The 144,179-nt window shown below is 39.5% G+C and overlaps 1 protein-coding gene and 2 long non-coding RNA genes across 16 annotated transcripts; 1 reads left to right on the top strand and 2 right to left on the bottom strand.

The window, feature by feature from the left end:
* Positions 1-1,303: 1,303 nt before the first annotated feature.
* Positions 1,304-2,373, bottom strand: LOC128311690 (uncharacterized). Its single transcript, XR_008290186.1, has 3 exons — positions 2,278-2,373; positions 1,907-2,019; positions 1,304-1,811 (listed from the first exon to the last, which is right to left on the bottom strand). It is a non-coding gene; the product is annotated as an uncharacterized LOC128311690 (long non-coding RNA).
* A 34,162-nt stretch (positions 2,374-36,535) lies between these two features.
* EMSY (EMSY transcriptional repressor, BRCA2 interacting) lies at positions 36,536-125,408 on the bottom strand. Of its 14 annotated transcripts, none has more exons than XM_027039595.2 (22): positions 125,269-125,408; positions 123,433-123,541; positions 117,424-117,523; positions 115,760-115,834; positions 114,357-114,398; positions 110,640-110,815; positions 108,891-109,043; positions 105,995-106,254; positions 97,009-97,285; positions 84,811-85,065; positions 73,551-73,700; positions 70,826-70,996; positions 64,512-64,648; positions 61,945-62,118; positions 59,930-60,128; positions 53,376-53,540; positions 51,511-51,666; positions 50,423-50,464; positions 47,820-48,019; positions 45,370-45,933; positions 43,890-44,390; positions 36,536-39,968 (listed from the first exon to the last, which is right to left on the bottom strand). In XM_027039595.2, the coding sequence occupies exons 2-22, from the start codon at positions 123,500-123,502 to the stop codon at positions 39,774-39,776; spliced, it is 4,062 nt and encodes a 1,353-aa protein (XP_026895396.1). In that variant the 5' UTR covers positions 123,503-123,541; positions 125,269-125,408; the 3' UTR covers positions 36,536-39,773. The 14 variants fall into 14 exon arrangements, with proteins under 14 accessions (XP_026895396.1, XP_026895398.1, XP_014929372.1 ...); XM_027039597.2 differs by having other exon boundaries at positions 108,891-109,040; XM_015073886.3 differs by having other exon boundaries at positions 47,820-47,971; positions 125,269-125,407.
* A 244-nt stretch (positions 125,409-125,652) lies between these two features.
* Positions 125,653-133,345, top strand: LOC106976459 (uncharacterized). The gene is made up of 2 exons (XR_001430481.3): positions 125,653-126,121; positions 131,004-133,345. It is a non-coding gene; the product is annotated as an uncharacterized LOC106976459 (long non-coding RNA).
* The last annotated feature ends 10,834 nt before the right edge of the window (positions 133,346-144,179 follow it).

Genomic DNA, 144,179 nt, shown 5'->3' with positions numbered 1-144,179 from the left:
GACAGCTGGGGTTTGAAACAGGGAGCTGTGGGTTCTGTTGGCCACACTCATCCTGGGGACACAATTTTCTCGCTTGGGCCTAAGCCTCCTGGGAGGCCATGTGACACACGGGGAAGCTTCTCAGAGGCAAGAGAATAGGAAGGCTTGGTCCAATGTCACAGTTTGAGGAACATGTCTGGGTCTCCCTTTCTTCCCCCATCAAGCCTCCAGCACCCCTGGAAAGTTCATGAAAACTCTAGGATCCCAGAGGTCAGTCTCTCCCATCCCATCTTACTGTTCAGACGGGGTGCCCTGTGCAGTGTGGGCCCCAGAGGCCGGAGGCGTCTGGGCCAGAGCCTTTCGGCAGAAGACAGCAGAAGGAAAGAGGCCAGTAGAGAAACCAAGGTTGGAGGGAGCACGTTGTGAGGACTGGCAAGCCCGGATCACTCTGGCCCTTCTGGCTTGTGCACATCAACACACAAAGCGTCCCACCCCATTCTCCCCCACCCCAGCCCATCAGCATACCCAACAACATACCCGCCTTTTAGAGCTATGCCATTCACGTCCATTGGCTCAGCCAGGATAACCTGAGAGTCTAGCCCTGTGGGGATGTGTGCCCATTATACAGATGGGAAGACTGAGGCCCAGAAAAGGTAGGAACCTGGTTGCTGTCATTAGGTCATGGAAGGCCCCCTAGAAGCCCCTGGAAGCAGCATTTGGTGGGCATAGAAGAGGAGGCAGATTTACGGATCTCAGGGCCCACCTATGGCCTCTGAAGTTGGAGCCACCCATGGTGGCGGACAGGGTCTGCAAGGGTGATTAGAATGTGCTGGGTCCCCCATTACAAGAAACAGCCCTCCCTCCTAAGTTGGACTCCTCTGTCCAAGCTGAGAGGGGGCTGGGCCAGCCACCTCAGCACCTGTAAAGGGAACACCTCCAGTTCCCGAGTCAGATGGGGTGAAGGGCAAGAGTGGGAGCAGGTCCAGTTGGCTTTCAGGTTTCTGGTTTGAGCAGCTGAATGTGGGTGGTGGGATGTGCGCCCTGCGGTGAGGCATGTGGAGGGGAGGGCTGAGTTCAGCTTGCACGGGGTGAGCCCCGGGGGAGACGCCCCAGGGGACCATGAACGGAGGAGGATCTGGGAGGCGTGTGTCCGGAGGGGATGCAGCCCGGAGTGTCACCTCTGGGTTAGCCTTCCCAACCATCCTGTTCCAAACCCCATCCCCTCCATACCTCCTGTGCCCCTTCCCTGCCCCAGGTCTCCCCACGGCGCTTAGACCACCTAACATACTATTGACCCGTAGTTCACTTACCTTGCATTTTTGTCTGTTCCCCATTGGGGGCTGGGGGGGGGGGTAGGCGGGGCCTGTGTCTATTGTTTGTTCTCCTGCCGGGCCCCTGTGCTCACAACATTGTCTGCCTCAAAGACGTATGGATGGATAAGCACCCAGAGAGCCGAGGGCACAGGATTGGGGGTGGGGAGGTGGGGGACAGAGGTGGATATCCGCATTTAAAAACGGCAGAGAAAATAAGCACCCAAGAGGTCCACTGTGCCCAGGTAACCTTGGGAAAGTCACTTCATAATCTTGGTTTCGCTCATTTGTAAAACGATCATTCGCTTGCTAGGGTTGCCGTAACAAAGCAGCACCAACTGAGTGGCTTCAACGAAGAAATGTATTGTCTCCCAGCTGTGAGGTCTGGAAGTCCAAGATCAGGGCGTCAGCAAGGTTATTTCCTCCTGAGGGCTGTGGGGGAGAATCAGGGCCTGGCTTCTCCCCCGGCTTATGGTGGTTGGCTGGCATCTTCGATGTTCGCTGGCCCGTAGATGCATTGCCCTGTACAGATCCATTTCCAAAGTTCCCCTTTATATAGAGATGCCAGTCGTGCTGGGGTCAGGCCCACCCCAAGGACCCGTTTTACCTTGACTTACCTCTGCAAAGACCCTATCTCCAAATAAGGTTGCGTTCTGAGGGGCTGGGAGTTAGGACTTCACATGAATCGGGGGGGACAAAACTCAACCCGTAACAGGAGATCATAGAAAACCTGTTGCAGGGGAGGCTTGAAGATCAGTGCAAATTCCTGTCTAAGCTGGGCCCCCTGCCATGACCATTAGGACCAACCAAGAGGGGCCTGGCTGCAGGTGGAATCTCATAAAGTGCTATTGCCCAGCTCCGCCCCCCCCCCCCCCCAATGACCCCAGAGATTCTGATTTCGTTGGTCTGGCGAGGAGCCCCGGCCTGGGCGCTTGTTGTAAGCTCCCAGGTGATTCTGACGTGCAGGCAGGGATGAGAGCCCACGTACTAAGTCTGTGGATGCGTGGACTCAGCTGCCTCATCGGAAAACCCATGCTTGGTTGGCACGGCTGCCCGGAGCCCTCCCCGAGTCCGAGAGGCTCAGGGCAGGGCCGGGTGGGGGCAGATGAGAGCACAAAGAGGCTTTGTGCTCAGCCCCACACCCCAGGGTGGAGCCTGTGTCCCTGGGCTGTACCTGAGCAGGAGGATGTCGCCATCCACCGCTCTGGAGCAAGTGGGGATGGGAAGCTACTGCTTTCCTGAGGAACACAGCCAGGAAGTTCCTGCCTGATGGCCTGTGACAGGGAAGGGGTGGAGCCTTCCAGCCCCAGTTTTGTTTGGTTTTTAATTTTTTTTTTAACGTTTATTCGTTTTTGAGAGACAGAGCGGGAGTTGGGGGTGGGGGTGGGGGGCAGTGCAGAGAGAGGGAGACACAGAATCCGAAGCAAGCTCCAGGCCGTGAGCTGTCAGCCCAGAGCCCCAGGCGGGGCTCGAACCCGCTGACCTCGAGATCATGACCTGGGCTGAAGTTGGACGCCCAACCAGCTGAGCCAGCCAAGTGCCCCCTTCCAGCCCCAGTTTTAAGGGGCGGCAGGGAAGAGGATGGTGGCAAAGGAACAACGGGAGGACAAGTACCCACAAAGGGAGAGGGAAAGGTTCTGCGAGGCAGCAGAGTGAGGTGTAGTGGCCTCTGATGTCACACGTATGAGCATTCAAATCCTGAGCCTAGCACCTGCCAGCGGTGTGATCTTCAGCAAGTGGACGAGTTTTCTAGGCCTCAGCGTCCACATCTGTCAAATGGGAACCCTAGAAATAGTACCCACATTATATGCATGCGTGGGGTGGCGGTGGTGATATTATGAGAAGAAAGTCAGAGCTGGCCAAAACAGTCCTTCACCTCAGTTTTGATCCTGTCTTCCATCCGTGAGTTGAGTCAATCCCTCCGCCCAGCATCCCACCCCCACCCCCACCGGGGTCACGGGGCCGGGGTCACACTTCCAGCCCTCAGAGGGCAGGCCACTTGAAGTTTCCCATCTGTCTTCTCCCCGACAAGACCAAGGATCTGGAGGGAGGGGACTGGGTCTTGCTCTTCTGTGTACCTAGACCCAAGGTTTGTGCTCAACCAACAGTAGATCCCTTCTAAGAACCGCAGCTTGGTGCAGATAAGCATCTCTACGGGTTCTCAAGAAGTACCACACGGAACTGAGCAGCACGTTTACGCGATGTACGCAGTGTGGCCCCTGAAAAACGCTTTGTTCCGACAGGTGCCGGGGTAGGCTTTGGCCGAGGGATGGACGCGCACACGTGCAGCATTTTCCTGCAGGGTCCACCCCACCCGTGGGGAGTTCGCACGAGCACGAATGTTTTCTGCGCGCCTTTCTTCACGAGCACCCCCTCGGCTGCTCTTCACACAGGCCCGATGCGTGGCTGCGTTCTGCACACCTGCTTTGCAGATGAGGAGGCAGAGCTGGAAGGAGCGCTTGCGGAGGCACGGCCGCGCCACGAGCCCCGCCTCGCCTCACCCCTGCTCAGGGCAGAGGGCACCGGGAACAGCACCTCCTCCCTGCAGGCCGGGAGCTGTCTGTGCCTGGCTCAGAGGGCACCGGGAACAGCACCTCCTCCCTGCAGGCCGGGAGCTGTCTGTGCCTGGCTCTGACCTCCCACCAGACCGAGAGCCCCCCGGAGGGCAGGCACCGGGGCCCTTCCAGCCAATCCGGCACAGGGCCCCGAGCAGACAAGGGTTCATCGAGTATGTGAGTGAAGGAATGAGTGAATGAATGAGTGAATGAATGAGAGAAAGCCAGGACTCCTGTCCTTGAGGGTCTTGTGTCCTGCTGGGCAAGCCTGAAGAAGGTTCTGCACCGCGAGAGAGTGTCCCCTTTATGCACTCTCTGTACAAGGAGGAAGCTGGAGGCCCAGGGAAGGCAGCCTTGGCCTTGACCAAAGCCACACGGTTAGAGCAGGTCTCCCAGCTCCCCACCAACTGGAGTCTTCTCCTCAGGGCCTCATTTGTCACGGTTTTGCCATAATTATCATTATTATTACATGCAGCCTTGCCTTTAAGGAGTGTCCTTGAGGGGCTGACTTGTGCCAACACAGGAAAATACCAGCCGCTCGTGGGTCCACCCCAGTTGGCCCTGGAAACAGGGCCCTCATCCACCTCCTTTAGACCCACCACAAGCCCCACGACAAGCCGCATCGCACTCCCGAGCGTGGACGAGCACACTGAGGCTCGGGGGCCCGCGCTTCCTCGCCTGAGGGTACACGGGCCAGAAAAATGGCCAAGAGTTTGGGAGACGGGAAAGTTCTGGAGCTGGATGGTGGTGATGGTTGCGTAACACTGAACTGTACACTCGAAAAGGATTAAAACGGTAAATTTTGTATTAGGTCTTTGACCACAGTTTGAAAAAAAGATGGCCAAGGGTGGCCTTCGCACCTGGGACCGTGAGTCACCACACTTGATAGTCTGTCCCTTCTTCTGCACCATGGGGAGGTTTCACCCACTCGGGGCCACCCTTCTTTCTAAAGAGCAAACATATTCCTGGCTCCCGCTCCCTGCCGGCCCCTGGCTGGGTGCTGGAACGCGAGGACGAGGCAGTGTAGGCCTGGCCCTCCGGGAGCTCAGCACAGAGGCCACTGCAGGACACGGAGCGGCCCAGCCACGGCCAGGATGGGGGCCGTCACGCACCTGCAGGCCTCCAGGCTGGCCTGAAAGCAGTCAATGTGCTGATCGAGGATGAAGAAGTCCAACACGGCAGCACACAACCACAGCAGGGACGAGTTCAAGACCCCAAGGCATGCTGTGAGAAAGGACGGTGGGGGGGCCCCCATCAGTGCAAGATAAGGGGCGTGAGCATGAGCGCGGGGCTCCTGCGAATCTGAATTTGAGCCCAGTTTTGCACTCACCTGGGACAGGAGGCCCCTTTCTCTCGGAGCTCCAGTTTCCTCGGGGTGAGACATGCTTCACCGTAGGCTTGTGAGGCTTCTCTGCAAGCACATGAATTGCCCAAGTCAAAACTGAATCTCCCCTCATCCCCCCGCCCCTGCCTCTGCCCCTAATTCTCTTGGACTCCCGCCCTTCCACCCCCGTCCTGTCTTAGCTTCGAGGCCTCCCTGAGAAGAAGAGGACGGGGTGGGGGGGGGGGGGGGATCTGAGCAGCTCTGGCCCTGGCCCCATGCCTCAGGGCTCCCTGCCTCCCCCAGTCCCCACCTTGAGCCCCTCATATGGGCCAGGGGGCCTTCCCTGGTACGCATTTATGTCACCCTCTACTGAGGTAGGGATTACTAATATCCATTCTACAGAAAAGGAAACTGACTTCCAAATAGGGACCTTCCCACTTCACCGTCTGTCTGGGTCATCTGTGGTAGATCCTGGCCCCTGAGGCCCGCCCTCCCTCCTTCCACGCACACTTCATTCTGGGAGCCAGACTCAGGCCTGCAGCTCAGCCTGCTGTCTGGGCTGTTGTCTGCACAGGCTTCCCATGGCCCTCCTGTCCCATCATGGCGGGCCTGTACCCACACACGTCTCCAGATGGCCCAGCTCAGTGGGACACCATTGGCGACTGGGTACTTCTGGGTCCTCTGCTCCCTGCTCTGGTGAGTAAGCCTCAGGAGGGGAGGCACTTGAACTCTTTGCCATACTATATCCCCCAGGTATGGCACATGTAAAGGCTTGAGTAAATAAAGAATAAGTGACCCAGGGATATATCTTTGGCACCTAGAGCCAACACTGTCGGTGCAGGACCATGCCACCCCCAGAGCCAGAGCCCTGCTGGCTCTGGAACAGTAGTCCCTGTTCCAAAGGAGTGCCCAGGACAATGTTTGCACCTGCACTCCACACGTGGGGAAGAAAGTAGAGGCTTGGAGGAGGTTTAGAAAGTGGCAGGAGGCAGAGGGTTCTGGAAACCATAACCAGGAAAGATGATCGGGGAAGGGGCGGCAGGGTGTTATCTTAGAGAAGCTCCAGAAGGGCCTGCTCATTCATGCATATGTTCATTTGTTTGTTCAACACACTTTCCTGAGCAGTCTTCCCATGTCCCACTCTGCTGGACACAGGGGTGCAGAGATGAATCCAACCTGTCCCTGGAGGACTCACAGTGAGTGGGGGCAGCTGGGCCAGACAAGAGCCCTTTCCACACTGCTGTGAACAGATTCTGGACCAGAGCCGGGAATCCCAGACCGAGATGTCTGGTGACGGGCTACAGGGCTTGGGCAGGGGGCACAGTGATGCCCTTAATTCTGATCAGCAGCTGAGTGGATGGGGGTAGCCCTGGAGATGGGGAACATGAGGAACACCCGGAGGAACATAGGTGATGCAAGAGAAGACTTGCGTGGGACAGGTAGGGTCTGAGGTGCTGGTCAGACACCCAGGGAGACTTCTCAAAGTAGCAGAGAGATGAGTCAGATGATCCACAGAGGACTCCAGGCCGGAGACAGAGCCTTGGGGAACGCCAGGGTAGAGATGGCTCTGATGCCACCCGAGGAGCTGAGCGGATGGAGCACGTGTGGGGAGAAGACTTGAGGAAGCCCCTCCCCCAAGGGAGCCCAGGCCACTTCCTCCCTCAGCTTGGAGCCAGGTGGTGGATAAGGGCAGGCCTCAGGCCTTGAGGCAGTGGGGCCTTCCTGCTCAACAGAGCAGCCTGTGAAGGAAATAACTTTATTAGCTCGTGGATGAAAAACAGGAAATGTATGCTGTAACTCGGGCACCGGCCGAGTTTCACTCACATCTTGTTTCTAGGAAACAGTCATGTGGCCTCAGACTGGGTTGGGGTTTTCTCAGCCAAGTCTTTCTGGAAACGCCATGCTTTTCTCAGGAAAACCATGTCCTGTAGGCTCCCCAGACTAAGGCGTAAAGAGAGAAAAGGCCCCACTTCCCTTCCCAGCCCCCTACCCCCAGAGACCCTGGGTTGACGATGACTGCTTTCTTGAGCACCTACTATGTGCTATATGGTCAAAACAAATTGAATACATCAGTAATCACAACAACAAGATGAAGATTGTCAAAGTAAGTTTAAAGAAAATTAGCTCTAAGAACGCAGAAAAGCTGAAAGTCAAAGGATGTTGAACAAATATTACTGAAAGAAATCTGATGTAGCCATATTAATATCAGATAAAACAGACTTGACAGAAACATTACTAGTGATAGAGTGGGTCATTCAAAATGATTAAAGATTCAACTATCCAGGAAGACATAAAACTGTTGAATCTACAGACACATAATAATGTAGCTTCAAGAATATATATATATATATATCACTTTCAAGTAATGTATATGTGTGTGTGTATATATATGTGTGTGTGTATGTGTGTGTGTGTGTGTGTGTATGACAAATAAGGGGAGATCAGGATTTGATAGATCATTTTTAAAAAGAAATCAGGGGCAACTGGGTGGCTCAGTCAGTTAATCGCCCAACTCTTGATTTCAGCTCACGTCATGATCTCACAGTTCATAGGTTCGAATCCCGAGTTGGGCTCTGTGCTGACACTGCGGAGCCTGCTTGGGATTCTCTCCCTCTACTCTCTGCCCGTCCCCTGCTTGAGCTTGTGCTTGTGTACTCTGTCTCTCTCAAAATAAATAAGTAGACATTTAAAAAAAAGAAATTACTAGTAAGACTAAGCAACTTAATACATGCATACAGTACCCTGCATCCAATGACTAAAGAACAAATCTGATTTAATTAATTCTTTTTTAAAAATTTACTTATTTTGAGAGAGAGAGAGAGAAAGAGAGAGAGAGAGAGTCTCAAAGGGGGAGGGGCAGAGAAAGAAGGAGAGAGAGAGACTATCCCAAGCAGGCTCTGTGCTGTCAGCCCTACTTGGGGCTCGATGTCACAAACTGTGAGATCACGACCTGAGCCAAAATCAAGAGTTGGAGGCTTAACCGACTGAACCACCCAGATGCCCCTGGAGAATGAATCTGAGTTTAAGGCAAAGACAGACCACCTGTGCATCCTGATAATACAGTCAGCTGGCCATAAAGCAAACATCAACAAATTCCAAAGAATCAGTTTCATACAATCCATGTTCTCTGACCACAGGGTTCAACAGTAGAAAAATCTCTACATTGCTTTTTCTTAACAGATTAAAGGATAAGAATTAGAATTCTTTCAATAATTATATAGATCATCCATTCAATATCCACTCAAGGTAAAAAATAATAATAAACCTCTTGGCAAATCAGTAATATAAACGTTCTAAACCTGATATCTACCAAAATCAAAGAGCCCACAGAAAACATCTTACTAAATCCTGAAACTTAAAAGCATTCCCTTTAAAAATAGGATGCCTGCTATTGTTTCTATTCTATGCTGAACTAGAAGCTTCAGAAAACACAATAAGATAAAAAAGAAATAAAATTATAAGGACCGAAAAGGAAGAAACAGAACTAGGCTGTGATTTGTGTTATGAATTGGTAGCAGTTTCTACACAGGAAAGCAAAATAATCTATAATCAAATTGTTAAGACTTAATAAGTAAAATCAATATACAAGTCAGTTACCATTTTTTCCATTTTTTTCAGTTAGCAACGCACTTCAAAAAATGCAATTTGTACTAGCAGTAAAAATATACAATATCTTGGAATAAATCTACCAAAAGATGTGCAAGATTGTTAATAAAACTTTATTGAAAGACATTAGAGGGAGCCTAACCCGAGATGTACCCCACATTCACGAACAGGAAGGCGCACTATCCTGAGGCTGTCAATTCTCTCCATGGAAGGAGATTTGGTTTGGGTGTGTCTCCTATTTCCTCATGATGAGGATCATCTGGAAGAGAAAAAGTCCAAGACAGGCTACCACTGAGCAAAGATGGAATCAACACCGAGAATGACAAGTAGATTGGAATTCATAAAAATTAGTAAGTTCATCATAATACTTAAAAAAAAACAACAACCCTTATTGACCACCTTTGGAAGACTCTAGAAAACGAATTCACAGTTATGAACACTGGAGTGTAAAGAAAAAGATTCAAACATTTATCCTGACTTGCTAGTTAAACGGTATCTCAAGGAAATGGCCCAGCGTAATTGATGAAAAGGAAGTTATTGATTTTGTAATTTAAAAGAATCTAGCTAATAAACATTAGAAGTAGAATATCACCATTTTGCATTTCCTTAGAGAACTCCTGATTACAGGATAAGGACAGGAAAGAACAAGATACACCTAGAACATCTTTTATGGCAGAAAGTAAGGAAGTGTTCAAAGAATGATGGGGATTTTTCAAAAGGATACAGAAGCCAGCTTGAAGGGACTCCCACTGGCCAAACTGGGGACAACATGAGTATCAAAATAAATAATGATAGTAACAGATTGTAACCTATTGAACAAAACAGAAAACCGTAAGTCCTCCCTGATATAAACAAAGGAATAAATTAAAAGTTTGATGAGGGGTGCCTGAGTGGCTCAACGGTTAAGCATCGGACTCTTGATTTCAGTTCGGGTCGTGATCTCTCGGTTCGTGAGTTCAAACCCTGCGTCGGACTCTGTGCTGACAGCTCTGATCCTGTTGGGATTCTCTCTCTTCCTCTCTCTCTCTGTCCCTCCCATGCTCGTGCCCTCTCTCTCAAAATGAATAAACAGACTTTAAAACAAATAAATAAAATAAAAGCTTGATGAGGAATGAGATATTTGCACAGTTTCACAGTATCTCTCTACAAAATCACAAAGGAGAAAAGAGTAACTTCACCGTGGACAAGACTGGCAGACATCACCTTAGTCATCGTCAGTGATGGGACTGATCAAAATCACACGCCACCTGAAGATGCAATGAGGAAAACACAGGGTCACTTCCTGAATGTTCATGTTAAAGATGCATAATCGTGCGAAAACGTCAGACAAGCTCACACTGAGGGAGATCTGCAAAATAACTTCCAAAACGTCAAGGTCTTAACAGTCAAGTAAAAATTGAAGAACTTCTCCAGACCAAAGGAGACTAAAGAGACATGACATGTGTCTGAACTGGATCCTTTGGCTACAAAAGACATTACGGGGACAACTGGCCACTTGCATGGGGTCTGAGGAATAAATCAGAGCAGTGATTCCATGGTAACCCCCTGGCTTTGAGGATAGTCCTGTAATTATAGACAGAAGAAAATCCTTGATTATAGAAAACCTTGCATGCAGATTGGGGTTGGGAGATGGGAAACCAGGTCCACAACTCCCTCTCAAAAGCCCGGGAGGAAGGAAAGTTCTTTGTAACATACTTGCAACTTTTCTGTTTGTGATTGACTCAAATTAAAAAAAAATTTTTTTTTTGGGACAATCAGAAGCAATGCGTGATGTCTAGATCTTAATTTAGACCCTCATTGAACCCAACACATATACACACATATATTATATATATGTGTGTATTAAATATAATATTATAATATATTGTATATATTATATATTATATTATTATATATATAATATATATATTATTATATTAATTTAGACCCTCATTGAACCCAACACATATACACACATATATTATATATATGTGTGTATTAAATATAATATTATAATATATTATATATATTATATATTATATATTATATTATTATATATTATATATATATATTATTATATTAATTTAGACCCTCATTGAACCCAACACATATACACACATATATTATATATGTGTGTGTATTAAATATAATATTATAATATATTATATATTATATATTATATATATTGTATATTATATATATTATATATTATATATATTGTATATTGTATATTATATGTATATTATATATATGTATATTATATATACTATATATTATATATTATATATTATATATATTATATGTATATTATATATATAATATTTATATATTATATATAATATATATAATATATTATATAAATTATATATTATATATTATATATGTTTTATATATATATATATATATATATATATATATATATATACACACAGAGGCACATATGTAAAAAGACAACCAGGAAATGTTGATACATCGAATGTTTGAATACGTTCGAAAATCATTGACTTTTACGGTGTGAAAGTCTTTATCTCTTGGACAGACTTGCTGAAGTGTTAACAGGTGAAACTCTATGATATCTGGTATCCGCTTCGAAATCATTTGGGGGTGCGAGTCTAGATGGAGCAAGGTTAGCAACGAATTGATCATTGTGGAAGCTGGCTGAGGAGGTTCATCCTACCACTCACTCTACTTTTGTGTGTGTGTGGAATTTCCTTAAATTCTTTTTCACTTCCAAAGAAAATGCAATAAAAAGCTAAAGTAATAAACACGTGGCTAATGTGAGCGGTGGGTACAGAGTGCCTATCATGGTCTTTGCTCTACTTTTACTGTATCTGTTTCATTATTTCCTAAAAACCAGTGTTGGTGACTCTGCGACCCGCAGGCAGTGTGATGCAGGGTTGGTGGGAGTATAGATGACTAGCATCTTCTCGGAGAGCAATGTGTTTATTGAAGAGGAATGATTTTGAAAAACGACCTGTTGGAAATACCAACATTCTTCAGTAAGGAGTTGGTTGACGATATCAGAGTCCCTCTGTTCTCTAAAATTGGAGACTCTGTCGGTGTTTTTTTTACGTGGTCGGTTCTATTTTTCTGACGTGAAAATATATTTGACGTATTTCTTAGTGAAAAAGCCAAATGGCAGAACAGCATGTGAGGAATAATTTTATCATAATGTATGCATAATACATTGTGTTTGTATATTGATATCTATACTGAAAACATTTTATAAAAATATATACTAAACTATCAACCTCTTCCTCTGTCCTACACATTTCTTTTAAGTTTGTTTATTTTGAGAGAGAGGGAGGAAGAGAATGAGGGGGGGAGGGTGAGAGACAGAGAGAGACAGAATCCCATGCTGCCAGGCTGGAGCCCGATGCGGGGCTCGAACGCACCAACTGAGTAAAGATGAGTAACTCTGACCACATGAAAATGAAGACCTTGTTACAGCACAAAGAATATGAAAATACAAGTCCCAAACTAGGGAACATAGTCCCCAAATACGTAACGACTTTATTACCCGGTAGGCCAATCTATCTATTTTTCGGGAATTTATGAATTCCCAAAACTCACTAAGAAAGACGCACCTATGTCTCCACCGTATGGCAACTGGCTCCCTCATCTCTGTGCCCCCTGATGCAGCTCTCACTCCCCAGAAGCAGACATCTCTTCCAAGGACTCACTCTGACTGGGAGAAAGTTCTTCCCCTCGTGGAGCGGAGAATCAAATTCTGCTCTGTCCCCAGTCCCAATCTGCCTGCTTCCTGAGGAGACCCGGGGTGGGGCGGGGAGGCAACCCCAGCCCAGCTGTAGAAGTTTCCCTGGCTGCCATAACAGAGGACTACATCTGAATGGCTTGAAACAACGAAGACGTATTCTCTCCCAGTTCTGGAGGCTAGAAGTACAAAATCTAGGTGTTGGCAGTCATGTTCTCTCTGAAGCCTCCAGGGGAGGATCCTTCCTTGCCTCTTCCAGCCTCTGGTGCCCCAGCCGTTCCTTGGTTAATGGCAGCATGGCCCTAGTGTCTGCCTTTCTCTTCACTCGGCTGCCTTCCCTCATCTCATGAGGACATCAGTCATGTTGGATTAGGGCCCACCCTAATGGCTTCATCTTAACTTGATTACACCTGCCCAAGACCTTATTTCCAAGTAAGGTCACATTCACAGGTATGGGGTAAGGACTTCAACATGTCTTTTGGGAGGGGACACAACTCAACCCACAACGCCAGCCTCACTGCTGCCCCCTTGATCCGGTCTTGGTGTCCCTGAGCCCAGGGCGACCACAGTGCAAAGGAAAGGAGAACTCTGTGCACAAGTGAGTCCGGAGCTCATTCAGTCCACCCACCAGCCTTCATGAGGGCCCTACGACAGTCAACGTGATGCACCACACAGCGTTCGAGCCCAGGTAATGTAAAATCCAGTCCTAGGTCTATCATTCACTGGCTGCGAAACCTTGAACAGGTCATGCCCGTTCTGAGCCTCAGTTTCTTCATTTGTAAAATGGGAAGTGATAATACAAACCTCAAAGGCTTAGCGTGAGGGTCAAAAGGGATGCTATGTGGTGGAAGTGCCTGGTTATACCACAGGATTGGCTGTCCCTAAATGTTAGTGGCCTCTCCCCCACTTTCCAATTGCGCCTCAGGGAGAGAGGAAGCCCAGCCCCACCGCCCTGCAGTTGTAAGACCTTCGAGGACAGAGTTGTGTCATATATGTCTTAGATCCCTTGTGCGTCACCAAGTCTGAGATGAGTGACCCCTGGGGAAAGGGCAGCCTGACATCAGGAGAAAGCCAGTCACCACTGGGAAAGCCGTGGGAGTCTCCGCACTCATGCCATGAAGCAAAGCCTTGACCCTCAAGCAAGGAACTAAAAGGACAGACACACACTGGACTTCTCAGTAGGCGGCCGGGCACGTTCTTGTTCCCTTTCCCCCTCTTTGGAGCCCGGCCCCATTGAGATTTGGGAATGTTTATTTAATTAATTAATTTATTTATTTTTTGGTGGGAAAACAGAGTAGGGTAAAATATTTCCTTGCGTCTGGAGAGCTATTTTGAGCCTGGCCAGCCGGGTGATGCTGCTGGTGATGGACGCCGGCTGACCCGGGCTGGGCCCCAGGCTTCCGGCCTCTCTCCCTCCCAGGCCCGCCAGAGTCCTGGCAGCCACACAGCCTATGGGAGCCTGGATTCCAACCTCAGCCTAGTGACTCATCCCTCGGTGGTCCCGGAGAAACCTTTGGTGCTCCCGGACCTGGTCCCCGAAAGGGGAGACGGAGGCCGGTGCTGCCCCCTCCTGGGGGGCTTGACAGGGAAACTCAGATCATGTCTGTGAATGTGCTGTTGAGATGTGGAAGCGAACCACAGGATTGCCACACAGCCGGTCCCATTCAAGATCCCGGGAAGGGAAGGGATCTCGCCGGGGGCTCTTCGGAACCCCACCAGCCTCCACACATCAGGCCGTGCCCCCTCCTGTCCATCTCCACTCGGTGGCCACGCTGTACGTCTGGAGAGCCAATGTGATTTGGCTCCAAACTTGCCTGACCCTCTACCAGCCTTCCACTGCTCCTGGACGGGAGTCCAACTGCATCTGAGGGTTGCCGCGCCCTCTGAGCCAGACGCCCTCCTCCGCCCGCTCCAGCTCCTCCTCCTTCGTGCTCTGAAGCCAGACTGGCCTCTGTCTGCTCTTCAAACTGCTGACAAGTCACCCAGGAGTTTCACAGGCTTCGTCTTATTTCATCCTCACAATGACCTTCAAGGCAAACGTACCTTCCAGGGCCAAGGGGTGGGCGGAAGTGGTGTTTGTGAATGTGCCTGCCACACAATAGGACCTTAATAAATGTTGGTTTTCTTCCTTCCTTATGGACACACACCCTCTTTTCTTTACAAAACCCCCCACGGCATCCACATAAATCTCACCCCAGCAGCTGCTGCTGGCGGGCGGGTGGGTATGGGATGGGGGCAGGAAAGTCCAGTGGCAGGAGCCAGGCCTCTGGGATGGGAAGCTCCTAGAAACCCTGCTCTCTGATGCTCCCCAGCCTTCAGGAGCTACAGAATGAGCTCCTCACGTCCCCAGTACAGATGGGGCTCTGTTTCCTCAAAAGGCTGGAGGAGGGTCTTCCTGAGGCAATCCCAGCAGGAGGAAGAAGGAACTTGAGACTTTTTTTTTTTTTTTTCAATTTTTAAAAAATGTTTATTTATTCTTGAGACAGAGAGAGACAGAGCATGAACAGGGGAGGGTCAGAGAGAGAAAGAGAGAGAGAGAGAGACAGAATACGAAGCAGGCTCCAGGCTCTGAGCTGTCAGCACAGAGCCCGATGTGGGGCTCGAACTCACAGACCCGCAAGATCATGACCTGAGCCGAAGTAGGACGCTCAACCGACTGAGCCACCCAGGCGCCCCATTGAGACTTCTTGATCCTGAAGGTGAAGCAGGAGCAGATGGAGGGGAGGGTCCCAGGAAAGGGAGGAAGCACTCCCAAGGAGAAGTTTTGGGAACCCCCGAACAGCCCGGGACTTGGGGGTGCTGGGATGAGGGTAAGGTGCATTTTGGAGCCCCAGAAGCTTACAGAAGGCCAGACCTGGAAGCTCTTAGGTCTCCTCCACCCTCTTGCTCTTAAAATGTGGTCAGGGGCCAGCAGCAGCTTATGGAAGCTTGTTAGAAATGCAGACTTTCAGGCCTGCCCCAGAACTGCTGAATCGGAATCTATTAACAAGGTCCCAGTGATTCACAAGCACGTGCAAGTCTGAGGAGCATTGTTCATGGTGTTCTTCTCTCACAATAAAGACGAGGCCCTGACAGGAGGAACCCTCTGCTCAGTTTTCCAGAGCAAGTAGGTGACAATGCTAAGCCTGGAGCCCATGTGGCATCCTAGGACTAATTCCACCTCATCCCGGTCCCCCATGCAGGAAGCCGACTTCCCTCCCCGGGCACGTGCGAAAGAGAAAAGACTGACACTGGAACAGAAGAGTCCTGGTTAAGGAAGGGGGGTGGTGGTGCCTGAAGTCCAGTTCTGGCTTAGTTACCAACTCAAAGTATGATCTGTGCTCTTGGGGCCTCAGTCTCTCTTGTGGTTCTCTGAGATGGGCCGCAGTAGGCAATACAGTCAGGTAGTGCATTTGTTGTCTCACAGCAGGCCAAGAAGTTTCATCCCTGTTCTACACATGGGGAAACTGAGGCTTACTAGGCAGTGGCTAACCTGAGGCTGCCAGCCCTGGCTGCCTTCTGTTCTACACAGCCCAGGCGACTCCGAAATGTGCCCCTGCGACCGTGCCTTCCCCTGTAATGGTTCTTTCAGCTCCTGTCAGTTACCAGGGGCCCTGGCTCGGCTGACAGCCAGCGTGTCTGTTGCTGCTGCTTGGATGCCCACATTCCTGGGCTGTGACGGGGAGCACACCCAGAGCCCAGGCGAGGGGCACCCGGAGGGGTTCCACTTGGCTGCAAGCCCTGGGGCCTGGCTGTCTGGGGAGTGTCAGGAAGCAAAGAACGTTCTCTCCTTCTCTAGGAGCTGGATAGGGTGCAGGCTGGGCCCGGCCCAGCACTGCCAACTGCAGAGCAGTGAGTAGGAGCAGGGCAGCTACGAGCTGGGGTCCGTGGCTGATCAGGGAGCACTATCTGAGCAGCAAGACTGAAAGACCTCAGGCTAGAAGGGCCAGACCCGGCTGGACTTTTGCCCAAGCTTTGACATCTTTTCGCTGTGTGACTGGCAGCGAGGCACCCACCATCTCTGACCCTGTGAAGTCTCAACACAGCCTGGTACCTACATGCTAAGCCTGCAGTGTAACCCTTACGAGGCCAGAGACACCCATGGCTCGGCCTCAGGGCGGCATTGCATTTAAAAAGCACTCGTAAACAGATAAAGCCGTTAGAAATCTTAATAACTATATTATTAAGTAATACTAAAGAATCTAAAATAATTCACTTTTTCTTGATTCTCTTAAAGAGAAAATGACTCTACATACAGTTCATGAAATGCTCTCAGAATCCACTCTTCTCCTGCTTGTTTTTTTGCTTTTAAAAAAAAATGTTTGTTTATTTTGAGAGCCAGCACCAGCAGGGGAGGGGCAGCGGGGTAGGAGAGAGGATCTGATGTGAAGCGGGCTCTGTGCTGACAGCAGACAGCCCAATGAGGTGCTCAAACTCATGCGGGGGCCCGAACTCATGTGGGGGGAGCTTGAACTCACAAACTCATACAGGGGGAGGGGGCTCAAACTCATGCGGGGCGGGGGGTGGGGGTGCTCAAACTCAAAATCCATGAGGTCATGACCTGAGCTGAAGTTGGACAGACAGCTGCTTAACTGACTGAGCCACCCAGGCGCCCCTCTCCTCTTTGCTTCCATCCTCTGCCTGGTTTGTCTCCTCTCCCCCCAAATGCTCTGAAAACTTCACCTCCAAACTATCCAGCTCTCCCCACCTTTCCTCCTCCTTCCCTTTGCCCCCAGTACTTTATTATGTAGATCAGCTTGGCCTCTTACCCAGCAATAGGACAAAATAAGCAGAACTGCGGGACCCCTCTGCAGGGTTCCCTTTGGCAGGATGGGGGTGAGGGTCCTGCAGGGGGCCTGAGACCCAGCCCAATTCCTGCTATTATTTAAAGCTGTGGCAAGACAAACATGAACAACACATGAATATTCAGGGACTGCTCCTAAGCCCTGCCCACTGACAAGCCCCTCCCTTTTCCCTCCAGTTCCTTCCCATCCTTACCCTCTAAGCAGGGTCTCCCAAAGCCAGTAGAGTCTCTTTGGGAATGGAAACGGAGCTGGAGGGTAGCCTTTGAAGGGCCAGGTCAGAGGGCAACAGGGAGGGGGAAAGACTCGGCAAAAGAAATGAAACCTGTTCATTTTCCTAAGAATAAATACAGAGGGAGGTTTCTCTACTGTCCAAGATGTAGGAAACTAGAAATACTGTTGCTCCTGCCTTTTCTCTCTCTCTCTCAATCTCAGTCTCTCTCTCTCTCTCTCTCTCTCTCTCTGTCACACACACACAGACAGACACACACACACACAAACACACTCACACACACACACACACCAGATAAACCACAAAGTACAACTTTTCTTGAATCCATCAGAGATCTGAAGTCAGAGGACAACCAGTACTCTGACTCCCTTGGAGGGACAGGCTCTCCAAGGAAAGATGAAACCAGAGACTGGCTCACCTGTGACAGAGCTAGACGTTGTATGGCCACCATACAGGCAGAGAAGCAGAAAACAGCTACAAGTTTCATAACCGCTAATGGCTGAGTGTTAGCTAGCATGACAGTATAGAGCCCCAGACTCAAGGAGGGTTTTGACATATTTCGAGGCTCTTTCCCATGGACCTCTACCAGGTACTTATAAGAAATGTTGTAGAGAGCCACCTCTGGGGGTGCAGATGTGCAGGAGGAGTACTAGAGGAAAGTACTGTCCCCCTGCCAAGACCCCTCTCTCATATGGAACAGAGCCCTTAAGCTACTTGGGCAGGGGCAGCAAGTCTTGCTCCAAAGGGCATGAGCAAAATCCCACTGCTAATGAGAGAAGAATACAAGAAAAATACCCTGCACTAGTAGAATGCAGAAAACTGTCCCACATCCAGAATCTTGAACTGATATCACGAGTCTATTGCTGCTGGAAGAAGGCAGGAAATCCTACCCAGGGCAAGACTCACCAGAGATTCAAGGCAGAGGGACAAGGCTTCCATGGGGAGGAGGGACACAGATGCCAAGAAAGCCCCACCCCTGAGACCCATGCACACAGAGCCAGCCTGAGACTGAGGCAGGAGCACAGCAAGGAAAACACCTCCCGGGGCCCACAACAAGTCTCTTGTAAGACTGAGTAACAAGCAAATCAGTTTACTACTGGGGAAGGAGAAAAATGTGGAGAGTGAGTCCTTCTGTGGTGAAGAAGTGCAGGGATGGTTGAAGACTGAGGAGGGCATCACTGAGAAAAATCTTCTAATCCTAAACATGAGGCAATTCTAGGGGAATCTGAAATCTGCGATGCACTGAAGATATAAGGTAACAACAACAGCAGCAACAAACACAAGCACTGCTCAACTCCCTACCAGATCGACTCAATCCCACTCACTAATGGTCTGACAGAACTGGAGGCATGCCTATTCCCAGGTGTAAAGACTTTTATCTTAGTCTCTACTTTATCTTATCTATTCTACAATGTCTGGCATTTTGATAAAAAATACCAGATACATCAAAAGAGCAAGAAACAAGCAACCCATTGTCCAGAGACAAAGCAATCCATAAAACCAGATTCAGAGATAATCCAGATGGTGGAACTATCTGAGGAGGACTGTAAAATAAACAGAAATAATATGTTATAGACTCTAGTGGGAAAAGTGGACACTACACAAGAACAGATAGAGAAGTTTCAGCAAAGAGATGGAAACTATACGATCGAATCTAAAGAAAATTCTAGAAATAAAAATCACAGTACTTGAGATGAAGAACTCCTTCAATGGCTCATCAGTCGGCTAAAAGTGACCGAGGAATGAATCAGTGAAGATAGGCCAATAGAAATTACCCAGACTTGGGGCGCCTGGGTGGCGCAGTCGGTTAAGCGTCCGACTTCAGCCAGGTCACGATCTCGCGGTCCGCGAGTTCGAGCCCCGCGTCGGGCTCTGGGCTGATGGCTCAGAGCCTGGAGCCTGTTTCCGATTCTGTGTCTCCCTCTCTCTCTGCCCCTCCCCCGTTCATGCTCTGTCTCTCTCTGTCCCAAAAATAAATAAAAAACGTTGAAAAAAAAATTAAAAAAAAAAAAAAAAAAAGAAATTACCCAGACTAAAACACAGAGGAAAGAAGAATGACAAGGAGCAAACAAAAACAGAAAATCAAGAGCTCGGAGACGATATCAAACAGTCTAAAGTAAGTGTAACTGAACTCCAGAAAGTAGAGTGAAAATGAGATGTCCTTGTTCAAGAGGAGGATAAAGACATGAACTACCTTGGATTTTGGTAAATTCATGATGATCTTTTAACTTCTAAAGAAATCACTGGGAAGATAAAAACAGAATGTATATCTTTCAGACTTGTAGAGGGAAAAATGGAATTGCACTAAATAATCCAAATGAAGGGGAGAAAGGGGAGAAAAGGAAATAGAATGAAGGGAATAAATAGCACAAATAAATGATAGATATAAATCTACCATATCTGCTTTAAATATAAATAGAGCAAATACTGTAGCTCAATTACAGAGGTTTTCTGTTTATCAAAAGGCATTATAAAGAGTGAAAAGCAAGCCATAAAGTAAGGAAAACATGTGCATTACACTCCACCAGAAAAGAACAAATGCCCGGAATATATAAAGTTCAAAGAAATATTAAGAAAGAGACAAGAATCAAATAGAAAAATGGGTGAAAAACTTGAATAGGCACTTCATAAAGAGAAAAATCAAATAGCCAATAAGTACGTGAGAATAAATTCAACCTTAATAATCAGAAAAATCAAAATCAAAAATGTGATTATACTCAAAGTCATTTGTCATTAGGGAAATACAAATTAAAATGGCAGTGAGATTCTATTACACACTCATTGGAATGGCTAAAGTCCAAAAACCTGACAATACCAAATGCTGATGGGGATGTGAAACAACATGAACTCTCATTCATTGCTGGTGGGAATACAAAATGGTATAGCTACTTTGGAACACAATCTGATTTTTTTTTTTTAAAGTTTATTTATTTTGAGAGAGAGTGAGACAGAGCACAAGTGGGGGAGGGGCAGAGAGAGAGGGAGATACAGAATGCAAAGCAGGCTCCAGGCTCTGAGCTGTCAGCACAGAGCCCGACGTGGGGCTCGAACTCACCAACTGTGAGATCATGACCTGACACTTAACCGGCTGAGCCACCCAGGTGCCCCATGATAGCTTCTTAAACATAGACTTACCACACAACTCAGCAATCGCACTCCTGGGGTATTTACTCAAGTAAATTGAAAACTTAACACAAAATCCTGTACATGAATGTTTATAGCAACTTTATCCATAATTTCCACATTTTTATTTATTTATTTACATATTTATTTACAGTTATTCTTTAAACTGTACATATAAGTTTTATATACTCTTCTGCATATGTGTTTCTAAATTTAAAAATTATTAAAGAAGAGTATAGAAACATCTATTCCTACAGCACTAGCCTCTCTCTTTCCAGGCTCTTTAGCCTGCTAACCTCCGGAAAGCAGTCAACCCCATCCCCCTGCAGCCACACCACTACTAGAGGCAATGTTGGTGTCACTTAGGCATAACCTTGACCCACTCTTGCAACCCTTCACGCCTTGCTCTCTAGTGCCACTATTTCTGCCATCAATACATACTCCTGGCAATTCTTCCTGGTCTGGATAGCACTTATTCAGTCAACAACTATGTGCCAGGCATTGTTCTGTGATCAGTGGATACAGCAGGGAGGAAGACAAGTAAGTTTTTCCTCAGTGAGTTACATTACATTCTAGTACAGGAAACACGTGTCAATAGATAAAAGGTGGTTTCAGGCACTAAATTCAATGACATAGGTAACATAGGGTAATGTGGAATAGGAAGTAGGCTTTTGCCAGGATAGTCTGGGAAGACCTCTCTGAGAAGATGATACTTGAGATGAAACAAAACTGATTGATGAACAGGAAGCAGTTTCGTTTCACAAGTTGGTAGAACAGCTTTCTAGGTAAAAGTAACAGCAAGTACAAAGGTCCTGAGGTAGGAATCAGCTTGCCACGTCCAGGAACAGAGAGAAAGCCACTGTGGCTGGAACATGGTGAATGAGGAGAAGGGAGGAAGATGAGGTTGGAGAGGTGTTCAAAGGTCAATCACACCAGGGATGGGGTTGGGGTGTTATACCAAGTGCAATGAAAAGCCAGCAGGTGTTCATTTGATACTTAACCCAAGAGGTATTTACAAAATTTAGAACTACTTTTTAGTGGCAGCTGAATTGAGGTATGATTCAAAACCACAAAATTCACCTGTTTAAAGTATACAATTAAATTATTTTCACAATTTAATATGTATTCACAGTTAGGCAATCACCTCCACAATCAATTTTATTATATCACACGAGAGAGAGAGAAAGAGAGAGAGAGAGAGAGAGAGAGAGAGAGAGAGAGAGAGAGAGAAAGGAGGGAGAAAGGAGGAGGGACAGGGAGAGAAATACCCCTATACCTGTTAGTGGTCACTCCTTCCCACCTCTACCCCCAAGTCCCAGGCGACCACTAATCTACTTTCTGTATGAATTTGTGTATTCTGGACATTTTATATCAGTGAAATTATACACCTTTTGTGACTGCTTCCTTCATTTAGCATAATATTTTCTTTTTGTTTGGGGTTGGGGTGTTTTGGCTTTCTTAGTGTGAAAGGTTTTGTTTTCCCTTCATGCATTTTTCTGTTTGTTCTATTAATAGGAAAGGGATGTTGAAGCTTCTAGGCATTATTGTAAATGTTTCTATTTCTCCTTGCAATTCTACCAGTTTTCTCTAATATAGTTGGAAATTCTGTTATTACATGCATATGTTTTTTATAATTATGTCCTTTTGATGATTTGACCCCTTTCTCATTAGGAACCAATGTTCTCTATCTCTGATAAGATTCTTTGCTTGGAGATCTACTTTATCTGATATTAAGATAGTCAATCCAACTTTTTTGCATTCTGTCTCTCGGGATCTATTTTTCAATCTGTTTGCTTTTAACCTATCTTAGACTTTACTTTTAAAGTGTGTTTCTTGGCGATAACATAGAGCTGGGTCTTGGTTTTATATTTAATCTAGTGATCTATGCCTTTTAATTGGGGGTATATCATTTACATTTAATGTGGTTAGGTTTAAATCTATCATCTTACTATTTGATCTCTCTCTTCTTTGTTCCCATGTACACTCACCCAGTTTCCCTTAATGACAACATCCTACATAAACACAGTGTATCGTCAAAACCATTACCTTCATTTTTAAAACTTATTTTCAGTGGGTACAGAATTGTAGGTTGATAGTTATTTTCAGCACTTTAAAGGTGTTGTTCCTCTCTCTACTTGCTTGAGTTGTTTCCTGGGGGCGGGGGGGGGGGGGGGGGGGCGGGGATAGGTTTCTTTTCCCTTTGTATTGTAATGCGTCTTTTCCCCTCTGGTGCTTTTAAGGTTTTTCTTTTTATCACTGATTTTGAGTAAATGATTGAGGTGTCTTGGTATACTCTTTCATGGTTCTTGTACTTGGAATTCCTCGAACTTCTTGCATATGTGGGTTCATAGTTTTTACCAAATTCGGGAAAATGCTGCCTGTTATTTTCAGGTATTTTTTTTTCTTTCCCTCCCTTTTATTTCCCCAGGATACCAAATTATTCATATGTTAGACCATTTGAAGTTGTCTCATGGTTAACTGATGCTCTGTTCATTTTTAAAGTGTTTCTTCTTACTCTGTTTTATTTTAGATTATTTCTATTATTGCCATTAAGTATACTGTATTTCTTCTGAAATGCCTAGTCTGCTGTTAATCCCATTCACTATATAAATAGTGATATATATGATGATATAGATCAGATATTGTAATATTCATCTCTAGAAGTTTGATTTGGATTTCTTTGTATCTTCTATGTCTCCATTTAACATCTGAACACATATATGCAGTTACAATAACTTTCTTAATGTCCTTGCCTGCTAATTTTTACACCTGTGCTGATCCTGGTCTGTTTTGATTGCTTGATTTTTGTCATTGTAGGTTGTATTTTTCTGCTTCTTTGAATTTTTGATCATTTTTACTTGATGCTGGTAGCTTTGTAGAGTGCTGGATATTTTTGCATTTTTATTCCTTCATTTGCCGTTCTATTCCTTGAACTTTGTCCTGGGATGTAGTTATATTAGTTGGAAACAGTTTGATCCTTTGGGGTATTTCTTTTAAAATGTGTGGGGGCAGGATGAGAGCAGCGTTTAGTGCAGGGTTTGCTGTTTCTCACCAGGCTTTTCCGAGTGCTCTACCTAAAACGCCGTGAAATACAAAGTGTTCCAGTTGCCTGGGGGGTACCAACATAATTCTTGGCTCTGTGTGAGTGCCAGCTACTGTTTCCTCTAATCCTTCCAGGTGGTTCTTTCCCTACTCTTGGATTATTTCTTCATACACACCTACTTGTCAGTACCCCAGTGAATACTTGCGGAGTCCCTCTGCAGATCTCAGGAGTGCTCTCTCTGTGAAGCTCTCTCCTTTCCAGTACTTTGTCCTGCACATTCGATCCACCTCAATCTCTCTGGGCTCTCGGTTTGGTCTTCTCGACTCAGGGAGTCCATCAGGCTCTGCCTGGGTTCCCCTCCTTGTGCTGGGGCTTGGAAATTCTCTCCTGTGTTTCCCATCTCTCAAGAATCACTGTGCTTTGATACTTGATGTCCAATGTCTTGAAAACCATTGTTTCATATATTTTGTTTGATTGTTGTTGTTGCAGGCAGAAGAGAAAATCTAGTCTGTGACTCCATACTGGCCAGAAATCAGAAGAACATGGCCTCGGGGGTCATAATGAGGCATGTTTGCAGGTTGGAATGATCTAGGAGAGAGAGAGAGACTGAGAACTGTCTTCACTGGGGTCTCCCTAGCAGAGCCCTGAGACAAGAGTATCATTCATTTAGGAGGGGAATCCCAGGAAACATTTTACAGGAGTGGAGAAGGGAGGCAGGGAGAAGAAGACAGCAACTAAAGGCAACATTATCCAGCAAGTTACCACTATAGGTAATGGGGGCTTGATGTGGAGAAAATGCCTCAGACTTATCCCAAATTAAGAGAGGAGAGACCTGGCTTATTTTTACATCTGTTCCTATCAATCCTTGGTTGACCGAGGGGCATAAATTTCCCAGCACTTCAGTGCCTACATGGGGCAGAGCAGGCCCCTGTAGGCAGAGAAAGCCCTTGGGCAGAGAGGTACAATGCTGGCAGATGGAGTTGGCCAGCCTGTCCTGAGATGGAAAGGCCTAGAGGGGCAGTGAGTGGAGCACTGACAGCAAGCATCTCAGCACATGCTAACGATGGTCACAGTGGTTCCCGTATTTAGCCCACACAGTATGAGGCAAGGTCATCGTCTGGAGGTGGAGATTCGAGGGCAGAGGAAATGTCATTCTCAGGCAGCGTGTCCCAACCGAGACTGCCATGAGTCCCATGTTCTACAGCTGTTGATCAGTCTTGTGTGCACGTTTTCCCCATCGCGTTCCCACAGTGTGGAGTCCACAAGGCCGTGTACGGCATGCACCATAGATGTGGCGGAGGCAGCAAGTAGTGAACAGAGCACTAAACCGTGAGCCTGGTTCTGCCATTACCGAGCAGTGTGATGTCAGAAATTGTTCCCCTGATTGGTAAAATGGTGCTAACTTACCTCTCAGGACTACTGTAATAATGTGAAGAGGAACAGGGAACGTGAGACCAGCCTATAAACCTTAAAGCACTGTGCACACAGAGGTATTATTACTACCAGAGGCCACCTGCTACTTGTATGATGCCCCAGGCCAGGAGTCACTAAAGATAAGCTTCCTAATAAAACCTAATAAAACTAAAGGTCACAAGAAAATCTCTGGAAGGTCAAATAAAGACTTGATGTGGAAAGTGTGGTCTGTGGTCCAACAGCACTGGCATTACCTGAAATCATTTTTAAAATGCAGAATTCAGATTCCAGGCTACAACTGAATCCCAATCTACTGAACCAGAATCTGCATTTTAACAAGATCCTCAGGTAGTTCAAATGCAAACTAAAGAAGGAGATTCTCAGATCTTATCATTGGGGTCAAGCCCTGCTTCTTTCCCCTCACTTAGCCCTCTGATTTCTGGGGCAGCTCAGTCAGCTGCCTCCACCTTAGATTCTGGACTCCAGTCTAGGTTTGCTGCAGGGAGAGACTGAGCCCAAACTACCCCTCCTCTTACTCCTTTAGCAAAGATCTCTATTCTCGTAGCTGAGACAGAAAATTATAACCATGCTCATGATAATGATTCTGAAGAAATAAGAGTGGGTAGGATCACGTTCACAAAAGTACAATAATGCATTTCTGAAGTTCACCATCTAAAATGGTTAAAATTAACAACAACAACAACAACAACAATGTCCTGTTGCTTAATTTATTTGAACTGTGGCAATCCGGAAAAGTCGTCAGTACAAAATGACTCATTCCCTGAGGGTTCTGAATAAGATTCTAAAATCACCACCCATGGTTTTCCTGCACTTTGATGTGACAGAACAAATGACAACAGAGATGGGCACTGTCCTCTGGGTCCAGAGTGGCCGATATACAAACATTTCACAACAATAACATCCTCGTCCAAAAACAACCTGCAATAGGGATGTTATTTCTGGATTTGCTCGTGCATTTTAGTTAATGAGCACTTGTGCACCTGTGGGCAGAGCCCTAGGGCCAGCCTGGGAGTTTTCTATACGGCCGATGAACAAACGTGTTGGTGCCTCTTCCACACCAAGTACTTTTCTAAGGCCATGAAGATGAATCCAACTCTCAGAGCAAAACTTTTGAGGAGCAAAAATTAGGAGCCATAAAGGAGATACAGATGAGGGGGTGAAGGGGAAGAAAGTCAGGGAAGCATCCCAGGTGACCTTGGAGATGGAGTGAGAAGGGGCCTTGTCAATCATCAGAGGTGAGTGCATTGCGTGAGGAGGGAGCAAATAGCTTGTGCCAGGCACAGTGAAAGGACTTGTCAGGGTTCTTACTCCAGCAGGACAACAATCTAACGCTAACGTAGAAAAACTCAAAATAGATAGCCTTTAAATGATGTAACAAACTGTGGGTAACTCGGGTGTGTAACAGCCTCCAGGTGACTGCTCTGAGTTTCCTGCCATCTAGTCACCCCACACCCCATCTTAGGGTGTTCTGCCTAATTCATTCTACTCCCTTATTCCAGCCTCAGCTCTGAGGTTGCCTTTTTGTTGAGGTCTCCACCCCACCCCCAAACCTGACCTTTCCTCTTCTCAACATGGATCGGGATGCCACAGACAGGTAGTAACACAGCAGGAAGTATGAATCAGAAGGGAGCTGATCTTTGTTTGGGCAACCTGAAGCTAAGGGACTTCTAGGAAATTCCATCAGGGATGTCTCAAGGCAGTGGACTTTGGCTCAGGGAAGAGGTGTCAATTGTAGATAGAAAATTGAGGCAGATGTATCTAGCCACCTGCCCACTTCGGTCCCTGCATATCTTTTCTCTTCTGTTATAACAGATGAAGCCAGCACCTCCACAAACCCCATCTCCTCTCACTATTCAAGAGCAGTGCACCAGCAATTCCCCTCTGTTCTGCACTATAAACTTTCTCCTCTGCATTGGATCAATCACATCAGGAATCTCATTTCCTTCAATTAGAAAACCACTAGACTCTTGACCCCATTTGCCTTTCCAGCAACTGCATCATATCAGCTGCTCTTTACAGCAATCTATTGAATTATCTGTGTTTTCAGCTCTAATTCTCTCCTCACATCCTCCTCTAGCTTTTGTCCCCAGCTCCATCAAAATTGCTCTTTCCAACATCGCCAATGACTTTACATGAGTAAAGTCCTCCTGACCCTTATGTGCTTGACTGCATAGGGATTAGAATCTTGAACCCCTCTTCTACCTACCTAACTTGACTTCTCCACTTGATGTCTAATAGGAGTCTTAAATTTAATTTATCCCAAACTGAGCCCTTGATATTCTCCTTCAAAATTAGATCCTCCCACAGTCTTTCCTATGTCAGTTAATGGCTAGTGTACTCTTCCAAATTGCTCAGGACAAAACCTTAGTGTTGAGAATCATGTCAGCAAAATGGCAGAGTAGAGAGCTCCAAGCTCCTACCCTACCCACAGAAACTGAAATACAAGCAGAAACTGTCAGAACCAACTTTGTCAGAACTCTGGAAAACAGTCAAAGATTTATAGCAACAACCAAATGCTGAATCAAGAAAAAGACAACTTCGAAAGTGTAGGGTGGTTAGTAGGGACTGGGGGAAGGTGGGAAGGGAGAATTATTGTATTATGGCTACACAGTCTCAGTTTGGGATGATGAAAAGGTTCCGGAAATGGACAGTGGTGATGTTTGCACAACAAGATGAATGCACATAACGCCACTGAAGTGTGTGCTTAAAAATAGTTAAAATGGTAAGTTTTATCTTACATATATTTTACCACATTAAAAAAATGAGACAGAAAAAAAACTATAGAAAAGCTTTGTGGCATTTCTACTAGCCTTCACCCTACCCTCTCCCCGGCTAAGCAATGATCTTAAAGATGCCTGTGTTGCCAGGGTAGGGCCCTGGTTCCTGCCTTTGAAAGGAACACGGCAGTTATTTGCAAATCATTGTGTACATTTATTCTAACTTACCTCAGGGCTATTTGAAGGACTGAAGCAAGGCAGTCATCTGTTTCACCTAACTCAGAACTCAGTCAGGCTGGAAATGCCAGAATACATTGCTTGAAAACATGGTAAGGCTGACAAACAACCTGCAGACAGCTAAGGCAAAAGATTATGGTTGGGACAAAATAGACCACTTAAGGCCTGGGAGAAAAAGCTGAGGAGTTTCTTTGGGAAATTAGGGCATTCAAAAGCACTTGTATATGAAAAAGGAATTTGGAAAGCCACATACATGCTTAGAAAAGAACTGAGAGGACTTCAAGCTTTCACCTCAGGTCAGTCCCTAGGCTCAGTGGAAGTCTGGGTGATGCTGAAAGACCACAGAACAAGACCAAGAGGTGTGAGTGTATGTATGTGTATGTTTGCTTAGCTCCTGGGGTTCAAGGAGATCTCTGTCAAAACACTAGTTGAACACATGCTGAGGAATAGAGACTTCAGTGACCACATACGAAAAGGAATACAGTCTTGGGCGGGGCAGGGAACAGTGAGGAGGCATCAGTAGACAAATGAACCACAACAGCCTTTAACGGTCAGAAAAGAAGAAAAGAAAAAAGAAAAAAGAAAAAAACTGCAGCAAACCCTGCAGGAAAGGGAAAATCGGATTTCCAGTTACCATACCATAATATTCAAAGGTTCATTTTTCAACAAATCACAAAGTATACACAGGAGAAAAATATGAGTCATTAAAAGGAACTAAATCAATTGACTCACACAGTCCCCAAGAAAAGCCAGACATTGGACTTACTACACAATGACTTTAAAATAACTGCTTTATATGCACTCAATGAGCCAAAGGATAACATGGAAATACGGAAAAAAGAATAAAGGAAATACGGAAGTGATATATGAACAAAATGAGGATATCAATAAAGATAAATTATAAAAAGGAACCAAAAAGGGGCGCCTGGGTGGCTCAGTCAGTTACGTGTCCAACTTCGGCTCAGGTCATGATCTCATGGTTTGTGAGTTTGAGCCCTGCATCGGGCTCTGTGCTGACAGCTCAGAGCCTGGAGCCTGCTTCGGATTCTGTCTCTGCTTCTCTCTTTCTGCCCCTCCCCCACTCACGCTCTCTTTCTCTCAAAAATAAACATTAAAAAAATTAAAATTATATAAAAAGGAACCAAATGAAAAATCTGGACATGAAATGTATAATTATTGAAATGAAAACTTCACAGAAAAGAGTATAGAACCTCCTCAGGTAAATGAAGAAAAGAACTAGCATATCATCCAGCAATCCCACTTCTGGGTATATATTTATAGGAAATTAAATCAACATCTTAAAGAACTATCTGCACTCCCATGCTCACTGCAGCATTATTCATAATAGCCAAAATACAGAAGCAACCTGTCTGTCAATGGATTAATGGATAAAGAAAATATGGTATGTATATATAAAATGCGATATTACTCAGCCTTAAAAAACAAGAAAATCGTGTCATTTCCAACAACATAGATGAACGTGGAGGACACCATGCTAAATGAAATAAGCTAGACACAGAAGACAAATACTGCATTATCTCCCTTGTATGTGAAATCTTAAAAAGTGAAACTCACAGAAGAGAGTAGAATCGTGGTTGCCAAGGGCTGGAGAAATGAGGAGATGTTGGTAAATAAATTAAGAAAAAAACTTTACTACTACTAAAGGGGTTCAACAAAAAACTTGGGCACGCAGAAGACAGAATTCATGAACCTAAAGATAAGACAACTGAAATTATGCAGTCGAAGGAGTAGGAAAAAATAAAGGAAGAAAAATTAACAGAACGTACGGAACCTGTCAGATACTATAAAAAGATCAATATATGCATTATGAGAATACCAGAAGGAAAAGAGAGAAAGGGGCAGAAAGAATACTTGAAGAAACAATAACTGAAAACTTTCCAAGTTTGATGAAACAAACACATGTTTGTGTGAAACAAACACATTCAATGAACTCCAGGTAGAATAAACTTATATACTGAGGCACATTATAGTCAAACTGTCAAAAGATAAAAAGAGAATCTTGACAGAATAGGGAAGCAAGCTGCCAGGTACCAGTGCTCCTCAATAAGGTAAACAGATATTTTCTCACCAGAAACCATGAAACTTAGAAGGCAGTGAGATGACATATTTAAAGTGTTGAAAGAAAAAAAAAACCTGTCAATCAAGAATTCAATATCCAGCAAAACTGTCCCTCAAAACTGAGGGAAAAATTAAGACATTCTCAGATAAACAAAAGCTCAGGGAGTTCATTACTACTAGATCTTCCCATAAAGAAATACTAAAAGGAGTCCTTCAGATTGAAACAAAAGGCCACTCAACAGTAAGTTGAAGCCATATGAAGAAATAAAGATCTCCAGTAAAGTTACCTACATGGGAAAATATAAGAGCCAATATTATTTGTAATTCCATTTTTTTAATTTCCTACATAACTGAAAAGACAAATGCATAAAAATAACTATAAATCTATTATTGGACACACAATGTCTAAAGATGCAATTTGTGATGACAACAACATAAAGAGGGATAAAGCTACATTGGGGCAAAGTTTTGTATGCTACTGAAGTTGGTTGGTATCAATTCAAACTAGACTGCTATAAATTTAGGATGATAAACGTAATCTCCATGGTACCACAAATATCTAAATACAGAAAAACGTTGGCTTGGGAGCATAATTTGCTTGTAACCCAAAGCACTGCACTTGTAATATCAAAGCATATTTCAAGAATCATTGGCTCAGTTGTGATCATGTACTACTCATATGGCAAGACACCACTTGTTTATCAAATTAAAATTTATTAGAAATGTTTGTTTGTCTTGCGGAACACTCACAGACCAAGTTACTCGCAATCCAAAGTTTTACTGTACCTAAAAAATGTGCACAAAGGAAATGAGAAGGAAATCAAATACTTAAATAAAAAAAATCAATTAAACACAAAAGAAGGCTGTAATAGGGGAAATGAGGATTAAAAAGTATTAGACATGTAAAACAAACACCAAATGACATAAGTAAATCTTCCTTATTACTAGTTACAAGAATGAAACTCTCCAATCAAAAAGCAGAGACTGTCAGGGCATCTGGGTGGCTCAGTTGATTAAGCATCCAATTTTGTCTCAGGTCATAATCTCATGATGTGTGAGTTTGAGCCCCATGTTGAGCTCTGTGCTGACAGCTCGGAGCCTGAAGCCTGCTTCTGATTCTGTATCTCCCTCTCTCCACCCCTCCCCTGCTTGCGCTCTCTCTCTAAAAAATAATAAACATTAAAAAAAAAATCTAAAAAAAAGCAGAAACTGCCAGATTGGATTAAAAAAAAATCCAGTATGTTCTCCATAAGAGTTCATTTTAGATCCAAAGACATAGGTTGTAGGTTAGAGGATGGGAAAATATATTCCATGTAAATGGTAACCAAAAGAGAGCTGGGGTGACTGTACTAATATCAGACAAAATAGTTTCAGTCAAAAACTGTTACAAGACACAAGGGACTATATACTGATAAAGGGGTTGATTCATCAAATAATAACAATTATAAACATGCATGTACCAAACAAAGCTCCAAAATATATGAGCCAGATATTAATAGGATTGAAAGGAGAAATGGCTCACAATAATAGGGACTTTTGGAGACTTCAGTACACCACTTGCAATCATAGATAGAACATCCACAATGGAATGAAAACAGAAATCTGTAACAGAAGGAAAACTGGACATCTCACAAATGTGTGGAAATTAAACAACAAACTCTTAAACAACCAGTGATTGAAGAATCAATCATAAGAAAAACTAGAAAATACTGTGAGATGAGTCAAAAATAACACAAGATACCAAAATTTACGGGATGCAGCAAAAGCAGTGCTCAGAGGGAAATTTATAGATGTAAATGCCTACATTTTTAAAAAAGGAGAAAGATCTCAAATGAGTAACCTAACTTTACACCTTGAGGAACTAAAAAAAGGAAAACCACAAAAAACAAAAACCCGAACCCCAGAGCTAGCAAAAGGAAGAAAATAATAAAGAATAGAATGGAGGGGCGCCTGGGTAGCTCAGTTAGTTCAGCATCCGACTTCAGCTCAGGTCATGATCTCACAGTCCATGAGTTCCAGCCCGCGTCAGGCTCTGTGCTGACAGCTCAGAGCCTGGATCCTCCTTTGGATTCTGTGTCTCCCCCTCTCTCTGCCCCTCCCCTGCTCATGCTCTGTCTCTCTCTGTCTCAAAAATAAATAAAAACATTAAAAAAGAAAAAGAATAGAATGGAGATAAATGAAATAGAGAATAGAAAAACAATAGAGAGAATCAATGATACCAAAAGTCAGTTCTTGGAAAAGATCATCAAACTGATAACCCTTTAGGTACCAACAAAGAAAAGAGAAAGACACAAATAACTAAAATTAGAAATGAAAATGGGGGACATTACTGCTGTCCTTGCAGAAATAAGAGGATTATAAGAATATTATGAACAATTGTAGACCAACAAATAAGATTACCTAAATGAAATGGACAAATTCCTAGAAATATACAAATTACCTAAACTGACTTAAGAAGAAATAGAAAATCTCAACAGATCTGTAAAAAGAAAAGAGACTGAATCAATAATCAAAAACTTCTCAACAAAGAAAAGTCAAGGACTAAATGGCTTCACTGGTGAATTCTACAACATTTAAAGAATGAAGAGCAATCTTTCTCAAACTCTTCCAAAAAATAAGAGGGAACACTTTTTAACTCATTTTGTAATGCATTACCCTAATGCCAAAGCCAGCTAAAGACATCCTAAGAAAATTACAGATCAATATCCTTCATGAATATAGACACAAGAATCCTTAAAAAATACTAGCAAATTGAATCCAATAGCACATTAAAAGGATTATATACCATAACCAAGTGGGAATTATAACAGGAATGTAAGAGTGGCTCAACATAAGAAAGTCAATCAATTTACACATTTATAGAACAAAGGGGGAAAACCTACGTAATCATCTCAATTGGTGCATAAAAAGCATTTCACAAAATCCAACATTTTCATAATAAAAACATTCAGAAAAGTAGGAATAGCTTCCAGTTCTCTTATCTGACCTTATATCCTACTACTCCTCCCTACCTGCCTCCCCCTTCACTCTGACCCTATCTCACTATTCTCTTCACTGTTCTTTGAATATGCCAGGCACAGATCTCAGGGCCTTTGTACTTGCTGTCCCTTCCACTTTGGACACTTTCTGTAGACGTCAGTCTGGCTGACTCCCTCACTTCCTGCAGTTTTTTTTTCCAATTCACCTTCTCAGTGAGAACTAGAACTTCATATTCTCCTTCCCAATGGTTTTTAGTCTTAATTATCACTAAGATACCACTTATTTTTAATTTGTATTCATTGTCCACTTAGAATGTATGCTTCATATCACAGGTTGTTTTATTTTTCCATTATTTTGTTCACTGCTATATCCCTCGTAGCTAGAACAGTGCCTGCGTCAAAATAGCTGCTTAATATTTATCCAATGACTTAATTAATCCATATATAGTGGAGGTCAAAGCAAGAGCATAAATTATAGACCCTGGTGAACTCTACCATGCAAGGAGATAGCAGTTGATTCTGTGGAGAACCAAATAGGATGCTACTGTCTTGAATATGAGAGTGAATCTTACCAAGATTATCAACAATCTCACTAAACTCTGGCAAATTTGAATACTAAGCCTTGATGTTCAAGGGCATAAGAGAAAAAAACCGAAATCTCAGCACGTCTTACTTTAGGCTGAAAGAATTTAGGACTCCTCAGAATACTGCATTTCAAGGATACTCTCTCTTGAGAGGCGCATTGTGAGAAACTACAAAGAATTCACAGTAGATAATTAATGTTAAGTAAACATGTGTTTGTACCCAAATGCTAGAGGAATGCAGCAGTGAGGTGGGATGAGTTTCTCTTGAACAGATCTGAGCAGTCCTGATGAAGGAGGTGGTTTTCAAACTGGGCTTTGAGGAATGAATAAGCTTTCTAAATGCAGAGCATAAACTGTGTGCGTGGTGGGGGAGACATGCAGTAGGTCAGGCAGTGAAATGGGTTATAAATCTAGAAATATAGGTTGAAGCTTTGGCTAAGACCCTTGAATGCGATTCATACCACAGTATTAGGGAACCAGTGAAGATGTTTGAGAAAAGGACATAAGGAGAGGAGATTGGCATCAAAAAAGGAAATGTTAAACACATTTTTCTGTTCTAATGGGCCAACATACCTCCAATATTTTGGAAATGTATTAATTCATGTACATTCAGGTCCAGTGGCTTAAAACTTTTCAATGACTTCTCATTGTTCTAAGAATAAAACCTCAGGCGCGTCTGGGTGGTCAGTAGGTTAAGCATCCGACTTCGGCCAGGTCATGATCTCACAGTTCGGAGTTGGAGCCCCATGTCGGGCTCTGTGCTGACAGCTCAGAGCCTGGAGCCTGCTTCGGATTCTGTGTCTCCCTCTCTCTCTCGCCCCTCCCCTGCTCATGATCTGTCTCTCAAAAATGAATTAAAACGTTTGAAAAAAAACTAAAAAATATATATTTAAGAATAAAACCTCAAACACTGATCACAAGGTGGAAGATCCACATCTAGTTCAGTCTCTACTTTCTGCTCCCACCGTGCTTGCTGCCTCCTCTGGCTGTGTTGCTGCCACACTGGCCTACTCAAATCCCTCTTACCAAGTCCCTCCCTATCACAGGGCTTTCATACCTGCTGCCTTTCTGCCTGGACAGCTGTCCCCCTTCCTTTTTGCCTAGTTACATTCTCTTCCTATCCAAGCAAAAAATTCCTCTCTGAGCAAAACCTCCCTATGTATGTATGATCATGGCACTACTTATTTCTCCACCATAACACTTAGCAATGAATATATTTAGTTGTAATCTTTAATTAATATATCTCTTACTAGGCTGAAGCTCCATGAGCATAGGGGCTTCTTTCCCTGGCTGACAGTTATATCCCCAGTGTCTGCACGTAGAAAGTACCCAGTAACTATTTGTTGGAAGGAAAAGAAAAAGGACACCAGAAAAACCCAGGGTGGGGGTGGGGGGAGGAATTTGCTTATCTATTAGTCTTTTTAAAAGTGGGAATTAGATAGGGGCACCTGGGTGGTTCAGTTGGTAAGCATTGGACTCTTGGTTTCAACTCAGGGCATGATCTCTTGGTTCATGAGTTTGAGCCCCACATTGGGTCTGTGCTGACAATGTGGAGCCTGCTTGGGATTCTCTCTCTCTGACCCTCTCCTGCTGGCACTCGCTCTCTACCTCTTAAAATAAATAACCTTAAAAAAACTCTTTTTAAAAAGGTAGGCATTAGATAACATAGCATTATAAATGCTGTCTCGTGCTATCCAAAGCCTCTTAGAGCTTGCCCAATTCACATGGCTTGTCAGGATTCAAACCTAGGCTTATTTTTCTTGTTTTTTAAAAGTACGCACCATGTTCCATTACAGTGTGTACATGTGAGCAAAGAAGAGAGAAGAAAGCAGAGCAAGACTTCACACAAGCACAAATCTGATCCTATGGCATTTCAATCCTTTTTTCAATATATAGGTAGGTCATCAAGCTTCACTTAAAGGCTTATAAACCTGTAAGCAGAGTCAGCAGACTGTTTTCGCACTCTTTTCTTGGAAAGGCCTTGCTTATATGGTGCTTTGTCACTCTACTTCCTGTTATCTGGGATTTGTGACACATAATTGAACTCAAAAAATAATCCTGTGTGTGAGCACCTGTGTGAAGGCACCTAAGATTGGCAAAGAGATCAGGTTATAGGCCAATGCCAAGCTCCCCCATCTTTCCAAAGGCCAATCCTGTGTTTGGTGGCAAAAACATACTCCTGTATGGAAAATAGCAACTTGGGGATCAGCATGATGCCTGTTAGCATTTAATCTGTGAGTTTGGATGCTTCATTTGTCTCTGAGCCCTCAGTTGCCTATGTATGTAGAGGGAATGATATAAATACTAGACTTAAAAAAATAGAGCCCCTAACTCTGTGCCTGGCATTTTTACAGGCACTATTTCATCCAGTCTTCACAATGATCCCATGGGGGTCAGAAACACTCACTTTGTATCATGGGGAATGGTAAAGTTCATACGATCCATTAACAGGAGCCTGGGTCCCAAATCCAGACCACTTAGCCACTACTTCCTTGTACTATGTCTCCTATTCTAGCAGGCCATTGAGAGAGCCTCAGAAAGAAATGCATTTAAAAGAACATGATAAAATTCTATGCAGTTTTAAGAGTTAAGCACTTCGTTACATTAGAGATGAAGAAGTAAAACCTGATTAAGATTTTAAGGGTGATGAATTAATTACCAGAGAACAGGTTACTTTTCTCTCAAGAGTGGTATTCTTTCCTATATTTGAAAAGTTCTCAATTTAAATAATAAAATAGAAAAGAATTCCATTTAAAAATGGGCAAAGGACATTTCTCCAAAGATCTATGAATGGCCAATGAGCACATGAAAAGATTATCATCAGCCATCAGTGAAATGTAAATCAGAACCACAAGGAGGTACCACTAGGTAGTTTATAATTAAAAAAACAAAAAACAAATAATAGCAAGCATTGAGGAGGATGTAGAGAAATTGGGACTCTCCTATATTGCTGTAAAATTGCAATCCCTGTAGAAAAGAGTTTGGTAGTTTCTCAAATCCTTAAACAGAGTGACTGTATGCCCCAGCAATTACACTCCTAGATACATATCAAAGAGAACTGAAAACAGATGTAAAAACCATACACAAATGCTCACAGAGGTACTGTTCATAATAGTCAAAAAGTAGGAACAACCCAAACGCCCATCAACTAATGAATGGATAAATAAAATGTAGCCTCTCCATGCAATGACATATTACTGAGCCATAAAAAGGAACGAAGGACTGAAACATGTTACAACCTTGAAAATACTATGCTAAGTGAAAGAAGCCAGTAACAGAAGACCACATATTATAGGATTCTATTTATATGAAATGTCCAGAAGAGGTGAATGAATCCATAAAGACAGAATGAATCCATAAAGAATGTAGTTTAGTGGTTGCCTAGGGCTAAGGTGGTGGGGTGGATTTCCGGGGGTAATAGCTAAGAGCACAGGGTTCTTCAGGGTTATGCAAATGTTCTAAACTTGGCTGTAGTGATGGCTGCCCAACTACAGTGAAAACCACCGAACTGCACACTTTAAATGGGTGAATTGTATGGCGTGTGAATTGACTTCAATAAAGTGGGTTTTTAAGTTCTCTAAGTTCACCACAAACTGCATCTGCAATACAAAGCATCTATCAAAGTTTGCTTTAAACCAGATGGGTTTTTCTTATCACTGCCTGTAAGAGTTGTTAGGATCCTAATAATTTTGTAGCATTTGCAGCATAATCTCGGATATCCTTCACAAGGATTGACTTAAAATTACATTTAATTTGTGGACTTAAACATAGGTAATACCAATAGATAGAATGCTGAGACTTTCAGGAAAAGGATACCTGGAGATCCAAATATGGCATCACCACGCATCCACTTAATCAAGAAACCCAAGAGTGGCTCGTGTTTCCTCCTGCCTTTGGCCCTTGCACCCGTTCCATCAGCAGGAAGCTCTGTTTGTAAACTCCGTAAGGGTAGGATTTTCTGTTTATTTACTATGGGATCCCTGGTGCTTAGAACAGCACCTGACACACAGTAGATGCTTAATTAATATTTGCTGAATAAACAGAAGAATTCATGCTCTCCTTTAAACTAATCCTTTTTAAAGAAAAAAAAGTTAAATAAATCCCTCACTTGATAATTTGTGGGGGTTTTTTTTGTTTGTTTTTTTTTTAAGTATAGACTGTGGACGTTTTGTCTGCTATGCGAGTTGCTGAAACATATTAAGGCTAAATTCTCAAAGGGACACAGGTATGCTATGCTGCTAGAATATGCAGAAGTAGAACATAATAACTTTATTCAAGTTTGCTCCTGTTACCTGATCCATGAATATTTAAAAGATATTTTATTTTATAAAAACTTACATCTGTAAGTAATGGACTGACCATAACAGAGGGCTTAACCTTGAATACATGGATAGGCTTAGGGGCCCATGAACCCCTAAAATTGTATGCAAAATCTAACATGTATGTTGGCATGTGTATCTTTTTGGTGAGAGTTCATAGTGTAATCATATTTTCAAAGAAGCCTATGACTGGAGAGGTTAAAAAAATTACTTAACTAGAAACAATCACAAGTCTTTTAAACATGAATTTGTACAAGAAAATAAAATCCAACAGCTCCATCTATGGGTAAGTTGTTACCGCTTAGGAGAAATAATGACAACTACCAGAGATCAGTGCATCTTATGAATGCTTGTGTTTAAATCTTCAGTGTCACTCTAGTGGGAATTTATTAACTACAGTATCACAGTTTTTTTTCCTAGATATAGATGCAAAAATTAGGAGACTGTTGATGAATTCTACTTACAGTACTTCAGCACCAAAAAATTGGGCAGTTATGCTGATATATGTATGTACAGTTCAACATTTGTCAGTCTTAAAATGCTTATTTATAGTGAAATCTATATAAAACCGTTAAAAACTTCTCTATTTACATTTTTTTAAAAACAAAAAGAATTGCTTCCTTTGCCACAACTTGTCAAAACTGTTACCCTCCCCACCCTCTTACCCCTTGCTCTACTTGTGACAGACAGTGATCACAAGACCCAAACATATTGCTTAAACAAACTGTGTCCTAAAAGGCAGAATGCTTAAAAACATTACATTTAGAACTGTAAATGAATTTTTATACATTTCAAAGGGGGTTAAACGAAACTATGTAAAAGTTATTTTCAAAGTCTCAGTCCAACATGAATGTGCAATTTCAATGTTAAGATAGCATCATATGAATAATTTCTCCTGAACATAACTGAACAAAAGCTTCCTTTGGGCCAGAAAATGTTTCTTTTCCTCTCCTTCACAATGAAACATTTTCTCTTAACTGCTCTTTAAGTTTTCTTAAAGGTGCTGGGCAGAGTGGGAGGTGGAAAGGGCAGGCAATCCTGGTTTACAGGAAATTTGTCAGAAAGAATACGGCCTGCTTTGAAATGTTTACATTTAAATAAATAGAAGGCAAGTGTGCTGCCTTGAGCACAAAGGAACAATGACACAATAAATTAGCATACAATTGGTGAGAATGTACAAGCCATCCAAAAAGCACTTTCCCACTGGTTAGGGATCTGATTTCCACCATCTAAACAAGGATTCTTTAATGCCAGTATTTTTCTAGTTATTTTATAAACTATAAACTGAGCAAATGTAAAATGTTAATCAATTCAACACTTCCAGGGATTTGCAAAAACATACAAGATTTTTTAAAAAACCTGTTCCTGACACACCGTTTCAAAATATGAACTATTCACATTCTCCTTTTCTGATGGTGTTTTGCTCAGTAGAAACCAGTTGAGGAACATTCACAGGAAAAGTCTCTTTCCACCGCACGACAAATTTTTCCATCAGCCGTGGTCCAACAAGAGAAATATCAGGTCTTACACGTCACTGTAGATGTGCATCTTTCCTTTTTTTTTTTTCTTTCCTTTTTTTTTTTAAAAGTACATTCCCCTGTGAGTTTTATCTTGTTTTAAAACGCTGCTCCTGCAGCAGTTTTGTTGAAACACTGCTATTTTGGGGTCCACAGCCTAAGCATGGGCAAAGTGCTCTCTTTAGACATCAAAAATCAAGGGCTTCCCTGGACACTTGGTAACCAAGTAGGTTTTAAAGTGCACTCCTGTGTCCAAAACACTTAGGACCGTTCAGCAGAACTCTGAGAGGGGCTGGGCTCGGTTCCATCTTCTGTGCTACTGTCTATGTCTTGCTCCATTGCCGTCTCATCGTCATCCAACTGCTGGCTAGTGAAGTTGTTGAGCTCAAGAAGCCCACTGGGCTCTACAACCACGTTGGAACTAGAGTGACAAGGAATAGCATACTGGGGAATGGCCTGGAAGAAAAGACAAGAGAGGCTTTACGGTAAGAAAAAGAACCAGAAGGATGTCCCCAACATCACTAAGGAAGGATAAGAGGACATTGACATTTACTGGACAACTACTTCACATCAGGCGCTGTGCTGGGTGCTCTCACATATAATATTCTACTAAATCCCTTCAAGAACACTATAAGGAAAATAGTATTCCCATTTACAAATGAGGAAACTAAGAGGGTAAGTGACTTAATTGAGGTCACACAGTTGGTCAAGGTTAAAGTGCCAGGATTCAAATCCAAGTCTTGTACAATTTAAAGTGATCTTTCCACTTCTTGATGGCACCACTTCTAGTAAAGGAGGCTGAAGTCTGTGCCTAATTCAAGAGACAGACATTAAAGGACATTTTCACTCAACCATTAAGCAAATTTTAAATGTAAATGTAGTCAGATTTCACTCATTATTATCTGCAAGATGAAAAATTAATTTGCTGACACCACAAAAAATTTTAAAACCTTCGGTAACCTTCTACTAGTTCAAAAGGAAGTTATTTATCTGGGTCACATAGTAATACTTTCTTGAAAATGAGAGAGGACAATACTGTCTTTTAAACAATAAAAACACCAGTAGACAAACACATATTATGACCATATTGCCTTGTTAGGTTCTTCTTTCTCAACTTTATTACCTTTTTAAAAGGTCTACCTGTTTATATCATACCCCTGCTTAAAGTTCTACAATCGTTTCCTGTCGTACTTGCTATATAATATCAAACTTCTGATCGTGGCTCCAGGCATATGCCAAACTCACTTGGACCCTGGGCCTTCCCACTAGCTCTTCCCCTCTTCCTAGAGTACTTTTCTTCCAAGTCTCTCCATGGCTGGTTCCATGTTCTCATCTGCATCTTAGCTCCAATGCTTAGGGTAAAAGGCTTTGAGAAGCCTTCCTTCTATGACCATGCAACCAGATCACTGGGTAGGTCCCACCCCACCTCTATTACATTGTTAATTTTTTTTCATTGCATTTACTGTGTTTGTTAATCTTTCTTCTCGCTTTTAGAACGTAAACTCCATGAGAATATGTATCAGAGCACATATCTTGACTATCTTTTTCCATTGTTAGATGCCCAGAGCTCTGAACAGGGCTGTCATGCATTAGATGCTCAATAAACATTTGCCAAATGAATAACCTATCTTTAACATTAAAAGTCCCAGAGCAAAATTGAATATCATCATTTTAAAAATATACCTGACCAAAACAATCTTCTTTTGAGGGGGGGGTGTAAATTTAATTTTAACATTGTCAAGAAAATATTGCAAGATGTCAAGGCACTGAATCTAGGATAGTGGAGTTTTGTGTTATTTGTTTTTCCTCACTCTGTCCCATATAGCTGATCCTTGTGTTCAAGTCCCAGGGGGGTCAGGAAACCTGGATTTTAGTTCAGCTTTGGTTCAGACTTGCTGTGGACCTCTGAATAAGTCACTTCACCTCACTGAGTTTTAGTTTAACCTCGTGTAAAAGGAGATAGAGAAGATACACTCTAAAGATCCTCAAGATTCTAAAATTCTATTAATTCCACACATTCAGACTCCTTCAGAACAGAAGATACATTCATCTTATTTATTCCTCTAGTCTCTGCACCTAGCACAGTGCCTAGAACGCAGAGGTTAAATAATACATGTGGCATGAATGAATGAATGAACAAATGAATGAAATACAGATTACATGTCTACAAAGAACAATGCTTTTCACTCAAAGCACTTATTATTAAACATGTTGAATTTTTATAAAACATTTTTCAAGGGACCAAAGCACTTCTGCAGACTTCTTTCATTCATCCCCATACTATTTTACCGAAACAGTAAAATCAATACTTCAGGTCAAAGCTAAGTATAATTAGTAAGATCTGAAAATATTCTAGCAATATATTAATGATGATTATAGTAACAGGAGCTATCTTTACGGAGTATTCCTCTATAGCAGACACTTAACAAGCTGCATTATATACATTTTCCCACTTGATCCTCAAAACAACCTTGTGAGGTAATTGATATTGTTTCCATTTCATAGGCAATGAAATTGAAATACAGAGGTTAACTCCAAACCACAATGCTGGTAAGGGGGAGCATAGGTGAGATTCAAATCCAGGTATTTTTGACTCCAAAAGCTTGATTCTTAACCACTATACCACTGTCCCCTTCTCTCTGACATAGCTACCTAGCACATGGTATATGCTAAAAGTTAGTTGGCATATTCTGTAGAGAGCCTACTCATTAGGTACCATCCTTGATACATGAAGTATATTTTTAGCCGTGTTCATAAAGTGCAGAAAATCATTTCCAAATAAGCAATCCCAAATAATTTCCGATTTAGTGAGTATTCCAATTTAAACCCTCAGGAGCCGCAGAAAATTTTAGCAGAAATAGTAATAAATAACTACCATGTATGGGGCAATCACTAAGAGCCAGGTACTGTGCTAGGCGCTTCATCTCACTTTGGTGTAATCCTTCCATCAGTGATGTAGAATAGGCATTCCTTATTTCCGTTTTACTGATGAGGAAACTGAGGCACAGCAGGGTTAAGCAGCCCTGCCCAAAGTTAAACAGTGAGTGGGGAAGCTAGGAACTCCCTCCTTTTCCACCACACTCTAACTTCTTCAGGGGAAAAAAACCCAACAAATCCTTTGTCAAGAATTCCTTAAGGTGTGCCTGGGTGGCTCAGCGAGTGAAGTGTCTGACTCTTGATTTCAGCCCAGGTCATGATCTCATGGTTCTTGAGATGCAGCCCCGAGTCAGGCTCCACGCTGACAGCATAGAGCCTGCTTGGGATTCTGTCTCTCCCTTTCTTTCTGCCCCTCCCCGCCCCCTCAAAATAAACAAATAAATAAATAAATAAAAAGAATTACTTAATTCACTAACAACTATTTTTACAGGAGGAACAAATCATTTAATAATTCAACGGCCAGTTCTTTTTGCCTTTAAGCATTTCCCCCCTATATTTATATCATATTTGGATGAATATTGGTCGGTTTGCATTCTCTCATAGCCTGGCATCACGGCAAAGGGAAAGTTTGCCGCAGAAACTTCCAAGTCACACAACAATGAATTTATGGCAAGAAAACAACCCGATACCCTAACAAAGAGAAAAGGAAGTAAAACACAACTTCTAAGGGCTAGTCTGGACTCAATAATTCTTCAGTCTTGATCTATTATGCATGATGACAGATGAGTTTTAGAATGAAGGGAATGTGAGGCATAGGAAGACCTATTGCCAATGCATAATTCATTACATTCACTTACCAAGGCAGGACAGTAACCATAACAAGATTTCTCAATAACAATGATTGAAATAAAAAAGCAAAACTTTATGGCTAATCCCAACTTAAATATAAAATTAAATCATATAGAAACATTTTCTTACAACATGTTTCTCCAGATACTGCAGTTAATTAAAGTTTTATTGTCCTGAAAACCATAAATCTGAATCAAGATAAAGAAGTGTGTTTTTCAAAGAAAAGAATCCCTAAAATTAACTTGAGATAAAATACAATCCAGTTATATCTCAGGAGTTTTTGAGCAAAGACCGGGGAGCCCAAAGTTTGACCCCATCAAGTTGCTGATTTTCTGGGCTGACTTTACTGAGTTAACACTGGCAAGTATGTTTTGAATCTATAATAACCAAGCTGACATATGGGCTTAGGGCTCTTGATTGTCTCTAAGGTGTGCCGTGATAATATCCACCAATTTTCTAGGATTCTCTACCAGAAAATATAAATTTTTATATTTGTAATAGGTATTAAACCAAATTTGTCAAATGCCATCTCAAAAATAATCACTTTGTCTTTTGCCATCTTGGCTTGACTCTTCCTGTGACATTCCCAAACATGCCAAACCCACAACCCCCAAGATGCCCAATGTTTCTCATGTTCCTTCCAATTCTTACCTGGATGATAATTTCTGCTGGGCTCTCTTCAGCTTTCTTTTGGCCTACATTCTGAATACGCATGAACTGGCCTGTTGTAGGCACTCCCGGTGCATCGATTTTCCTTGTCGTTAAGGGAGGGCCAACAGCAGATGGACTTGAACAGGACTCTCTACATTTCTGTTGCTGGGGAGTGGAATTCGCCATCCCTGCCACCACCACGTGGGTGGAGGGCAATGATCCTGCTTCACCAGTGAGCATACTAGTGGCAAGAGCCTTCTTTGGGGGATCCACTACCATATGCTCTACATTTGTATCAATCTGAGCTTCCATCAAAGACATTTTCAAAATGTCTGACACAGCTGTCTTCTCAGAAGCCTGAATGGGAGATATGCTTGTAACTGGTGATGTCAGCTTAGGCACAGAACTGCCACCAGTTATCTTTGTAACTGTGGGAGGCTGGCGCCCCTCAAAAGTTATCTTTGTAACAGAGGATCCTTGGGTTATAATTGGCTGCTCCACCTGAAAACAAATTGGGGTTGTGTGTGTTACAGCTACATCTCTTTGAGAAAACCTATCAAATACCCCAGATAATATGGCAAAAGAAACATTCGTGCGGTATACTAGGAGGACATTTTGAAGCTTGGTGTTTTAATATAAGGGCTGGATGGGAAAGTATCTGGTTACTTTTAAGAAACCTAGGGAAAGAGAAGGGGTTGAAAGAACCTCTGTCAAGCCAGCCAAGGTTCATAACATAAAGGAAAAAAAAGTCGCAGCAGCCTTGCTTCCTTTTGGGATTTATATCCCCATACAGTATACCTTCAACCCATTCTCAAATTATTTGTATCATCTTCAGCTTTTAAAAATAAAAAGCAGGGTTTTTCAATTTTTTTTGCTTCAAATATATCTTACAAATATATTCTCTATATATGTATTTATAATATATACACACATATATACATTACTCTAAAGCCACTGGTTTTCCCTAATATAATTTTTCTTTCGAATATCCAGATAATTCCTCTGCAATCTAGAAGATAAATCTAGAAGATAAATTTATTAACTAGAGAGTGATGATGTAAACTGCAAAGGAAGATGTTCAATGAAGCTCCTTAAAAGACTGCGTTGTTTACTTAGCATTACTACCACAGATAAAAGAGTTTACAAGCATAGGAAAAAAAATTTTGTACCTAAAAAATAACAAATAATTTAGGGATCTCGCTTCTACGTGCTGCTGATCAATGCTGAAGTGATTTCATTTAAAAACTGCCTAGAAAATCAAGTTCTGAGTGCTACACTTTATTTGTCCTTCCTATATTAATGCGTGCATTTCTTCCCTAATGTCAACCTTCTGATGGGGTAAAGCAATACCAGCATAAATGAGGCTTTTGAGTTTCCTCTTGCCAGGAGAAAGCACTGCTAATCACGATAGGATCGTAATGTTCTCATTTTTTCCATCAACAGAGAAGCTTAACTTTGCATGCTACCAATATTCCGTTACCTGGCTTGCCGGCTGTTTCTCTGATGAGGCTGGGAGCGGCATTTGGCTCTGGGGGGTTTGGGGTTGCACGTAGATTTTTGGTTGGTTCGGAGCCTGCTGCAGTTTAGGGAGCTGCTGCGTGGTTTTCACTGCAAGCACCTGTACTACAGTTTGCGGGGGCTGTGCCATTAAGGTAGGAAGCTGCCTGTCTTTGGCCACCATGGGATGCTGTGTGTGCTGTACATCTGGCTTGGGCTGTGCTTGTTCTTGCTGGAGAGGGGTGAGTTTCTGATGCCTGATGGAAAGCTGGGGCATTTGCGGGAGTTTGTGCTGGAGCTGGTCTGCCTGCAGGTGGATGGTCTGCTTCTGTTTAGTCTGGAAGCACTGCAGAGTTTTCACTTGCAGCTGAGTCTGTTCCAGCTGGGGCTGGCTAAGTTTCTGCTGCTTAGCTGACTGTGACTGAGTCAGGGCAGATCGGTAAAACAGACCTGTCTGAGGGTCTAAAGTGTCCATCTCTTCAACCTCGCCCTCCTCAGTTCCAAGTTCCTCGCTGTGTTTGGTAAAAGCAGTGTGACTGCTTAATGCCTGAGTAAAAAAGGCACAAAGTAAGAATAAAGTAAAGGCACCTACATTGCTACATTTTCCTCAAACTGGAAAAGACTTGGTTATGAGATTCATTCAAAAATTTTCAGAAGAAAGAGCTTAAAAAGACCATGAAACCTCAAGTTTTCTGAATCTAAAGGGGGCTTTAAATTGAGACTCTTGTAATTTCAACTCTTAGAAATTAAGTACTGCAACAACTGGTCTACTCTTTTCTAGAAGAAAAGTGGACCCAGAATTTATAGGTAAGAGGAATAAGGTTACCCTGCAAGCACAGCCCAACACAGAAAAAGAACAGGCTCCCTGACTCAGGACACAGCTGTCTAGCCTGGTCATCAGCGATACTGAGCCACCCAAAGAAAGAACACAGCCACCCAGGTATGAGGTGTCCAGAGAAAAGTCAAAGTTCAGAGAAGCCCACTTTGGCCATGCTGTCCAGTAAGTCAGAGTCGCTGTCTGAGGGACATGCCCGTCCAGGTCCCCACAGAGGGCCTCTCCGGTCAGAGTGAAAACGGTTCATCAGGCTTCACCAAACCCGTGTGAACCACCCTCTGTACTAGTCCTCCTCGCCCCTTTGGTCATATTCCGGGCCCAGCAGGCAACAGTTTCCCAGAGGCTCGGCTGCCAGGAGGGAAGGAGACTGGGGAGGGACAAGAGCACTCCTGTCAGCGGCAAAGGAGACTCTCCCATGTCAGTTTTAACAGCAAGGGGAGGAGGTATTGATCTTGAGCGACATGGTGAGGGCCAGTCTGTTTGACCTCTCTGGGTGCCTTGAAAAAGGTCAATGTCAGGACTGGCCAGGTGAGGGCTAGACTCCAGGCTGAGATCTGGTACCCACTTAAACCTCTGGCCACCTGGCTTCCCTCAGTGACACAAAATCCACCCCAACCTCATCCTTCCCACTTCCTTGTCACGTTATTCCTTCATTCTAAACTTTAAAACTTTTTGAGGTTCCACTGAAACCCTCCCTGATCTCAGAACGACCTTGCACAAACAGGTTTTTAATTCAACAATTTCTTTATTGCCTTTCAGGTTAATTTGATTACAATTAGGATCAACTGCTACCAGTCAAACTGATGGTGATTTATGTGACAACTAATGATACGTCACGCTTAAATCTGGTATCTATGATCATCACTTTGTATAGAGGCAGGATGCTTTGGGTTTAAATCCTAGCTCTGCCACCCAGAATAAGTTACTTATTTTTACTTAACTTCTATGAACAAAGTTTCCTCATTTGTAAGAGGGATAATATACCCACCTTACAGGATCACAGTGAGATTTAAACAAATGAATGTGTTTAAAGCTCAAAGCACAGTAGCTGACATAAAATTAGCTTATCCCCATTACCCTTGGTACCAGACTTTCTGTTTTATATTAACTCTTTCTCCTTCCCATTGGGTCTCTTCCTCCTATTTAATTGGTCACATATAATAAAAGTCAGATATTTATACCTACTTATTTGTAATGTTTCCCCATGAGAATTCATCATAAAAGCAAAAACCCAAGCAACACACAGCTAAAGAAGCCAACTTCTATTTCATTTACAAAAATCTCACCTACGTGATAAATTCTTCTGTAACAATAAATATACAGAAACAGTGGCCACTTTTGAAGTCACAGATTCATCTAGAAAGTGCCACCCTTTTGAAATGTTCCAAGTTTGCAGAAGATCCAAGAATACTGTTTCTTAATTACTTTCCAGTGTTGAGACTCTCAATTCATTCCCTCTCCTCAGTCCTCACAGATGAAAGAACGACACAAATACTCTTCTTCAATTCAGTTATTTCCTTTCTTACAATAGATGAAACTAAACCTTATTTCAAAAAGGAGCAGTTATAGAAGGTAGGGAGAGAAAGAAGAGATACAACCTGCTGCATAATGTGGGTGATCGCTCCAGGGGAAGATGCCGGGATGGACTTCACCACCACTGAAGTCTGTGTTGCGGTCTGTGACTGAGCCACATGCTGGAGCAGGGTCCGCTGGGGCTGGGAGGGCTGTTGGGGCTGGGAGCGATGGCTGACTGAAAATAGAGGAGGTGATGATATTTCTCCAGAAATCACCACAGCATCTGTAACCAGTAGTCATTTTAAACAAATGTCTGTGAGATTGCGTCACAGAGAGAAAGTGTGGTACTGTGAACTAGGAGGCAGAAGACCAGAGTCTGCCCATCTATGAGCTGTGTGACTCTGAGAAAGTCACTTATCTTCTCTGAGACTCTGTGTTCTCATCTGTAAAATGGGAATAACAGAGCTATTATAAGGATGAGATGAGAAATGTGGAAGCACTTTGAAAACTGTCATCACAAAGGAGGAACAAACCCCTTAAAGTTACATCCTCCTGTGAGCCGCACTTACTTCCTCCAAGAACCTTCACCCCATTAAGGTAACAAAAACAATAATGAATTTCTGGAATCAAATCCCAGACTAGTATCTTTAAGGATACTAAGATAATACTTAAGTTACTAAGATGGTATTTTAATTTCTTGGTCCCAGTTCCAAATGCAATACAAAACCCAGAAACATTCGTTCTTTTACATGAAGGAGACACTGTCTTGCAGCCTTACAGTTCCTAAAGATATGAGAGGTCAAAATGATACTGCAGAAAGAACCGGACCAAGAGTCACACCTGGATTCTGTCCCACTCTGCCACCAACCAGCTATGCGAACTTGAAGAGGTCACTCAAATTCTATGAACCTCTAAAAAAACAAAACAAAATTCCATTAACCTCTAAAACTCAGAGGTTTTGCTTTTGTTTGTTTAATGGGACAATAAATTTTTTCTACCTAGAGGAGGATCAAATGAAGTAACAAGCTGAAAATGTTTATCAAAATATAAACTTAATTAAATTATTAAGTATTAAATTGTTAACTATCACAATATAAAGTTAACAAAAGAACAGAAAAATCGCTCTTCTTTCATCTTCTCCAATTTAGCTCATCTGACATAAACGGGTGAGAATTCAGTAAGGAGAACAACCCCATTTCTTATTCTCTTACAAAGGTACAAAGGTCCTTCTCTGGTACATAGGGCAAGAGGGGTAAACTATACACTTATGTTTATATTGATAGACAGATGTAAAATGATACATCGACATTGGTGCCAATCTATCATCTTTTACCAGCCTCAACTTCAACTTTTTAAACAGTAAAACATTCACCACCTCTTAGTCTACAGAGCTTTAGAAATGCTTATGGTTACGGGGAAACAAATTTTCTGAAACAAGAACAGAGTACAATAAATCTGTAAAATTAGCTAAGGTTTTTGAGAATATAAAAATCCTCTCAATGACCCATGATTCCAGTGCTCATATATCTTGATCTGCAATTTCAAGTAGCTCCACATTCAAGTGGTTCCAGGTTTAGAAAAATCGTAGTGGAATGTCCAAGGGTAAGATGATCACTACAGAAATCAATCTCAAAGTGCTACTTAGGTATTATGAGTACAGAACTAAAACTACCCAGTGAAATATAAATAAGCTTTATTTATTTTTTAACTCATTCTATCTATATTCTCAAACACAGTTTTTCTACTGTTGCTTATACACACGCCTACATGTGATATAAGAGATTCCAGGCAGCATCACTGGTAAAAATGTAATGCAGTATCTTACTGCGTTTCACAGTATGCTTTATATGTACATTTTAAATTATATGAGTTAACCAAATCTTCCGTATGTGCTCAACCAAACGGAAAAAAAGGGCATCAGTGTTGACATTAAAACAACCACTGCTGAAATCATTTATAATGTGACTGAGTAGGAGAAAAACAAATCACATAATATTAAAATTGAACAAGCAAATTCATAAAGTTTTTTACTGATGGAAGCATCATCAGAAATGAATGACACTTGAAAGAATAATAAATAAAGATAATTTCTCATGAAATTATCAGATTATATGGAACATTTCTGCTGTCCATACTCATTTTCATAATTATGACATTAGAATCTTATTAAGAAATGAAATGGATTTAACAGACGATCAACTAAAATCATTTAAAAATAATCCTCACTCAAGATACTACAAATCTCTTCACAGTAATTCCCCAGCATGCAGAAACGTCAGAGAAGACTAATACCCACTCCCGGATAATACAAGAGGTCAGGGCTAGGGAGCTGGGTTCGAAGTCAAAGAAAATGCTTAATGTGGCTGAGGATATGATGGGGAGAAGATCATGGAAGGAGGTCACAGAGTGAACATTCAGAAAACAGCTGAATTGACCTTAACTGGGCCATAAAAACAGGATAAAACAGTCATTTATTTCTGTAAACAACTTTTATTTTTTCCAATGTCAAACTGCTCACTTCTGAGAAAGGATCCCACTCTCCTGAAAAAGGAAAGTCTCCTTTTCACTGAGCGGAGCTTACCTTTCCTCTACCAGATCAGAGTAGAGCGCATCCATTTAACTGGTTCCCCCCCAAACAACAATATTTTACCTTCAGTTATGCTACAAATGGATGCACACCACTTACCTAGAAGGGGAAAAGCAACCTCTGTCCCCTCATCAGTGCGTTCTGAAAAGGATAAGTAAGGGAAGAAATCATAGGTCTTTTCTTCTATTTACCATCTGATAATCTAGTCTATCCCCAGAAGTTAATACTGATTTCCCCAACATACTGCCCTCTGCTTTATTTAGCTTTTTGCTAAATATCTCTGAAGAAAGATGCTAGATGGTTTTCCATAGTCTTTAACTGGATTTTCCCTTTTGGCAATTTTAACCTGTTAGTCTTAAAAATATCTCCAAAAATGATACCATACAGTCCCTCTTCTGCTTTGGTATTTACATCCTTTAAGTATCTGTAACTTTATGTTCTCTTTTAATTACTGCTTAAGAAAACTCAAGACAGGCATTCTTTATATATTGCCTTGTAAGTCATTTCTCCTAACCCCTAATTATTCGCATTACTATTCTCTGAACTATTTCAAATCTCAAGGTAACGAAGTGTCCAAAACAGAAGGCAGTATTCCAGGTGTGGTCTCGCCAGAACACGAGAGAAAGAATCTATTATCCTTCCTGTTCCACTTTTCTATATGCCATCCAAAACTCTCATTAGTGTTTTGCTGCCAGACCACATTTGAAACAAATGCCTAATTTGCCTTCCACCAGAACTCCTAAGTATTTACAGGGACTTAAAGTTTCCCACATTTTTTTTCTTTACATCAAAAAAGGTATTGGATTTTATACCTCCTTTCTCCCTTGACCCATCTCCCCTCCCCTCTCCCCTCCACCAAAACTAAAAAATTTAGATGCATCAAAATATTTATTCTTCTGAAAAAGGTATTTTATCCTCTCTCTACAACTGTCACCCTATATTCATAGACGTTATTTATGGCCAACTTGCAATTTTTTATTAGCTGCCAGTTTGTAACAACTGATTGGTTTTCTTCCCTAGTCATTAAAGACAGGGTTAAGTCCCAAGGACAATGAAAATTTGCTTTCAGAGCAAACTGGAAAAAGATCTAGAAATATAAAAGCTATATTCTCCCCCAAACAACCATCCCATCAAATCCAGAAAGGTAGCTCTCCTACCTTAATACTACTTTTTAAGAGGACACCTACCAGTAGTGATGTATTCAGCAACTAGTTCTGACTCTACCACAGCAATGGATGGACTCTCAGGAGAATGTCTCTTTTCCTGGGTCATCTGAATAGGCACTGCCATCTGACTCAAGTCAATAGTGGGTTGTCTTGGTTTAGATTCCAATTTTTCCTTTACTGCATAGAAAAGGCAGGGGAAAAGTTAACTTTTGTTACAAACAAGTATCAAAACAAGAGTTGTCCATGGGAATAACGAGCCAGACCTCTGGGGTGCCACGACTGGCAGTGATAAGGAGACAGTGAATTGAAATGAAAAAAGCAGACTGCTCTATATGGTTGTATGGGCACAACTTATGCAACCATAACCAGCAGCCTAGCAAGAAGGACATATGCAATCAGACTAAAATTCCCCATTATGACTAGGCTAAAAAATCGGTTTCCCTTATACACACTCCTTTTAGAACATTTCCTTTACCCTTCTCTTCAAGGTAGTTCCCGGTATTCTGGAGTTTACCAACCTGAAAACAAAGGGTGAATAGGCAGTATACAGCATGATTTGCTCTAGATCATACCTACCCAGAACAGACAATACAATGACTAGTTTAATTTGATCTATTAAAAATTTAAGATAATCCCCAAAGAAATGTTACCAAGTATTCAATGGCTCTTAAAGAACAAAAATCTTCAGTGTTAGGAAAAAATGACCTCTCTGTTCCTACAAAAATGTTTTATGGAGTGGTCTGGGATCAAGAATGGGTTCCGTGGATAAATTTACTTTCTATCTTGTCATATTTTCTATAAAATCTGCTTGCTCAGTTTTCACCCTCTGTGAGACATTAATGGAAATGGCTGAGTATGTCAAAAACAAGAAACTAAGGAAATGCCTAAGGCCAAAAGTTAACACCAATCGAAAGATTAACCAAAGATACTAAGTGCTCATATTCTTTGGCTAGTGTAAGGTGGATGTTACAACAAATAGTTAGTTACCAGTAATTAAGTCCACTGAGTGATCATTCAGATTATTCCCACGAAGCATATAAAGTGACAAAATCAAGATAATCATTTAAACAAAGAAAGCAAAACCAAACCAAAATAATACCACAGTCACCCCACAAGTAGAGAGGACACTGAATTAGGAATCAAAAGACATGGAGTCTCACTCTGCCACTAACCAACTGGGTAACTTCTCTGGATCTCAGTTTACTTATGCATAAAATGAAAGGCTTGGATGAGATCATTGCTAAGGTCCCTTAAATACTCTAACAATCTTTGACTTATTGTAATAGACAAGTCAGTAATAACTAACATGGGTTTTGCCTAGTTTATTGAAGATATTTAGTAACTAGAAATACTAGTGGGATCTTGTTAAATGAGGGCAGCTTTGCATGGAAGCTCAAGTGGTTAAATGATACAATGAAAATATAAAGATAAGACCAATTAGAATGCTAGCAAGGGCCATTAATGGTGTTTTATGACCACAAAATTGCCCCACCAATATCAAGGAGGATGGCAGGGGCCCTTCAATCTGTCTCCTACTCTTCTCAAATGGAACTGACATCTATGCTACATCTATCCTTGTGCTTAGAAATGATAGAAACTACTCCCTTCTGGTCAAAGAGGCAACAGGATTGCCCATTTCAAGCAGGAGACAGAAAAGAAAGGGCTCTGCCATTTTTTTTTCCTCCCTAACTAGTCTATCCTTTAGTACTCCTGTGCACATCTTATTGAACTGACAAGTAAACAGACTGCAGCAATGATTATAGACCAGTCCAGAGGGGGGAAATGTGCTCAAATAATAACAAAGAAAATATAACAGTGGTAGTATTTTAGCACAACCCATCTCTAGAGAAAACATGCTTCATTCAATTGAGCATGTGAATTCATACCTGTTGTCTGTTGGAGTTCTAATAGAGCTTTGATTGTTGAAGTAGCTGATTGTGATTCACTGGATACATCCTGATAAATTATGGTGGGGCTAGTCTCCATTGCAATCTCATGTTCTGACCAATCCTGACGCCGGGAAGCAATTACATGAACTACAGGCTGGGAATCTGTTTTATATTAGTTAAAAAAAAAAAACCCTATAAACAAAGTTTCTCTTAAAAAAAACAATTTGTTTTTTTTTTTAATCTTTGTATTTATTGTAAACTTCATGCTTTATCTCCCCAAGAAGACTGTAAGCCCCCACAGGGCATATCTTTCATGCCTGTATTCACTTACTCATTCATTCATTCACTGATTCAACAAACTGGGCACCTATATGCAGGAGTCTATATTTGGCATTGAGGATATAAAGGAGCTTACAGAGTAATCAGAGGATGCTCAAGAAGCACACAATCTGGTTGGGGAGACAGACATGTAAAAAGACAAATTACAATTCAATGTGATAATTGCTATAATAAATAGGTGTGCATTTGTCTAAGTAGATGTATGTTTGTGTATAGTAAGAACAAAATGCTGTAGTAGTCTTTATTTTCCCCAATGCATCTGAAAATGTGTTTTGTATTACAACCTGAGCATCCAGTCAACATTACTTATTTTTGGATGGCTGAACTACTGAAAAGAAATCCTGTCCGCCAATAACAAGAATGGATAGATGATCTAGAAGCAGGATGATATAATAGCACACGTATAACATCAGAGTTCAAAGTCTTAGGTTACAGCCCCAGCTCTATCAATTATTTGCAAGTTGAGTCCTTGGGTTTTAGTGTCATTATTCCTAAGTTGGCAATGATAAAATTACCTATCTACCTCACAGGACTTCTGAGGATATAATGAAATAATATATGTAAAAGAGCTTCATAAACTATGAAGGACAACAGAAATGTTATTGTTGTTGTGTCCTAAAAGTTCTCGATTCTGAGATGTTGCGTTAGTTTCAAAATAAATTAAGGCCCTAATTCAAGGCTTATTATATTTATGCTAAAGGTAGGCAAGTAAATACTAAATGTGCATCAAACGAAGCAACAAATTATTGAGTTTTCCATCTACAGAATAATCAGGTTGGACTAGACTATTATTAAGCTCCTAAACTCCTTTGTCCAGGACACCATACAAGACAAAAATTATGGAGGATATAGAGGCACAATCCCCACCGCCAAGTTTAGATTACAATGGAGGAGACCTAAAACAAACATACATATAGCTTTGTATTCTTGGGAAAAATCAAATGACTAGGGCAAACAACACAAATATATAGAAAGAAAAAGACTGCTTTGAATTGGATTAGTCAGTGAAAGCATCACAGAAGAATGAAAAAAATTCATATAAACGAGAATAAATTCAACAGAAGTTCAACCTTCTTTGAACCTTATATTTTTGAAAACCACAAAGTTGTCCAAACAGATTGGGGAAGGCAAAATGACTCTTAAAAAGAAAAAAGCCTTCCCAAAGAAAACAAATCAATATACAATAGCACTGGAATTTTTAATTACCATTAACAAACTGTATTCTCTGCCCCTCAAACACTGAGTAGAATATATGCCACACCAGGGAGGTATACCCTCCCCCCAAATTCTAGAAGACTGAAGGACACTATCCTACAATGCCAAATGTCACGTGATGCACATAACAATTTTTCTTTACTCATTCTAAGTAGACAATAGAACTTACACCTAAAAGAACTAATTTTATTAGGGAATCATTCTTTTTATAAAACCTACGTTCTCAAATTTAAGAAATTCTCATGGCAGGGCGCCTGGGTGGCGCAGTTGGTTAAGCGTCCGACTTCAGCCAGGTCACGATCTCGCGGTCCGTGGTTTCGAGCCCCGCGTCAGGCTCTGGGCTGATGGCTCAGAGCCTGGAGCCTGTTTCCGATTCTGTGTCTCCCTCTCTCTCTGCCCCTCCCCCGTTCATGCTCTGTCTCTCTCTGTCCCAAAAATAAATAAACGTTGAAAAAAAAATTTTTTTAAAAAGAAATTCTCATGGCAATGTAAGTATTCCTTGGCTAGGTGAGAGAACCTACAGGCACGGAATGACTGCAACCCAATACTGTAACATTCACTGAAAATCCAAAAGAAAGCAAGGATTGCATCTGTAGAGAGATAAGGTAGAAATAGACTGAGAAAGGAAAACAAATTTCCACATGGGAGCACCTGTCAGAGACATCAGCGCACATAACATTATCCTGTGGGGAGGGACTGGGGAGATGGTTCACTCTTTCTGCCCACACCCAGAGAATAGCCAACCATCACACAGTATCACTGCAGCAACTTCAACAGCTGAGACAAAGAATGAGTGTGTGAACCTAGATGTGAAAACCATTCCTTGAGTGATTTTCCTCTCTACTCTTGGCTTCTTCTTAGACTAGATAAATCTACTGCCTATTGAGTCTGATGCTGAGGTCAGGGTGCAAAAACCGAGACACCAAGAGCCTGATCTCACAGTACCATTTGATTATGAGGATGGTGGCCCGCTAACCCTCACATGTCTTTCCCCATGGGTCATTTAACAAATATTTCCTGGACATCTACTACCTGTTAGGTACCAGAAATACACACTGTACTGTTATATGCAGAGGCAGATCAGGCATCTCTGTGGAAGAAAGCCTCCTGTGACTTTACCATAAAAGGCCTATAACACACTTTCATAGACTAGTAAGACCTCTCAGCTAGCAGGGATCTAACAGTTCACTTAATGCTATCACCAATCCTATACTAAAATCTTCACATATCCCCCACCAATCAAGAAACTGCCACACCAGGGGCACCTGGGTGGCTCAGTCTGTTGAGCGTCTGACTTCAGCTCAGGTCATGATCTCGCACTCTGTGAGTTTGAGCCCCGCATTGGGCTCTGTGCTGACAGCTCAGAGCCTGGAGCCTGCTTCAGATTCTGTGTCTCCCTCTCTTTCTGCCCCTTCCCTGCTCATGCTCTGTCTCTCTCTGTCTCAAAAATAAATAAAAACATTAAAAAAAAGAAACTGCCACACCAGAGAACTCACTACTTTCTAATATAGTTTCCTTCCATTTCTGCAGTTATGACAATGAGAAAATTTTCTTATATGAAATGGAAAACAGGTCTTCCTGTCTACCCAGTGGTTCTAGTTTCCGTCCACATATCCACAAAGATCAATTCTTTTCCCTCTTCCACGTCACAGTTCTCAGGAAAACTGACAACCCCCATGTCCCCAACCCAATCCTCATCTTCTCTTCACCATGAGAAATGTCCTGTTTCCACTGACCATTCCTCATATAAAATGATTCCCAGATGCCTTACGCATCTAAATCATCCCTTCTAAACTAAACCTAAGATGTCTATGTCCCTTCTATGATATAATATATACCTTCCCTCTGAAGTACTGTCCTAAAACCCAAGGCCTTCACAGTACGTAACTGCCTAGACAGCATCACTCAAAATGTTTCAGAGAACATTAGTTCCTCAAGATGTTCTGCAAAAGGTTCTATGGTCAAGAAAGTTGGGGAGTGTTTTACATTATATACACCACTCTTCATTTTTCACAATATATATTAGCACATAACGGCTCTGAAAAGTTCTGTAGTAAGTATGTTTTGCCTAACCTGGATTTATTCCCCACCCTCACCGTAATCTACTGAGATCATAAAGCTTCTGGAAAAATCACCCTAGAAACAACTTTGTGACCTCCTTAAAGTGATGTCTTACGTATTTTTTAAAGTGATGTCTTTTACATAGGATACAGGATGCATTTCTGTATTTACCTCATACCTTAAATCCATCTTAAATCCCTACTCTTGGTTTTCTCTCCTTGTTCTCTTTCATTTTACTTCATACAATCTTGTATTCTACCCAATCCACCTTAAAACCTTCTGGAAATAAACAAAATATAAATAATCTTTAAATTTTTCTTTCTTTTTTTAAAATCTGGGGGGCACGATCTTGGGGTCATGAGTTCAAGCCCCACGTCAGGTGTAGAGATTACTTTAAAACAAAATCTTGGGGCACCTTGGGGCGCCTGGGTGGCTCAATCGGTTGAGCCTCCGACTTCGGCTCAGGTCATGATCTCACGGTTCGTGAGTTCAAGCCCCACAGGAGGCTCCCTAGTGTCAGTGCAGAGCCCATTTTGCATCCTCTGTCCTCTTTCTGACCCTCCCCTGCTTGCGTGATCTCTCTCTCAAAAATAAACATTAAAAAAAAATCTTAAAAAAAAAAAAAAAACATCACAGGATTTCTTTTTAACTCTTCTTACAACATTTTTGTAAGTCTGCAATTACATTAAAAGAAAAAGTTACCAAAGCAGGGGAGGGGCAAAAACTACAAAAGCAATAGAAAGGAAAAATGAACTGCTATGTAGTGCTTACATTTCCATTAGGTTTCATCCTCGTATAGTTTGAAAACCAGCATGATTTTAGACTGACCAAAATCTTTATCCCTTTCTTTCACTTTAAATCATAGCATATATATTCCCAGCTCCTGGTCTTTGTGAGAATGCACTAAAGACAGTAGCAGGGGGTGGGGAGGGGGAGAAATGTAGATTATAATAACTGGCTTTATAGTCAACTATATTAGATATACCTATTCTGAACTGAAATTTTTCCATATTACAGAATATTTTTAAAAGAAAAATATGTGATGATACAGAACAAATAAAAATACATGAAACCATGTATAATAACAGACTGAACAGCAGAAAACCTTAGACGGAATTACTTCCAAAAATAGCCAAACTTTTGTCCCATTCTTAGAATGAAAACTGAAGACTGCCTAATGAAATGGCATGTTTGGGAAGTAATGATTGGCTCATAGCTCCCTCAGATAAAGACTAGCAAACTCAAAGGAGAACCCTAGATTATGGATATAAAAACATCTACTGTTCATGTTCCCCTCTTAGCACCAACTCATGAGCTAAATATTTTACCTGCTCTCTATAAAAATATTTCTCAAGGGAAAAAATGGCTAGTATTATTCAAGGAACCAGAGGCTTAAAAATAAAAGAGGGAAATGCAGCTGATGTGTTGAAATAAGAATGGAATCTGTAAATATCAAATCATTAAGAAATACAGAATGAAATAGATAATATGCATCACTCCATGGGGACTAGTACAGAGACTAATTTATAATCAGTATAGAATGATAAACTAAATCTCAGTAAATTGATTCAGAAAATATTACTATCATTGATAATATGCTGAAGAAAACTATCTACTTTGTAAAATGAGTACCATATAGTTTGTTAAAATCAACGTTTTTATTTATTTTTAACTGATGAGTTTTCAAAGACCATTTCAAATGCTATCTCTTTTGTGAAGCTTTCTTATCCTTTTCTCACTGGAATGTGAATTTTTAGCCTTCGGCATTTTTGTTTGTTACTAATAAACTTATTAAACTACTACTGAAGTTATACACGTGTATTTTTTAATCCCCTACTCTAGATTTTAACAAGAACTATATTTTATTCAATGTTTACAGGGCCTAGCACAATGCTTAGTATGTAGTGTAAACTAATAAGTAACTGTCAAATTGAATTAATGGATTAATGGAATAATCAGCAATATGAACCATGTGAGCAATCTGAATTTCCCACTAATCTGGGAAGACTCCTTTAAAGAATTAAAATAATAAAAGTGCATAATATGAAGAATCTGCAGTAGAAAAATGAAGATACCTAGAAAGCACTCCTGAGAGAATAATGGGGAGGTGAGGAGAGGGAATGGAGTGAGAGAGTGATGACCAGGGGAAGATAAACAGCTTTGCTTATTAGATGCATCCGAGCATACAAGCAAGCATAGGCATAAATACACCCACCACCTGACAATAAGGGCAGTTAAGGTAACTGATAGACAGGAGTATGAGATTTGCAGGTCTCAAAGCTTATGATTAAAAATTTATTTCAAGAGACTTCCTAGATGAACAACATAATTAAGATAGCACTGAGGATAAAGAGCTTCCCTACTCTGGAGTCTGGCTTCATAGCTCCTTTCTTATAATTAGGACAACCATACAGTATCATCTAAATTAGGAAACCTGTGAGAGCGGAAAGGCATGCTATTAATAATTAGGCTAGAACAGATATAAACTAGGACTTGTGCTATGCAAACTGCAACGTATGGTCACTCTATTTATAGCCCACTCATGGCCCACCTCTGGCCACTCTGATTCTTTCTCAAGGCTCAACAATAACCATTCAAAAGATACATTTACTTTCCTGCAGACTTCTTTTTACCCAGAAGGAAACAAAAAGAATCACAGCACTAGCCAGTTTGATAATACCTACCTGTGAAAATCATCATCTAAAGTTTACCAATTATTTGATGAACATCATGCCATGCCATCATGAACATAACAGTAAGCCTTACCAAAAACAAAACTTGAGCTCACTGATTACGTATCAAACAAAAGAAAGTAAATCAAAAGACTCCACAAGTCAAAGCACACGTTTGTTTGAAATCCCTATACACAACTATTTCGGAACTAGGGTACTATGTCGGTAATAATTACGGTAAGTCAGGAGTAAAATGGATCTTACCTTGGGAACTTTGGGAGGACTCTGTAGAAGAGGAACTACTATCTGTATAACTCTGTGGGTCTTCTTTTCCCTCTTGAATAGATGAATTACCAGCTTCTGCTACCCTAGATGCTTGCTGTAATGTTTCTGTGACCAGCTGCCTTGTTTGTTCACTAACAACTGTGGCTTGAAATGTCACTGGTTTGGGTTTAATAAGAACCTAGAAGAAAAGCAGAAATATACCCAGTTTAAATTTTAGAGCACTATTTAAAATGCTAAACTTCTAGTCATGAACTATTATTTTCCCGACATGGGAAACAGCATTCTGTACATTAATTATGCTTTGGGCACAGCACTGTTTATCAAAGACTAATTCCATCTATGAACAAATTACAGTCAAGCCACATACAACATTTTAAATGGTACATGCCAGAATGCAACAGCCATAATTCTGACAAGAGGCTCTGTCCCTGTTTTTTCTTGTCTATAGTGACTTCAGAAGTCATTTACAGTCTGTTGGCTATACACTAGAATGACAGCCAGCCACCCACCATGGATTTCAGAATGCCTAGATTCCCAATGGCACAATAACAGTCCAGAATTTCTTCCTTCTGAACATTTATTTTACTTTTTTGAGAGAAAGAGTGAGAGGCAGACAGACAGACAGCGCATGAGCAGGGCAGGGGCAGAGAGAGAGGGGGACAGAGGATCCGAAGCCCAATCATTTGGGCTCTGTACTGACAGCAGACAGCCCGATGTGGGGCTCGAACCCATGAACCATAAAATCGTGACCTGAGCAGAAGTCGGGAACTTAACCAAGTGAGCCACCCAGGCACCCCCTGAATATTTATTAACATAATAAAAACAAAACCCTAGTTTGTTTAAACCACCATTCTTCAGGTTTCTTTTCATTAGCAACCAAATGAAATTCCTAATTGAGACACCTGTGCAAAGTAAATATGGTTGGGACATAAGTCATCTTTGAAGAAATCCCAGGAGAAACACTGACTTACACAACTATCATTAGAAGCAATACGGTACAACAGATCAACTCCTGGCAAAGGTCAAAACCATAGACACTAAAACAAATAAAATGGGAGAAAAATTTCAAACTGAACTATTCTACTTCAAAATTTGAACTCTAGGAGTTGACTTCAATTGGGTGCCTGGAATGAAAATGTTAACTCACCACAATTATTTTTATTCTCCATATGTAAGATTCTAAACCCTTCCGGACTCTTATTAAGTCACTCATTCAAGAATTCAAGAATGAAAACATGGATTATACTATGACTTAGATGATGGAGCAAATGAAAATTGTTACAGTTGAAACTTAAAGGCAATTTGGACTTATTTCTAATCACAAAACTTATTTGTTTAGATATGCAAACTATTTGACTATGATTCTGAGGGAATGCATTCTAAAAGCAAATTAATACCTTTTACAAAAATTCTAGGATACCATTTCTCAACCAAAGCTGACATTACTTCCTTTGATATTCTCACAAAATAAATAGTACCCTGGCAATGTAAGATTAAATCCTGAGCCTCAATTTTCTAGGCAAATTTCCAGAAAAATTCCCTTATCTTCTATTGCTTGACAATTGAGCAGTTCTCTAGCTTCTTCATTACTTAGGTTTCAAGTAAAATAAATTTTATAATAAAGTGCTTTCAAAGGCCATATTAGCTTATAAAAAATACTTTTCTTTGAGAGATTCCAAACAACTACCACTCTCTCTCAAACACCTACTTCTCAAATAACAATACCTTCAGCAAATTTTATTCTAAGGGAGTTTTTTTCTCCAATCTTTGCTTATGACATGGCACAAATATTTAGATACCCACCACCCCCCAAAAAGTACTGAAGAGAAAAAACACACATTTTGAAAACAGACAATTACACACATTTGGTCATAACTTTTAACAATCTTATTTTTTTAAAGATTACTGATCTTTTCATTCAAATTTCTAACATGGAATTTTATAAGTTTGAAATATACCAGAGCCAAGAAAATTCATCATATCTTACAGCATACCTGTGTTTTCCCTTGCTGCCCATAAACAATTTTTGTCGGGATGATTTTAGCTGCTGGTTGAACTGTGGAACCTATTCCTTTTGGCTGAGTTACAATCATTTTGGTGATGGGTCTTGTAGCAGTGATAATAGCTGGCTTTGCTCCTGTTGGTACCGTCTGAATAGTCTTTTCTCCCTAAATTAAAGTCAGTGAATATATGAGATTTCTATGTATTTCAATGATAAAAACTGTCCTTTTACTGAAAAATCGCAGAGAGGTTTTACCAGGATGATAGGAACAGGAATGTAAATTAAACAGCAAAGTACAATGTTTCCAGGTGATCACAAATCCTAGACTTAGTTGAGATGGTCCTAGAAGTCCTCTGCCCAATTTTCTGTCCAAAGAAGGCATTAATCGTTTCCTGATGAGTGAATTTTAAAAATTATCTCACACGGGAATACTTACTACACCATTCCATTCATAGAATACATACATTAGAGTAGTTAGGAAATTATAAAAGAATAATTATAGAGATTATAGGTCTCCCTCACCCCAACATTATCTTCATTTTCTAATTTACCCGAAATAAACACTCATGTAACAAAAAATTACTGTGCATTATACCAGTAGCTAAATGTACACATATAAATAAACTAAGCTCCCCAAATACAAAATTATAAGGCTAAATAGCAGAATGTCTATGTGTAAAAGCATGGGCAAGAGAGGAAATTAGCACATATTAACAATCTTTCTGAGGTTATATGGGAAAATTAAAAAAAACAACAGTGCATTTCCCACATTTTACTATTAGCATGTTACTAATATCACTTTAGTCTATTAACAAGGTAGCTTAAGCCCATTAACTTTTCACCATTTTTTGTACTTTTGTCTGCTTTATTCTTAAGTACCATCTTCTGGTCATTTATAGAATCAATACTTGAGCTTTCTTAAATTCAAAGACAGTGATTTTACTAAATTATTAAAATTTTACAAGTTAAAATCCATAAAACTGAAAGGAAAAATGTTCACCTTTTTAGTTTGTAACTTTCAGTCATCATCATCTAAATGTGTGGCCATCCAACTTAGTAGCCATAAAAACAAAGCACCCAGGTGAGCTGGCCAAAGGTAATCACTCAATTTAGAACTAAATATGATTATAAAAATCACAAGTTTAACTATCTGCTATAATAATCTAAGGAAAATATAAAGTGCCTGTCAATCATATTATTACTTATTTTAATACGCACACACCCTTCACAGCAGCTTCTTTGGGAGGAGCTCTAATTCATTTGCCAACAGCCACTAGTTTTCAAGTGGCTGTGCCTATCTATTAAACAGCTTGACGGGCTTGCTCCAACTATAATGACCCATTCAAAGCCTATCAAAACCAACTAGCAGGCTATTTTTAAAAAAAATCTCTTCTGATGTATGTGTGTGGACATGCCCAGGTGAGCAAGCTGTTGAGTAGAGGAGAATATACATATGTGTAGTCTTATGCTCTGATCTGCTTGTTTTACTATCATTTCCTGTGTCAAACTGTTGCTCTTAGATATTATGTGGCAGCTAGGATTCATACACAACTCTTCAATGTTTGTGACCACAAGACTTAGAGTACATGGCATCCCATCTTATATATCAAATTCTATGAAGTTGCCAAACAAACTATAAAAGGGTTCTGAAAATCTGAATTCTAATCCAGGCTTTACTATTGGCTTACCATGTGAACTCACACTAGGAACAATCTGTTTTCCAACATGATGGAACTATCTAATGCCAACAGTTTAAAGACTGTGATGCCTAGGAAACTACCAGAGATCTGCAATGAAGTACAACAGTCTTTTTTTCTAGCAAAGTAGGGACATTACCAAGCCTAAATAATTAAGCACCACAAGTAATAACAATAAGAGAAAAACTATTTATTGGTGACGTCCTATGTGCCAGGCACTGTCCTAAGCACTTTCAAAACAGCTCCCAGTTACTGAACAAACTCACTGGTAAAGATCATAATCACCAATTTACCAATGAGGAAATTAAGGATAAGAGAAGTTGAATAAATTTGCCAAAAGTCAAACTACAATACAAGAGACAAAGCCCAGGTTTGTCTAACTCCAAACCTCTGCACAATTGCCTTCAGAACTATAAATTAATCTGTTATTTGCTATTTTTTTTAACTAGCTCAAAGAGGTAAAATGAAAGTAAAACCCTCTCAATTAATTTTCTTAATCCTAAATATCTCACTTGGCCCAGCTGAGGCCCATACTAGGCTTATGTCTACTGGCCAGAGGCAGGAGTAAAATTGTCCTCTAACAGAGGTCTCCCTGTAGTTAAGGCAGTGCAATCTTCCATTTGGACCAAGCTAAGCAACTAAATCATGGTCATAAGTAACCCAGTTATGAGCAACGTGTTTTAGGAATTACTGTGAAAAATGGCATCAGTTAGTGGTGCTTTAACAGTTATTACATCACAGTAGTGGTAAATCAAGCATACAGGCCATTGTGGGGTTCTGAAGTCCTTAGGCAAATATTTGTATAGCTGGTTTTTAAAATCCTCAGTGGACTGCTGAGTCTGCAGTACAAGCTCTTACTTACTCCAGCATTTAGCAATGTTGTGACAACGTTTTTGCCCGGGAGGCCTTGAATGGTCGTTCCTTTTCCTGTAGTCTTTTGCACAACAATCACATTGGGCTTGGAAGTCATTGGGATTGTAGTGATTTTGGTAGTCGTTCCTTAGAGAAGGGGGGAGAAAAGGAGGCCTGAGTTAAGGACTAGTGATATTTGGTTATTTCTGTTTATGTTGTACACAATTAACACACGTAGTCCGTGTCATCCCGAGATGACATGAAGGCTGTCATGAGGATGAAAATGAAGGCTCGGAACAATAAGCACAAGTTGTCCTAAAATGAGAGAGTGTTAAGAATTGACTTTTACAGCGGTCATCTTTTTGGAATTTGAAAACCTACACACCAAAATCAGAATCTAAAAATATCACTATCATTTTCCCCATCAACATTCCTCCCCTAACTAGTTAACTGAAATCTAAATCTGTATTCTTTGACAAATACTTCCCCAAACCCAGTATTATATCTATTTTTGACTGGTGTGATGGGAAAACTCTTCTAAAAGAATATCAAGAGAGAGGTAAATACTTATCAAAATACTTATCAAAATTCACATAACATTAGACTCTTGAGAAAATTTATGAGAATAAGCCATTTATATTTGTGTGATCAAAAAAAAAAATAAACACTCAAAGACCAAGTCACAGATTAAACATGTCCTCTTGTTATCTGCAGCACTCTGAAGAATCTGAGGATGATATCCCAATGTGTATATTTATACAAAAAAATTTATATTTTCAACAATTAAGATCTATTTCATAGACCTGTATCTACTGAGCCAAACATATTATCATGCCCTCTTCCCCACATCCTTCCACAATCTGCTTCTCTTATACCTATCAAATTTGTACCCTATATTCTTCTGACTGGCATGGCTGGAAATCCTGGTACAAATCTTGCCTTGTCTTCCCTGTATCACCCAAGAAAACAAAAGCCCCTTGCGCTCCACACTCTATCTTTTTGTATCACTAATTCCTCAGTGCTTAGCACATACTGTGTGGCAATTACTCAGTAATAGTTGTTCAGTCGAGTATGTGAATGAACTCAATCTGTCACCAACACATGTCTTCTTTCAAAATGTTATTGATGTTGACTCAATAGACCCTCATCTCTTTTAGTTTCCCATATTTTCTCCCTATTGCAAGTTTCATACAAATAGATCTGAAGCTCCTGTTATATCAAACATCCTGAAAAAAAATTTTTTGTCATGTCAAGAACCCAATACATTGGTCAAATTGGTCAAAAACCTTCCTAGGGCAACTGGCTGGCTCAGCCGGCAGAGCAGGTGACTCTTGATTTCAGGGGGTGTAAATTTAAGCTCCACGCTGGGTATAGAGATTACTCAAAAAAGTGAAAAGCAAAAAGCCTTCCTAATCCCTATTTTATCTAGTTCTAACTTTCCCTCTTAGGTTTCAAAATCCTGTATGAACTGACCCTTAATCTAAAAATTTGATCTTATTTGTTCCAACTCTTACCCTACAATACATGCCACACACTAGTCTAACAAGTAACTTCTTCACTATGGCTTCCTATTATCTGTCACACAGAGCCCAAATTCCTCTTAGGTTTCCAGGTTCTGTCAGACTTTAATTTGCAGGATTATCCAATATATACCTCTCCTTCAGTATGTTGGTTTCCACATTGGTCTTTGAGCGTATGAGTCGCAATGCTACCTCTGTGCCTGTGATTTCCTCTGCCCATGAAAACAGGCAAGTCACATTGTTTTTCTATAGGCTTGCACATCATTTATCAAATGACTAAGCACATAACAGGTACTCATTAAAAACATGACTGATTAATATGTTCCCAAGAAGAAAAGTTAAACAAAATTTTATTCTTTTCTACTGGAAAAATTTAGCATTCCTTACTAGAGTTTTAGTAATGAGACTGCACCAAGAATAAGAATATTCTAGTCAATTTTTGGCAATTTTATTACTTCATATATCATTTTAATATATTTGCCATCATCTGATGTCTTGTCAGTCCAAGGCAACACAGTCAGGTTACATAAAAACGCACTTTTATTCACACACTAGCTTCACAAATGTTTTTCCCTGTATCTGTAGATTCTGAACAGTAAGCTGTTAAGAGCCACAAAAACCACACTGCCCATTATTCACATCTATCAACTTCAACTCTTAATTAACTCCAATCCCTCATACATGATTGATTGTGATGACTCCTTCAATAATACAGTCTCATTAAATACTTGGTTAATAAGGGGTGCCTGGGTGGCTCAGTCAGTTAAGCATCTGACTTCGGCTCGGGCCATGATTTCACATTTTGTGGTTTCGAGCCCCTCTGTGCTGACAGCTCAGAGCCTGGAGCCTGCTTCGGATTCCATGTCTCCCTCTCTCTCTGTCCCTCCCCTGCTTGCACTCTGTCTTTCTTTCTCTCTCAAAACTAAATAAAGATTAAAAAAAAAAAAAAAAAAAATATATATATATATATATATATATATATATTTGGTTAATAAAAGAAAGGGTTTTTAGAAAGTAAGCATTAAAAACTATCTCAAGAAGTGCCCCTGGGTGGCTCAGTTGGTTAAGCATCCAACTTCAGCCTAGGTCATGATCTCTCAGTTCCCAGGTTTGAGCCTCGCATCAAGATCTGTGCTGACAGCTCAGAGCCTGGAGCCTGCTTCAGATTCTATGTCTCCCTCTCTCTCCACCCTGCCTCCACTCATGCTCTGTCTCTGTCTCTCTCAAAAATAAATAAACTTGGAAAAAAAAAAAAAGCTATCTCAAGGAAATGTTAGCCAAGCTTTAACCAAAGTACAAGGACCACTTTTTTGGCAAAACTTGCTTAACAAGTGAATTACATTTGTATCTAAGTCACCATCTAATCCTTTCCATTGCAGGGATCTATCAATTTATGAGACAGTTGCAAACCAAGTTTACCAGCTTTAACAAAATGAGGGGGGAGGATGTTAGAAAACAGAAGAAAAAGGCATAACATAAGGAAAAGCAAATACAGTGTCATTTTAAAATGGAAAAGTTTATAACTAGAATTATCAAGTTATAAAAATCTAAAGTTCCAGTGAGCATATTTCTATATTTCAATTGATAACTATGTTATAGTTATTCATTTTTTTAAAAAGGTCTTCCTCTACACTTTCACAGTAGTCCAACTACAGTTCTCACATCACAACAGAATGTATAAAAATTCATTTGTTTAGCATTCCATCTCATGTGCATCCCCTATGTATCACAGCACCCGGCCCAGAATTTGGCTCATAGACTATCAGAGAACCCACTGTCTATACAGTCTCCACTTATAAAGACTTAAGATACAATGGGTGCAAATTACTCTTAAGTCACATTTGGATCATGGACTATGATACTGGATGCGTTCCAGGGATTTCTACTTAAAAATACAATTCCTGTAAAAATGTGAGCAGTATGGTAGGATCGCTTAAAGAAACTAATTTAATGGCCCAGATTTTACTATTCAGAGATTTTTTTACATCACCCTGACAATTTGGTCTCCTGGGTAATGGTTTATGTTGCTTTGCTCAAAGAATGAGCAAATGAACGAACGAATGCAAAAGATATATAAACACTAGCTCCTTGCCTGAACATTGTACTAAAGATCAAAAGAAGAATAAAAATCAAGTCTTGCCATTGCCAAAGGTTCTCATAATGTCCTTAGAGTCAAGGACTCAATGTCCTAATGAGTTCATCTCCAAAGGATCCAATCTTCTACATAAAATAGGCATGGTTCCTTTACCAACCAACCCTCAACAAAACTCACAAAAAAACTTACGTATCTGAAAAGCCTATCTATATTTACACATAAGTATCTGACATGAAGGAGTTAAATAACTGAAAAAAATAGTTCATATCTTCCATTTAATTGCTTATTCTGATGAAAAGAAAAACTTGACCTTTCTAGAAAGCACTCTGGAAGCATGACCTTGCTTTCCAGAGGAAAGGAAGTAAGGACTTCACATAATAATTTATGTATAACGATGCTCATCGCAGGATTATTTATAATGACAAAAAAATTAGAAGCAATCTAAAACATTCAACAATGAGAAAATGGCTAAATATGGTGCATCAGATAAGGAAACCCTGTGCAGCCATTAAGTGGGGGCAGAGGAGGTGTCAAGATCCATTTAAAAGAATAGGAAAATAATCCTATCCCATGAAAAAAAGGCAAAAGCTGATTATATTAGATCTCAATATAATTTTAAAAACATATATATGACATATATACACACATTTATAACCAAAATAAATGAATAGAAAAAGGAATGAACAGAAATATATACACTTATATTTTAACATATTTCTCTGGATGGTAAAAATTGTGGGTTGTTAATTTTCTTTGTATCTTTCTGTATTTTCCAATTACCCACAATGAGAGGAAAGTATCATTTTTTCTTTTTAAAGCCTTCTATTCTTACAGGTAGATGTCTGGGTATATTTTAAGAAAACCATTTCATTTTTGTTCAGGGGGTAGGGGAGTGGGGTAGGCATAGATTCTAGAATCCAGCCTTTAATTATGAATTATCTAAACTCATCCAACTAGGTTTACCAGCTTACTAAGAATGGACAAGCAGGGACTGAAAACTACTATGAACTAACCTGTAATCCCACAATCATGGAATAACAAAATATTATAAAATAAGAGAACTATCTTTATAAAGAATATTGCTATGTAACATAAGGATCAGTTTAGAGCAGTCAGAAATGAGAAATTCCTTAAAATAAAAGGGTCAAACAGTGAAGCAGAGACAGACACAAAACAAGCTCGATGCAATGAACAGCACTGTTTGAACTGTGTGCCAAGTATATCTTATGGTGCAGAAAAGTTTAAGAACTCTTCTCATGTATACCCAATGTACTTGAAATACCAACTAACCAGGAGGTGCTTAATATTTACATGCAAATGTGGATAAAATGTATACATGTACAGGGTATACATCTCACCACCTCTCTAGGAAAATGTGCTTTCTTGTGCTGCTCTAACCTGGTACAAAAGCCGCTAAATCCTAAAGGTCTGAAAACAGCAGCCTCATGATATCTAGACATTCCTTCAAGCTGTAAGGTTATTATGAATTCATATATGAGTAAAGAAAAACCATTACGGTCATAAAAAGTTACACACCAATGAAAAATGATCACTTTTTGAAAAATGTTTTAGAGAATGTGCTCTATACCATTTAAGATACTGTCATAATAAATCATAATTTGAATTTTCACTGTATTATTTAAAAAATCCTCTTAAAGCTAGAGTATGATTCTTTCCCTACTGGTTTCACCCTCCTCAGTTTGGCAAAAGTTGGATTTTCTCACTTACACTAAAAAATAGAGCCAAAATTAGCAGCTTTAAATATAGCGCGTTACGCCAATACCATGCCCTGCTTTGTTTTTGTGGCTTTTTTTCTTTTCTTTTTTTCACTCCCTCAATTATCAGCAATATCATATACTGCCAGGAACGTCAATCCCTTCACTTTAAACTGTTAGAACAACTCACCTGGGGCATACAAAATATGGCTAGTCTACAAAAATGGCAGACAAAGTCCACAGGGCTTACTTGATGAGAGATTATTTACATCATTTTAATTAAAAAATAATAATGAAAACAGATGCTATGTTAACATTCTACTTCAGAGTCTACAACCCAAATACTCCAGGAATTAATGAGCTGATAAAAACCAGGCAAGGTTTCTGAATACTAATAAATATTAGCTTTCACTATCTGGGTAAATTGTTTTTTAAAAGTAAACTATCAATATAATGGTGAAAAGAAAAGCATTGAAATATTTTTATTTTTAATAAGCTAAAGTGACATTAGTAATTGAAATGATGAGATATGGTTCCCTCAAACATATTTAGATGAATAAACCCTAGTTCTTTCGTCCACTATGTAGCTTGTGTGGTCTTGAAGAGGTCAATTTCCTCTCTCTAAACTTAAAATCTGTCTGTATCTGTAAAGTGCAGGTGAAACCAACTTTTCGGATTTATCAGTTTGGAAAGGAGTGACAAATGGGAGAACACTTTGTAAATGAAAAATCACTATGCAAATGCAAATCATAGTATTTCTATTCTGATTGAAAAAAATTAAATGTTCTTTCTGTTTGAAAACTATCAAAAGCTTAATGTATGAAGATTTAATATTAGAAATAAAAACTATACTTAAACACTAAACATCACGACTAAAAACACAGCTCCAGATTTCTAAGCAGAAAACTGAGATCAGACAGAATCCTTGAACAGTGAAATATGGTTTTTCCTCTTACTGTTACCTATACCTTCAACATATTTCAGATATACCTACCAGAAACTATATTACTGCTAATTATCTTGCCCCCCAAGGTAGCTAATGATTTGGGTACTACTGTAATGATGCTACCACTGGTAGTTTTCACATAGGTTGCAGCTCCTGGGGTTGCAGCCATCCGACCTATGGATGGGCTCACTGTTGGCCGGGTATAGGTTGCCTGTGTGCCTATAAAAAGGGAAAAGCCAAAAGAAAAACTTGTCATTACTTATAGAAGAATGACAATTTACACAGTTTAACTATAATTCAATGTAATCTATATTGCTTTAACTTGAAAATGGAATTTCAAGGTGTCAAGACATTAAGTAACAATTTATAGCCAATTTTCAATGCACATAGCAGGAACTACAGCCAAGTCAATTTGAATTAACTTTACACATAAAATTTTGTGATGTGTCGCATCAAATTACTAACCCCAAGAAAAAATATAACTAACTCTATTCCTTTCTTCCACTACCCTTCTTCCACTAGTTTTATGCCAAAAGAAACTTAAATTTAATCATCTTTCCTGCCAGAGCGTTTTAGATATTTCTGTTATAGATTTTAAGGTCTCTGCATCTGTTTCATACTGTCTCAGTGCCAAACCCAATGTCAGCACTCAGCAAATAAGGCAGTATTGTTTGCTTAAAATTTTATAAACTTTTACTATTTTGTACTCTGCTACTCTCTAAATATATTTCCATCTTTTAAAGAGTTATTCCATCATTTTACTAGAGATTAAAGTTCAAGCTGCCAAGAGTTGCCAGGAATATTTCTTTTAGTCTAAAAAGTTCACTATTTACATATTTCCTCAACTCTAACTGACCCATTGGAGTATTTTTCTTCATGTCTCTCAAAGGATTTTATACTCTTTCCCACTATTCCAAGGACTTTTTTCTTTTCCCAAACAGGAATTAAAAACTAACCAGATGAGCCCATTGTAGTTTGCTACAAATACAGTAACTCAGAACTACTATTCCTAAGCAAAGAACGACTAGTCTGGGGGAGAATGAAGATGACTGAGATTAACATCTTCAACAGAAAAAAAAGTTTCATAATAATGGTCATTGTGATAACCATTCTCAACAAACCCCACCCCACAAAAATGCTTTTTAGCAAGACATTTAAAAATTTTTAAATACAATCACTACCCAAAAAAGGCGGAGGGGAAGAATGTTAGGTAGAATTAGTTTAAATTCCTTATAAACATACATCTGCATCCAAAAAAAAATCTAGTGCAAAGTAAACATGCTACAAATGTAAGGTGAATCAGTTGAATTATAATAACAAAAAATTTTCCATTTAAGCTTTTGCTCTAAAAATAGGAATACTTTTTCTAACGTAGATACAAAGGCAGAGACAGACACATTATTATTTTTCACTACCTTTCGCTAATGGAAAGAATCATACATATATAACACTACTATCTTTATACCAAATGGGAAAAAGGTTTGGGGGAAGTATGATAAATGTAATGCAAGAATAGTGTTTTTTAAACCAAGGCTTTGTAGAGACAGCAAGTAGAATCGTTGTTGGGATGAGGGGGGAGTGGGTGGAGGGGAGATGGAGAGTTACTGTTTAATGGGTAGTTTCAGTTTGGGAGCCAGATGGGGAGGATGGTTACAAAATAATGTGAATGCAATGAATGCCAATGAACCATTCATTTAAAATGGTAAATCTCATGCATGTTCTCTATATACCACAATTAAAAAAAAAAAAAAAAAAAAAAAAAGCACATCTGAGAGTCAAACAGATCTGACTGAGTTCAAACCCCAGATCTGCCTTTTATTGGCCGTGTGACTTTGGGCAAGTTTCTTAACATAAGTCTGTTTTGCTGCTAAAAGTGGAGATATTAAAGTCTAAGGGAAATGAAGTGTAATGTCTATACAAACCTTTACATCCTGGCCCATAAATGGTATCTTTATAAACTTGAGACAGATACTATTTTACACTCTTTAGATTCTATTATCTAAATATTGGCTGTTCTCAAAAAAATCTGGTAAGAGTTACACAAATTTAAAATAACAGTAATGACTAATTCTAATGTAAATTAATAGTAATTACTATTGAGCACTCTGCTGGGGACTTTACATACCTCATTTCCTCTCATTCTTATAATAATCTATGGTACAGGTATTGTTGTCCCATTTAAATAGACCACGGAAAAGATTACAGGGATTAGTAACCTGCTCAAGAACACAAAGGATGGTACTATCTAAAATGTCCTACACTGTCACTTCCTTGGGCATAGCCTGGTTGCTACCATATCTGAGCAACACGGCATCTTGTGCTTCTCTCAGTCTGAGCAATGTTTACTACATGGCAATGTAATAGACTCTCAACTTCTTAAGAGTAAGTGAGATCCTTGTGGGCTAGGAGACCGTGTTTCCATTCCCTCAACAAATCCTGACTAAACACATACTCCAAGACCAGCTCTCTCTATATACGGTGAATAAAACAGAGATGGTCCCTTATCATGGATCTTATGGTCTAATTAAGTAAACAAATCAACAAACAAGTAGTGAAGTACCTAGAAACTGTAGTATGTGCTATAAAGGAAAAGAACAGAGGACCATGACAATAATAAGAGAGAGCTAATTTTCATTGGGGGGAAAAGGGGAGTCAAGAAAAGCTCTTAAAGAATGGTCTCATTATCTCTATATCCCCAGTGTAGCACACTGTTGCTACAAAGAAATTACTCAATGAACATATGATGAATGAATGGACTAATGCTCAAACTTACCAGTAGGAGTGGTTACCAGCTTAGTTGTCATAATTGCACCATTACTGCTAACCACCATAATAGGGGAATTGCTACTGGTGGGCAGAGTTGCTGTCACTGGCTTAGGTAAGATTTTACTTGGCTGAACTTGTTGTGTGATGATTTTAACACCTTTGAAAGAAGAAAGGGAAATCTCAGTACAATTATTTTCGAAAAGATATTCCTTATACCAACCCAAGAGGGCAGCAGTTACACACAGTCACTCAGTCTTGCCGAAAGAGAAGCTTTTTCCATAATGATGAAACTCTCAATTTGTATTCCTCAAATTCCCATCTTTCCTAATTTCTCATTCAAGAATATAATTAAGGTATTATAGAAGCTATTAACAACTTCTTTTAAAAAAAAAGGTTTTTCCTTTTGTCTATGATTATGTCATATAAAGAGCTTTCAAACCCAATTAGTGTAGTGATGTGGATTTTTTTACATTTTTCAAAATTGTTATTTAAATGTTATAATTGTTACATTCACTTTCCAAATGTAAAATACCCATTGAAAAGAAATCTTTCAAAAACAATAAAATAAAAAATAAAATGAATCTCTCATGCAAAGTACAAATAACTGAGGAAATTCTGGTAACACTTTTCCCCTGCTAAACTTCATTGAAATAATCTACATAACAGTGTATTGCACTGGCAAATAAAAATTATATTACTTTATGGATGGTGATTGAGACATTAGAAAGCAAACAAATCTGTTCATTTAACAACCTTAAATAATTTTAAATTCTTGTAGTCAATTAAGAAGTTAAAATTATGACACCTAGGAATAACTGGGGGCAAATTATTTAGTCTCTGTAACTCAATTTTTTCATCTATAAAGACAATATCAGTATATAAATCAAAATTATAAAGTGCCTAATACATAGCAAGAATTCAATAAACTATTATTATTGTAGAGATAAAGAAACTATTATTTATTATAATAAATTATAACCAGTGAAGTTGCATGGAAAAAATTTTTTATAGTATTACCCTATAAGTGAATTACAATAATGCTTAGGACACATAAAAAGAAGCCCCCCAAAATAACAGAAAAAACACAATGGAATCATTAGAGATTACATGGCTTAGTCCTATGTAAATAAGTTGAAAATTTAGATCAAACAGATAATTTTCTAGAAAAATATTGTTTATCAAAATGGACCTCAGAAAAGACAAGTATCTAAACAGACAAATTTCCTTAAAATAAATTTTTAGGAACTCCTTCCCCTTCACCACTAAATAGCAGGAGGCCCAGACAATTTCACAAGACAATTCTACAGTCCTGTAAAAAGAAGGTAATTACAATGTATTTAAAACCATTCCTCTTCAAAGTTCTCATCCTCAGGAAAAAAAAAAAAAAAATTAGATGTTAACTCAATTTGTTGGGATAATATTTTATAATATATACATATATCAAATCATTACATTGTACACCTAAAACTAGATTAGCTCTGCTAATCTGCTCACCTAATGGAACCAGTAAAATGATAACCAATGAAAAGCTCTGGAAACAGTCCCAAGGACAAAAGAAGAAACATCTATTCAACATGTAGAAAAATTCAGTAAGAAAGGAGAGATCTGTGGTTTTTAAACCAAGATCTGTTCCTTGTTATCCACTATGAGTGAGGCAAAGACTCCTCTCCAGAGGAGAGAACTTGACTTGCCTTGACTGCAGAACACAAAGTTTCCTTTCACTGAAGCTCCCTGTTGGAGGGCTTTCTTCTGAGGAGCAGCAGGACTTCAGCTTACCTCATCCTGGCCCTAGGTACATATTGCTAAGTCCCAGGCAAGTGATGTCAAGAGATGGGTGTTCCCTTCTTCTGACAATCCCCCAATTTGTGGAACAAAGGCTATACCTTGGACACAATGCCACTGAGAAAACTGGAGTCCTGATCACAATTGCCCTGCCTTGTGAGGTGGTGGTTCCACCAGCAGGAGAAGCAAGCCAAGAGGATAACAGGCTCCTGCCCAGCCTCCACTCTTGCCTTCATTGAGTGCTCAGCTTCTAGAGCAGGGGTGTCATTCAGAGAGAGGCTTGCCATTGGCCTTATTACCCCCAGAGCTCCAGAGCTATCTGAGGGTAGAAACAGGTAATTAACAGTTTGTAATCTCTTCCCAAAGGAACTGATTTCATTTGCAATAGAGCATGGAGAAGTTCAAGCTCTCGAGAACTGTGGAGGATGTGATGAAAGGCAACTGGAAGAAGATTTCTGGATTTAATAAAAATACAACCTAGATAATAGGCCAGACAGCTTACAGGAGAGAACTGAGACATAAATAAGCTGTGAGGAACCCTCCTATGGTCAGAACAAATACTAAAAGTAGACCCTCGGAACTATTCCTTCAAAGAAGCCACAATCAGGAGTGCCTGGGTGGCTCAGTTGGTTGAGCGGCTAACTCTTGATTTCAGCTCAGGTCATGATCTCACGATTCATGAGATCAAGCCCCTCACTGGTCTCTGTGCTGAGCATGGATTCTGTTTGGGATTCTCTCCCTCTCTCCCTCTCTCTCAATCCCCCCCCCCCCCCGCCTTGTGCACTTTCTCTCTCTCCCTCAAAATAAACATTAAACAACAAAAAAACAAACAAGAATCCAATGATCAGCAAAGCTATCTTTCAGAAATGCAGTCAAAATAAAGTCTTTACCAGATAAACAAAAATGGAGAGAATTTGTTGCCAGCAACAGTGTGTTGCCTTACAACAGATTCTAAAGGAAGTTCCTTATAAAAAGGAGGAAAAAGAAACAAAACAATGATGTCCACTCTTGAAAGCTATTTTAATAGAGGCTCTAATGAGGGAAATTAAGAAGAAAAAGAAATACAAGGCATCCAGACTGTAACAGCAGCAATCATCTCTATGTAGATGACATGATCGTTTATATAGCAAATCCTAAGAAATTTACCTACAACTATTAGAACTAAATAATGAGTTCAGCAAAGGTGCAGGATATCAAATCAACAGAAAAATCAGTTGCATTTATATAAATTACCAATGAACAATCCAAAAAATGAAATTAACAATTCCATTTACAATAGCTTAAAAAAAATGCTTAGGAATAATTTTAACAAAAGAAGTGCCAAGTTTATACTCTAAAAACCACACAACATTGTTGAAATAAAGACAGTCTAAATAAATGGGAAAACATCTCGTGTCCGTGGATCAAAAGATTTAACACATCATTAAGATGGTAATACTCTTAAACTGACCTATACATTCAATGCAATCCCTATCAGAATCTCATTGGACTTCTTTATAGAAACTGATAAGCTGAATTCCAAAATTCACGTGGAATTATAAGGGACCCAAATAGTCAAAACAATCTTTAAAAAATAGAACAAAATAATAGTAATGACACTTCCTGGTTTCAAAACTTATTACAAATCAAAAGTAACCAAAACTGTGACTGGCATATGCAAAGACATACAAATTAATGGAACAGAACTGAAAGTACAGAAAAAACCTACACAGTGGTCAACTGATTTTCAAATGGGTGCCAGAACCACTCAATGGGGGCGGGAAATGGTCTTTTCAACAAATGGTACTGGAACAAATGGATAGCCATATGCTAAAGAATGAAAATGGGAGGCTTACATCATAACAAAATTGACTCAAAATGGATCAAAGACCTAAAGTTAAGAGGTTAAACTATCAAACACTTAGAAAAAGATACAGAGATAAATCTTTATGATCAAAGGTTTGGTAAAAGATTCTTAAATACGACACCAAAAGCACAAACAACATTAAAAATAAAGTGGACCTCACCAAAACTAAAAACTCGTGCTTCAGGGACCCCTGAGTGGCTCAGTTGGTTAAGCGTCCAACTTCAGCTCAGGTCACGATCTCACAGCTCCTGAGTTGGAACCCTGTGTCACGCTCTGTGCTGACAGCTCAGAGCCTGGAGCCTGCTTCAGATTCTGTGTCTTCCTCTCTCTCTGACCCTCTCCCGCTCATGCTCTGTCTCTCTCAAAAATAAACATTTAAAAAAATTTTTTGTAAATACTTAAAAAAAGGGGTGCCTGGGTGGCTCAGTCGGTTGGGCGTCCAACTTTGGCTCAGGTTATGATCTCGCAGTCTGTGAGTTTGAGCCCCGCGTCGGGCTCTGTGCTGACAGCTGACAGCTTAGAGCCTGGAGCCTGCTTCAGATTCTGTGTCCGTCTCTCTCTGCCCCTCCCCCGCTCTCACTGTGTGTCTCTCTCTCAAAAATAAAAACATAAAAAGAAAAATTTTAAATACTTAAAGAACTTGTACTTCATAGGGCAATCATCAAGAAAGTGAAAAGACAACAAAAAACAATGGCAGGAAATATTTGCAAATCATATATATAACAAGGGTTTAATATCTAATATATATAAACTGAAAAAAAACTCTTTACAACTCAATGATAAAAAGACAAATAACTCAATTTAGAAGTGGGTAAAGAGGGGCGCCTGGATGGCTCTGCTGGTTGAGTGTCTGACTCTTGATTTCAGCTCAGGTCATGATCTCAAGGTTTGTGGGATGAAGCCCTCTGTCAGGCTCTGTGCTGACAATGTAGAGCCTGGTTGGGATTTTCTCTCTCGCTCTCTCTTACCCATCCCTGACATGCACACACACGTGTTTTCTCTCTCTCTCAAAATACATAAACATTAAAAAAAAAAAAAGTGGGCAAAGGATGTAAATCTTTCTTTCTTTCTTTCCTCCCTCCCTTCCATTTTCTTTCTTTTTTCTTTCTTTCTTTCCTTCCTTCCTTCAAGGAGGATAAAGGGCCAATATGCACAGGAAAAGATGCTTGACATTATTAGTCATCAAAGAAATGCGAATCAAAACCACAATGAAATACCACTTCACACAAATTAAGAGGGCTAGAATCTTAAAGTCAGAGAATAACAAGTATTAGAAAAGATGCAGAGAAATTGAAACCCTCATACACTAATGGTGGAAATGTAAAATGGTGTAGTCATTTTGGGAAACAGTCTGTAGCTTCTCAAACAATTATACATAGAGTTACCATACAACCGGGCAATCCCTCTCCAAGGTATATACACAAGAGAATTGAATACCTAAAAACTTATACACGAATGTTTTCCACAGAATTATTCTTAACAGCCAACAGGCGGAAAAAATCCAAATGTGTATCGATGGACAAATGGATAAACAAAACGGGAAATATTATTTGGCCATAAAAAGGAATGAAGTACTAATACATGTGTGAATCTTGAAAACATTGTTAAGTGAAAGAAACCAGTCACACGAGGCCACATATTATAGGAGACCATTTATATGAAAATCTAGAATACAGAAATCTAGAGATAGTAGATTAGTGGTTGTTTAGAGCTGGAGAGGTTGCCTTAGGGAGTAATGAATGATAGCTAAAGGTTACAGAGTTTCTTTTCGAAGTGATGAAACTGTTCTAAAATCAACTGTAGTGATGGTCACACATATCTTTGACTATACTAAAATACCTTACTCTGAATGGGTTATTTCAATGGTATGTGAATTATATCTCAATAAAGCTGCTTTTAAAAATTCCAGAGTATTTTTAAAAAGGAAAACATTATCATTCTTTCTTGAAAACACACATAACATTAAACTAAAGCCTAATAAAGACTGAACGCAAAAATAAAACTACAGACCAACTTCCCAAGACTACCAATACATTGTATTATTAATACCTCATACTAGGATAAATTCCAAAATATTTAAATATGAAAAATGTGACCTGTGACTAAAAATCTAGAAGCGGTAAAGATTACACAGATAAATTCAACTATATAGAAACAAAAAAGATCTACGCAGATGTCCCCACAAATAAAGTCAACAGACAGACAAACTTGGAAGAAAATCTCTGCAAGTCATGAAACACACAAAAGTCTTGCTAATTACCCTAATAAAATTCCCAGAAATTGATGAGAAAAATACCACAGTAGTGGTATGAATGAATGAATACAGACTGTACACAAAAACATATAAATAGTTGAAACATACAGTTGTTCAAATTCATGCTCGATATGAGAAATGAAAATAAAACAACACTGAGAAGATGAAATACTTAAGTATAAGACAAAACACGTACAAAATTTGTACTGTACTGTAAAACACTGATGAAAGAAGTGAAAGAAGACCTAAAGAAATGGAGAGACACACTGTTCATGAACTGGACAACTCAACACGATTTCAATTCTTCCCAAACTGATCTACAGGTTTAATGGAATTTCTAGGAAAATCCCAGTAAGGTTTTAGTACACACAGGAACATTTAATCTTAAATTTATATAGAAAGGCAATAAAACTAGCATAGCTAGAATAATTTTGAAATAGAAAGATAAAGTGGAAGAAATCACTCTATATACGTTACAGCTTACTATATAGCTATAGTAAGAGAGATAAACACAAAGATCAATGGAACAAATGGAGTACCTAGAAATAAACCTACACATATGCCAAACTGATTTCTAACAAAGACGCTTTGCAAAACAAGAGTTTTGAGAGCCTTTTCAACAAAGGGTGCTAAAGCAATTATACCCACAGGCAAAAAAATAACCTTATCTAAACCCCACACTTTATACAAAAATTAACTCAAAATAGATCATGATTTAAATATAAAAAATAAAACTATGTGACTCTTAGAGAAAAAAATAGAAAAATGTTAAAACCTAGAACTAGGCAAAGTTCTTTGAGTTGATACCAAAAACATAATCCATAAAAGGAAAAATTAACAAACTGGACTGAATCAAAATCTATTATGAGTGAACAACCCAGAGCTATTATTGGGATTTTGTTAGTAACACAGTCCCCCTATAACTATGTTGGTTAGATTTCTTAAAGCAGTCATGGCATAAGACTCCACAACTGAGGAACTGAAGACTCACGGGGAAAATAGGGTTAAAAGACCAAGGTTTGAGTCACTCTAGAAAAGCTTTTATATTAAAAGCATTTTTACATGAAGTGAGAGAATCCAAACAACATAATATATAATATCTTACAGCTTTTATTAGCCATACTAGATTTTGTATAATTAACCATACCTTGCTCCCCAGAAATTTTTTAGTATCTCCCACCACTCCTATTCAAAGAGATCATTACAAATTCACTTTTGGAATAAGATAAGCATTACCCTGATATCAAAACCAGGCAAAGACACCAGAAAAAAAATTCTGATGAACATGGATGCAAAAATCCTCAATAAAATACTAGCAAACTGAACCCAACAATACATTAAAAAAGTCATTCACCACCATCAAGTGGGATTTATTCCCTGGGATGCCAGAGTAATTCAACATTCGCAAATCAATGTGATACATCACATCAATAAGAGAAAGGATAAGAACCATATAATCATCTCAAAGATGCAGAAAAAGCACACCATCCATTCACGATAAAAGCCCTCAGCATAATAAAGGCCATTATGTGAAAAACCCACAGCGAACATCATCCTCAGTGGGGAAAAACTGAAAGCTTTCCCTGTAAGGTCAGGAACAAGACAAGGATGTCCACTCTCCCCACTTTTATTCAACATAATACTGGAAGTCGTAGCCACAGCAATTAGACAACAAAAAGAAATAAAAGGTATCTAAATCGGTAAGAAAGAAGTCAAACTTTCATTATGCGCAGATGACATGACCCTCTGAAAAACTGCACCAAAACAACAGCTAGAACTGATAAACAAATTCAGTACAGTCACAGGATACAAAATCAGTTTATAAAAATCTGTTGCATTTCTAAATACCAATAATGAAGCTGCAGAAAAAGAAATTAACAGAACAATCTCATTTATAATTTCACCAAAAACAGTAAGATAACTAGCAACAAACCTACCCAAAGAGGTAAAAGACCTATACTCTGAAAACATAAAACACTGATGAAAGAAACTGAAGACACAAAGAAATGGAAAGACATTCCATGCTCATGGATTGAAAGAACAAATATTGCTAAAATGTCTTTACTACTCATAGCAATCTGCACATTTAATGCAATCCCTATCAAAATACCAACAGCATTTTTCACAGAACTAGAACAATCCTAAAATTTGTATAGAACCACAAAAGATTCCTAATAGCCAAAGTAGTCTTGAAAAGGAAAAAAAAGCAAAGCCAGAGGCTTCACAATGAATTCATAACTCAAGTTATATTACAAAACTGTAGTTATCAAAACAGTATAGTACTGGCACAATAGAGACACATAGATCAATGGAACAGAATAGAAAACTCCAAAATAAACCCACAATTATATGGCCAATCAATCTTTGGCAAAGAAGGAAAGAATATCCAATGAGAAAAAAGTCTCTTCCACAAATGGTATTGGGAAAACTGACAGGAACATGCAAAAGAATAAAACTGGACCACACTCTTAAATCATACACAAAAATAAATTGAAACAAATTGAGGACCTAAATGTGACAACTGAAACCATAAAAATCCTAGAAGGGAACATAGGCAGCAACTTCTTTGACATCAGCTGTAGCAACTTTTTTCTAGATAGGTCTCCTGAGGCAACGGAAACAAAAGCAAAAATAAACTTGGGGACTACATCAAATTAAAAAGCTTCTGCACAGTGAAGGAAACAACAAAACTAAAAGGCGGCCTACAGAATGAGAGAAGATATTTGCAAATGACATATCTGATAAAGGGTTAATATCCAAAATATATAAAGAAGTTCTAAAACTCAGTACCCAAAAATCAAATAATCCAATTAAAAAATGGGCAGAAGACATGAACACTTCTCCAAAGATATCCAGACAGCCAACAGACACATGAAAAGATGCTCATCGTCACTTATCATCAGGGAAATGAAATATCTCCTCACTACAATGAGGTATCACCTCATGCCTGTCAGAATGGCTAAACTAAAAACGCAAGAAACACCAACTGTTGGTGAGGATGTGGAAAAAAGAACTTTTGTGCACTACTGGTAGGAATGCAAACTGGTGCAGTCACTGTGGAAAACAGTATGCGAGTTCCTCAAAAAATTAAAAAAAGAACTAAAAAATTAAAAGAAGAAAATAAAAAAAAGAACCCTAGGGTCTAGTAATCACACTATTGGGGGTTTTTAACCAAAGAATACAAAATCCTAACTGTAAAAGGATACATGCACTCCCTCCCATGTTTACTGCAGTATTATTTTCCATAACTGTGGAAGCAGCCCAAGTGTCCACTGATACATGAATGGATGAAGGAAGTGTACAAACACACACACACACACACACACACACACACACACACACACACAGAGGAATATTATCCAGCCATAAAGAAGAATGAACTCTTGCATTTACAACATGGATGGAGCTAGGAAATATAATGCTAAACAAAATAAGTTAGAGAAAGATAAATGCTGTATGATTTCACTGAAATGTGGATACATGAATGGATGAAGGAAGTGTACAAACACACACACACACACACACACAGGAATATTATCCAGCCATAAGGAAGAATGAACTCTTGCATTTACAACATGGATGGAGCTAGAAAATATAATGCTTAACAAAATAAGTTAGTCGGAGAAAGATAAATGCTGTATGATTTCACTGAAATGTGGAATTTAAGAAACAAATCAATAAAGGGAAAAAGACAAACTAAGAAACAGACTGTTCATTATAGAGAACAAACTGATGGTTACCACAGCGGAGGGAGGGTAGGTGGATGGGGTTAAATAGATGTTGGAGATTAAAGAGTACACTTGCTGTGATAAGCACTGGGTGATGTATGGAACTGTAGAATCACCATATTGTAGACCTGAAACTAATATTGCACTGTATGCTAACTGGAGTTAAAATAAAAACTTAAAGAGGGCACCTGGGTGGCTCAGTTAAGCGTCTGACTCTTGATTTCAGCTCAGGTCATGACATCGTTGTTCATGAGATTGAGCCCCTTGTCGGGCTCTATGCTGACAGTGAGGAACCTGCTTGGGATTCTCTCTCTCCCTCTCTCTGTGCCTCTCCCTGCTATCTCTTTTTCTCTCTCTCTCAGAATAAATAAATACACTTTAAAATAAAAAAAAAACATAAAACCTCTTTAAAAATAATAATAAAAACTTAAAAAAAAAGAAATCCCGCCACTTGCAACAACATGGATGGACTTTGAGGGCATTATGCTAAGTGAAATAAGACACAGAAAGACACACACTGCATGATCTTACTTATATGTAGAATCTTTTTAAAAAAATGGATTCATACATATAAAGAATATTGGTGATTGCCAGAGGCAGGGGGTGGAAAGTTGGCCAAAATGTAGTCAAAAGGTCTAAGCTTCCAGTTATAAGGTAAATAAATCCTGAGGATGTAACATACCGTATAGTGACTGTAGTTAACAATACTATAGTTACTGCAGTAACTATACCGTAGTAACTGTACTGTATTTGAAAGTTGCTTAGAGAATAAATCTTAAAAGTTCTCATCACAATAAAAAAATGCGTAACTATGTTTGATAATGGATGTTAACTAAATTCATTGTAATCACTTTGAAATATATAAATAAATCATTATGTTGTATATCTATAAGTAATACAATGTTGTATGTCAATTATATCTCAAAAACTAATAAAATATTCCCATCAAAAACCAAAACAAAGCTGAAAATGTTGGCATCTTCCAAATGCTTCTTCTACCACCAAATAAAGTCCAGATTCATTAGAGGGAAAAAAAACCATCCACTTTCATTTCTTAAAGATGTACCTATTAACAGTCTTTTTAATTTCCCTGTGTTTGAGCCTCCACCCTACCTGTCTTTTTATTCAATACTTTTATGATTCAATAACTTCAAATAATTGATTCTTACTTCTGAGTTCCCACTGCCCTGGAGATGCTTTCAGTAAACTGCTAAACTGTTATTCCACAAACCACAAACTTCTTCTCTGTACACAATGTCCTACAATCTCAGCACCTCTGCTTGTACAATTTTATGCCAAATTCATAAAATGGCATTCTAACACAGAACTCTCCAGACTAATTTTTCAACTGCCTACTTTCTATAATCCCAATGCATCCAGAGTATAATTCTAAAAACTGGGTTGTTTCCTCAGCTTCTTTATCTCCCTGGAGAGTCCAGGGGAAATAACTGCTACGGCTGAGCAAACTGCTTTTTTTTCTCATTTCTATTCCCAAGCTCCAGTTCTTTCTACATATGTATTTCCAACAGGAGGCTCTCAAAATATATTTTAGAATTAAAATTCTGGGGCTTGAGGAAACTATATCCATGTAAACGAGCAGTCTTCAGAGAAGTAGCGATTGGGGAAGAATTACATATTGTAAACATTTTCCAGTTACCTGACTCCTGTTTGATTTGAATGGTAGGCTTGATACCAGGTGGCAAAGGAGACTGCTGAGGCTGTTGCTGATGAGATACTGGAGCAGGCTGGGCCACCTGCTGCTGGGTCTGTTGCTGCACTTGATGTAACTGCTGCTTAGGAGACTGTTGATGCTGTTTAGGAAACTGTGCAAGAATCTGAGTTGGGGCACCCACTAAACTTTTGGGGGAAGGAAGTCTGGTCGATGCCATTTTGATCGCTGATGTAGATACGCCTGTAGAAGAGTAAGGGGAAAAGAACTTATTTAACAGTAAGGCATACTTAAAGATACTTCTTTTTAAAAATTTTTTTAATACATTTAAAAAAAATTTTTTTTAATGTTTATTTATTTTTGAGAGAGAGACAGAGCATGGGCAAGGGGGAGGGACAGAGAAGAGGAGACACAGAATCTGAAGCAGGCTCCAGGCTCTGAGCTGTCAGCACAGAGCCCGACGCGGGGCTCGAACTCACGAACTGTGAGATCATGACCTGAGCTGAAGTCGGACCCTCAACCGACTGAGCCACCCAGGCACCACTAAGATACTTCTTATACTAGGTAAATCGATAAAAACAATGACTTATTAAGCACCTATTAAATGTCATATATAACATATGGTATTTTATATGTTCGCTGTACAGTCCTCAAACCTTGCAAGGGAGGCATGATTGCTCTCACACTCAAAAAAACTGATTTCCCTTGGTGGACAGTTAGAATGAAAGAAACACAGAATCAGGAAGGATATTCACACATGTCTCTCAGGAAATTTTCTGTTAGAAAATACAGGTTCTTAATGTGAATAATAAAAGAATAAGTCAAACTAAGTTTTGAATTTTATTTGTAATACATTTTTTTTAAATATTACTTTTCAAGTTCTGGTAAGTCAATTTAAACAAGACATGAGAAAATATCTCACACTGAAACATTCATCTTTTGAACTTTTCAGCATGACAAAGTAGTTTTTCTAGGTCTCATTTCTGATAATCTATAAATTAAAGTCATTTCTTGAGAACTCTGTCATTAAATAATCTGTGAAAACTACAAGTGGGCGTACTCAATACATCCACAGAAAAAAAAGTCTTTTTTTTCACATTTATTTATTTATTATTTAATTTTTTTTTTTTTTTTTTTTTTTTAATTTACATCCAAGTTAGCGTATAGCGCAACAATGATTTCAGGGGTAGATTTCTTAACACAGCAACAAAATTCTGATTGATATAAGGTAGTAAGACATTGCTTCTTAGTATAATGCTAATATTAGCAGTATGCACAGGTAAGGAGCACCAGTAATCAGTAATTTTCTTATAATTCTTCAACAACTCAACAGGACTTTTATCTGTAAATGAATTAATTTTCCTAATGACCTGGAATATAACTCATCATATCAACTTTTTGAGCACTGCTAGAATGAAATGAAACTCACAAATAGCCGAATTATCAAATTCTTAGGCTATTTCACACCTTCTTCTTTCACACCCCCAACATGACAATTACTTTGTATTACAGAAAAAATTTTAAATACCACATTCTTATGTAAAATGCTTGTGGAGAATGATAAAGACAGAAAAGATACCTTGAAAAGTGATTCTGACTCCTAGGACCTCAGCTTCCCCCATTTGTTGAATTGCCCTACAAGTCTCCAAGCAGGAGACTGTTGCTGTGCATATCAGGTAAAATCACAGATTGAGGACTGACAGGCAAAAGGTGTAATTAGAATTCCCTGGAGGGCTTAACCACATTACTTACACATTCTCCCACCTCACTCAACCCTATCCATCCCCAAATACTAATATTTTGGTGACATATGTGTGTTATACTGCTTAGTTGTGCTGAACTAGATTATCTCTGGAGCCCCATTCAGCACCAACATTTTATGATTCAAGGAGCATAATGTTTTACATGAGTGATAGATACTATTTTTAAAAGCTCTAACCTTTATATGGAATTTATAATGAACTCTTGTATTAACTGTGGTAAATTGTGCACATGAGAAACTCCCTATGTTCTCCATATAGTTTTTTATGGTAAAAGTATCTGGTATAAAAGTAGTCAGGATAACTTTAGAATCAGAGAATTATGTTCACATTGTACCTTCAACTCACAAACACATTAACAGCTGTATGATCTGATTAAAGTACTTAAACTCTCTGAGTATGTGTTCATTCAGTAAAAACTTACTGAGCATATACCTTACGGTAGATCTTCGGGAAACTAAATTGTATCCATGAAACAGTCCCTACCTTCAGAAAGGTTACAAGAGAAGATAATCAAATGATTATATAGATTTACCATTACAAACTGTAATAAATGCTATTTTTGTTTTAACAAGTAGAAAATTCTCTTCATTTTGTCCTTGCTTTCCAAACAATTCAGTGCTAAAGCCATCAGCTGGTACAACGCAGCTAAGCAGAAGAGTGGCTTAGCATGAAATGTCAGAGCCCATTGCAGAAACTGGACTAGCATGGAAGTCAATAAGATGAGGAGGGTGTCAATGCTGGGGAAACTCAGGGGATACTATGCATATAGCTTTAGAGCCCAAGTAAGATACAGAGGGGTTCCATGAGTGTGAGCCACCTAATAGTCTCAAAGCTTGAGCAGAATGTCCACAGGAAGGGGTGGCTAAGGTAAGGTCAGAACCCAAACTAAGTGAAAAGGTCTTCTGGATGGGAGGGCAGCCTGCCATAGGTGTCAGCCTGCCTTAGGTGTCAGTTGAGTAGGGTGAGAGTGGCATCCATGCAAAAGGGTGACATGGGCAGGGTGTCAGAAACAGGTGTGGTGATGCAGGACTTTGCAGAATGTCAGAGCCTGAGTGAAGATAGGAAGGCATATGCAAAAGCATAGAGGTGGGGGCAGTAACAGCAATGACAGACTGGCTGCATACTGGGAAACTGACAAAATAAGTACATATATGAAAGATAATAGAAATTGGGTTTTTTACTATCAAAGAAGGGAATGGAGAAAACTACAGTTGTTTAATTAAAATTAGACATAGCAATATGAACCCATAGTTTTCCATATATAGAAATAAATATAGATGTAAACATGTGAGTGTGAATATAAATGTACACACAGGTGCTTTTGCACGTGTACACATACACGCATGCCCATACTTGCACACACACACAACATAGTAGTAGCATATCTAGCACCGAGATTTTAGCTTCTAATTATCACTTTCCATGAAGAGGAATCACGGTTCCTTGGAAAAATGGCTCACCCAGGGCTAGAGTAGGAAAAGTACAAGACGCGCTTGCTAAATATAAAAGACTTTTTACTCCTTGTATGTAATTTCTTTAAAAGAAAATTGTTTAAAGCAAAAATAGTCAACAATGCAATCTGGGGCTTATAACATATAGAATTTAAACATAGGACAACCATAGCACAGTATGAGAGAGAAAAAAAAGTCTACTATTCTAAGATTCTAATACAATATGGGAAATGGTATATTACCTGAAGATAGGCTGTTATAAATTAAAAATCCATATTGTAAGCTCTAGAGCTCAGTTCTCAACTAAGGGCAGCCTGCCCCCTCCTACCCCCAAAGCTGGCAATTACTAAAGACACTTTTCACGGTCATGACAGGGGGTGTGCTTAGTATCTAGTAAGCAGAGGTCAGAAATGCTGTTAAACATCCTCTAATGTACAGGTCAGCCTTTCATAGCAAAGAATTATCTGGTCCAAAATGTCCACAGGTGGAGGTTGAGACCCAACTCTAGAGAAACTATTTAAAAAGTATATATTAAAAAAAGTAAATATACACACATGTATATTTAAGAAGCCAACAGAGGACATAAAATGGAATCCTTTTTAAAAAAAAAAAATCAATAAATCTAAAAGATGAGAAAAAAGGGAAAAGGAAACAAAGAACAGAGGATGAATAAAAAACAATTACCAAGATAGTAGACTTGAACTCAATCATATTGATAATTACATTAAATGTAAATGGACTAAATAATTCAATTAAAAGGCAGAGATGGCCAAATTGGATTAAAAAAAAAGACAACTATACAATGTTCATGAGATGCATTTTACTTATTTTTTATATGTTCAATTTTGAGAGAGAGAGAGAGAGAGAGAGTGCACGCGCGCGCGCACAAGAGAGTGTGTGTGAGCAGGACAGGAGCAGAGAGAGAGAGGGAGAGAATTCCAAGCAAGCTCCACACTGTCAGCAGAGCCCGATGCAGGGCTGGATCCCACCAAGTGTGAGATCACAACCTGAACTGAAATCAAGAGTAGGACACCTAACCAGCTGAGCCAACCCAGGCACTCCAAGAGATGCATTTTAAATGCAAAGGGCGGATGGGTTAAAAGTAAAAGGATGAAAAAAGATATATTGTGCAAACACTAATTATAAGAAACCTGGAGTGGCTACAGAAAAGGTAGACATCAAAACAGGAGGTATTACCAGAGAAAAAGAGCAACGCTTTATAATAAAAAGGTCATTTCATCAAGATACCAAAGTCAACTACACTTCAATAATAAAATTTTTTTTTTAAGAAAGAGAACAATCCTGGGGCGCCTGGGTGGCTCTGTCAGTTGAGCAGCTGGCTTTGGCTCAGGTCATGATCTCACAGTTTGTGAGTTCAGGCTCCACTTTGGGCTCGCTGCTGTCAGTGCAGAGCCTGCTTCAGATCCTCTGTCCCCTTCTCTCTCTGCCCCTACCCTGCTCACTCTCTCTCAAATGTTTCTTTAAATAAACATTAAAAAAAAAAAAAAGAACAACAATCCTAAATGTGCATGCATCTACCTAATAGCAGCTCAAAATACAAAAAATAAAAAATGACAGTGTTAAAAAGAGAAATGCACAAGGCCACAATTATAGCTGGAGATATTTACACTCCTCTCTCAGTAAGTGATATTATAAGCAGACCAAAAAAAAAAAAAGATAAAAGATTATTTGAACAATTCTATGAACCAATTTAATCTTATTGATGTGTGTAACATAAGACCAAGTGAAAAACTAATTGTTCTAAAATCATTTATTAAATAATCTAATGCAATATACATGCTTGGTTGTCTGATTAATTTTTTTTCCTCCTCCTTCCTCTTTTCTAACAAAAACCTATTTCTCCTCTCAAAAGGATCTACCTTCCTGGGCACTGGAATGTATTTTTATGGAAGGCTGGCCCCACGCCAGCTCTAAAGGGCAATTTCTAATTGATCTAATAAGTCAGTCATGATGGCCCCATTCCTCTCACCAGGGATTACTTTAGGCTGTATGACAGTTGTGGCCAAAAAGACATGAAGGGAATCTTCTGGGAAAGGTTTTCTCTTTCCTAAGAGAGACTCACAAAAGGGGACTGTCTCTTATTCCTTTGCTGGTTTTTGTATATGTATGTGGTACATGGAATTGCTGCACTCATGCTGCAACCACGTTATGACCTACCTGAGAAAAAAGCTGATACACCAAGGAAAGAAGAGAAGAAAGGTGAAAAGAAATTTCTTGATATAACCTAACTGGAATTTCTCTGCTTCTGGACTTTTACTTTTATGAGATAATAAATTTTCTTCTTTTAAAAACCACTCAGTCAGATTTATGTAAAGTAATTTAATTACTTATCGAATTTTGTAATTCAACTTATATATTAATAATCCAGGGCTCTGTAAAATTTATTAAACATCTGAATGCGAAAGAATATAGACTGCTGTGAATACCACTGACATAACAGTCCACATTTGGAGGAATTAAATATAGTTCAGGCCACACTGGTAATTCTGAATAAACATGAAATACTTAAGAGTCTTAACATGAGCCCCAAAGAAAGTGAAGCCCAAAACACATCAAAATACCAAAGTCATATAAGTGAAGGGGAAAGAAGATACATAACTGTAGGAATATTACCTGTGTTTTGTCTTATAGAGATTAAAGGGGAAAAAAAGGTATTAAACAACTGGCTAGTTAAATAGTATGCCATTCAAAAATTTGTTTAATCTTAGAAGTTATACTCCCTCGCCCCCATTTTTTATAAACAGGAGGAACAAAAACTTAATAGTGGACACATACTAGTGAACTATTCCAAGAGGATATAGTTCAGGGAGCTAAAATATAACACTTAGCAACCTCTATAAAAAAAAAAACCAACTGCAACCTTCTGATTTGGTAATCCTGCTCCTGAAAGCTGGTTCTAATAAAAGAGATGGTTCAATTAAATTCACAAAGGTGTATAGGTAAAAAAGGCTATAGGTAGATCTCTAACATCAAAATCTGGAAATACTCTATCCAACATTAAGAGAATAATTTAATAAACTGTAATAGTAATAGAAATATTAAATAGTATTGAAAAAAATTAGGATAGTTTAGAAAAATAGAAGCATGTTATATGGAAAAATGTATGATTCCAAATGGAATACAGGTTTTTTATTCCAAATAAATAAAAAATATTATTCAAATAGGTAAAAAGGCATTAATAAATACATAAAATGGAAAGTGCTATTGTGATAGAGTGGTAGGATTACTGATGGACTTTTGTTCACCAAAATCATTTAATCCATTAATACTTTTAGGTTTTAAAAAATTTACATGATACACGAGGACCACATTTGAACTGACGGGGTTGAGGGATTTCCTAAGGAAAGGGTTTCATGAAACAGAAATGGAAAACAGGATCTGCATTCAGGATGAGTCTAAAGAAAATAAATACAGTGAAGAGAAGAGCAGTATTTAGTGGATACAATTGAAAACAATATGTTATTTAGGTTAAAGTGGGGTCAAGGACAGAAAATAAAAGGTCAGTGGAAGACAGACACAGTATTGGGTAAATAATTCATGAAGTCCACAAAAGAATATGAGGAGAAGAATGAGACGAAAGAAAATTTCTCTCACCAAAATATGAGAAAAGACAATGGCAATAGGATTTAACTGAAAAATAGGTAGAATAAAAGGTAGAAAGGTCACAGTAATCAACCTGTGTAATAAACAATAGCCTACTTTGCCTTAAGAGGAACAAGATTTAAGAGATATAGATCATACAGATTTAAGAGATAACAAAAAAAAAAAAGCTATGCAATCTACAGGAGAAAAAAGGGGAGGAATCAAATATGAAGCAGTCATCTAAAATAAACTACTTCATTCTATACACATAAGGCATATTTTAACTACCACCTTTTTTGGTATGACCAGCACCAGACTTATAACTACCAAATAAAAATTCTCTCTCCCAACACTAAAGTGTCCAGGTGTCTATAAATATGTTACCTTTTATCAAACAAAGAGGGAATATGATATACACAAATTTGCTTACATATTTAAAAAATGGAAGGATAAATAAAAAACTAACTAAAGGAAAAAAAGGTTACCCATCAGGGAAGGACAAAATAGGGTGTAAGAACCATAAATAACAGACAGATTTCTAAAAACACACCTTGTTTTGTGGATTTGACTCTGGAACATAAACTTCTATGCAATTATAAATTATGGAAAAATATTTTAAATTGCAATCAGTAAAAACAAAACAAAATGAAACAAATTAACCTAACCGTATATTAAATTAGAGGTTAAGTATAAGGAAAAAAGTCATTTCAAGTGACTTTAAAATATACTAATTTGACTATATATCCTTAGTGAGGATATCCTAAGAACCAAAAGAACCATAACAATCTTAAATTCTGTTCAATGATTGTATTGTTAGTCATATTGATTTTGTTATTCTGAAACTATTATATATTACAGGATAAATCAAATATATAACTTTACTGTCAGAAACCAGGATTTTCAGTAAAAGGAGAAAAAAGATACAATTATACAAACAAAAACAAAGAAGTTAAAAATCCTTAATTCTAAATTGGAATTGATAATATCCGTATAAACTGATGATGTATTTCCTCCTTAAAAAAAGGACTCTAGTTCTGTCCACAGAAAATATTTAGAAATAATGACCAATCCAGTAGCAATGATCATCCCCATGGTGCCCAGACTATGGTATCTAAACACCATTTCTCACTAAGAAACGAGGGCGCCTCAAAAAATGTGTAATTCCAAATCTGGGGCAGAAAATGTAGAAGATGAACCCAGAAAATCTTGTCATATCACAAAATAAGGGCTATTAAGGACTACTGTGGTTGTGTCAAAAGAATTTAGGAACCAACTTGAAGAAATTCCCACTGTAATGATGGGAAAATTTGAGCACCAAAATTTAGTATCTGCAACTGAGGTGCCTGAGTGGCTCAGTCGGTGGAGCATCTGACTTCGGTAAGGTCATGATCTTGTGGTTCGTGGGTTTGAGCCCCATGTTGGGCTTTGTGCTGACAGTAAGAAGCTTGCTTTGGATTCTCTGTCTCCCTCTCTCTCTGCCCCTCCCTTGCTTATGCTCACTCTCTCTCAAAAATAAATAAGTATTAAAAAAAAGAATATCTGTAATAGATTAATAGACATGAAAAATCTTAACATGGAGAAAAAAAATTTCACTGATCACTGAACCTACTCATCTGAAAACAAAAAACAGAAGGAAATACTCAGGCATTTATCCTGCTTTTCCTATATGAACTATACTCAGAGTAACCAATGGTAATAAGGCAAAGTTCTTCTTAAGAATTCCACCTAATAAATGAAGAAAATAAAGATAAAATACATTTTGCAAATACCAATAAAATAATGACTGAGGCAAAGACTATCAATAGCTGTTTTAATAAACAGTTGGTAATACTTATACCTACTGATCAATGTTAATATCGTTAAAGAAAGAAATCAGACATTACGTGCCTCCTAAAGGGATACAACAGGAAGTACACGATACCACTTATAAAATGTTTAATCCCCCATCTCCAAAAACAATCAGACCTAAATCTGATCAAGCTTCTGGATTAACTACTAGTTTTATAGAAATACATGGAACAGGAAAACTTTTTGAACCATATCATGGGGATAAACATCAGCAAAATCCAGACTATGGGAAACTCTCAGGAAAAATGACCGATTTCTTCAACAAATGAATTGCAAAGGAAAAAAAAAAGAGAGACTTATTAAGTTAAAAAAGACATAACCATATCAATCAATATGTGGACCCTGTTTGGATCCCAATTAAAATTTGGGGAGGGGGGTGCGCTTGGGTGGCTCAGTTGGTTAAGCATCCAACTCTTGATTTCAGCTGAGGTCACGATCTCACAGTTCATGAGTTCGAGTCCTATATCGGGCTCTGTGCTGACAGTACAGAGCCTGCTTGGGATTCTCTGTCTCCCTTTCTCTCTGACCCTCCCCTGCTCATGCTGTCTGTCTTCTGTCTTTCTTTCTCTGTCTCTCTCAAAATGAATAAATGAACTTAAAAAAAATTTTTATGACATAATCAAGAAAATTAGGAGAGGAATTGAATATTTTATTATATCAAGAAATAACTGTTAAAAATTCTAGGTAACAGTAGCACTGTGAGTTGTGATCTTTTTTTAGGGATACATCAGTAGAATTTATAGCTGAATTTATGTAATATCTGGGATCTGCTTCCAAACATTCCAGGTCAAGGGTGTATGAAGAAAAACAGTGGATTCAGGTGAAACAAGACTGACCATATTCTGCCCATCTCTGAAGCTGGGCAATGGGCACATGCAGGTTCATTTTACTAGTCTCTCTACTTCAATATGATTGGAATTTTCCATAATAAAAAATGTTTTAAATTTTCCTTTCTTCTAGATAACAAAATCAAAATAACCATTCTAATCAGAAGAATTTTCAGAATTCCCATATTATAAATATTAAAGAGTTCCTTTTCCTTCCCAGAGCATAATCTAATCATACACAGCCCCCCTACTCCCTACCTTTGGAACCACCTCTATACTTATAAACATGGAATCACCCGCCAAGTTACTGCTACTAAAACTCTTACCCACTCCACCACCAGCTGCCTCTACAAGAATAACCAGAGACAGATACATCAACTCTAAAACAGCCTGTCTCCTGTCTCCAGTCTCCAACAGAAGCAGACACTGAATGCCCTTGTTTCCCAGGTACACACAGAGAAGCTGCTACAGAAGCCCTACAGAAGCCCTATAGTTTGAATGACAACTCCAGTCTGTATATTACCACTTCCACTAACATTTATCTTTTTTAAAAGAAAATGACAACTTTTTAGCACTAATAAGTAAGTTAAATATCTCAAAGGCTCAAAAGAATCATGTAACTATATGATTATCTACATCCTTGAGTATCTACATTCACATAGTTTACTTTTATAGCTCTCATTATCTACTGAATTTCAGTGAATTTCCAAGAAATCTCTGAGAAGCCCTGTCCAGCTCCCCTATGACTACTTGAAGCTCAAAAAGACATAGGATGCTAAGAAGCAAAAGAGAAAACAGGAAGTCCAAAATTCCCAAGAGTTTCAGAGGATACCTGAAAAAAACAGAGTGAAAAACAGAAGCATGGAATATTCATTTTGCCTAAAGACATTTTATTAGTAGCCAAGAGAAATACCCCTTTTATTTAAAAAAATAACATGTTCCTTTGAAGAACAGTAATATTTCTAACAGTACAATAAAACTTCAGCAAACTGTGTGATGAGTACTGGAAGAGAAAAATGTTTATCATTGGATGACAGTTTTGACACAGGTGTCACCCAGGTGCAGAGACAGGTGGTCTTTCCTTCTCTCATCTTCAAATTTTAAAATAATGAATTTGGATCATGTGTGCAACCAACATTTTCAATAAATTTTCTGTATAAAAATTCTTTCTATTTTTAATAATGCTATATTATAGTTTACTGCTGTGCAAATAGAGAGGTTGGAATTTTTTTAATTACTTAAAGTAACAAAAGAAAACTTCAAGCCTGCTATTTTCCTATTGTTGATGGAGACATTAAATAGGTGTTAGAGCCAGGAAACAATGACAGATAATTTCATATCCTAGCATTAGGGCTGTAAAGAATACTGACTGCATCGCATCTACAGTATAGCCTCTTCCTTGCCTACACAGTTATACAGAACACACTAAACATTACTAAAACAATTATGAAAAATACTTGTGTTTTTCCTATTCTAGTGCTTATATTCACTACTAGTTCATAAACTAGGATATTTCCAAGTCCCACTCTATCTTAGGTACGTAATGTTCAAGTAAAACTTAATGAAAACGAATACTAAGTCCCATTCTGTATTGCTTCTGTGCTCCCCTTGAGAGATTACGATGATGGGTATGAATTCTGTACAGTACATGCTTCTCTCCCATCCCCACTTTAAGATTCATTAACACTAAGAAGAAAATTTCTGACAGTGTGCTATTTGCCTTTCATAGGGAGAAATACAAGGATATGAAAGAGAGCCAAACTTATTTAGGCTAACATGGAATTGAGATTTCTACATTTCCTTTCCTCTGCTATTATTAAGCAGCAATGGTCCTTCAGTTCAGTCTTTGTTCCCCTTAATATCTCCCATCATCCACCAATAGAGAAAAATTTAGGAGACTGGAGAAAAGGTGAATGCCATGTCCCTGAAATCATCCTCTTCCTCCTGCTTCTTATCACTGGGTAACTTACTCGTAATGTTCCTCTGAAAAACCTTGAGTAAAATATGGTTGACTTAAACAACAGAGGTTTGAACCGCATTGGGTCCATATACACATAGATTTTTTTCGATAAATACAATATAATATGATAAATGTATTTTCTTTTCCTTATGATTTTCTGAATAACATTTTCTGTTCTCTAGCTTACTCCGCTGTAATACAGTACATAACTGTGCCTCTAACCCCTACGGTACGCAAAGGTCAATATTGCAATTTCAAGTTCTTCTTTTAAAAATTTCATTAGAGGCACCTGGCTGGCTCAGTCAGTACAGCATCTGACTCTTGATCTCAGGGTTCTAAGTCTAAGCCCCATGTTGGTTGTAGACATTACTCAAAAAATAACAAAACTCTTTTAAAATAAATAACAAATAAAACCTTCATTCTATTCAAGATATTTGCTTATTATGCCTTTGAAATCTGTTGTGACAGAGTTAACCTACATTTTGTGAATGTTAATTGCCTAGGTGACTAGGTACTATGCATGTGAATAAAAATATCTTGGAGTAAGCATGTTACTAAAAGAAAATAGTAAGCAACTATCTTGACATTCTCAAACTAAGGGAAGAGGAGTGGTAAATTTCTGATATAAAAGCAGGGACCTTCGTACCCAAAGCAGAAAAATACACTCACACGGTTTTCTTCAAAATTCCCATGTATACCACAGGGACAGAATTACATGGTGGATCACCACTCACCTTGTGCTACTGTTGACATGACCACTGATGGCGTGGAAGAAACCACAGCTGTTACTGCAACTGTACTAGGAATAGGTGATGGTGTAGAACTGCTGCTGCCACTGCTGCTACTACTGACCAGGGAGGACTGTGAAGCAGTTATAACCACGGGCGGCTTCTGGGTTGTGGAAGCAATGACTGATGTCGGTACAAGCTTAGTGACTGCTGCATAGTTATGGGATTTGGAGAGAATGTTGGGCACGAAGGTTGAACTTGGTGATGTGGTCACTATAATAACCTAAGGAAGGAAAAATAAGTTATTTTCATGAACCTACTATACTGCTAATGTATCTAGGCCCATAGTTACACATAATTCAAAAATAGCTTATGAAATACGAAGAAACAATTCATCAAAGAGAAATCTACAGCTAAAAATACATGAAAGCTTTTCTTTACTAGTAATCATCAAAATGTATTTAAAAGAAAAAACAATTTTACCAATGAAATATTTTTAAAAACAACATTCAATGCTGTAAAGATATGGTGAAATAAGCATTTCAATATACTACTTAGGGAGTATAATGGGCACAATCTTTCTAGAAAGTAATTTGGATAATCATTCCTTTATAAATATTTGTTGAGCATCTACTATGTGCCAGGCATGGTTCTAGATGCTGGGGATAGTGGAATGAACAAAACAGACAAAGCTCATACTTTCATGAAGCTAAATTCTAACAAGTAGGGAGGGAAACAATAAACAAATTAGAAAAGTAAATATATGTCACGTAGAAAATGGAAGAGACAATAAAGCAGGGTGGGAAAGAAAGAATATTGGGAGCACTGTGTTACTTTTTATAAAGTGTTCAATAAAATCTCTCTGATAAGGTAATATTTGAGCAGAAACTAGAAGGAGGGTGAACAATGTTGCCACCTTGAGGAAGTGCATCCAATGGCACAGAAAGCAGCAAATAAAATGGCCCTGAGGCATAAGCAAGCTTGGTATAGTCAATAAACTCCAAGGACCTAATGAACAGGATTAGAATTTATGACAGAGAAAGTAGCAGGAGATAGAATCAAGGAAGTCATGGGGGACTAGAGGATGTAAGCTCCTGTTGATACTATATACCCTTGGTAGATTATGATGAAAATGACACTTTATCTCTATAGTCTCCCTTCCGAAAACCCAAAACCCTAGTCTAATCATGAGAAAAACATCAGACAAATTCCAGTCGTGGGGCATCCTACAAAATATTTGACCAATATTCTTCAAGACTGCCAAACAAGAGAAGTCTGAGAAACTTTCACAGCCAAGAGGAACCTAAGAAGACATGACAAGTAAATGTACCGTGGTATCCTGGAAGAAAAAAAAGACAATAGGTAAAGAAATCTGAGTGAACCATGGACTTTAGTTAATCTTAATGCATCAATACTAGTTCATTAATGATAACTAATGTACCATGCTAATATAAAATGTTAAGAGTAGTAGAAACTGAGTGCAGTGTATATGAGAACTCTCTGTACTATCCTCTCAATTTTTCTGTAAATCTAAAACAGTTCTCAAAAATATTTTTCAAAAAGAATTATTACTCTATCTGCTAGATGAAAAGTACAGTAGGGAAGAGGGAGTAGAAACAGGAAGACAAATAAGGACATTCCTGGTTTAAACCAAGAAGAGAGGATCACTGGCTGCAGAGGTGGTGAAAAGGAAACAGATTCTAAATGTATTTAAAGGTAAAACCAACAGGATTTGCTCATATAGCTTGATACAGGAAATGGAGGGGAAAAAAGAGGCAGGAAAGAGACTTCAAGGTTAGCCTGTATGGCTGGAAAAGTTTAAGACACAGGGAGGCAAAGCACTTCAGATGAGAAAGAACAGGATGGAGCAAAGGAGAAGCAGCTTGATGTATTCAAAAACAGAAAGAAAGCCAATGTAACAAAAAGCATATAGAGCAAGGAGGGGCTGGCAAAGGAAGTAGGGGCCAGATCAAATTTATAAGCCATAGTAAAGGATTTAAATTTTATAGTAAGTACAATAGGAAGCCATAGGAGAATTTTAAGTGGGGAAACAACAAAATTTGATTTACATTTTAAAAGATCATTCTAGCTGCTATGCTATTCCAGCAAGAATGGAAGCAGTGAGACTAGTAAAGAAACTACTGCGGTAGACCAGGAATAATAGAGGCTGCTTGGACTGGGGTGTTAGTAGCAGAAATAAAGAGAAGTGATCGCATTCAGATTATTTTCAGAGGTAGTCAATAGGACTTGTTGACGTAGGGAAATGGTAGGCCTAAGGAAACTAACGAAATCAAGATGAACTCCTAGAGCTAATGTGCACTAGCTAATTTAAATCTCCCCCAAATCCTATGACACGGATGCTATTATTATCCCCATTTTACAGTTGAGGACACAAAAATAATTTACAAATCTATAGTATCACAGTTTTATTCTGGGGGACTATAATGGTGGTATGGTGATACCCAAAACAGAGCAGAGTGTCTTTTTCTTCTTTCACCAAAATTACCTCTACCTACCTAGGGCAGAAAATTGTTTTAAAAAATCCAAAGAAATTAAGGGAGAAATTCTCTTTTATTTTCCTATTAATCCTAAAGAAGGCCCAATGTTAAATCAGTCAAAATTTACTGAGTATGTCCGTACTCAGTACCTACATATCAAAGAAGCTTTGACTATATCATCATTATGTATTTGTAGTATCACAGAGAATTATAAGATGTAACTACATTAGCAGTTTGTTAATTATTTGACGAGTCAAGAGAGATAATCTAAGTCTTGACAAGCAAACACCTATACACAGTTGACTAGGATACTTCTACACAGACTTGATCAGCAAATACCTATATAGCATTATTATGAAAACAATCATAAACCACCATATACACTGAGAAGAAGTAGACCAATATGGTAAAAAGTCCAGAAGTTTAAGAATCAGATGAGCCTGAGCTTAATCCTGCTGCGGCCACTGACAAATGGCAGGCCCCTGGACATGTTAAAATCTCTAGGCTCCAATTTTCATCTATAAAATAGGGATAATAATACCTACCTTGCAAATCATTACAAGGATTGAACGAGATAATGATGTGAAGCATCTAACATAGTGCTAGGCACATAGCAGGTGGTCAATATTTGGCGGTCAGCAAGCAGTAGTTATTAGCTTACTATTACTACTTAATAAATGTTAAAAAGATATTAGTAAAGGTATTATAGATCAATTCAATCTGGAAGTATATTGTAATGTACTCTATTTTTGTTTCATTAAAAAAATGTTACATAGCTTTCCCTCAAATTCTGATACCCCGAAGAATCCAAAGAACTCACAGCTACTACCACAGTCAAACCAATTGTAGTGGTGATGGCAATCAGGATTCACATTTGCCAATTCTGAACTAATAGTAATAGCTTTCTGGAACAGCGTTTATAAGGACTCTGTGGCACAGATAAGGATTCACCAAGGCTTGGCAGGAAAGTATGCCACAGTCAATTAGCAATGTCTGTCATGGATAAGAGAAGGGGAAGTATTCACCCTTGTGTCAAATATTTCCCATTTTAAAATTAGAGTATGCATGTAGGCTTCCAACATTAAGACAAAATTTCAGCAAAATAAATCTAGAAGTCTTTAAGAGCATGTTTTAGGTTATAGATACAAATGATAAAACATATTTTGAGATTTCAGTCTGAATGTTAATTTCTGATCTGAAAAGGGGTTATCCAAAATTAAAGATCCACCTTAATGAAAATTTACTTGTACTTTTAAAGTTACTTATTACAACAGGGGAAATAAAGGGATTTTGAAACCAAGTGAACCAAACAGTGTTTATTCAGGCCATAATTCAAATTACTGACCTTCTAGCACTCACAAAAACTCCTTAAGAGTGCTGGGACTTGCACCCTAAGGATAAAATGAAAAATATCAATCAAGCACGTGAAAGCATAAAGCTATATTTTGTTGCTTTGTTTATATAAGTGCTGTACCAATGTTATACTTAAAATGAAGGCACCACATTAACATAGGTGGAAATTTGTCTATCCTGAAAATATATGACCTATTTGAATTTGAATCAAGTCCACAAATTCATAAGTAATTATATTTAATATAAAAGTCACTTTACCTAAAATAATTCCTAAGTTGACTTACACAGGATTTATGAGAAATCCAAGGTGAATGCAATAATGAAAACAGCCTTACAGAGATTTCAAAGAAATCCAATTACCCAGCAGAAGGAAAAGAAAAAAAAAAAACCCAAAATCACAAAGAATATCTCTTAGTGCTACCACACGCAGCTTGTCCAAAAAGCAACAAAACTAAACAGCATTGAGTATACATGAAGTAAAAGAGTAGAGTTTTGCCTCCAGAACATAGTAGATACTCAGTAAACATTTGTGGAATGAATGAGTCTTATTTTTAATTTAATTTGTTTTAAATGCTTATTTTTTAGGTACAGTAGGACAAATCTAAGGTTCTGAGCTTGGAATCTCATGGTATGGTTTATACAGGACTTTGGAGATAAATATGCCCTCTAACAAGCATCATATGTCTGATGACCTCAACTATCCACTCTCACTTGGCAATTCAGAAGCAAAAACAAAAATAATGGGAAAGTCATTAAACAAAAAAAAAAATTGCCAACTTTACTTACTGGTGAGCCTTCCATCTTTTACAAGTATTTTTATATATGTCTACCAAAGAAGATTGGAAAGTTAGTAATGTTAGGTGACATTTACTAAGCATTCATCATATACACTATGTTAAGTACTTTCCATGAATCATCTCATGTAATTATCTTGATAACTCTAGGAAGTAAGTTCTATTCTTTGTTTTTTAAGAACCTGAGGCTCAAGACAGGTAGCAGAGCCAGATCTATTTATTCATTTTTTCATTCATTCATTCAACAAACATAAATTAAGACCTTCTATATTTCATAAAGACCTTCTATATTTCATAAACTATTCTAAATACTAGGGAATACAGTGATGAACAAGATAAAGTCCCTACCCTCAACAACATCTACTCTATGGAAGAAACAGAAAATGAACAAATATGTAATATGATATTAACTAGTTATAAGTATAACAAAAATAAAATAGAGTAAGGGAACAGAAAGACATGGATGGGAAATGGGTGCCATTTTAGCTATAACTCTGCTACACTATTTCCCAAATACCAAATCAAAAGAATAGATAAGAAGGGAGAAGATAGAAGAATTACTGATAAAATAAGTCCCAGAAAAAAAAGGCAGTAAAAAATTATAATAAGTAGACTTATAATCTCATAGAGTATAGCAGGCTGGTAACACTTAATACAGGGCTAACCCAGAAAGCAATAACTATATTATAATATTGTATGAAAAGTGATACTCAGAAGGATTACCTTGGAGTCCTCATATACAAATGCAAAAAAGTATGTTCAGTGTTAACATTCACAAAGTTATCAAAAATAGTCAATTTCTATATATTAAGGAATAAGCTTCAGTTAACTGATGAATTCACTTTTTGGAAGAGCTCATTCTCAACAGTGCAAATAAATAAAACACTGCTTTACATAAAATACTGGCAAGGGAAGGAACCTAATTTTTTTGAGTATATACCTATTACTGCACTTTAAAATATACAGTCTCAGGGCACCTGGGTGGCTCAGTCAGTTAAGCATCCGATTCTTGGTTTCAACTCAGGTTATGATTTCACGGTTTGTAGATTCAAGCTCTGCATCAGGTTCTGCACTGGCAGTACAGAGCCTGCTTGGGATTTTCTCTCTTTTCCTCTCTCTCTCCGCCCTCCCTGACTCATGCTGTCTCGAAATAAATAAACTTTAAAAAATAAAATAAAATAAAATAAAATACCCAGTCTCATTTAATCCTTACAATAACTTTTTAAGATTGGCATTATTCTCATCTTACAGATGGGAAAACAGATTTAGAAAGACTAATTTATCTCAGGTCATAATGGAAGAGCTGGGGTTCCAATCCAGGCCTCTTTGACTATAAAAATTCTTGCTTGATTTTAACACTATACCATAATGCTTCATCCTAAAACTGAAAATAGAATTATATTCCACAGATCAGCTCACTATCACTTCTAGTTCACTAAGAAAATAATTTTTCATATATTAGGTAATGATATCTTTCCAGGAAAATTCAGGGAGGTTCTTTAAATGGAAGTTACCATGAATCTAAAGATTCAAAAGTGGTAAAGATCACCTGCTGAAGACAAGAATGTACCTCCATTCCTTCCCCAAAATGCCTCTAAGACATTATGGAGAGATTTTTTAAAAGGGGAAGAGGCACATAAACCCATAAGGTCAAAATAGAAAGAAAATAACAGCTGTGAAGTTTTGTAAACTAGAAAACAGACAAGTAGTAATCAATCAAATATACTCTCAAAGGTGGAAACTAGAGAATCCCAGAAAGATTAAGGAATAGAGAGCAGATAAGTCCTTTTTTTTTTTTTTTAAAAGTAGACTTCACACCCAGTGTGGAGCCCAACCCAACGCGGGGCTTGAACTCACGACCCTGAGATGATCAATGCCCTAGCTGAGAACAAGAGTTGGAGACTTAACTGATTGAGCCACCCAAGCGCCCCAGAGCACGAGATACGTTTTACGTGGGAATAAAAGTGGCACTAGAGAGAGGAAAATTAGTTGAAAATCTATTTACGCAGCATTTAGATCCACAGCTATCCTCCCCCATCCTAAAGGAAGACTAGGAATTTACTCTCTTGAGGGAGAGATTCAATCCAAAGGAATCTTAGAATACTGGGCTGGGGGGTAGAGGGCGGGGGGGTGAGCGCTGTGCTACAAACAGAGGGGTTCGTAAAGTCTATATATACTGAATGGTGAGACTATCCAGCCCAGTCCCTCCATTTACTCCCCAAATCCTGGCAGACTGGCTTACTACTACTCTAGAAAGGAGACTGGAAAATTCTTCTCTGAGGAAATCTGACTAGTCCATGAAAATGCCCTACTGAGAGTGATAACTGATAGAGGTAAAAGGGTAGTGGGTTTTTCTCAACACAACAGCCGAGCTAGCTCAACCTACAATGAAAATCACCAGCCAACATGCCCCACCCTACACATACAGCTTTCTGTCAATTTTTAGCACCCACAATCATATACAAGAAGACAGCCAGCATTTATTTCTGAAATGAAACAGAGATCAAAACAAATAAATAAACTTACAGGTAAGAGAGAAAACATGAAAGAATAAAACATCAAAAAAAAAAAAAGTCATGAATATCATCAGAATATAGTGATTTTACGAAAGAATAGGATGCTATTTAAAAAAAAAAGAAAAGGAACTTCCAGAGAATAAGAGCTACTAGAAATTTAAAGTATGACCACAAAATTGACAAATCCAGAGAAGTAGTGAAGGATGACATTAAAGGATAAAGAAAATAATACTTACAGAGCATTTACTATGTGCTAGGCTCTATTCTAACAGTTTTACATTTATTATCTTGTTTACACCCCAAAACCCTATATTGTTTTCCCTATTTTTCAAATGAGAAAACTTAATTCCAGAATTTAGTTTTCCACAGTCACAAAACTAGTAAGTGGCAAAAACTGGGATTCAAACTCAGAAAGTCTAGTTCCAAAATCCAGGCTTTTATTTATTTTTTTAAAATGTTTATTCATTTTTGAGAGAGAGCACAAGTGGGGAAGGGGCAGAGACAGAGGGGGACAGAGGATCCGAAGCAGGCTCTGCATTGACAGCAGTGAGCCCAACACAGGGCTTGAACTCATGAACTGTGAGATCATGACCTAAGCTGAAGTTGGATGCTCAACCAACTGAGCCACCCAAGTGCCCCCAAATCCAGGACTTTTTAAATAGTATATTATAGCAGGAAAAAAAAAAAAATTGGAAAATGGGAATGAGAAAAGATAGGAAAGCTAAAGGATCAATCCAGGCAGTTTCAACATCCTGAATAGTTGATCCACAAAGAGAGAACATAGAAAAACCTAGGAAATAATTCAAGAAATTTCCCAGAACTGAAGGACATGAGTATCTAGAGTGAAAGCGACCACTGAATGTGCAACCCAATGGATAAAATAAAGACTCACACTGAGGAAAATTACCTTGAAATTTCAGAACTCTGAAAGTTACCAAGAGTTTTCAAAGAGAAAAAGAGGATATTAGAATGGCATTGGGGCTTCTCAAAAACAGTACTGAAGCCAACAGCCAATGGAGCAATATCTTCAAAATTCTCAGGAAAAATTACCTCCAGCCTAAAAAATGCTTTAAGCGATCAAGAAAGTGGGAGAGTAAAATAAAGAACTTTTCAGTCCACCAATGCAAGGTCTCAAAAAATTTACCTTCCATCCACCCATATACCAAGAAGCTACCAGAGGATGTTCCAGCAAATGCATAAATAAACGAAGGAGGAAGATCAGAATGATGGTGAAGGGGAATCCCAGGTGTGCAACAAGCCTAAGGTGCCGTCAGCATCCAGGTCAGTGTGGAAAGTGAGAGGGTTCTAGTAACATTAAAACTGAGAATTCTGATGATCTGAACATACTGAGAAGAGTTTAGGAAAGAACTAATCTTAGCATACAAAGAATAAAAAAACAAAGCAACAATAATCACGTAATCATATCCTTCCCTTCTTCTATGAAACACCCAATTCTGACAACTTTGTTACTCTGGCAAAGAAAAAACTGAGTTCCTAATGGTAAAATTATCCAAACACAGGTTAAAAAATCTTATATTTTAATTTTCTCCATATGGCATTATAATAATAAAATAAAAGACTTAGAAGTATGAGAGCTGCTGTGTCATATTAGACAAGTCATTTGACATTGCTGAGCCTCATCTACAAAAAGTGAAATAATAATGCCTATCCCAAAGTTTTCTGTGCAGAATTAAAGTAAGAGACCTGAACATTCCCAGCATAATGCCAAGCACATAGTAAGCACTCAGAACATGTTTGTTAAATCTGAATCATACTGCCTGAAAGAGATGGAAACAGCAATTGGCAGACAGACACTCCCTCCCCCACATACCTTCTGTGTTGTTGTGTTTGTCGTCTGTGTTGATGGTTTGGTGAAGGTTATTTTCACAGGAGACATGTGGGGCGGTAAGGAGTTGGCAATGCTCTGCATGATGTTGCTCATCTTGGGACTGCCACTCACAGGCACAGTGATCGTCTTTGAGACCGGAACAACAGCCTTTGGAACTTCCTTTAGGACAACGGGGGACGAGCTAGAAGAATTTGTTCGCCTTCGTTTTCTGGGTTTTTCATCTTCATCTGAACAGCTAACACCTGAAAGGCAATGAAAATTTTGATTTTTAGATCACAATCTAACCTCGCATTTTATACTTCATTTTAAATCTCTGTGTCATCAGTCATCCTTGACTTCTCCCTCTGCCTCATGCCCAAACAGTAAGTCCTATCAATCTTCCCTCAGAAGTTTTCTCTGAATGCCTTTCCTCCTTTCTTTAACCCTGTGGCTCTATCAGGCCTTCTTATCTCCTGCCTATATTTTAGCAAGCTCCTAAACAGTGTCCTTGCTTCCAATCACTCCACTTCTACCCTCCATCCTACTGCCAGTTATAGAATCTCACATCTAATTGTGCCAATGCCTTACCTTAAATCCTTAAGTAGTTTTTATCTCCCTACAAGATGAGGCACTTAAATCATCACTACATCATTCAAGGTTCTGTATCTTTCTAAGAACACAATACAGTTGACCTTCAAACACAGGTTTGAACTGTGCAGGTCCACTAATATGTGGACTTTTTTTCAGTAAATACAATAATAGTACTGTAAATTTTTCTCTTTTCCTCCATAACATTTTCTCAGTAACATTTTCTTTGTCCAACTTACTATATTGTAAGAAAACTATAATACATACACAAAATACATGTTAGTTGACTGTTTATGTTATCAGTAAGACTTCTGGCCCACGATAAACTATTAGTAGTTAAGTTTTTGGGAAGTCAAGTTACATGCAGACTCTCAACTGCACAGGGAGTCAGTGCCCCTAAGCCCCACACTGTCTAAGGGTCAACTACACCCTGTTCCACCCAACCCTGTGCCCTCCTATAATCCTCCTATAATCTTCATACACCAAACTGCTCATCATTCCCCAAAGCCACCTTACCACATTCTATCCATTTAGAGTCTCTATATATTATTGGTCTACTATTATACCACCTACCATCAATGACCTCTTCATCATCCTACAATTATCATCCTGCAAACCATCTCCTCAGTGAAGCTTTCTTTCCCTTACTCCTCTAAGTAAAGCTAATCCACATCCTTCTGTTTCACTTACCCCATGGCAATGTGGCCAATCAGCATGCACATCTCCCCTTATTAAGGGGTTTCCAGAGGGCAATGACTAAGACTTATTGGTTTGTTTCCCTAGTACACTGCCTTGCACATATGAAGATAGATTAATGAATAATTCTATCTCAAACTAATGTTGTTTGTGTGACTTCTCAAAATAAAGCAATAAACTTCCTATTATTTGAAACTGTATATTATGTGAAAAGGTTTCTTCGTGTTTGAAATTCACTTTCAGGTTTTTTTTAATGTTTAATTATTTATTTTTAAGAGAGAGAGAGAGCACGTGAACACATGAGTGGTGGACAGGGGCAGAGATCTATAAGATCATGACCTGAGCTGAAGTCGGAGGCTTACCCAACTGAGCCAGCCAGGAGACCCCCACTTTCCATGTTTTAAAAAATGATCAAAAAACAGCTCTTGGGTCACCTGGCTGGCTCAGTCAGAAGAGCATGTGACTCTTGATCTCAGGGTCATGAGTTCGAGCCCCACGTTGGGTGTAGAGAATATCAAAAATAAATAAACTTAAAAAAAAGAATAATTAAAAAAAATAGATCTCTTACAGTCACCTTGGCTAAATCTGCAGAAATCAGATATAACCTTAATAGTTTCAGATTTTTAGCTTTTTCTTTACGAACTAAAGTCTCAACTGTTTTTGTAGACTTTTTAAAAAAATTAAGTGAGATAACCTTAATAGTTTCAGATTTTGGCTTTTTCTTTAATGAACTAAAGCCTCAACTGTTTTTGTAGACTTTTTAAAAAAAATTAAGTGAGAAATGTAAAACCTTGCAACATACATAGGAAATGTCTAGAGAGCAGACATAAAAAAAAAAAAAAGTATACAGCATGACTCATGGAATTGGTAATAAAATAGAACTCACACCTTCAATTTTTAGACTTTAATTTAAACAAGGTTGACAATGACCTAAAATCATTCCTAAAACAGCAAACTCTACATCTAAAAGTTACAAAGAAATCAAGTTTATAACTATGTTGAGAAAAATGAAAATCAAATATTAATAATCTCCAGTTGATAAAACAAAAACAAAAATAATATTGGAATAACAGGCATTAAAACCAAAAAATGACCTGGTCATTAAACCGCTCCACAGAATAGAACCGAAAGGTTAAAAACTGCAAATAAACTTCAAAAACTTATAGTTAACTAGAAATATAAAAGATGGGCTCTCTAGAATGTATCACTGAATCTAACAGTTGGATGATATGTTATATAAACAATTTTTAAAACAACATTACAAAGATTACAATTATAGGAGTAAACACTGAATAAATCACCTAAGTACATTTTGTCAGTTTCCATTCCCATTTCTATTCCATGACAATCAAAAACAAGTGAATTCTTGAAAGACAGTTCAAGGCAGATTTCCCACAGAGAACAAAAAAGAAGTAATTTCTCAACCCCCAGAACTGATTAAAAAGCAATAAATACTAGTCACGTGTAAAGAAAGGAATTCTTTAGAACCTTCAAAAACTAACCACTGCTAATAGCCAGTGGACCGATGATTTAATCCAGGAAGGAAGATCTAATCAGAGCCTATGTTGCAGCATTTAGCCAAGATGGCCCTGATAACACTGAGAATATCACTTACTTTTGACATAAACAGTACTTCCACTTGGCAAGACAACTACATTGGAGGCAGGACTGGCAGGTCTTGGAGACTTAACCGTTGCTATGCTGCCACTTGGAACAGGGGTAGAGGTTGGGGTTGACGTGGTACTTGTGTAGGAATAGCAAACCACTACTGAAGAACGATAAAAAAGTTTGCTGTTAACTTTCACCAAAACTGTCCACGCATATACAGAAAAATTATTTTTTTACTGCAGGCCAATTTTAACATTTTCATGTGATCAGAAGTTAGAGGCCATTAGGTCCATTAAATTAAAAGGTATAATAACCTTTCCTGAAAATCATCATTTCACTGGGTTTTCCTCAAGTATTTAATAGCTGTCTACAGGTGACATTGCCAATGGAGAAGAGCACAGTTACAAAGAAATCAAGTTTAAAACTATACTGAGAAAAATAAAAATAATTTTTTATTCATGGAAGGAGTTAGACAAAAGGCAAATACTTGTATTCCCTTTTAATAGTGATAGCAGCACCAATGATGGAGTGATGGATAATTTTTCCCTAACCATAGCAATTTCCAACTTGGCTACTGGGGGGAACCACGGCAAGATTACTTTATTGTAAAACAACTTACTAGTCCCTTGCCATTGAAGCAGTGCAACACTAACCCAATAATGACATCATATGTCAATTTCTTGAATAACAACAACAAGCAAGAATAGTTCATAGGCACCATTTACTGAGTTCCATGCACTATGCTAAATCCTTTCCATATATTATCACTAATTCTCACAACACATGCTCATTTTAAAGATGAGAAACCTTAAGGTTCACAGAGTTGCTGGACATCACACAACTAGGAAATGGCTAACTAGGACTCCAACACAGATTTGAGTACTGGAAATCCTATATTCTTTTCACTCTACCACAAAGTAGGTGGATAGAAAAAGTAAAAGTGGGAAGAAAAGAAAGATACCTCTCCTACAACAAAGGAAACAAACTCAACACAGGCCCAGGTTGCATATTAATACCTGTCTCTCTCTAAATACAGCTTCCTTCAGCCTAAAACAGAGCCTGGCATGCATGAAGAGTGTCTTATCCACTCCAAAACCCACTGCCAGTCAAGAAAAGACAATGCCCCAAAGTAATCTGACAACTGCATATTCAGGGTTATTTTCAAGCAACACACAACTAAGCTACTAGAATCAATATGCACTCTTGAATTTAATATTACTCTTGGTGACTTCAAGAGAATTCAAGAATTTTTACAGCATGTGCCAATTACTAGATTAAGTAGCAATGAGAAAGCCTTCTCCATCTGCCAGGCAATCCCTAAAGGATTTAGAACCCTTGACTAGAACTGAGAAGCACCATATAGCATTGATTCCCGAAGATAAAAAACAGAGTTTTATTTTCGAAGTAATCAGTTAGGCATCTTTCTCCAGCAGGTAAATAACTTCTATCATTTATTTTCCATGTCACCCATCAAGCTCTTTTATCCACTTCTAACAAGACACACTGATATCAAGAATTCATTCCAAGAAGGCTTTTTGCAATTTTGTTATTAATATAATTCACATTTTGAACAAACAAGAGATTTTTTTTTGGCTGAGACTAAAAACTTGGCAGTTTCTAGTTTCAGAATAAGAGTTGCTCACTATGTTTTTCAAGCTTCATACAGTGGGATTAAAAACAGATGAAAATCAAGACAACTGTTCTTGAAGAATCTGAGAAAAGTCTTCTCTACACACAGAAATAGTTTTCTACTCACCTTCCTTGCTTCCTGTTTCTGCAGGCACTGGAAGAGATGCATTGTGCTGGATAGCTGCATTGGCAACAGCATTAGCTGTTACAGTGAAGGCGGTTTGGGGAACCAACCGGGGCATCAGTGGGACCAATCGACGACCTTCAATGGACCATTCTGAAGAGCTATTAGGTCCAGACATACTAAACAAAAAAGAAAACGCTGCTACAAGGGTTCTCAATCACTAAAAATGAATCAACTATTTTCTCAAGCAAATATAAGTTTTGAAATTATCAAAAGTATCCTGAGTGAATAGGAGAGGCTTAACTTTAAGCAAGCAAAATCAAAATTATGGATAATTATCAGAATTCAAGGGATTTCACATACACTTAAGTTTTTACACATTTTATTCTATTATCTGAATCTTAGAATGAACACAAATGAAACTATGAAAAATTTTCCTATGCCTTCTAAATACTGACATCATTTTCATTAGTTTAAATCTGGTATTGCTAACGAAAACTAGTGTATCTACTAACTTTTAGAACTTAATTTTGTAATTCAACTAAAAAGGTAAAACGTACTAATTTATTTTTAAAATCAGATTTTCCTTAACAATTAAGGACAGAATTCACTGAACCTTTGCAAAATTATCTAACTGCCTGCATGGCCAGAGGTTCTAAGGCTTTCAAACAAGGGAAACTGAGGCAGTAAACGAGGGAGACCAAGTATGGAGGGATAGAAAAGGACTATGTGCATATATACATATATATATAGATATATAGATACATATATACATATATATATCACTGCATGTATCACTGACAATGTGTTATATTAGTATGCTTCCTGTTAAAAAACAGACTAGATCTGAGGTTACTGGAAGAAACCTGTCACTATTTTAATTTTACTTATACCACTCTTCACTCTAAGAAGTATTTGAGGCCATTGAACTATACCCCTAAGCAGACACTATTCTGTTTCTCCCCTCTAAACTTCTTGAGCAAATTTTATCCCAGGAATCCAATTTAAATATGGTTGAAATACGAAAGGACAGTTGTGTCACTTCTCTTGATTTGACTCCACAAAAAGTAGTTGTGTCACTTCTCCTAGTGATTAGTGTCAAGGTTTAAAATTCACCCAGAATCAATTAATCAATCTCTTTACTAAGTCAGAAGTATTTCTGCACCTTTTCCAAACCAAAGATTCTATAACCCAATCTAGGGCTTAAGAGTCTGAATGTCCACTGATTCTTCACATTTAGACAGCATACACAAAAGCCCATAATGGGATGATGATGATGATGATGATGATGATGATGATGATGGTGGTGGTGGTAGTGGTGGTAGTTAACATCAACTAAGCACTTACTCTATGTCAGGCATTGCTTTAAACATTTTCTATGCATTAACTCATATAATTCTCTCAATAAATTGGCAATTATTATCTCCATTTTGTGGATGGGGAAATTGAGTCACTGAGAGGTTAAATAACTTCCCTAAGGTCACACAGCCACTAAACGTTTCCTTCAACAAGCATACATCACACTACTGATATTACTTGCCATACAACAAGTAGAAGGTACACAATTTTTCAAAAGGGTTTTATGCCTAACATTTGCTTTGACTTATACTAATCGAGCACTGCTGTCTAATTACTACCAACCTTCACCAAATGGAACAAATAAATTACAACTTGAGAAAGATTTACATTCAGTTCAGAAAGGAATCTCTAGTAGTTGATGAATCTAGTTGGGTTACTACTACAAGAAATCTGCAAGTTGTTTAACATAATCCTACCTAATAAAACAAGGGAAAGAGGAATTCCTAAGATCCCAATTAACTCCACAAATTTGTTATATAATGCAATTTATTGTTTGCATAATCTCCAATTTGACAGTAGTTCTGAAACAGAGAATGGTATAAATAAGAGAAACCGAAATGGGCGACACTGACTGTCAAAGGAAAAATTCTAAGAACTATTTAGCATTTTCTTGGCTTACTCCTCTTTTGGTATCATTTTATTAGAATATCACCAGTAAATTTGCTTGGTGAGTTTACACACAAATAATATCTACACTTACCTGGTGCATTGTTTAAATGGTGGCAGAAATTTGGAAGATTAGTAATTTGAAACACATGAATATTTGCTATTGAAAAGACAGAATTTGCAGTGCAAAAGATACAACTGCAATTTTTTTAAAAATCTAGAAATCTTCCAAATTTCTACTCATGCCATCATGCTCAAACTTTTTTTTAAGTGAGTGAAAAATTATGTTAGAATTAGATTAAAAATTCCTATTTGCTTAGTAATGAGGGTGTGAATATGCATTAGTTGCACAAATCATTTAAACTGAATTTTACAGATTTTTGTAAAACTCTCACTCCAGGACTTCCCTGGAATTCCTAAGTTTCAACGTAAGGATCACTTCTCTATTTATATTAAGTATGGCAAGGGAGGGTAGAAACCTTGCTCTAGCTCCTTTCCTGAGAAATCTAACATGATACTAATGAAACTATCTTGGCCTTCACATCCTGTGGTGTGTAGGGCACCAACAAAAACTCCTTACTCTCATATAGAAATTCACAAAGTATCCTATGAATGTTTTTGGCTTATGGGGAAGGAGTTTAAGAGAACAGTAATTCCAGACAGCCACTTTTTTCCAACACTAGAGACAATGCTGGCAAGAATGGTGTAATTAAAAATTTTGGAGCCCCTTGACACTCCAGGCTTTGCTATTATAACATTCTGACATGTTTCAAAACTGGATTAGAGTACCAAAGTTAATAAATGATATGGTGCCAAATAATAAACGCGTGTTATACTTGGAGCCATAAGCAAGGCTTTTCTTTGATCCCAGACACCCTGCTCCTTTTGTTTCCACTTCCTTTGTGCTCAGTCTTCTCGGCTTTCTCTTCACCTTTCAACCACATTCCTTCTGGCCTAAGCTGCTGTTTGGAGTGGGGGAGGGACGGGAGAGGAGAAAGGGAATGCAGTCAGTTCAGATGCATCCCTCTTGGGCTCCAGTTGCTTTTTTCAGGCTCAGGGTATGAAGACTTCCTATAAATAATCTTTGGATCTAGGTTCTGGTGCTACTTCTGAGGGAAAGAGGGCAGAGGAGATGTCGAGAATAAGGAATCTATGCCTTCCTCACCAATCCACACTCCCTGACCCTTGGGCTCAACAAGTAAAATACGACACCTAGTCAAACTAAAACCATGGCATAAAATATTAAAACAGGAGTATGGAAAGACCTAAGAAGCTTAAAATTATACGCTGAAGGAAACTCTTCAGAAAATTAAATTCATGTATTAAAGAAATCAGAAAGGAGAGAAAAAAAGGAAACAGGCAGATAAAAGCCAACTCTCAATTATCCATGCTAATAGAGAGAGGAGGGAAAGGGAGAGGTCAAACAGATTAAAGAAATCCACATATTATCCAAAAATACTTTGGCATACTTGTAAATTCCTCCACCAAACCATTTTCAGGATAACTAACAAGTAGTAAAATGACTAATTACAATTTTCACCTCCTCTCCCTTCCCACCCTCTGGCTAGAGGTACTCCCAAGCAGCAAAATGGCTAAAAGGTGGGCAGTATTAGGAGGGGGAGGAAGGGAAGAGAAGGGAAAGCAGAGGGCACGGTTAATTCGTAAATGGGAACATGTGCCCGTGAATAATTGAGAGCTTCAATTTTGAAATAAATACAAGAAAAAGCCTGAAATAATAATAACCTATTTGCATACCTGTAACTTGGTCTTTCACCCAAATATAAGGATAAATTCATTCTTTAAAGGGGAAAAAAGGAAAAGGAGACTAAATAAATGTTATCCTTTAAGTATGAAACTGATGCATCAACTTACAACTAATTGTCCCACAATACTGTTCCAATGCTTTTAAAGTACTAGCTTTGCCTCTAAGTGCCTCTGAATGTAAGCGATTGTTTACTACTTTATTATCTAGCACATAAGCATCCTATTACCTTCTCAAACTAGAATCTAGGCTCAGTTATTATTTTGAGAGCATCCCAATTCAAAAGTTTAGAGCAAATTAAAGAAGGAACACATTAATATTTGAATGTTTCAACCATGTTGGCCTGACAACTAAATACTTAACGTCTATAGTGGAAAAATTCCAAACTTCTACAGTGCATACATACCTATCACTGAAAAATCTCAAAATTCAAATACCTAATCCTTCAAACTACACAGTTAAAAAGGTAGCACCCCATTTTATAAGTTAAATAAAATGAGGAACAGTAAAGCACAACATGAAGCTAATGGATCTACAGGGCCAATTCAAATACTGCCAATTGGTTTAAACATACCATTTATCACATTATGGAAATGCACTGAATTTTTTCCTTTAGTTTTATTTCACATTAAGACATAAAAATAAAAAACAAATGAGTTATACTCTAATGTATCTTATTTTATGAAATGTTCCTGTCATCCTGCATAAACATTTAAAGGATAATTTCTGCTCCTCTCTATTCTGTAGGAGGCACTGTCTCCATAGGCACTCTCCTAATGTTTGATCCCTGCCCTTCGTCCTCTACCACCCTCCACCCCATCTATCAAATAGTTATAATGATCTGAAAACAATTTTGTTAAGAATTGTTTATAACTTTATTTTGTTGGCTTTTTAACGTAAACTAAGTAAGATACATTCATAATTCTTAAAAAATGCAGAACATAAATTTTTACAATCTTTTTTCTGAATCTCAAAATACATGAAATATTAGTCAGTTATAAAAAAATTTATAATGCCTATTTACAAAGCAATATACATACCAAATACCATTACAAAGAACCTCTAAGGGGCTGCTGAATTAGGGGAGCATACTACTTTATTATTGAACTTTGCTTCAAGTTAAGTGAATCATCTGCTGAACTGTGGTGGCCTTTAGTTATGCAGAGATTACACCGTAGTGGGATTTGACCTCAGTACTTAAAGCTTGTCTGACCAAATGCAAAAACATAACCAAGTGAATAAACAGGTAACACCTCTATGGTCAGGATCCCTGAGTACAGAAATAATTACTATTAAGATAAAAGACTCAGGAATCTGCTATACAATCGGAAGACTGTTTCAAAACTATGTTATACTACGTAATAAAAAATCAGGGGTTGTATGACTAATGGCTTACTTATGTGCAATTGTTGTTAACCGTTCATCGTTTACTGCTCTCCGAACTTCAGCACGGTGGCGCTCTGTTGAGATGCTATGAAAAAAAATAGCCATTATAGAACTCTGCCAAGCAGGCAGCTCTTTTCTATACTTTTATTAATGTTCTAAGTCAACATTCTGCTTGGGGAAGAGGGGGGACAAGATTGATTTGTGAAAAGATATAGACAGGGGCCTAATATACACCTTCAGATGCTTTAATTAAAATCACAAGGAAGGGTTCATAATGATTCGGTGTAACTGCAGGATTAGTTGCAAATTAGGAATCATAGGAAGACAAATCAGCTTGATATCAAGTCATTACTTCCAAAACTCAGACATGTCAGACCATGTTCAAGATTAGCAGAGGTTCGTTATCTAAATACGCAAACAGCCACTGAATGACCCCTAATCGTGGTTACTAAGAGGATTCTGGCACTTGGAAGAAAGTCTTCTGAAGTTTTTTCTAAAGCTTAAGAGTCTATAATTTTATGTTTAGTAAATATAATAAAGAAACAAAAGTGGCAGGATAAGCTATCTTTTTCCGGTGGCTATATGCTATGTTCAGTGAATATATTCAGTGAATTTTATGTTCAGTGAATATAATAAAGAAACAAAAGTGGCAGGATAAGCTATCTTTTTCTGGTGGCTATATGCTATGAAATTTGACACCAGGACATTACTCCCTTATTACTCAACACTTCACCTGTATGTCTTCTACCTCACGTTACCATTACGGTAAAAATGTGCTTATATTGACTCTGATTAAATACATGTAAGGTTAACACTAAACAAGTGAAAAAAAAGTTATCCCCATTCCATTCATAAATACTCAATAAAATGAGTATCACTCTTCAATTGTAATCTTTGCTGCTTAAACTAAATCTATAACATGGGTTAAAATATTTAAAGGGCTAGAAAGCAGATTTACGAGGAAATATAAACAACAAACAGAAAATATATAAATTGTTAAACATGAAGACAGTAAGATTAAGGATTTCACTTAAATTAAATTTAAATCCCTAAATTAATGGCAGCTAAATATAGGAAAAGCCTCTTCCCTATTTTCATTTAAAAAAAGAATAGGACAAAATGGTTTTATATGTAGAAAGGTAACTTCCATTAAAACAGAGTATTTTCTGAAAAAACTCAAGATGTCAGAATGGATCAAGAGAAGGTATCTAAGAATTCCATTCACTAGAATTTTTTTAACAAGTTGAAAGTGCCATTCTAGCAGGAAGCTAGGGGGTAAACTATCATTAGGGCTATGACTATATAAAACCACCCATTTCTCTAAATTAAGACAACAACTAAGAAGTCTCCTTCTTCCCTCCCAACAAATGCCACTGGGCCACTCTAGGTCTTCAGATCTTGTTGCTACCAACCCTTCTTTCCTTCACCCAGGTCAAAACTACCTCCCCTTCCCAGGTGACCCAAACCTAAAACTGTCTGCCTTAAACCCTTTCTGATTATAGAATAAATGATAAATTATATAACTCTCTGTAACAAAGCCTCCACAACTGGGATGGGATACCTAAGCACCAACAACTTGAATACCTCTGTCTTCAACTTGAGAGTAAAAAGTACTAAAACCCCTCAAAATGAAATTTCTAGAGTCATGTCTCACAAATTTTTATGATAATTTACCTAAGAACTTTTGAGAGTTCTCCAAGAAGATCTTTCTTTTCCTTGGTGAGATCCCCCTGTGCCCGAAGTGCACTGATAACTCCAGCATATGCCTCCAATTCTAGAAGAAGAAAATTATTTTATCAAGATAGGCCTTCAATATTTTAAAACTATGGCTACATATAGTGAAACTTCAGGGCAAAAAACCTAGAAATCAATAAAAAAAAATCAATATGCAAAATTTTAAAAATTCCTCTCAAAAATCCTATCTAAGAACGTAGATTAAAATGTGGCTTTTATAATGTTTGTATTTTTTTTTTGCTGTTGTTATTATCTCACAGAAGTCACATATATAAGATGCTTAGGTAGAAAAATCCAATGGTAAATACTATCTTGCACATTATCACTGAAGAACACTTAACTCAGATACTACCAACAATTAGGAATAGGCTCCAAGTGATGTAAGGCTGATAAGATAAATTTTTAGCTTTACTGACAGGTACCTACACTGACCAATCCTTAAAACAATTCCTTAGGCCTGCCTGAAATTCAAACTACATTCTACCTCCCTCCTGGGGTTGAGAATACCATGAGCACTGTCCAGTAGAAAAACTCCTAGAACAAGAGTCAAATGACCAGATTCTGGCTCTAGCACTACCACTCACTCACTAGTTGTGTGACCTTGGACAAGTCTCTTCTCATCTCTGAACCTCAACTTCTTTATCTAGAAGAGACTCTGAAGTTATCTTCCAGATCTAAGATCCTCTGCATCTACCATCAGAATGACTAAGGCAAGTTAGGAAACATGAGTTGCTCTTATAGCAACAAGGATATAATACACTGAACCCTAATGCCAGACAGTTTCGTTTCACTATTTTTCCACAACAACATCATTATGAAATGAAACTGTCAATCTCTGACACTGGTTAGACTCTTGCTATCATCTCAGGTCATGATCTCCTGGTCCTCAAGCTGTGATCTCAAGGTTGTGAGATCAAGCCTTAAACTGGGAATGGTGCCTGCTTGGGATTTTCTCTCTCTGCCCCTTCCCCTACTCTTCCTCGGTCTCTGTCTCAAAATATACAAATTAAAAAAAAAAAAAAAAAAAAAAGACAAGGGCGCCTGGTGGCTCAATCAGTTAAGCATCTGACTTCAGCTCAGGTCATGATCTCACAATTCGTGGGTTCGAGCCCCGCATCAGGCTCTGTGCTGACAGGTCAGAGCCTGGAGCCTGCTTCAGATTCTATGTCTCCCTTCTCTCTCTGCCCCTCCCCTGCTCTATCCCTCTCTCCCTCTCTCAAAAATAAACAAACATGAAAAAAAAAATATATGGGGCACCTCGATGGCTCAGTTGGTTGAGCATCCGACTTCGGCTTGGGTCATGATCTCACGGTTTGTGAGTTCGAGCCCCACATCGGGCTCTGTACTGACAGCTTAGAGCCTGGAGCCTGCTCCAGATTCTGTGTCTCCCTCTCTCTCTGTCCCTTCCCTGCTCATGCTCTGTCTCTGTCTCTCTAACTCTCTCAAAAAATGAGTAAATGTTAAAAAAAAATTTTTTTAGAAGATAAAATAAGATATACAACCAAAAACTCCTCATTGGCTCCCAATAAGCCATGCCTGCCTCCCAGCACACTCCATGGAAGTTGTACTACTTTGTATAGTCCTCTCCCACACTGACTCTGGGCTTGGCATGTGCCTTGCCTTGGCCAGTGGAACATCAGCATACCTGATGCAAACAGAAGCTCAATACGCATTTGCCCACAGGGCCTTGCTACCTTGAGATAACCAAGATGCAAAGAAGCCCAGGATGAAAAGCCACGTGGAGAGACAGGCCCAGCCATCTCAGCTGAGCCCAGTCAACCATCTAAGCTACCCGTTGAATACAACCACATGACAGAATTCAGAATTCGCTCAATCGGTTAAGTGTGTTAAGTGTCGACTTTGGCTCAGGTCATGATCTTGCAGTTTGTGAGTTCAAGCCCTGTATTGAGCTCTCTCTACTGTCAGTGCACAGCCTGCTTCAGATCCTTTGTCCCCCACCCTCACCCCTCCCCTGCTCACGCTTGTTCTCTGTCTCTCAAAAATAAGTAAACACACACACACAAAATGAAAGAAAAACCCCCAGCATCCATAGCATCAAAAATAATAATAAAATAGTTGTCTTAAACTATGAGACGAGTATACCTGAGCAAAACTGAATGATGGGAAATAAGTGTCCAAACTACATTTATCTTCTTACTCAATTCAAGTTGCTACTAGTTAGTATTTGCTACTTCCTAATGCCGGACACCCAAATACTAAAGGCATGCATATCTGCATCCTAAGTACTACACCAATAATAAACTAATAGCCTCATTCAGTTCATGTTATTCATAGTTCTGACAATCAAAAAAAGACCTTTATATAGTAAAGTGAGTTGACTATATTAAACAGAAATGTCTGGTCCAACTGAATTATCCCATGTGTAAACACCCTGTATATTCAATCTATGCTGAATACTATGTAGATGTTTCATGGGGTCTCTCTGGAAGGAAAAAGCTTTCCCATTCTGGAGAAGTGAAGAAAATACTTAGTCACAGGAAACGTGTATTTCAGCTTTTATCATGACCCGAAGTAGAGTTCAGAAAGGCACTGGGGATAACCAACTAAGAAATCACTATACTAAAAGCTTATGCCTCATTTATGGAATATTTTATTCAACAAATCAGTAGAGTCCTATTATAGATATCAGATAGTATGCTAAATTCTACCTTCAAGGAGTTAACCTTAGAATAAAGCTACAGTGAAACAAGTCATCAGACAATTATGATACAGTTTATAATACAGTGGTAAAAGCACAGAGGGGAAACACATCATCTGATCTAGAAGCATAAGCTTTAATCAGAAGTGTGCTCTAAGCAAGCAGAGGAGAAAAAATGCAAATGTGCAAAAGGAATAGGAAGAGTAAAAGCAAATAATATCTCATATAGACATCAAACTTCCAATAACAGTCAGTGACCATTTTCAGAGTTTTACTCTAGGGAAAGTAAAAACATGTCTGTACTCGGACAGTCATTAATTCAAACCAAACTATTAATTGCACATGACTACTATTACAAGGTACCATGGAGAATGATTACATAAATAAAACAAAGTGCCTATCTTCAAGGTAATTAAAATCCAACAAGAGATACATACACAGGAATAAAGAAAGATAAAAATGGAAAAGTAGTTTGGGGCCAGACTAAGCCTCTAATTCCAGGCTAAAATGCTTTTATTTGATAGGACTCTGTAATTGACTGAATGTGGAAATAACAGCAGAAGGAAAAGAACCAAGTTTTACAGTCTGCAAGATATTTAGGAGAAGGGCAATACCATACAAAGAAATGGAGAGGTCACAGAGAGGAAGTGGCATGAGGACAAAGAAAAAGTTCACTTTTGGCCTATGCAGTTTATGGTGATCAAGATACTACTTCAAAAAGAGTGAAATTAACTAAAGAAATGTGGCAAAGATTTTTGACATTTCAAGTGTCATTCCAAGTCTAACTAAAAAATCACAGACAGAAGTATGAGGTGGCAACCTCACACAAAACTGGGACTCAGACAACAGTTATCATAGGTACGTGATTCGAGGCACTTCCTCCCTCCTCCAGAAATTCACTCATTGTAAAGAACCTTCACTGGCTTCCCAACCTCCTTCACATTTGATTTCCATTTTGATGGGTATCCTCAGATCCTGACAAATATCAAACTTAGTTGAATTTCTGGCATTATTTTTGGTGCCATTCTACTGTAGTGCTAACTCTAATGATACATAAATATATGCAAACACCACAGAAAACAAAAAGATTCGCCAAACCACTTTTATAAAGTCCTCAACCCATTCCATTTAAACAAATCAGTCATAAACAACATAGTCCGTAAAGCCCCAAGTTGGAGTTGTAGCTCAGGAATGGTTTTAAAAAAAATAAGGCAGAGGAAAAGCAGGCTAGAAGGAGGGAAGGAAGCATTTATCTATTACTGGTCTGTTCAACGTATCATAAAAAAATTCTCTATCCCAGTTTCTTTTTATTTAAGTAAAATCTCAATGTTTAACATTTTATGTTATATGATTTATAACTATTTTTGGAAGGACAAACCTAATTCTTAAAATATTTTAAGTTAATTCCTAAATACAGTACTTTCTCTAAACTTTGGACCTAGAGCTACTATTTGAAGGCAATTCAAAGGTTTCATTGTTATGATAATAGGCCAACGGGTGGGGAGGAAGTCTTTCTGCAAATCACTACCAAGGCTCACCTCCCAAAGTGAAGGGTCATTGAAGACGACATTACCCTGCAGGAAGGCTGTTTTCTTTTGTACAGAAACAGCTCTCTAGCAACAGTACCCACACAGCTCTGGCTAAAGTTAAAGATAAATTTAGACTTATAGGTTACCATTTTTATATTTAAACATAATCTCTTGACTCAAGGCCCCAAAAGCCCAAAAACTCTAAACCAATCTACTATACTTGGGATCTGTTCCTCCGCAATTATTTTAGCTATGAAACTAATACAAGTCCAACTCTATAAATGGTAGCTAGCAAATTATAGCAATTGCATGTAAGTATGTAGAAAATCATCCTCAAATTAGTACTAAAAGTTGGATGTAAGGTTAAAGGAAAAATATGATAAAAGAATGATTGCCTCAAAAAACTCTCTTAACATGCTAAAATACAATGCAAAAAGGTAGTTTAAAATAAGAGAAATCCTCATAGTGCTCTGAGGGAAAATAAAAAGGGTAAATGTTACTAGCAGGCAGCGCCAGGGCAGCTATGATTCAGATTTACATACAGGAATTCCCAACAAAAATTTCCTTTGAAGATTCACCTGCAACTACATTGACGTCTGAAAGCAACTGCTCTAAAACACTATACCCTCAGATATAAAAGGGGCACTGTGATAGGCCCCTTTTATATACAACTAATCCACATAACAAATCTGAGGCAGATATTATTATGCTTCTTTTACAAAAATGTCAACAGATTTATGGAGATTAAATAAATTGATCTTGCGGGTCATCAGTGATAAGCAAAGACCCCAAGTCTCTCTGAAATCAAAGCCCACACTTTACCCTTCAAAATTACAGATATCCAAATAACTCATATCCACTTCCAAAACATTTAATGTTCTTTTTTCAAATAATTTTTTCATTTGATGAACATCTACTATGTGCTAGCCTGCAACGATGTAAGAAGACAACAAAGTCCTTCTTGGACCTTACAGGCTAAGGCGGCAGTTCTCAGCCAAGGATCCTCATCTGAACCACAGGATACAAAAAATAATTCGAGTAACTCTTTTTCTCAATTTTCCCAAGAACAGTACATAACGATTACAATTCTAAATTCATAAGTTAGTTCATTACATACAATGGATTAGGCTCAGCATTAGTACTTAATTCTCTCCCTAAAATGCTAGTTGAGAAAGGCTGCTCTAAAGGAAAAAAAGCTCAAAATAATTAATTATAAATACAAAGAATGTCTTATTACTGACAGTAAAATATAATTTAGAGAAGTCAGCATAGCTAACATTTACTTAGAATTTAGAAACAGTATGTAATTCACACATACATTCAGGAAGGTTAAAAGTATGCTAAAGTGATATTGGAGTCATATTCCCTGGGTTACAATCCTGACTCCAGCATCACCTTGGGCTCTAAGCTTCAGTTCTGTCATCTGTAAAATGGAAACAGACAAAAACAAAAAACAACAAAAAAAAAACCCTACCTTTTCCATTTGAGTGATTAAATGAGATGCCGAAAGAGTAAAAACCTCACAACAGCCCAGTACCCCTCGAGAACTCTTAGCTACTATTTTTATTATTATGGTTCATGCACCTACTAAGTACAGAGCACTATGCTAGGCACTGGGGAAATAACGAGTAAGATGGGGAATACACCTCCAAAAAATTTCTAACGCAGCATGAGATAGGACATCCAGGCAAACAGCCATGACAAAAAAAAAAAAAAAAAGTATTATAGAAAGTCATAAAACATCAAAAATGAAAACCGTACCCAATTTTCGAAGAATCCTTTTGCATTCATCCCTGCTGAGATCCAAAAGGGTTGGCCACACAACAGGCATTGCTGCTTCTTTTTGGTAGCCCCAAAGAGCTTGTCTTCCCTAACAAAACAAAACAAAACAAAACAAAAATCAAATTAACAAAGTACATTCAAAAGGCCACTTGCCTGGAGATCCACACCCTAAGAAGTAAAACCAGTAAGAACAATCCTATTTCACCACCACAGTTTTCAACTTTTGACAAATGAAGAACTAAACAGCCATTCCAGAGCTTATTATTCCGGCATAAGACAGTGGAAAGAGCACAGGCTTTAGGGTCAGACACCTCTAGGTTCTAGTTCTAGCCTTCAACTCACTGGCTGTGCGATCCTGGGTGAAGGGGCCTATCTGAGCAAAAGTTTTCCCTATCTGGAAAACAAAGGTATTATCATCCAATTCGTCATGAGGATTAAAGGACAGTATGTGAAGTTCTTAACCACAGTGGCTGGCATGTTGTTTAATAAATAGGTGCTACTACTTGATTTGGGCAAGTCACTTGATTTCTGTTGGCTTTCTCATTCAAGACTTACAAGAGAGAAAATACATAAAGCTGCCAGCTCGTTACAAGGGCTAATGGAACTTCAAAAACTGTCTTCTCAAGTCTGAACAATGAACGATGAGTTTACACCCAGGAGTCCTTAGACAATCATTTACCAAAATTTCAGATGTCAGGAATTTACTTTGTACTGGGAATTGCCTGGTTCAGAGGATAAAAAGACAACTTAGCGCTGAGGGCTTGAACAATACCTGCTTAGCACACAGCAGATCCACTGTAAATATTGGTTAAGTAAGTGAATGAAGACAGAGAAGAGTAGAATGAATGAGTGAGTGAATGAATGAATGAATGAATGAGCGAGCTCACTCCCCAGTTGAGGAGTCAGGCACCGAACCGTAATAACTGCTATATCCCGTTCCAGGCACTGGGGCTGCTAACTCCAACTCTGCGCCCGGAGTTGACCGTCCCCCCCCACCCCCCCCGCTCCGACTTCCCATAGTCCTCTCAGCTACGAACCAACCCAGAGCTAGGAGAACTGGACTGCGCGCCCCAGCCGGCAGGATGACATAAAGAAAAGGGGTGGGGAGGAGGAAGAAGGGGCAGAGCCAAAGGAATCCGCTCCCTCCACAAGCCAGTCCCCGCCTCCCGACAGGATCTTGGAGGCGGCCGGCGACCGCCCGAACAAGCACCACGTCACAGCATCCCGACGCGTCCCCGCCAGCGCACCCCACCGCGGGGACGCAGCGCACTGGAAATCTAAGCAGCAGTAGCGGGAGCCCGCTCCGGCAGCCGGGATCTCGTGTAATCCTTCCCCCACTCAAGTGTCAAGGAGGCAAGCCCGCCCCGCCCCCTCCCCAAACACGCACTCTCTCACAGCACCACAACAAGAGCAGCCCGCCCACCCTCCTCACTGGTGCCGCTCAGCGCCAACCCCAATGTCAAGCCCACTACCCAAGCCCTTCAGGACCAGTAGCCGGTGTCAGGGGCCACGGTCGGCATCAGCGCCTCGCTCCCTCCTCAGCGGAGAGGACAACGGAGAGAAACTAGGCGCGCGGACAGCCAGGCAGACGACCGAGACTCACCGGGAGGCGCCCAGAGCTGGACCCCCAGGATCCCAGCACCAGGCCTGCCAAAGTCCCCCTCAGCCCACCTCAGGGAGCCCCACGATCCCGTTAGGAGACAACGGAGGATGGGGCTGGGCGCCCCAAGCCGGGGACCAAATGCTTGGCCCGGCGCTCCTCCAGCCCGGCTAACCTGCCAGCTCTTCCCGGCACCCTGTCCGAGAGTCACCCACCTGCCCGGCCTTTCGGGGCTCATCTAAAAGGCTCCTCCGCCAAGACTAGGGAACACCAGGAATTGGGTTTGTTTGCGGTGCCTCAGAAGGGGCAAGATGGCGACAGTCATCAGGGCGCAGGCGCAGCCGCGCGCTGCCAGTCGGGAGGTGTAGTTCGCCTTTCCCGCCTTTCGGAGAACAGGCTCCAGAAGGCTTCCATTCTCCCAGTCCCACTTTTCCTCCGCGTTTTGAAAGGAAAGAAGAGACATCGCGGGAGGTGCTGGGAGTTGTGGTCCCGACCCAACTCCCTCCTCTTTCGCTGTCGGTATGCTGTCGCAGGCGCAAGGAAGGCCGGGATTGTAGTTTCCCTGGCTTCTCCTCCATACCCTCCTTCTCCGGCTTCGCGCGCCTCTCCTCCAGCTGCCGTCTCCCAACCAATCGGCTGCGCTCTCTGCTACGTGTGGCGTCACACGTAGAGGCCAAGATGGCGTCGGTAGCTGGAGTTAGGGCTTTGCCGCGACCTTTACTCTAGGCGAGGTTAGGGACGGTAGGAAAGCAGCTTTGTCCCTGAAGCGCTGTTGAGGATTAGGATCGGATTCCTCAGAGTCATGGGAGCAATTGTCAGCGGCCTCCACAGCCCCCACCAGACGCAAGTCAAGGAGAGAGAATCCACGCTACGAGAACCGACATAGCGGACGTTGCGATTGCCAGAGCCCAGGCTGGCGGTTGCCGAGTTGCCCGTGGAGAAGTGGAACCCGAGCGTTCTTCACTTCGGGTCTCTCTCCACGTGTGAAGTGGGAATGATAGTGATATCTCGTGCTTTAGCTGTCAAAGGCAAGAAGGAGAAGGTATTTGTTAGAGGCCCTACGACGTGGTAGGTTCATCCTTCAGCCTTTGTTCTTATTTAATCACAGAACAATTGTGGGACGAAGGTATTGTTGCCCCTATTACACGTATGAGAAAGGGGGCCCAGTGTGTAGTTACTCGCGGCCATAAAACCGAAACCAGTGCTTGGTATTGTTGAAGAGTCAATCAAGTGTTGTGATTGCCCTTCCTCCTAAATTGTGTACTTTGGGAAATCTCGGATCTGGTAAAAATGCCCAAGTCAAAGGGGGTTTTTAATATGCTTTCTGGTATTGACAAAGTTTTCTTGTAAAATGGGGTTGATACCACCCTATGGGGATATTGTGATACACAACGTAGGGAAGAGTTATTTGTGGATTGCGAACCTTTGTGCAAACGTGTGAGACTGGTCATATCCTTGAATGGAGCAGTAGATTAGGAAGAGAAAATAAATAACAGCATTTAAGTTTCTTACTACTGTTTACTCATTAGCTAAAAATACTCTGTAAGGTCCCAGAAAATTGTTATTGTTGAAACCCAAGCCTGCCCCTCCAGAAAGGCATGAAGTGGGACAGATGACCTCCAAGCCCTCTTCTCCCTCCCTTATCTTGTAATGCGTTCTCTTCCATCTATTTCCCAGTAAATTTAGGTGCCACCTGTTTTCAGGTCAATGACTCAACTTTTGGAAAGATGGTAAAAGAAACTTTTAAATATTTTGTTGTTTAACATACTTTCTTTGATTTGAGCCTTATAGTATCTGAGGTAGATACAGTTTAGATCTTCCCTACCCCCCCCCCCACACACACACACACACTATGAATGAGGAAAACACAGAAATTGATGAACTCACCCAATTTCACAAAGCTAGGAATTGAAGGGAGCTGGGCTTTTTAACCCCAGGTCTTCTGACTTCCAAGTGTCTTCTATACAATAAATGTCAAGGTGACGGGTAATGGAGTGGAAATGGAAAGCCAAGCTGCTTATAAAACTGGCACTGACCACAATCAGTAGCATATAAGTCAAGAATTATAGCTTACTCCTATGCTTACTTAATGTTAAGTATTGCTGTAAGCGTCTCACATACTAATTCATTTAGTCCTTAAAATTTTATGAGGTAGAAACTATTATGTCTAATTACAAATGAGAAAACTGAGGCAGAGAAAGGAGGTTAAATAGCTTGCCTAGAGTCACACATTATAAATAAATGGTAAAGCCAGGACTTAAACATAAGCAGCTTGACTCCAGTGTATGCTCTAGACTAGTGGTTCTCAAACTTTCATGTTCAGTAGGAACCCCTGAGGATCTTGTTAAAATGCATCTTGAGTGTTTCTGGATAGGTTCTAAGATTCTATATTTCTAACAAACTCAATCTTCCACACATCCTCCCTTTCTTCCTAACTATATTTGTATTTTGTGACCAGAATCTGCCTTCCCCGTACTGCCTCTGATTGCTCCATATTCCCGAATATCCCCAATATTAAATTCTCTTCCTTAAGGGTCAGAGTCATACTTCACCCTCAAGAAGCTTATCCTGCCCCTGACTTTTCCTTCTAAGACAGGCATTCCTGCCTCTGCTTCTACACATTGTATTACAAAATTCAGAACATTTGATTTATGGTCATTTGTTTGAAAATCTGACTAGACAATGGGCTCTTCAAGGAGAGATCTTTGCACTCTAGTACCTAGCACATAAAAATAATAGCTAATACTTCTCCAGGGCTTTCTCTGTTCCAGATACTGTTTTATACATTAACTTGTTTAGTCTCCACAAAACCCTTTGGAGAATACTATTACCATTTTACGGATGAAGAAACTGAGGCACAGAGACATTAAGTAGTTTCCCCAAGACAACACACTAGTTAGTAGCAGAGCCATGATTTCAAGTTAAGGCACTTTGCACTGTGAGTCCACGAAATGTGTGATAAATAAAATGAGAGCCATCCTCCAATTCCACAAAAGAAAAACCAAGACTTACTGTCCTACTAGACATAACTACCTCTAGTCTGGGGAGATGTATTGGAGTACAGTATCTGTCTCCAACTTTATTCCACTATTGACCAAGCAGGTTTCTTGAAACAAACTTCTTCAAGGGGCCTACCATCCACCATTCAAGTTTTGTAGTGCTATACTGGAGAAGGTGGATTTCACCATTATCATCAAAATAATCTATCAGAAGATCAGAAGTGCTTTGAACAGCTCAGAAAGGAGGTGAAAGATCGGGACACTGCCTCGTCAACTGACAACTCCTCTCCCTCATTGTCCATTAAACGCTGTAGTCTCTACTTCCTAAATAGCTGGCCCCATTGTTTTAGTGGGATGATGGTGAGGCCTCATCACCTGTGTGGAGTGGACTTTTTCCCAGCCCTATTTTTCCAAAAGCACCTCTCTTCACTCCTTGCCTAGTACATCTATCATACTGCCACTGCTGTCAGGGTGAGCTTACAAAAATTCAAAGCTCACCATGTCAGTCGCCGGCATAAGACTTTCCAGTGGTTCCCAGTTGCCAATAGGGTAGTAAAGTTCCAGCTTTTTTACAAGCAAACCCATGCCAATGCAAAGAAATTTCCTTGCATACCTAATATTTTCCTAGAGCACTGCCATCACTTCTTTATCTTGCCAAAAATCTGATATTGTCCTAAAGTTAACTGTTTCTCTTGAAGCCCTTGCAAATGGAGTTCTTCCTTCTATCCCCATCTTCAATATCTTGAACCAGAAGGAAAGGATGGTATTCTCCTCACCTTGTAACTACCAACTTCCAGACCGGCTACCCTTGCAGTGAGGCTTTCAAACCCTGCAAACTCCATTCAACTGTCATTCCATCTCTCTAGGGATGATGAGATTTTTTTAGGGAGAAGCTTTTTAAGTCTGCTATCATCAGCTTGTGTTGCCCTGTTGTCCCTTCTGCCCTTGTCCTCACCAGAAAGATTTTAAAAACCTTCCCCCAGCACTGCCATTCAACCACCCATTTCTTTGATCCTGTGCTTTGTTCTCCAGAACTATTCCACCTCTGAAATCAGTAACTAAGGTATTCCACCTTCTAAACAAGACCTTCTTTTATTCCAGAGTTTTTTTACTCCTTTACCCTCACCAAACCTGTTCTTCAACTTCAGTGAAATCTACAGTTTACAGTCTACCAGTTCCAGGTTTGTTCCCTCCTCTAGCTCTATTTTCTTCTCTTTCTACGCAGGGCCCTGTGACCATTCAAACTCTGTCTCATTGGCACTTCCAACTTCATTCAGCTGTCTCTGTCCTTCCACATAGACCCTAAAACAGCCCTCTACCTTGGATCAGTTTCTCCCCTATAATCCTCCCCATGTTGATGTAGCTATTAGTTAACTATTGGTACATAAGAAATTATCCCAAACCTTGGCTTTAAAATAAAATAAGGTTTTGGTGGTTGTGGTTGTTGTTGTTGTTGTTTTAATTTCATACAGGTTTTGCAGTTTCTGTGGGAATCAAGTTAGCTGATTCTGGCTTGGAATCTCTAAGAGGTTGCATTCATGATGTCAGCTAGGACAGCTATCATCTGAAGACTGGGGCTAAAGGATCAGCTTCCTAGGTACAGTAAAAACGTGCTTTGCGAGCATAATTCATTCCAGAAATGTGCTTCTAATCCAAAGCACTTGTATATCTAAGCAAATTTCCCCCATAAGAAATAATGGAAACTCGGATGATTCGTTCTATAACCGAAAAATATCCATATAAAAATGATTACAATACTGTTATATAAAACGAAATAATAAAGAAAAATAAAAACCTGCACTTAACCTTTGAAAACCTTTGTGGCTGGTGTCAGGGAGACGAGAGAGGAGGATTATTGTGTAGGACGACTTTCAGTATCACTAGCAGAATCACTGCTATGTCTTGGCTCAATGGAATCTTTTTCTGCCTGGGGGCCATTGTATATGCTCACCTGGATGTTGATTACAGTAAAATATTAATAAACTCTTGTCATATAATGTAATTGGCAATAAGGCAGCAGAGGAAAGGGTCTATATCTGCAGGCAGCCTGACCTACAATGAAGCGAAGCATTCTTAAGCTTACTCGTGTACAGAAAGGCAAAGGACTGTCCATAGGTGCTTTGAAGTGACAAAAAATACACCAGTACCAGTTGTGGGCACCTTCCAACGTTCTGAAAAATCACTGATTTCTGCCAAACACCATGGCCTGAGACTGAGCATCCAAGCATGGGAGACGATAACCCACAATCCTGCAGAGAGAGAGAGAGAAGAATCATTGGCTCAGTTGTGCTCATGTGATGCATGTGACATTCAGCGTCATGTACTACTCGTATTGCAAGACATCACTTGTTTATCAACTTAAAATTTATTAGAAATGTTTGCTCATCTTGCAGAACACTTGCAGAACAACTCACAATCCAAGGTTTTACTGTAGCTTGTTCACATGGTTGGTAAGTTAGTGAGGGAAAAGTTCTGTTTCTTACTCTGTGGACCTCCCTATAAGGCTGCTTGAGCATCCTCACAACATAAGTGATGGGAGAGAGCAGTGTGGAAGCTGTAAAGTTGCAATGTGCCTATCCGTGTGTGTGTGTGTGTGTGTGTGTGTGTGTGTGTGTGTGTGTACAAAATCAGGTTTTAGGAATTTATACAAAGCAGCAAATCTAGGACAACTTGATGGAAGTAAGTTGAAATAATATTAAGTAGCATTTATTGAAATTCCATTATAAAAAGCACCTGTGTGCGTTATCTCGTTTAAACTTCACAACATTCCCATGGTATACTAATTGTCCATTTCATAGCTGAGGAAACCAGGGCCTAGAGAGAAAAATAATTTGTGCGATGTCAAATATCACAAGACTCTTCCCAGGAACACACAGATATTACAGAGTTCTGGTTATTTGTGGTTGCATAACAGCATTGCTATAGCTTATACAATTTATTTTTGCTCACAGATCTTCAAATTGGTAGGGCTTAAGAACACAGTTCATCTCTACTCCTCTGGAGTCCACTGGGACAGTTTAATGGCTAAAATCTGGAATCATCTGAGGTCTCATTCATTCATATGACCAGCAATTGATGTTGCCTGGAATCTTTGCTGGGATTATCAGCAGAAACATCAGTGTGTGGCATCTCCATGTGGCCTATGCTTCCTTACAACATGTGGCCAGATTCCAAGGCAAGTGACTAGAGAGAAAAGAGACAAAAGAAAACTGGAAGTTTTTGTCATCAAACTATGGAAGCCATGCCATTATTTCTGCAATACTCTTGATTGGAACAGTCAAGCCCACCCAGGTTCAAGGGGAACCTAACAAAAGAGTGGTAGAGTTCTGAAAGAACACATGGAACCAGAAATACTGCTGTGGTCGTTTTTGAAAAACATCATCTGCCATAGTCACTCCTGGTCACAATTCATCTCTCTCTCACATGGCAAAACATATTCATTACTTCCTCCCCAAACCCCCAGTCTCTTCCCATTGTGATAGCAGAATCAGGCGGCTAAGAGGCTAAGAGGCTGCAGTCAAACTGTGAGATTCCATTTATATAAAGTTCAAAAGCAGCAAAAGTAATCTATAGTGCTAGAAGTCTGGATAGTAAATAACTTTAGAGGAGCAACTACTTGGAGCAGGTAGGAACCGTGGAACTATGAATGTTCTAGATCTTGATCTGGGTAGGGGTTACATGAATAGATAGGCCTAAGTAAAAGCTTATCAAGCTATACGTGTAAGATTGTATCCTTTATGTAGTTTATACCTCAATAAAAAGTAAAAAGGTGCTGTAATGGTGGATACACATCATTACACATTTGTCAAAACCCATAGAATGTACACCACCAGGGGTGAACACTTACGTAACCTTTAGACATTAGGTGATAATGACACATCAGTGTAGGTTCATCACTTGTAACAAATGTAGTACTCTGGTGTGGGATGTTGATCATATATGAGAGGCATGGAGCTGGGTAGGACTGGAGGTATGTGGGAACTTTTTATACAGTTTGAACCTAAAAGTGCTCTAAAAAATAAAATTTATTACTTAAAAAATGCCAGTAAAAAGGATTTTTAAAAATCCTATTTGTACCAGTTAGGAATGTGTGGGTGTGTGGGGATGGATGGATGGATGGATGGATGGATGAAATGGTTTAAGGAATAATGAAAGTTTGGGGTTCACTTTAAGTCCTAGAGTAGTTCTGGCTACAGGCATTACTGAATCTAGAGTATCTCTCCATCCCTCAGCTGTTTTCTACTGTGTTGGCTTCGTTCTCATGTTCTATGTGTTGGCTCCCGGCAGTTCCAGGCTTATATCATCCTTCCTGCTTATAGCCCTAGCAGAAAAGAGGCACATGCTATCTCTTCCAACGATCTTATTAAAAGTCTCACCCTGTTGCTGTTGTCTCCATCTGGGGCATGTGCCCATCCCTAAACTGTGGCCAGGAGAATGTAATGCCCTGATTTGCCTTATCCACATGTTACTCTCTGGAAAGGAGGAAGCTGAGTGGTAAAGTCAATTATTCCAAAGTACATGGAGTGGGGGTGGGGGTGAGCTTGGCTTCCCTTAGGAAAATTAGGGTACTGTTGTCAGAGGTCAGTGAAAGAATGTTACACAGCAAAATCAGATGCTTACTAAAATAAGCCAGGGCACTGTGTGAGTCATAAAAATGTTCATACCCTTTGATACAGGATTCCCATTTGTGGGAATAATCTAAAATATGAGAAAAGTTATATTTACAGAAATTTTAATTTCAATGCTATCAAAAAATTGACAGCCTAATCATCTTACAATAGAAAAGTATTTACATACCCCACGTATCTATACAGACTAAATGTAATTTAAAATAAAAATTACAGGGGCACCTGACTGGATCAGTTGGTAAAGCGTGTGACTCTAAATCTCAGGGTTGTGAGTTCGAGCCCCATGTTGGGTGTAGCGATCACTTAATAAATAAAACTTTTTAAAAAATGAAAATTCCGAGTAGTTAACATTAAGGAATATGTTTATGATAAGTGGAAAAATCACATACGTATGTGTATATACATACCTTTATGTAAAAGGACATATATAAATATGAAAAAAATTGGAAGAAAACATGCCAAAACAGTAACTTACTAGAGTAAGTTCTACCCCTAGAGTGGTAGAACTATGGATGATTTTTTTCCTTTATTTTTCAAGTTTCCTTTTTGGTATTTATATTATTGTTATGATTTATTAATGCACTTTGTAAAACTTAGTATCTTAAGAATAGTCCCTTCTCCTAAGTACTATGGGGTAAAACCAAATAAACTTTTACATCAGTTGACTAATGATTCTGGTAAAGGTCATAAAACATTAGAGTTAGAAGAAATCTCAGAGGTATTCAGTTTAATCTCCCATTTTACAGCAGAGATATCTGAGACCCAGAGAGTCAAAGTAACTTACACAAAGTCGCACAGGAACCAAGGGCAGGTCTCACGATTTTCAGGCTAACATTTCCTATACTGATTGAACCAATCAATTAAGATTTGGATTTTTGGGGTACCTGGGTGGCTCAGTTGGTTGAGCGTCTGTTTGGCTCAGGTCACAATCCCAGGGTTGTGGGATCAAGCCCCGCATTAGGCTCTGTGCTGAGCATGGAACATTCTTAAAATTCTCTCTCTCTCTCTCTCTCTCTCTCTCTCTCTCTCTCTCTCTCTCTCTCTCTCTTTCCCCCTTCCCCCCTCCCCTCTCCCCTGTTCTCTCCCTCTGTCTCTCTCTCTCTCTCTCTCTAAAAATTGAAAAATAAAAAGATTTGGATTTTTGCCTGCTTTCCTGAAAACACATCCTCAAGTTCAAGTTGATATGCAGCCTTTCATTACTAATTCAAATTAAAGCAGCTATTGTCACCTGCTGGTAAAGTGATATTTTTAAAAGGATATTAAAAACTAACATTATGGCCCTTTAGTTCCTTGCCTTGCACATGCTTGCATATATTTTTTTTGTGAGCAACTTAGTCAATAAATACTGAGGGCGCCCAGATCTGGCTAAATTAAATGGACCAGTGTGCGGTCTACTTCTTTTGGGTGTCAGCCTCCTCATTTATTCTTTGAATGAGTGTTGGGCCCCATGCCGGGCTTTGGGATAAGAAGATGCATAAGGTTCCACCATTATCCTCCTGGAGCTCACAGTTGAGTGGGGAGGTTAGACACATGCAGATAGCTCTATATACCATAGGGGAACATGATAACACACGATGTTCATAAAGGTGTTTAAGAAGATGCTATGGATCAAGGAGAAAAAGGTTGTCATCACAGAAGGGTTCATAGCAGAGGTAGCATTTGGGCTGGCCTCTTGAGTGAACAGCCATTACCAGGCAGAGAAGTGGGGCAGGAGTATCAAGGGTATCACAGCAGAGGCAATAAGCAAAGCTTGGAAGTATAAAGGGACACATAGAATGGCCTCAAGGAGTGAAATGAAGGATGTTAGACTCTTAGTGGTGCTCAACTAGAAGTGCTTGTTGGACTAACTTAGTGAGCTCTATCAAATTTCAGAAGATTATAATGTATACCTTTGGCTAAGAACCTTAGATGTCTGCTGAGATCTTACATATACCCTCAAAGTTTTGGGGTCTGTGGTTGCCACAGTATCTCATGAGAGAGCACCAGACCTAATGACACAAGTTATTGCCATTTAATCCACGTTGGAACCCAAGTGGCAAAAATACCGTCTGTGCTCTGTATGATTTGACACTGATTGATGACTTGATCATTAGAAAACCAAAGGGAATTGCAAATGAAAATAGAAATAAAGACATAATCTCACACACTGAGTTTTCCCTAGTTCATTTTTGGGGAAAAAAAGTCTTTTCAGGTTCACCCAAATGCTAAGGCATCTCAGGTGAGGAGCTGATGATAATCAGTAATTATCCAAGGTGAGATCCAAGATATTTCATAAAGATGGAAATAATAACCCTGTCGGAAATGGAAATCAACTATCATGGGGGAGGGGGCTATAAATCCAAACATAATATTCAACTTGTCTTCACCTCAGAGAGTTTCCAGCTGTTTATGACGTTTTGCTGTGATTTGCCAGAGATGAGATGCATTTTTTAAAACTCTGCTCCAGCCAGCTGAACGAAAGGCTTGGGAGCCACATTCTCTTCCAAGAAGTGTTGAGCACTTGTGAAGTCTGCAGAGAAATGGTAGAAGGTGTATGCTTTCTTGTCAGTTCCAATGAAGATTTTTTCCTTGTAACCCTAGGATTAATCATTATTTTCTAAGAACTAGAGAAGACCAGGTCTCTTTTGGGTTGAAAGGGTACTTGCTGCGATGCTATGAGCTTTAAACTTATCACGTCAAGGCCAGCGGTTCAAATCCAAGCCTTGCTAAAGGCAGAGGTAATAAATGAACGCATGCTTACTGAGAGCCTGGGGAATGTATTTGTTGAGAAACGATTGTGGGAAGGAAATGGTCCAAATGATGCTTGTGTGAGTATGTGCCCGTACACACACACACGCACACGCACACACACACACACACACATCCTGAACTGAAGTGTAGAAGGCAGTCTGTGGTGAAAGCACTTAATCTCACCAGACTGATTGGAGACTTCTTGAGAGCAAGGACAGAGGTTGATTTCTGAATTCCCAGCACTGTTGACTAAATTACTGAATGACATGTTGAACCTGAGAAGACAGTGGTGTGGCCATGTGGCAGTGTCTTCCCACAGTCACTCCAGATTGCCTAAGCTTCCCCAGACAAACCTTGCACCTTCATGTCCTGCCCTGGGGCTGTTCTCCTCCCATTCTTCCTCTGTCTGGAATGCTTTTATGCCATCTCTTCTTCCACGCCCCAGCTTTTTGAAGCTTATTAAAACTGTCATTCTTTATAGTCCATCTTAAATGTCTTTTAAAAATAATTTTCCACACACAGATGGGAGCAGGGAATGTTCCTGGACGTTAAAAAGATCTGGGTTTGAATCCCAAGTCTACCTCTTTCAAGTTCTGGAGCAAGTTACCTGTTTCCTCTAGATGGGTTTGGGGAAAGGTTAATGTGATAACATGAGTACAGGGCCTAGCTCAGTGACCAGCATTGGATAGACGGTGACTGAGTGTTAGCTCTTTCCATTCATTCACCTTCCTCCGTGAAACCCAGCTCTGTGCTTAAAAGACGTTGCCTCTCTCTGCCTATACATTCTTTAACACTTCTTCCTCTCGCCCCACCACCAATTCTATCCTCAGATATAATTGCTACCTCCTCTGTCCCATAGTGCTTTGCTTAATGCCTCTTTTCTAGCACTTATTATGGGCTGACTTGTGCTATAACTCATTGTGTTTCTCTCCCACTCTGGCTGAAAACACCTCAAGAGCAGTATCTCCAGAAACTAGCATAGGGACTAGTTTAGGACGGACATTCCATACGTGGTTGTCTAATTGAAACAACATTTAACCCAGCTTTCCAGGAGGCAAAGTGAGCATGTAACATGTCTTCTCCCAACAAGTGCTGAATGGTCTAAGTAGCAAGGAGGAAATTCCCCTGCAATTAAGTGGTTCAAAGTTGATTGCTGTCTGTCCAGCCCAAGTGAGCAGAGCCTCCATTTCCAGATGTCTTTGTTTCCCCCACTTCCAACTCAGCCAAGCCAGAAGAGTATTCCCATAAGGGTAACCCAATATATCTTTTTTCACTGATTTGATTAGGGTGTGAAATACTTTCTTTGGAGAAAATGCACAAGAGTGAGGTTTTTCTCTGTTTTTGCAAGGGACAGAAGGTGAAGGAGAGAGAGGGAAATCGAAGCCAGAGGAAAATCTATTGTACCCCAGGAGATGAAGAACACATGTAGCCAACACAACAGATATTGTCCTGGGAAGGAACTTAAGAGCCTGAGCCATAAATGACTCCATATCTTACACCGATCTTAGGGAAGGAGTTAAAAAGAAGAAAAAAACGAAATAAAAAAAAATCTTCTTCCCCAGAAACTGATCTTTGCAGTGGTATACGTACTAATGAAGAACTGGAAGCAACCTAAAAATTCAATTCAATGAATATTTACTGAACTACTAAGTGCAAGGGGGCACTGGAGTTACGGAGATACTGGTGAAGCTAGATTTCTAAACTCAGTCTCTTCGCTCCACTCAATTATTTTCACCTTTGGGGAAAGCGCGCTCTATCAGTCAGCATTCAACTAAAGAAGCAGAGGTGCTAGGGGTTGTGGGATAGGAGATTTATTATAGAAATTAGAATTTATACAATCGTGGGAGGGATTGGAGCAGTGCAGCTCTGAAAAGGGGGAACGTTCAGTGGAGTCACCAACCAGTCGATCCCAAAAGCCAAGCGTACCAGCTGATTCGGAGCTGTGAAGGAGGAGCTGATGGGAGAAGCCTACAGGAGAAGGCTGTGAGTCCACAGCCGGATGGCTGGTGGTGGGCTTAAAGCTTCGACTGGCCAGCAGAGTTAGCCGTTAGGAAGAGCTGGGTGTGGAGTGGAGGAGAGTAAAGACAAGCTGGAACCCGCTGGCCCCTCCACGTCTGTCCGTGACTTCAGTGATCAATGGCTGCTGATTCACTTCTGCTTTCCAAATCTCAAGCAACTTTCTTTTTAAACCAACTGTAACCTACAACCATGCAATTGGCAACTTAACCAAACTGACACACATAAATTTCCTCCATCGCCATGAAGTCATTTCTGTCTCCTCCCAATTTCCTACAATGGAGAACGAGTGGGCTTTTAAGTCTTTCAGGCCTAGGTTCTAATCCTGGGTCTGCTCCAAACTAGCTGTATGACCTCAGGTAAATCACCATTTCCGGACCTTAATGGATTAGGAGTCCTTCCTCTGTGCTACTGTAGCCCCTGTGCTTCTCTCGGTGGTATCCTTTAACGCCTTTTCTTGTCATTATCTATTTATGTGTCCATTTCCTCCACCAGACTACAAGCCTGAGCACAGGGATCATATCTGATTCTGCTTTATAGTTATGGTGCCTAACAGTGCCTGACACAGAATGAGATGCTCAATAGATGCTGGCTGAGGATGATGAATCCTTGAGATGGAGAAGAGAAACTCCCCAGACTATCAAGCTAATGGTGGAGCCCAATACTAAGACATTACGGGAGTGAGACCCACCTCTGTATAGAGGTACGCTCAGTACCCTCTATAAAAACAGTCTCCAGACACCCTTACCTCATCTATAGCTTCTATCTTAAACCATTCCACTTTCCAACCTATTGTAATCATCCTTCTTCCTGGGTCTTGGGCTTGTCTTCTCTTTATCATCTGCTATCACCTCTTGGACCTATTACTTTAAATGTTTGAGCCCCTGGCTCTCTATCTTGCTTGAATTTTTATTTTCCCTTTGATTAAACTATTTTCCCTTTCTTGGCATATTTCCCACCCTCCTCCCTGAGGTTCTTAGGTCAGAGACCACGAAAGTCCCTGCCCTCAGGGAGTTCTCAGGCTGGTGAACAAAAGACAAGGAAACCAGCAATTCCAGGACAGTGTGGTAAGAGGTCTGTTGAAGTATGTTCAGGGTACTGGAGAGCGTAGAGAGGAAGAGCACCTAATCTTACAAAGACAAGGAAATCTACATTGATCTGAGTTTGAGAAATTGTTTAAGAGATTCCCAGGCAGGGGGCACCTGGGTGGCTCAGTCAGTTAAGCATCCGACTTCCCCTTAGGTCGTGGTCTCATGGTTCGAGAGTTGAAGCCCCGTGTTGGGCTCTGTGCTGACAGCTCAGAGCCTGGAGCCTGCTTTGGATTCTGTGTCTCCTTCTCTCTCTCTGCCCCTCCCCCGTTCATGCTCGCCCTCTCTCTTTGCTCTCAAAAATAAATAAACATTAAAATAATAATAATAATAATAATAATAATAATAATAATAATAAAGGAGATTGCCATGCAGAGAAAGGGAGGGCATGTTTTGCAGACAGAGCCAAGCAGAGGTGTGAAGACAGGGGAGACAGGGTCCAGGAGGCTGCAGGTGGGTTGGTGGTGGAAAAGCATGCAAGCACAGTTGGGAAGTGGAGGGAAATGAGCCAACATTGTAAAGTTGGGAGCTTTCACGTGAAATTCTGGATCTCCCATTTCTGTTGAAAACTCAGAAGATCTGGCCACACTGAGCTCTCCCTCTCATATGAGCTGAGAGTTCTTCATCCTTGTTAGATGCCATATGTGCTTTTTGCTGTTGTTTAAAGAGTGGATCGATTGATTATTTATTTATTTATTTATTTATTTATTTATAAAGTGAGCTCTAGGTCCAAAGTGGGGCTTAAACTCATAACTCTGAGACCAAAAGTTGCATGCGCCACCAACTGAGCCAACCAGGGGCCCCACCATATGTGCTTTGTAACTTGCTTGTCTCCGCCACACTATTTTGTCATCATACTTACACTCTTGTTTTTCTTTAAGGAGAGAAATATTTCTTGGTACCTGGGTCTCTGTGAAAAGTGGGGAAGTGGCATTTAGACACAAGAGGCAGCCATTCCAAAAATTGGGAATAGCATGTTTCTTGTGGACGTGAAGAAACAAATGTATCTGTTGTAGGACTGCACCTTTCACTTAAACTTAGTCCCCTTCACTCATTTATGTTACCTGCAAGGTTTGCTCCATAAAGAGTGATGACTTCATGGGGCCGCCTTACTTTTCATAAAGCCTTGCAGTGTTCACAGACCATCAAGAAGGAATGTGCCAGGGGCGTTAGTCTTAAAGAAGGTGTAGGAGACATGCACATGTCTGGTTTGTCGAAGGGACGCCAATGCTGACTCTCGGAGCCTCAAATAGGTGATGAATCAAGTAGAAAGAAATTGAGAGGACTCAGAAAAGGGCTTGTCTGTGTCCCCAGAGCAGCTAATGGCAGGAGTTCTCCACAGCCAGTCACAACATGGAGAAAATGCAGTGCAACCCTCCCTTCCAGATCCAGAGCCAAAAGACCAAGGTGCTCCCAATAATGGTGCAGAACTGGCCCAGCTTCTCAGTAAGAGAGTTACTTTAGAAACCCCCTTGGTTCTCACATCATGGGATAGATAGCACTGCACCGTAGCTAAGGCCTCCAGCCTTCCCAGAGCCTAGAAATCCTGCTTCGAGGTCTGAGCTCCTTGCAGCTGGCTGAGTGAGAAGAGGCTGCCTTGGGCTCCTTTGGGGCCTGTTGTTTTCACTGATGATTCTCTGCAGCTCGGCTCTGGCAGTCTTACCCACCCCCCCCCACCCCCCCGTGTAACTGATCCCTGTCCTCTGGCTCTGTCAGCACCTCGGCTATGTACACCATGACATGCGGGAGCCTCGAGCCAGGCAGGAGCCCTCAGAGTGAGGTGTAAGTTTCTTTGCAAGCCATTGAAGCTGCCTTTTTGCAGTATGCTAGACATTTGGGCTCTGCTAGTCAGAAAGCAGTGCCTTCACTAGGTGATCGGGGAGAAGGGATCCCCGAAGTCTTCACATTGGAGTCCCCATTCCCCATCTTTTCCCACATCGATTCTGCATGTACCTACCTGCTGAATTCACGTACATTAAAGCATAATGCTAAGTATGTTATATTTCTGATGAAAAGCTTTCATTGGCTCCTCATTTCCCACCAAATTCAAACCAAGTCACCTGCCCTGGCATTTTGGACCTTTCCCAGGAACCCCCTAAATGCTTTTTCTAGGCCTGTCTCCCACTATAAACACCAAATACTCCAGCCAGAATGATACTTGCCTTTCTCTGCAGACACAGAGTTTTCTTGCCTTTGTTCTTCTCTTCCTTCCTCCCTGATCATTTCCACCTGCCCAAAGCCTACCCATTCTACAGATCTCATCTCAAGGCCACCTTCAATGTTCCTAATGGCTCCAGTCACATGTCACCTCTTCTTGCTTGAGGTTCCTATCACACATTGTGTTTTTCTTGTTAAACTCTGGGCATAGTCTCCTTATTTTAATTACATGGTCCCATGCCTCAGCCTTCTTGCTTAAACTGAGATTAGATGGCAGGGGTTATGTATGTATGTTCCTCTATATCACCATGTCCTAGACAGGGCCTGGTACATGTGATATACTCAGAAATACTTATTTGAATTGATTGTGTAGATTGAATTGAATTTGTAGATTCAGAAAAGAGCCTCCTGGTACCTCCTGGAATCCTAGACTCTTCAGCAAAGGAATGGATCTTAGCTGTCATTTTTCTCAGTCCTGAATTTGATGATAGGAATTTCTTCTTGACATCCCTGCCAGGGGCTAGTACCAAGTAATTTTCCACTGGGGCAGTTGGACAGTGATTAGGTCCATCCCTCTGGAATAAATACCTGGGCCAAGAGAGGGATTTCATGTATAAAAGCACCAGCTCTGTGTCTCACTGGGAGCCAGGCTGTCCATTTCAACAGATGTTCTCAAGCCCTAGAGAAGGCCCAGTCTCCAGTAATAGGGGACCCAGGTCAAACCAACCCATGTGCCTGGGCCCCTCTCACTTGCAACAATCCTTCTGTGCATCCTGTGGCTGCCCCTCCTCGTCCTAATGGAGGCCATCATTTTTTAAATGCCATACGTCATGGAGTCCAGTTTCTGAGAATTTCATTCCAGAAATGTGGAGGGGCACCTGAGTGGCTCAGTTGGTTAAGTGTCCAACTCTTGATTTTGGCTCAAGTCATGATCTCAGGGGCATGATCTCAGATCGAGCCCTGTGTCAGCTCTGCACTGAGTGTGGAGCCTGCTTAGGATTCTCTCCCTCTCTCCTTCTGCCCCTTCCCCACTTGCACTCGCTTACTTGCTCTCATGTTTTCTCTCTCTCTCACTCAAAAAAAAAAAAAAAAAAAACAATTGTGGAGGAAAGATATGATCTTTGGAACCAGCCATACTAGGTTCCATTTTCATTGTCTTGCTTAGTATGATGTGGTTAAGAACTTTGGCTTTGGAGTTATGCAGAACTAGGTTCAAATACTTTTCTGCCATTTCCTGTCTCTGTGACTTTAGACAAATTACCCAACTTCTCGATGAGTTCACTTTCTAGTATGTAAAATAGGGACAGTAACACCATCCTCATTGATTTTTTTTAAACAATTAAATAATAAAATGCATGTGTATCAGCTAGAATGTCTTCAGCTGTAAGTAACAAATAAGAACTGATTTGTTAATAATAAGGAAATGAATTATTTGAAATAATAAGGAAAATGTATTATCTCATATAACAAGAAGTCCAGAAGTAGGGAAGTTTCAAGATTGGTTAATTCATTAAGTGCCTAAATTCATTCTGTCTTTATGCTCTTCTAACCTTAGCTTGCAGGCTCTCCTAGGCTGGCTTTCCTCGTGATCCTAAGATGGCTGCCACAGTTCCAGGCATCACATCCAGACACTTTCTCTTGTGTTTTTTTAAGAATGAGAAAATATTTCCCTGGTGTTCTCACAGAACACACTGTCTCTCCCCTTACTTTACATATGCTCGCTGATGACCCTCCCACATCCTTGGCTGGAGCTGATTCGCAAGCCCAACTCCATAAACCTGCAGGAGCTGGGTCACAAGTGATTTAATCCAATCACAGACAAAATAGAATAGACTACAATGATCGTCTTGGGCAGTCACACTGGAGATAGAGTCCTTTTTCTTGAGGGATGGGTATCTGAACAAAATTAGGATTCTGTGAACAGAAAGATGGGATGGTTGTTGAGTGTGTAACCAACAGAGTCTGCTGCAACATGGAATCTAGCACATAGTAAGCATTAAATATATGTTAGCTATTGTTGTTATTAACTCTTACTAGCTATGTGAACTTACTCAAATCACATATCTCTTAGAGCCCCAATTTCCTCATCTGTAAAATTGGAATAGGATTATCTAATTTGTTGGATGGTTATACAATGAAATGAAATGACATAGGTAAAGTCTTAGGTGCTTAGTAAATGATGACTATTTATTATAGTTGTAATGATTATTGCCAAAATACTGGGCAGCAGGTTGAGGTCTTCAACAAAGACCGAAGTTTCCTAAGATTAACCTCAGCCTGAAAAGGTCAAAAGCATGAGCACTAGAAGCAGTTCATACTTAATGCTCTGTAGTTGTGGTTGTGAGTATCAATTTGCCAGACCCTAATAATCCATCAGGACACAGTTGCCACCACCCAATAGTTCCTTGGTTTCAGGAGACCCAGGAGGACAAGGATTCCTGCTAGAGGGCCCACTCTCCTGGTGCTCTTGCCCCTAGAGGGCATTAGACACAATCTCACCTCCCCTGCTGCAGGGATTTGATGGCCTAATACCAACAACTCATCCAAAAGAAGATGTCACTTCTTGGCCTTTGAGTGCTCAGCTTAGGATGGGAGATTGATGGGTATGAACCATCTATAGCCTCTTTTCCTTCTCCACAGCACCTGGGACTATAGCTGTGTAAGATCCAGGTTCCCATCGAGCTCTGCCACTTACTTGTAGTGTGACCTTAAGCAAAGCTCTTTATCTCTCTTTGAATATCATTTTCCTCACCTGTAAAGTAGGGATGATAATATAATATCTACTTCACAGAGTTATATTAAGGATTCAATTAGATGATGACTATACACAATGCTTATCAAGTTGAGCGACCCTCAGTAAATGGTGGCTGTGTTCTTGTAGTTACCTAGCAACTATTTGCTGGTTGATTGTAGAGGGTGAATTCATGTACATAGGCACTTGAACAAGACAGTGGTAATTAACATAGATCCAATGCTAACACTTTTACAAATTAAGTTTTTCCCAAAGAAATAGAAATTAGCCTTATCCTAATCTTTACACATGATGATACTGAGGTTCAGAGGATAAGAACTTGGTCCAAATTACACAACAAATTAGTGACAGAGCAGGGATTTGAACCCATGTATCTCTGGTTCCAAAACTCCGTACTCTTTCTTAATCTGCTCATTTAACATCTTCTCTGAAATCAGAGACCCTCACTGACCATACCTCCCACATCCTTTCCCACCGTGGTCTCTCTAGCCTCTGAGTTCCTAGAGCACATGCTTGAACCTCTCATTGGTCCATACTTAGGAGCACATCCAGCTGGCCATGCCATAAAGCTGAGCTCACCCTTGACCTTTCCATCTCTCTCCCTCCTCATGTCTAATGGGCTAATAAGGTCTGTCAGTTCTACCTTTTAAATAACCCTGAAATTGTGACATACTCCTCTCTTCCTACTATTGTCACCCTGTTTTAGACCCGCAACATTTCTTGGAATGATGCAGAAGCCTCCTAACTGATCTCTCT

Source organism: Acinonyx jubatus, chromosome D1 (assembly GCF_027475565.1).
Source record: "Acinonyx jubatus isolate Ajub_Pintada_27869175 chromosome D1, VMU_Ajub_asm_v1.0, whole genome shotgun sequence".
Lineage (NCBI taxonomy): Eukaryota > Metazoa > Chordata > Mammalia > Carnivora > Felidae > Acinonyx > Acinonyx jubatus.
Note: the sequence above shows the minus strand (reverse complement) of the source record. Positions and strands in the feature narration are given on the sequence as shown.

Coding starts and splice junctions, on each gene's coding strand:
- EMSY (XM_027039595.2), bottom strand. CDS start 123,502: ATGCCTGTTGTGTGGCCAACCCTTTTGGATCTCAGCAGGGATGAATGC. Junction 64,649..70,825: donor TAGCAGTAATATAGTTTCTG/GTAGGTATATCT, acceptor CCCTTCTCTAAG/GAACGACTACCAAAATCACT. Junction 62,119..64,511: donor CAACATTGCTAAATGCTGGA/GTAAGTAAGAGC, acceptor ACTTTAATTTAG/GGAGAAAAGACTATTCAGAC.